The following is a 142929-nucleotide window of genomic DNA, read 5'->3' as shown; positions in this document are numbered from 1 at the left end:
CAGGCCTCCAATACCATTCCTTTTTACTATGATGTTTTTTCGGATGCTAAAGGAATGATTTCCTAAAGGTTTTGAGTGTTTTTAAAATTTTTCATTTTTTGGCAAAAACTTAAGGTCCGCGGTCTAAGTTTTTTCATATTTTCAGCCATATCTGGGGTACCATGTAGCTTCCAAAGCAGGCCTCCAATACCATTTCTTTTAACAGGAATTATGTTTGGGGTTCAGATTGAATGATTTCCTAAAGGTTTTGAGTGGTTTTAAAATTTTTCATTTTTTGGCAAAAACTTAAGGTCCGCGGTCTAAGTTTTTTCATATTTTCAGCCATATCTGGGGTACCATGTAGCTTCCAAAACAGGCCTCCAATACCATTTCTTTTAACTAGGATGTTATTTGGGATGCTAAAGGAATGATTTCCTAAAGATTTTGAGTGGTTTTAAAATTTTTCATTTTTTGGCAAAAACTTAAGGTCCGCGGTCTAAGTTTTTTCATATTTTCAGCCATATCTGGGGTACCATGTAGCTTCCAAAGCAGGCCTCCAATACCATTTCTTTTAACAGGAATTATGTTTGGGGTTCAGATTGAATGATTTCCTAAAGGTTTTGAGTGGTTTTAAAATTTTTCATTTTTTGGCAAAAACTTAAGGTCCGCGGTCTAAGTTTTTTCATATTTTCAGCCATATCTGGGGTACCATGTAGCTTCCAAAACAGGCCTCCAATACCATTTCTTTTAACTAGGATGTTATTTGGGATGCTAAAGGAATGATTTCCTAAAGATTTTAAGTGGTTTTAAAATTTTTCATTTTTTGGCAAAAACTTAAGGTCCGCGGTCTAAGTTTTTTCATATTTTCAGCCATATTTGGGCCACCATGTATTTTCCAAAGCAGGCCTCCAATACCATTTCTTTTAACTAGGATGTTATTTGGGATGCTAAAGGAATGATTTCCTAAAGGTTTTGAGTGTTTTTAAAATTTTTCATTTTTTGGCAAAAACTTAAGGTCCGCGGTCTAAGTTTTTTCATATTTTCAGCCATATCTGGGGTACCATGTAGCTTCCAAAACAGGCCTCCAATACATTCCTTTTTACTAGGATGTTATTTAGGATGCTAAAGGAATGATTTCCTAAAGGTTTTGAGTGTTTTTAAAATTTTTCATTTTTTGGCAAAAACGTAAGGTCCGCGGTCTAAGTTTTTTCATATTTTCAGCCATATCTGGGGTACCATGTAGCTTCCAAAGCAGGCCTCCAATACCATTTCTTTTAACAGGAATTATGTTTGGGGTTCAGATTGAATGATTTCCTAAAGGTTTTGAGTGGTTTTAAAATTTTTCATTTTTTGGCAAAAACTTAAGGTCCGCGGTCTAAGTTTTTTCATATTTTCAGCCATATCTGGGGTACCATGTAGCTTCCAAAGCAGGCCTCCAATACAATTTCTTTTAACAGGAATTATGTTTGGGGTTCAGATTGAATGATTTCCTAAAGGTTTTGAGTAATTTTAAAATTTTTCATTTTTTGGCAAAAACTTAAGGTCCGCGGTCTAAGTTTTTTCATATTTTCAGCCATATCTGGGGTACCATGTAGCTTCCAAAGCAGGCCTCCAATACCATTTCTTTTAACAGGAATTATGTTTGGGGTTCAGATTGAATGATTTCCTAAAGGTTTTGAGTGGTTTTAAAATTTTTCATTTTTTGGCAAAAACTTAAGGTCCGCGGTCTAAGTTTTTTCATATTTTCAGCCATATCTGGGGTACCATGTAGCTTCCAAAGCAGGCCTCCAGTACCATTTCTTTTAACTAGGATGTTATTTGGGATGCTAAAGGAATGATTTCGTAACTGTTTTGAGTGGTTTTAAAATTTTTCATTTTTTGGCAAAAACTTAAGGTCCGCGGTCTAAGTTTTTTCATATTTTCAGCCATATCTGGGGTACCATGTAGCGTCCAAAGCAGGCCTCCAATACCATTTCTTTTAACAGGAATTATGTTTGGGGTTCAGATTGAATGATTTCCTAAAGGTTTTGAGTGTTTTTAAAATTTTTCATTTTTTGGCAAAAACTTAAGGTCCGCGGTCTAAGTTTTTTCATATTTTCAGCCATATCTGGGGTACCATGTAGCTTCCAAAGCAGGCCTCCAATACCATTTCTTTTAACAGGAATTATATTTGGGGTTCAGATTGAATGATTTCCTAAAGGATTTGAGTGGTTTTAAAATTTTTCATTTTTTGGCAAAAACTTAAGGTCCGCGGTCTAAGTTTTTTCATATTTTCAGCCATATCTGGGGTACCATGTAGCTTCCAAAGCAGGCCTCCAATACCATTTCTTTTAACTAGGATGTTATTTGGGATGCTAAAGGAATGATTTCGTAACTGTTTTGAGTGGTTTTAAAATTTTTCATTTTTTGGCAAAAACTTAAGGTCCGCTGTCTAAGTTTTTTCATATTTTCAGCCATATCTGGGGTACCATGTAGCTTCCAAAGCAGGCCTCCAATACCATTTCTTTTAACAGGAATTATGTTTGGGGTTCAGATTGAATGATTTCCTAAAGGATTTGAGTGGTTTTAAAATTTTTCATTTTTTGGCAAAAACTTAAGGTCCGCGGTCTAAGTTTTTTCATATTTTCAGCCATATCTGGGGTACCATGTTGCTTCCAAAGCAGGCCTCCAAAACCATTTCTTTTAACAGGAATTATGTTTGGGGTTCATATTGAATGATTTCCTAAAGGTTTTGAGTGTTTTGAAAATTTTTCATTTTTTGGCAAAAACTTAAGGTCCGCGGTCTAAGTTTTTTCATATTTTCAGCCATATCTGGGGTACCATGTAGCTTCCAAAGCAGGCCTCCAATACCATTTCTTTTAACAGGAATTATGTTTGGGGTTCAGATTGAATGATTTCCTAAAGGTTTTGAGTGGTTTTAAAATTTTTCATTTTTTGGCAAAAACTTAAGGTCCGCGGTCTAAGTTTTTTCATATTTTCAGCCATATCTGGGGTACCATGTAGCTTCCAAAGCAGGCCTCCAATACCATTTCTTTTAACAGGAATTATGTTTGGGGTTCAGATTGAATGATTTCCTAAAGGTTTTGAGTGTTTTTAAAATTTTTCATTTTTTGGCAAAAACTTAAGGTCCGCGGTCTAAGTTTTTTCATATTTTCAGCCATATCTGGGGTACCATGTAGCTTCCAAAACAGCCCTCCAATACCATTCCTTTTTACTAGGATGTTTTTTGGGATGCTAAAGGAATGATTTCCTAAAGGTTTTGAGTGTTTTTAAAATTTTTCATTTTTTGGCAAAAACTTAAGGTCCGCGGTCTAAGTTTTTTCATATTTTCAGCCATATCTGGGGTACCATGTAGCTTCCAAAGCAGGCCTCCAAAACCATTTCTTTTAACAGGAATTATGTTTGGGGTTCATATTGAATGATTTCCTAAAGGTTTTGAGTGTTTTGAAAATTTTTCATTTTTTGGCAAAAACTTAAGGTCCGCGGTCTAAGTTTTTTCATATTTTCAGCCATATCTGGGGTACCATGTAGCTTCCAAAGCAGGCCTCTAATACCATTTCTTTTAACTAGGATGTTATTTGGGATGCTAAAGGAATGATTTCCTAAAGGTTTTGAGTGGTTTTAAAAATTTTCATTTTTTGGCAAAAACTTAAGGTCCGCGGTCTAAGTTTTTTCATATTTTCAGCCATATCTGGGGTACCATGTAGCTTCCAAAGCAGGCCTCCAATACCATTTCTTTTAACAGGAATTATGTTTGGGGTTCAGATTGAATGATTTCCTAAAGGTTTTGAGTGTTTTTAAAATTTTTCATTTTTTGGCAAAAACTTAAGGTCCGCGGTCTAAGTTTTTTCATATTTTCAGCCATATCTGGGGTACCATGTAGTTTCCAAAGCAGGCCTCCAATACCATTTCTTTTAACTAGGATGTTATTTGGGATGCTAAAGGAATGATTTCCTAAAGGTTTTGAGTGTTTTTAAAATTTTTCATTTTTTGGCAAAAACTTAAGGTCCGCGGTCTAAGTTTTTTCATATTTTCAGCCATATCTGGGGTACCATGTAGCTTCCAAAACAGGCCTCCAATACCATTCCTTTTTACTAGGATGTTTTTTGGGATGCTAAAGGAATGATTTCCTAAAGGTTTTGAGTGTTTTTAAAATTTTTCATTTTTTGGCAAAAACTTAAGGTCCGCGGTCTAAGTTTTTTCATATTTTCAGCCATATCTGGGGTACCATGTAGCTTCCAAAGCAGGCCTCTAATACCATTTCTTTTAACTAGGATGTTATTTGGGATGCTAAATGAATGATTTCCTAAAGGTTTTGAGTGGTTTTAAAATTTTTCATTTTTTGGCAAAAACTTAAGGTCCGCGGTCTAAGTTTTTTCATATTTTCAGCCATATCTGGGGTACCATGTAGCTTCCAAAACAGGCCTCCAATACCATTTCTTTTAACTAGGATGTTATTTAGGATGCTAAAGGAATGATTTCCTAAAGGTTTTGAGTGTTTTTAAAATTTTTCATTTTTTGGCAAAAACGTAAGGTCCGCGGTCTAAGTTTTTTCATATTTTCAGCCATATCTGGGGTACCATGTAGCTTCCAAAGCAGGCCTCCAATACCATTTCTTTTAACAGGAATTATGTTTGGGGTTCAGATTGAATGATTTCCTAAAGGTTTTGAGTGTTTTTAAAATTTTTCATTTTTTGGCAAAAACTTAAGGTCCGCGGTCTAAGTTTTTTCATATTTTCAGCCATATCTGGGGTACCATGTAGCTTCCAAAACAGGCCTCCAATACCATTTCTTTTAACTAGGATGTTATTTAGGATGCTAAAGGAATGATTTCCTAAAGGTTTTGAGTGTTTTTAAAATTTTTCATTTTTTGGCAAAAACGTAAGGTCCGCGGTCTAAGTTTTTTCATATTTTCAGCCACATCTGGGGTACCATGTAGCGTCCAAAGCAGGCCTCCAATACCATTTCTTTTAACAGGAATTATGTTTGGGGTTCAGATTGAATGATTTCCTAAAGGTTTTGAGTGTTTTTAAAATTTTTCATTTTTTGGCAAAAACTTAAGGTCCGCGGTCTAAGTTTTTTCATATTTTCAGCCATATCTGGGGTACCATGTAGCTTCCAAAGCAGGCCTCCAATACCATTTCTTTTAACAGGAATTATGTTTGGGGTTCAGATTGAATGATTTCCTAAAGGTTTTGAGTGGTTTTAAAATTTTTCATTTTTTGGCAAAAACTTAAGGTCCGCGGTCTAAGTTTTTTTCATATTTTCAGCCATATCTGGGGTACCATGTAGCTTCCAAAGCAGGCCTCCAATACCATTTCTTTTAACAGGAATTATGTTTGGGGTTCAGATTGAATGATTTCCTAAAGGTTTTGAGTGGTTTTAAAATTTTTCATTTTTTGGCAAAAACTTAAGGTCCGCGGTCTAAGTTTTTTCATATTTTCAGCCATATCTGGGGTACCATGTAGCTTCCAAAGCAGGCCTCCAATACCATTTCTTTTAACAGGAATTATGTTTGGGGTTCAGATTGAATGATTTCCTAAAGGTTTTGAGTGGTTTTAAAATTTTTCATTTTTTGGCAAAAACTTAAGGTCCGCGGTCTAAGTTTTTTCATATTTTCTGCCATATCTGGGGTACCATGTAGCTTCCAAAGCAGGCCTCCAATACCATTTCTTTTAACAGGAATTATGTTTGGGGTTCATATTGAATGATTTCCTAAAGGTTTTGAGTGGTTTTAAAATTTTTCATTTTTTGGCAAAAACTTAAGGTCCGCGGTCTAAGTTTTTTCATATTTTCAGCCATATCTGGGGTACCATGTAGCTTCCAAAGCAGGCCTCCAATACCATTTCTTTTAACAGGAATTACGTTTGGGGTTCAGATTGAATGATTTCCTAAAGGTTTTGAGTGGTTTTAAAATTTTTCCTTTTTTGGCAAAAACTTAAGGTCCGCGGTCTAAGTTTTTTCATATTTTCAGCCATATCTGGGGTACCATGTAGCTTCCAAAGCAGGCCTCCAATACCATTTCTTTTAACAGGAATTATGTTTGGGGTTCAGATTGAATGATTTCCTAAAGGTTTTGAGTGGTTTTAAAATTTTTCATTTTTTGGCAAAAACTTAAGGTCCGCGGTCTAAGTTTTTTCATATTTTCAGCCATATCTGGGGTACCATGTAGCTTCCAAAGCAGGCCTCCAATACCATTTCTTTTAACAGGAATTATGTTTGGGGTTCAGATTGAATGATTTCCTAAAGGTTTTGAGTGGTTTTAAAATTTTTCATTTTTTGGCAAAAACTTAAGGTCCGCGGTCTAAGTTTTTTCATATTTTCAGCCATATCTGGGGTACCATGTAGCTTCCAAAGCAGGCCTCCAATACAATTTCTTTTAACAGGAATTATGTTTGGGGTTCAGATTGAATGATTTCCTAAAGGTTTTGAGTAATTTTAAAATTTTTCATTTTTTGGCAAAAACTTAAGGTCCGCGGTCTAAGTTTTTTCATATTTTCAGCCATATCTGGGGTACCATGTAGCGTCCAAAGCAGGCCTCCAATACCATTTCTTTTTACTAGGATGTTTTTTGGGATGCTAAAGGAATGATTTCCTAAAGGTTTTGAGTGTTTTTAAAATTTTTCATTTTTTGGCAAAAACTTAAGGTCCGCGGTCTAAGTTTTTTCATATTTTCAGCCATATCTGGGGTACCATGTAGCTTCCAAAGCAGGCCTCCAATACCATTTCTTTTAACAGGAATTATGTTTGGGGTTCAGATTGAATGATTTCCTAAAGGTTTTGAGTGTTTTTAAAATTTTTAATTTTTTGGCAAAAACTTAAGGTCCGCGGTCTAAGTTTTTTCATATTTTCAGCCATATCTGGGGTACCATGTAGCTTCCAAAACAGGCCTCCAATACCATTCCTTTTTACTATGATGTTTTTTCGGATGCTAAAGGAATGATTTCCTAAAGGTTTTGAGTGTTTTTAAAATTTTTCATTTTTTGGCAAAAACTTAAGGTCCGCGGTCTAAGTTTTTTCATATTTTCAGCCATATCTGGGGTACCATGTAGCTTCCAAAGCAGGCCTCCAATACCATTTCTTTTAACAGGAATTATGTTTGGGGTTCAGATTGAATGATTTCCTAAAGGTTTTGAGTGGTTTTAAAATTTTTCATTTTTTGGCAAAAACTTAAGGTCCGCGGTCTAAGTTTTTTCATATTTTCAGCCATATCTGGGGTACCATGTAGCTTCCAAAACAGGCCTCCAATACCATTTCTTTTAACTAGGATGTTATTTGGGATGCTAAAGGAATGATTTCCTAAAGATTTTGAGTGGTTTTAAAATTTTTCATTTTTTGGCAAAAACTTAAGGTCCGCGGTCTAAGTTTTTTCATATTTTCAGCCATATCTGGGGTACCATGTAGCTTCCAAAGCAGGCCTCCAATACCATTTCTTTTAACAGGAATTATGTTTGGGGTTCAGATTGAATGATTTCCTAAAGGTTTTGAGTGGTTTTAAAATTTTTCATTTTTTGGCAAAAACTTAAGGTCCGCGGTCTAAGTTTTTTCATATTTTCAGCCATATCTGGGGTACCATGTAGCTTCCAAAACAGGCCTCCAATACCATTTCTTTTAACTAGGATGTTATTTGGGATGCTAAAGGAATGATTTCCTAAAGATTTTAAGTGGTTTTAAAATTTTTCATTTTTTGGCAAAAACTTAAGGTCCGCGGTCTAAGTTTTTTCATATTTTCAGCCATATTTGGGCCACCATGTATTTTCCAAAGCAGGCCTCCAATACCATTTCTTTTAACTAGGATGTTATTTGGGATGCTAAAGGAATGATTTCCTAAAGGTTTTGAGTGTTTTTAAAATTTTTCATTTTTTGGCAAAAACTTAAGGTCCGCGGTCTAAGTTTTTTCATATTTTCAGCCATATCTGGAGTACCATGTAGCTTCCAAAACAGGCCTCCAATACCATTCCTTTTTACTAGGATGTTATTTAGGATGCTAAAGGAATGATTTCCTAAAGGTTTTGAGTGTTTTTAAAATTTTTCATTTTTTGGCAAAAACGTAAGGTCCGCGGTCTAAGTTTTTTCATATTTTCAGCCATATCTGGGGTACCATGTAGCTTCCAAAGCAGGCCTCCAATACCATTTCTTTTAACAGGAATTATGTTTGGGGTTCAGATTGAATGATTTCCTAAAGGTTTTGAGTGGTTTTAAAATTTTTCATTTTTTGGCAAAAACTTAAGGTCCGCGGTCTAAGTTTTTTCATATTTTCAGCCATATCTGGGGTACCATGTAGCTTCCAAAGCAGGCCTCCAATACAATTTCTTTTAACAGGAATTATGTTTGGGGTTCAGATTGAATGATTTCCTAAAGGTTTTGAGTAATTTTAAAATTTTTCATTTTTTGGCAAAAACTTAAGGTCCGCGGTCTAAGTTTTTTCATATTTTCAGCCATATCTGGGGTACCATGTAGCGTCCAAAGCAGGCCTCCAATACCATTTCTTTTAACAGGAATTATGTTTGGGGTTCAGATTGAATGATTTCCGAAAGATTTTGAGTGGTTTTAAAATTTTTCATTTTTTGGCAAAAACTTAAGGTCCGCGGTCTAAGTTTTTTCATATTTTCAGCCATATCTGGGGTACCATGTAGCGTCCAAAGCAGGCCTCCAATACCATTTCTTTTAACAGGAATTATGTTTGGGGTTCAGATTGAATGATTTCCAAAAGATTTTGAGTGGTTTTAAAATTTTTCATTTTTTGGCAAAAACTTAAGGTCCGCGGTCTAAGTTTTTTCATATTTTCAGCCATATCTGGGGTACCATGTAGCTTCCAAAGCAGGCCTCCAATACCATTTCTTTTAACAGGAATTATGTTTGGGGTTCATATTGAATGATTTCCTAAAGGTTTTGAGTGTTTTTAAAATTTTTCATTTTTTGGCAAAAACTTTAGGTCCGCGGTCTAAGTTTTTTCATATTTTCAGCCATATCTGGGGTACCATGTAGCATCCAAAGCAGGCCTCCAATACCATTTCTTTTAACAGGAATTATGTTTGGGGTTCAGATTGAATGATTTCCTAAAGGTTTTGAGTGTTTTTAAAATTTTTCATTTTTTGGCAAAAACGTAAGGTCCGCGGTCTAAGTTTTTTCATATTTTCAGCCATATCTGGGGTACCATGTAGCTTCCAAAGCATGCCTCCAATACCATTTCTTTTAACAGGAATTATGTTTGGGGTTCAGATTGAATGATTTCCTAAAGGTTTTGAGTGGTTTTAAAATTTTTCATTTTTTGGCAAAAACTTAAGGTCCGCGGTCTAAGTTTTTTCATATTTTCAGCCATATCTTGGGTACCATGTATTTTCCAATGAAGGCCTCCAATACCATTCCTTTTTACTAGGATGTTATTTGGGATGCTAAAGGAATGATTTCCTAACGGTTTTGAGTGTTTTGAAAATTTTTCATTTTTTGGCAAAAACTTAAGGTCCGCGGTCTAAGTTTTTTCATATTTTCAGCCATATCTGGGGTACCATGTAGCTTCCAAAGCAGGCCTCCAATACCATTTCTTTTAACAGGAATTATGTTTGGGGTTCAGATTGAATGATTTCCTAAAGGTTTTGAGTGGTTTTAAAATTTTTCATTTTTTGGCAAAAACTTAAGGTCCGCGGTCTAAGTTTTTTCATATTTTCAGCCATATCTGGGGTACCATGTAGCGTCCAAAGCAGGCCTCCAATACCATTTCTTTTAACAGGAATTATGTTTGGGGTTCAGATTGAATGATTTCCTAATGGTTTTGAGGGTTTTTAAAATTTTTCATTTTTTGGCAAAAACGTAAGGTCCGCGGTCTAAGTTTTTTCATATTTTCAGCCATATCTGGGGTACCATGTAGCTTCCAAAGCAGGCCTCCAATACCATTTCTTTTAACAGGAATTATGTTTGGGGTTCATATTGAATGATTTCCTAAAGGTTTTGAGTGTTTTTAAAATTTTTCATTTTTTGGCAAAAACTTAAGGTCCGCGGTCTAAGTTTTTTCATATTTTCAGCCATATTTGGGCCACCATGTAGTTTCCAAAGCAGGCCTCCAATACCATTTCTTTTAACAGGAATTATGTTTGGGGTTCAGATTGAATGATTTCCTAAAGGTTTTGAGTGGTTTTAAAATTTTTCATTTTTTGGCAAAAACTTAAGGTCCGCGGTCTAAGTTTTTTCATATTTTCAGCCATATCTGGGGTACCATGTAGCTTCCAAAACAGGCCTCCAATACCATTTCTTTTAACTAGGATGTTATTTGGGATGCTAAAGGAATGATTTCCTAAAGATTTTGAGTGGTTTTAAAATTTTTCATTTTTTGGCAAAAACTTAAGGTCCGCGGTCTAAGTTTTTTCATATTTTCAGCCATATCTGGGGTACCATGTAGCGTCCAAAGCAGGCCTCCAATACCATTTCTTTTAACAGGAATTATGTTTGGGGTTCAGATTGAATGATTTCCTAAAGGTTTTGAGTGGTTTTAAAATTTTTCATTTTTTGGCAAAAACTTAAGGTCCGCGGTCTAAGTTTTTTCATATTTTCAGCCATATCTGGGGTACCATGTAGCTTCCAAAACAGGCCTCCAATACCATTTCTTTTAACTAGGATGTTATTTGGGATGCTAAAGGAATGATTTCCTAAAGATTTTGAGTGGTTTTAAAATTTTTCATTTTTTGGCAAAAACTTAAGGTCCGCGGTCTAAGTTTTTTCATATTTTCAGCCATATCTGGGGTACCATGTAGCTTCCAAAGCAGGCCTCCAATACCATTTCTTTTAACAGGAATTATGTTTGGGGTTCAGATTGAATGATTTCCTAAAGGTTTTGAGTGGTTTTAAAATTTTTCATTTTTTGGCAAAAACTTAAGGTCCGCGGTCTAAGTTTTTTCATATTTTCAGCCATATCTGGGGTACCATGTAGCTTCCAAAGCAGGCCTCCAATACCATTTCTTTTAACAGGAATTATGTTTGGGGTTCAGATTGAATGATTTCCTAAAGGTTTTGAGTGGTTTTAAAATTTTTCATTTTTTGGCAAAAACTTAAGGTGCGCGGTCTAAGTTTTTTCATATTTTCAGCCATATCTGGGGTACCATGTAGCTTCCAAAACAGGCCTCCAATACCATTTCTTTTAACTAGGATGTTATTTGGGATGCTAAAGGAATGATTTCCTAAAGGTTTTGAGTGGTTTTAAAATTTTTCATTTTTTGGCAAAAACTTAAGGTCCGCGGTCTAAGTTTTTTCATATTTTCAGCCATATCTGGGGTACCATGTAGCTTCCAAAGCAGGCCTCCAATACCATTTCTTTTAACATGAATTATGTTTGGGGTTCAGATTGAATGATTTCCTAAAGGTTTTGAGTGGTTTTAAAATTTTTCATTTTTTGGCAAAAACTTAAGGTCCGCGGTCTAAGTTTTTTCATATTTTCAGCCATATCTGGGGTACCATGTAGCTTCCAAAGCAGGCCTCCAATACCATTTCTTTTAACAGGAATTATGTTTGGGGTTCATATTGAATGATTTCCTAAAGGTTTTGAGTGTTTTGAAAATTTTTCATTTTTTGGCAAAAACTTAAGGTCCGCGGTCTAAGTTTTTTCATATTTTCAGCCATATCTGGGGTACCATGTAGCTTCCAAAGCAGGCCTCCAATACCATTTCTTTTAACAGGAATTATGTTTGGGGTTCAGATTGAATGATTTCCTAAAGGTTTTGAGTGGTTTTAAAATTTTTCATTTTTTGGCAAAAACTTAAGGTCCGCGGTCTAAGTTTTTTCATATTTTCAGCCATATCTGGGGTACCATGTAGCGTCCAAAGCAGGCCTCCAATACCATTTCTTTTAACAGGAATTATGTTTGGGGTTCAGATTGAATGATTTCCTAAAGGTTTTGAGTGTTTTTAAAATTTTTCATTTTTTGGCAAAAACTTAAGGTCCGCGGTCTAAGTTTTTTCATATTTTCAGCCATATCTGGGGTACCATGTAGCTTCCAAAGCAGGCCTCCAATACCATTTCTTTTAACATGAATTATGTTTGGGGTTCAGATTGAATGATTTCCTAAAGGTTTTGAGTGGTTTTAAAATTTTTCATTTTTTGGCAAAAACTTAAGGTCCGCGGTCTAAGTTTTTTCATATTTTCAGCCATATCTGGGGTACCATGTAGCTTCCAAAGCAGGCCTCCAATACCATTTCTTTTAACAGGAATTATGTTTGGGGTTCAGATTGAATGATTTCCTAAAGGTTTTGAGTGGTTTTAAAATTTTTCATTTTTTGGCAAAAACTTAAGGTCCGCGGTCTAAGTTTTTTCATATTTTCAGCCATATCTGGGGTACCATGTAGCTTCCAAAGCAGGCCTCCAATACCATTTCTTTTAACAGGAATTATGTTTGGGGTTCAGATTGAATGATTTCCTAAAGGTTTTGAGTGGTTTTAAAATTTTTCATTTTTTGGCAAAAACTTAAGGTCCGCGGTCTAAGTTTTTTCATATTTTCAGCCATATCTGGGGTACCATGTAGCTTCCAAAACAGGCCTCCAATACCATTTCTTTTAACTAGGATGTTATTTGGGATGCTAAAGGAATGATTTCCTAAAGATTTTGAGTGGTTTTAAAATTTTTCATTTTTTGGCAAAAACTTAAGGTCCGCGGTCTAAGTTTTTTCATATTTTCAGCCATATCTGGGGTACCATGTAGCATCCAAAGCAGGCCTCCAATACCATTTCTTTTAACAGGAATTATGTTTGGGGTTCAGATTGAATGATTTCCTAAAGGTTTTGAGTGGTTTTAAAATTTTTCATTTTTTGGCAAAAACTTAAGGTCCGCGGTCTAAGTTTTTTCATATTTTCAGCCATATCTGGGGTACCATGTAGCTTCCAAAACAGGCCTCCAATACCATTTCTTTTAACTAGGATGTTATTTGGGATGCTAAAGGAATGATTTCCTAAAGATTTTGAGTGGTTTTAAAATTTTTCATTTTTTGGCAAAAACTTAAGGTCCGCGGTCTAAGTTTTTTCATATTTTCAGCCATATCTGGGGTACCATGTAGCGTCCAAAGCAGGCCTCCAATACCATTTCTTTTAACAGGAATTATGTTTGGGGTTCAGATTGAATGATTTCCTAAAGGTTTTGAGTGGTTTTAAAATTTTTCATTTTTTGGCAAAAACTTAAGGTCCGCGGTCTAAGTTTTTTCATATTTTCAGCCATATCTGGGGTACCATGTAGCTTCCAAAACAGGCCTCCAATACCATTTCTTTTAACTAGGATGTTATTTGGGATGCTAAAGGAATGATTTCCTAAAGATTTTGAGTGGTTTTAAAATTTTTCATTTTTTGGCAAAAACTTAAGGTCCGCGGTCTAAGTTTTTTCATATTTTCAGCCATATCTGGGGTACCATGTAGCTTCCAAAGCAGGCCTCCAATACCATTTCTTTTAACAGGAATTATGTTTGGGGTTCAGATTGAATGATTTCCTAAAGGTTTTGAGTGGTTTTAAAATTTTTCATTTTTTGGCAAAAACTTAAGGTCCGCGGTCTAAGTTTTTTCATATTTTCAGCCATATCTGGGGTACCATGTAGCTTCCAAAGCAGGCCTCCAATACCATTTCTTTTAACAGGAATTATGTTTGGGGTTCAGATTGAATGATTTCCTAAAGGTTTTGAGTGGTTTTAAAATTTTTCATTTTTTGGCAAAAACTTAAGGTGCGCGGTCTAAGTTTTTTCATATTTTCAGCCATATCTGGGGTACCATGTAGCTTCCAAAACAGGCCTCCAATACCATTTCTTTTAACTAGGATGTTATTTGGGATGCTAAAGGAATGATTTCCTAAAGGTTTTGAGTGGTTTTAAAATTTTTCATTTTTTGGCAAAAACTTAAGGTCCGCGGTCTAAGTTTTTTCATATTTTCAGCCATATCTGGGGTACCATGTAGCGTCCAAAGCAGGCCTCCAATACCATTTCTTTTAACAGGAATTATGTTTGGGGTTCAGATTGAATGATTTCCTAAAGGTTTTGAGTGGTTTTAAAATTTTTCATTTTTTGGCAAAAACTTAAGGTCCGCGGTCTAAGTTTTTTCATATTTTCAGCCATATCTGGGGTACCATGTAGCTTCCAAAGCAGGCCTCCAATACCATTTCTTTTAACAGGAATTATGTTTGGGGTTCAGATTGAATGATTTCCTAAAGGTTTTGAGTGGTTTTAAAATTTTTCATTTTTTGGCAAAAACTTAAGGTCCGCGGTCTAAGTTTTTTCATATTTTCAGCCATATCTGGGGTACCATGTAGCTTCCAAAGCAGGCCTTCAATACCATTTCTTTTAACAGGAATTATGTTTGGGGTTCAGATTGAATGATTTCCTAAAGGTTTTGAGTGTTTTGAAAATTTTTCATTTTTTGGCAAAAAATTAAGGTCCGCGGTCTAAGTTTTTTCATATTTTCAGCCATATCTGGGGTACGATGTAGTTTCCAAAGCAGGCCTCCAATACCATTTCTTTTAACTAGGATGTTATTTGGGATGCTAAAGGAATGATTTCCTAAAGATTTTAAGTGGTTTTAAAATTTTTCATTTTTTGGCAAAAACTTAAGGTCCGCGGTCTAAGTTTTTTCATATTTTCAGCCATATTTGGGCCACCATGTATTTTCCAAAGCAGGCCTCCAATACCATTTCTTTTAACTAGGATGTTATTTGGGATGCTAAAGGAATGATTTCCTAAAGGTTTTGAGTGTTTTTAAAATTTTTCATTTTTTGGCAAAAACTTAAGGTCCGCGGTCTAAGTTTTTTCATATTTTCAGCCATATCTGGGGTACCATGTAGCTTCCAAAACAGGCCTCCAATACATTCCTTTTTACTAGGATGTTATTTAGGATGCTAAAGGAATGATTTCCTAAAGGTTTTGAGTGTTTTTAAAATTTTTCATTTTTTGGCAAAAACGTAAGGTCCGCGGTCTAAGTTTTTTCATATTTTCAGCCATATCTGGGGTACCATGTAGCTTCCAAAGCAGGCCTCCAATACCATTTCTTTTAACAGGAATTATGTTTGGGGTTCAGATTGAATGATTTCCTAAAGGTTTTGAGTGGTTTTAAAATTTTTCATTTTTTGGCAAAAACTTAAGGTCCGCGGTCTAAGTTTTTTCATATTTTCAGCCATATCTGGGGTACCATGTAGCTTCCAAAGCAGGCCTCCAATACAATTTCTTTTAACAGGAATTATGTTTGGGGTTCAGATTGAATGATTTCCTAAAGGTTTTGAGTAATTTTAAAATTTTTCATTTTTTGGCAAAAACTTAAGGTCCGCGGTCTAAGTTTTTTCATATTTTCAGCCATATCTGGGGTACCATGTAGCTTCCAAAGCAGGCCTCCAATACCATTTCTTTTAACAGGAATTATGTTTGGGGTTCAGATTGAATGATTTCCTAAAGGTTTTGAGTGGTTTTAAAATTTTTCATTTTTTGGCAAAAACTTAAGGTCCGCGGTCTAAGTTTTTTCATATTTTCAGCCATATCTGGGGTACCATGTAGCTTCCAAAGCAGGCCTCCAGTACCATTTCTTTTAACTAGGATGTTATTTGGGATGCTAAAGGAATGATTTCGTAACTGTTTTGAGTGGTTTTAAAATTTTTCATTTTTTGGCAAAAACTTAAGGTCCGCGGTCTAAGTTTTTTCATATTTTCAGCCATATCTGGGGTACCATGTAGCGTCCAAAGCAGGCCTCCAATACCATTTCTTTTAACAGGAATTATGTTTGGGGTTCAGATTGAATGATTTCCTAAAGGTTTTGAGTGTTTTTAAAATTTTTCATTTTTTGGCAAAAACTTAAGGTCCGCGGTCTAAGTTTTTTCATATTTTCAGCCATATCTGGGGTACCATGTAGCTTCCAAAGCAGGCCTCCAATACCATTTCTTTTAACAGGAATTATATTTGGGGTTCAGATTGAATGATTTCCTAAAGGATTTGAGTGGTTTTAAAATTTTTCATTTTTTGGCAAAAACTTAAGGTCCGCGGTCTAAGTTTTTTCATATTTTCAGCCATATCTGGGGTACCATGTAGCTTCCAAAGCAGGCCTCCAATACCATTTCTTTTAACTAGGATGTTATTTGGGATGCTAAAGGAATGATTTCGTAACTGTTTTGAGTGGTTTTAAAATTTTTCATTTTTTGGCAAAAACTTAAGGTCCGCTGTCTAAGTTTTTTCATATTTTCAGCCATATCTGGGGTACCATGTAGCTTCCAAAGCAGGCCTCTAATACCATTTCTTTTAACTAGGATGTTATTTGGGATGCTAAAGGAATGATTTCCTAAAGGTTTTGAGTGTTTTTAAAATTTTTCATTTTTTGGCAAAAACTTAAGGTCCGCGGTCTAAGTTTTTTCATATTTTCAGCCATATCTGGGGTACCATGTAGCTTCCAAAACAGCCCTCCAATACCATTCCTTTTTACTAGGATGTTTTTTGGGATGCTAAAGGAATGATTTCCTAAAGGTTTTGAGTGGTTTTAAAATTTTTCATTTTTTGGCAAAAACTTAAGGTCCGCGGTCTAAGTTTTTTCATATTTTCAGCCATATCTGGGGTACCATGTAGCTTCCAAAACAGGCCTCCAATACCATTTCTTTTAACAGGAATTATGTTTGGGGTTCAGATTGAATGTTTTCCTAATTGTTTTGAGTGGTTTTAAAATTTTTCATTTTTTGGCAAAAACTTAAGGTCCGCGGTCTAAGTTTTTTCATATTTTCAGCCATATCTGGGGTACCATGTAGCTTCCAAAACAGGCCTCCAATACCATTTCTTTTAACTAGGATGTTATTTGGGATGCTAAAGGAATGATTTCCTAAAGATTTTGAGTGGTTTTAAAATTTTTCATTTTTTGGCAAAAACTTAAGGTCCGCGGTCTAAGTTTTTTCATATTTTCAGCCATATCTGGGGTACCATGTAGCTTCCAAAACAGGCCTCCAATACCATTTCTTTTAACTAGGATGTTATTTGGGATGCTAAAGGAATGATTTCCTAAAGATTTTGAGTGGTTTTAAAATTTTTCATTTTTTGGCAAAAATTTAAGGTCCGCGGTCTAAGTTTTTTCATATTTTCAGCCATATCTGGGGTACCATGTAGCTTCCAAAGCAGGCCTCCAATACCATTTCTTTTAACAGGAATTATGTTTGGGGTTCAGATTGAATGATTTCCTAAAGGTTTTGAGTGGTTTTAAAATTTTTCATTTTTTGGCAAAAACTTAAGGTCCGCGGTCTAAGTTTTTTCATATTTTCAGCCATATCTGGGGTACCATGTAGCTTCCAAAGCAGGCCTCCAATACCATTTCTTTTAACAGGAATTATGTTTGGGGTTCAGATTGAATGATTTCCTAAAGGTTTTGAGTGGTTTTAAAATTTTTCATTTTTTGGCAAAAACTTAAGGTCCGCGGTCTAAGTTTTTTCATATTTTCAGCCATATCTGGGGTACCATGTAGCTTCCAAAACAGGCCTCCAATACCATTTCTTTTAACTAGGATGTTATTTGGGATGCTAAAGGAATGATTTCCTAAAGATTTTGAGTGGTTTTAAAATTTTTCATTTTTTGGCAAAAACTTAAGGTCCGCGGTCTAAGTTTTTTCATATTTTCAGCCATATCTGGGGTACCATGTAGCGTCCAAAGCAGGCCTCCAATACCATTTCTTTTAACAGGAATTATGTTTGGGGTTCAGATTGAATGATTTCCTAAAGGTTTTGAGTGGTTTTAAAATTTTTCATTTTTTGGCAAAAACTTAAGGTCCGCGGTCTAAGTTTTTTCATATTTTCAGCCATATCTGGGGTACCATGTAGCTTCCAAAACAGGCCTCCAATACCATTTCTTTTAACTAGGATGTTATTTGGGATGCTAAAGGAATGATTTCCTAAAGATTTTGAGTGGTTTTAAAATTTTTCATTTTTTGGCAAAAACTTAAGGTCCGCGGTCTAAGTTTTTTCATATTTTCAGCCATATCTGGGGTACCATGTAGCTTCGAAGCAAAGCAGGCCTCCAATACCATTTCTTTTAACAGGAATTATGTTTGGGGTTCAGATTGAATGATTTCCTAAAGGTTTTGAGTGGTTTTAAAATTTTTCATTTTTTGGCAAAAACTTAAGGTCCGCGGTCTAAGTTTTTTCATATTTTCAGCCATATCTGGGGTACCATGTAGCTTCCAAAACAGGCCTCCAATACCATTTCTTTTAACTAGGATGTTATTTGGGATGCTAAAGGAATGATTTCCTAAAGGTTTTGAGTGGTTTTAAAATTTTTCATTTTTTGGCAAAAACTTAAGGTTCGCGGTCTAAGTTTTTTCATATTTTCAGCCATATCTGGGGTACCATGTAGCGTCCAAAGCAGGCCTCCAATACCATTTTTTTTAACAGGAATTATGTTTGGGGTTCAGATTGAATGATTTCCTAAAGGTTTTGAGTGTTTTTAAAATTTTTCATTTTTTGGCAAAAACTTAAGGTCCGCGGTCTAAGTTTTTCATATTTTCAGCCATATCTGGGGTACCATGTAGCTTCCAAAGCAGGCCTCCAATACCATTTCTTTTAACAGGAATTATGTTTGGGGTTCAGATTGAATGATTTCCTAAAGGTTTTGAGTGTTTTTAAAATTTTTCATTTTTTGCAAAAACTTAAGGTCCGCGGTCTAAGTTTTTTCATATTTTCAGCCATATCTGGGGTACCATGTAGCTTCCAAAGCAGGCCTCCAATACCATTTCTTTTAACATGAATTATGTTTGGGGTTCAGATTGAATGATTTCCTAAAGGTTTTGAGTGGTTTTAAAATTTTTCATTTTTTGGCAAAAACTTAAGGTCCGCGGTCTAAGTTTTTTCATATTTTCAGCCATATCTGGGGTACCATGTAGCGTCCAAAGCAGGCCTCCAATACCATTTCTTTTAACAGGAATTATGTTTGGGGTTCATATTGAATGATTTCCTAAAGGTTTTGAGTGGTTTTAAAATTTTTCATTTTTTGGCAAAAACTTAAGGTCCGCGGTCTAAGTTTTTTCATATTTTCAGCCATATCTGGGGTACCATGTAGCTTCCAAAGCAGGCCTCCAATACCATTTCTTTTAACAGGAATTATGTTTGGGGTTCAGATTGAATGATTTCCTAAAGGTTTTGAGTGGTTTTAAAATTTTTCATTTTTTGGCAAAAACTTAAGGTCCGCGGTCTAAGTTTTTTCATATTTTCAGCCATATCTGGGGTACCATGTAGCTTCCAAAACAGGCCTCCAATACCATTTCTTTTAACTAGGATGTTATTTGGGATGCTAAAGGAATGATTTCCTAAAGATTTTGAGTGGTTTTAAAATTTTTCATTTTTTGGCAAAAACTTAAGGTCCGCGGTCTAAGTTTTTTCATATTTTCAGCCATATCTGGGGTACCATGTAGCTTCCAAAGCAGGCCTCCAATACCATTTCTTTTAACAGGAATTATGTTTGGGGTTCAGATTGAATGATTTCCTAAAGGTTTTGAGTGGTTTTAAAATTTTTCATTTTTTGGCAAAAACTTAAGGTCCGCGGTCTAAGTTTTTTCATATTTTCAGCCATATCTGGGGTACCATGTAGCTTCCAAAACAGGCCTCCAATACCATTTCTTTTAACTAGGATGTTATTTGGGATGCTAAAGGAATGATTTCCTAAAGATTTTGAGTGGTTTTAAAATTTTTCATTTTTTGGCAAAAACTTAAGGTCCGCGGTCTAAGTTTTTTCATATTTTCAGCCATATCTGGGGTACCATGTAGCGTCCAAAGCAGGCCTCCAATACCATTTCTTTTAACAGGAATTATGTTTGGGGTTCAGATTGAATGATTTCCTAAAGGTTTTGAGTGGTTTTAAAATTTTTCATTTTTTGGCAAAAACTTAAGGTCCGCGGTCTAAGTTTTTTCATATTTTCAGCCATATCTGGGGTACCATGTAGCTTCCAAAACAGGCCTCCAATACCATTTCTTTTAACTAGGATGTTATTTGGGATGCTAAAGGAATGATTTCCTAAAGATTTTGAGTGGTTTTAAAATTTTTCATTTTTTGGCAAAAACTTAAGGTCCGCGGTCTAAGTTTTTTCATATTTTCAGCCATATCTGGGGTACCATGTAGCTTCCAAAACAGGCCTCCAATACCATTTCTTTTAACTAGGATGTTATTTGGGATGCTAAAGGAATGATTTCCTAAAGATTTTGAGTGGTTTTAAAATTTTTCATTTTTTGGCAAAAACTTAAGGTCCGCGGTCTAAGTTTTTTCATATTTTCAGCCATATCTGGGGTACCATGTAGCTTCCAAAGCAGGCCTCTAATACCATTTCTTTTAACTAGGATGTTATTTGGGATGCTAAATGAATGATTTCCTAAAGGTTTTGAGTGGTTTTAAAATTTTTCATTTTTTGGCAAAAACTTAAGGTCCGCGGTCTAAGTTTTTTCATATTTTCAGCCATATCTGGGGTACCATGTAGCTTCCAAAACAGGCCTCCAATACCATTTCTTTTAACTAGGATGTTATTTGGGATGCTAAAGGAATGATTTCCTAAAGATTTTAAGTGGTTTTAAAATTTTTCATTTTTTGGCAAAAACTTAAGGTCCGCGGTCTAAGTTTTTTCATATTTTCAGCCATATTTGGGCCACCATGTATTTTCCAAAGCAGGCCTCCAATACCATTTCTTTTAACTAGGATGTTATTTGGGATGCTAAAGGAATGATTTCCTAAAGGTTTTGAGTGTTTTTAAAATTTTTCATTTTTTGGCAAAAACTTAAGGTCCGCGGTCTAAGTTTTTTCATATTTTCAGCCATATCTGGAGTACCATGTAGCTTCCAAAACAGGCCTCCAATACCATTCCTTTTTACTAGGATGTTATTTAGGATGCTAAAGGAATGATTTCCTAAAGGTTTTGAGTGTTTTTAAAATTTTTCATTTTTTGGCAAAAACGTAAGGTCCGCGGTCTAAGTTTTTTCATATTTTCAGCCATATCTGGGGTACCATGTAGCTTCCAAAGCAGGCCTCCAATACCATTTCTTTTAACAGGAATTATGTTTGGGGTTCAGATTGAATGATTTCCTAAAGGTTTTGAGTGGTTTTAAAATTTTTCATTTTTTGGCAAAAACTTAAGGTCCGCGGTCTAAGTTTTTTCATATTTTCAGCCATATCTGGGGTACCATGTAGCTTCCAAAGCAGGCCTCCAATACAATTTCTTTTAACAGGAATTATGTTTGGGGTTCAGATTGAATGATTTCCTAAAGGTTTTGAGTAATTTTAAAATTTTTCATTTTTTGGCAAAAACTTAAGGTCCGCGGTCTAAGTTTTTTCATATTTTCAGCCATATCTGGGGTACCATGTAGCGTCCAAAGCAGGCCTCCAATACCATTTCTTTTAACAGGAATTATGTTTGGGGTTCAGATTGAATGATTTCCGAAAGATTTTGAGTGGTTTTAAAATTTTTCATTTTTTGGCAAAAACTTTAGGTCCGCGGTCTAAGTTTTTTCATATTTTCAGCCATATCTGGGGTACCATGTAGCATCCAAAGCAGGCCTCCAATACCATTTCTTTTAACAGGAATTATGTTTGGGGTTCAGATTGAATGATTTCCTAAAGGTTTTGAGTGTTTTTAAAATTTTTCATTTTTTGGCAAAAACGTAAGGTCCGCGGTCTAAGTTTTTTCATATTTTCAGCCATATCTGGGGTACCATGTAGCTTCCAAAGCATGCCTCCAATACCATTTCTTTTAACAGGAATTATGTTTGGGGTTCAGATTGAATGATTTCCTAAAGGTTTTGAGTGGTTTTAAAATTTTTCATTTTTTGGCAAAAACTTAAGGTGCGCGGTCTAAGTTTTTTCATATTTTCAGCCATATCTGGGGTACCATGTAGCTTCCAAAACAGGCCTCCAATACCATTTCTTTTAACTAGGATGTTATTTGGGATGCTAAAGGAATGATTTCCTAAAGGTTTTGAGTGGTTTTAAAATTTTTCATTTTTTGGCAAAAACTTAAGGTCCGCGGTCTAAGTTTTTTCATATTTTCAGCCATATCTGGGGTACCATGTAGCGTCCAAAGCAGGCCTCCAATACCATTTCTTTTAACAGGAATTATGTTTGGGGTTCAGATTGAATGATTTCCTAAAGGTTTTGAGTGTTTTTAAAATTTTTCATTTTTTGGCAAAAACTTAAGGTCCGCGGTCTAAGTTTTTTCATATTTTCAGCCATATCTGGGGTACCATGTAGCTTCCAACACAGGCCTCCAATACCATTTCTTTTAACTAGGATGTTATTTGGGATGCTAAAGGAATGATTTCCTAAAGGTTTTGAGTGGTTTTAAAATTTTTCATTTTTTGGCAAAAACTTAAGGTCCGCGGTCTAAGTTTTTTCATATTTTCAGCCATATCTGGGGTACCATGTAGCGTCCAAAGCAGGCCTCCAATACCATTTCTTTTAACAGGAATTATGTTTGGGGTTCAGATTGAATGATTTCCTAAAGGTTTTGAGTGTTTTGAAAATTTTTCATTTTTTGGCAAAAACTTAAGGTCCGCGGTCTAAGTTTTTTCATATTTTCAGCCATATCTGGGGTACCATGTAGCTTCCAAAGCAGGCCTCCAATACCATTTCTTTTAACAGGAATTATGTTTGGGGTTCAGATTGAATGATTTCCTAAAGGTTTTGAGTGGTTTTAAAATTTTTCATTTTTTGGCAAAAACTTAAGGTCCGCGGTCTAAGTTTTTTCATATTTTCAGCCATATCTGGGGTACCATGTAGCTTCCAAAGCAGGCCTTCAATACCATTTCTTTTAACAGGAATTATGTTTGGGGTTCAGATTGAATGATTTCCTAAAGGTTTTGAGTGTTTTGAAAATTTTTCATTTTTTGGCAAAAAATTAAGGTCCGCGGTCTAAGTTTTTTCATATTTTCAGCCATATCTGGGGTACGATGTAGTTTCCAAAGCAGGCCTCCAATACCATTTCTTTTAACTAGGATGTTATTTGGGATGCTAAAGGAATGATTTCCTAAAGATTTTGAGTGGTTTTAAAATTTTTCATTTTTTGGCAAAAACTTAAGGTCCGCGGTCTAAGTTTTTTCATATTTTCAGCCATATCTGGGGTACCATGTAGCTTCCAAAGCAGGCCTCCAATACCATTTCTTTTAACAGGAATTATGTTTGGGGTTCAGATTGAATGATTTCCTAAAGGTTTTGAGTGGTTTTAAAATTTTTCATTTTTTGGCAAAAACTTAAGGTCCGCGGTCTAAGTTTTTTCATATTTTCAGCCATATCTGGGGTACCATGTAGCGTCCAAAGCAGGCCTCCAATACCATTTCTTTTAACAGGAATTATGTTTGGGGTTCAGATTGAATGATTTCCTAAAGGTTTTGAGTGGTTTTAAAATTTTTCATTTTTTGGCAAAAACTTAAGGTCCGCGGTCTAAGTTTTTTCATATTTTCAGCCATATCTGGGGTACCATGTAGCTTCCAAAGCAGGCCTCCAATACCATTTCTTTTAACTAGGATGTTATTTGGGATGCTAAAGTAATGATTTCCTAAAGATTTTGAGTGTTTTTAAAATTTTTCATTTTTTGGCAAAAACGTAAGGTCCGCGGTCTAAGTTTTTTCATATTTTCAGCCATATCTGGGGTACCATGTAGCTTCCAAAGCAGGCCTCCAATACCATTTCTTTTAACAGGAATTATGTTTGGGGTTCAGATTGAATGATTTCCTAAAGGTTTTGAGTGTTTTTAAAATTTTTAATTTTTTGGCAAAAACTTAAGGTCCGCGGTCTAAGTTTTTTCATATTTTCAGCCATATCTGGGGTACCATGTAGCTTCCAAAACAGGCCTCCAATACCATTCCTTTTTACTATGATGTTTTTTCGGATGCTAAAGGAATGATTTCCTAAAGGTTTTGAGTGTTTTTAAAATTTTTCATTTTTTGGCAAAAACTTAAGGTCCGCGGTCTAAGTTTTTTCATATTTTCAGCCATATCTGGGGTACCATGTAGCTTCCAAAGCAGGCCTCCAATACCATTTCTTTTAACAGGAATTATGTTTGGGGTTCAGATTGAATGATTTCCTAAAGGTTTTGAGTGGTTTTAAAATTTTTCATTTTTTGGCAAAAACTTAAGGTCCGCGGTCTAAGTTTTTTCATATTTTCAGCCATATCTGGGGTACCATGTAGCTTCCAAAACAGGCCTCCAATACCATTTCTTTTAACTAGGATGTTATTTGGGATGCTAAAGGAATGATTTCCTAAAGATTTTGAGTGGTTTTAAAATTTTTCATTTTTTGGCAAAAACTTAAGGTCCGCGGTCTAAGTTTTTTCATATTTTCAGCCATATCTGGGGTACCATGTAGCTTCCAAAGCAGGCCTCCAATACCATTTCTTTTAACAGGAATTATGTTTGGGGTTCAGATTGAATGATTTCCTAAAGGTTTTGAGTGGTTTTAAAATTTTTCATTTTTTGGCAAAAACTTAAGGTCCGCGGTCTAAGTTTTTTCATATTTTCAGCCATATCTGGGGTACCATGTAGCTTCCAAAACAGGCCTCCAATACATTCCTTTTTACTAGGATGTTATTTAGGATGCTAAAGGAATGATTTCCTAAAGGTTTTGAGTGTTTTTAAAATTTTTCATTTTTTGGCAAAAACGTAAGGTCCGCGGTCTAAGTTTTTTCATATTTTCAGCCATATCTGGGGTACCATGTAGCTTCCAAAGCAGGCCTCCAATACCATTTCTTTTAACAGGAATTATGTTTGGGGTTCAGATTGAATGATTTCCTAAAGGTTTTGAGTGGTTTTAAAATTTTTCATTTTTTGGCAAAAACTTAAGGTCCGCGGTCTAAGTTTTTTCATATTTTCAGCCATATCTGGGGTACCATGTAGCTTCCAAAGCAGGCCTCCAATACAATTTCTTTTAACAGGAATTATGTTTGGGGTTCAGATTGAATGATTTCCTAAAGGTTTTGAGTAATTTTAAAATTTTTCATTTTTTGGCAAAAACTTAAGGTCCGCGGTCTAAGTTTTTTCATATTTTCAGCCATATCTGGGGTACCATGTAGCTTCCAAAGCAGGCCTCCAATACCATTTCTTTTAACAGGAATTATGTTTGGGGTTCAGATTGAATGATTTCCTAAAGGTTTTGAGTGGTTTTAAAATTTTTCATTTTTTGGCAAAAACTTAAGGTCCGCGGTCTAAGTTTTTTCATATTTTCAGCCATATCTGGGGTACCATGTAGCTTCCAAAGCAGGCCTCCAGTACCATTTCTTTTAACTAGGATGTTATTTGGGATGCTAAAGGAATGATTTCGTAACTGTTTTGAGTGGTTTTAAAATTTTTCATTTTTTGGCAAAAACTTAAGGTCCGCGGTCTAAGTTTTTTCATATTTTCAGCCATATCTGGGGTACCATGTAGCGTCCAAAGCAGGCCTCCAATACCATTTCTTTTAACAGGAATTATGTTTGGGGTTCAGATTGAATGATTTCCTAAAGGTTTTGAGTGTTTTTAAAATTTTTCATTTTTTGGCAAAAACTTAAGGTCCGCGGTCTAAGTTTTTTCATATTTTCAGCCATATCTGGGGTACCATGTAGCTTCCAAAGCAGGCCTCCAATACCATTTCTTTTAACAGGAATTATATTTGGGGTTCAGATTGAATGATTTCCTAAAGGATTTGAGTGGTTTTAAAATTTTTCATTTTTTGGCAAAAACTTAAGGTCCGCGGTCTAAGTTTTTTCATATTTTCAGCCATATCTGGGGTACCATGTAGCTTCCAAAGCAGGCCTCCAATACCATTTCTTTTAACTAGGATGTTATTTGGGATGCTAAAGGAATGATTTCGTAACTGTTTTGAGTGGTTTTAAAATTTTTCATTTTTTGGCAAAAACTTAAGGTCCGCTGTCTAAGTTTTTTCATATTTTCAGCCATATCTGGGGTACCATGTAGCTTCCAAAGCAGGCCTCCAATACCATTTCTTTTAACAGGAATTATGTTTGGGGTTCAGATTGAATGATTTCCTAAAGGATTTGAGTGGTTTTAAAATTTTTCATTTTTTGGCAAAAACTTAAGGTCCGCGGTCTAAGTTTTTTCATATTTTCAGCCATATCTGGGGTACCATGTTGCTTCCAAAGCAGGCCTCCAAAACCATTTCTTTTAACAGGAATTATGTTTGGGGTTCATATTGAATGATTTCCTAAAGGTTTTGAGTGTTTTGAAAATTTTTCATTTTTTGGCAAAAACTTAAGGTCCGCGGTCTAAGTTTTTTCATATTTTCAGCCATATCTGGGGTACCATGTAGCTTCCAAAGCAGGCCTCTAATACCATTTCTTTTAACTAGGATGTTATTTGGGATGCTAAAGGAATGATTTCCTAAAGGTTTTGAGTGTTTTTAAAATTTTTCATTTTTTGGCAAAAACTTAAGGTCCGCGGTCTAAGTTTTTTCATATTTTCAGCCATATCTGGGGTACCATGTAGCTTCCAAAACAGCCCTCCAATACCATTCCTTTTTACTAGGATGTTTTTTGGGATGCTAAAGGAATGATTTCCTAAAGGTTTTGAGTGGTTTTAAAATTTTTCATTTTTTGGCAAAAACTTAAGGTCCGCGGTCTAAGTTTTTTCATATTTTCAGCCATATCTGGGGTACCATGTAGCTTCCAAAACAGGCCTCCAATACCATTTCTTTTAACAGGAATTATGTTTGGGGTTCAGATTGAATGTTTTCCTAAAGGTTTTGAGTGGTTTTAAAATTTTTCATTTTTTGGCAAAAACTTAAGGTCCGCGGTCTAAGTTTTTTCATATTTTCAGCCATATCTGGGGTACCATGTAGCTTCCAAAACAGGCCTCCAATACCATTTCTTTTAACTAGGATGTTATTTGGGATGCTAAAGGAATGATTTCCTAAAGATTTTGAGTGGTTTTAAAATTTTTCATTTTTTGGCAAAAACTTAAGGTCCGCGGTCTAAGTTTTTTCATATTTTCAGCCATATCTGGGGTACCATGTAGCTTCCAAAACAGGCCTCCAATACCATTTCTTTTAACTAGGATGTTATTTGGGATGCTAAAGGTATGATTTCCTAAAGATTTTGAGTGGTTTTAAAATTTTTCATTTTTTGGCAAAAACTTAAGGTCCGCGGTCTAAGTTTTTTCATATTTTCAGCCATATCTGGGGTACCATGTAGCTTCCAAAGCAGGCCTCCAATACCATTTCTTTTAACAGGAATTATGTTTGGGGTTCAGATTGAATGATTTCCTAAAGGTTTTGAGTGGTTTTAAAATTTTTCATTTTTTGGCAAAAACTTAAGGTCCGCGGTCTAAGTTTTTTCATATTTTCAGCCATATCTGGGGTACCATGTAGCTTCCAAAGCAGGCCTCCAATACCATTTCTTTTAACAGGAATTATGTTTGGGGTTCAGATTGAATGATTTCCTAAAGGTTTTGAGTGGTTTTAAAATTTTTCATTTTTTGGCAAAAACTTAAGGTCCGCGGTCTAAGTTTTTTCATATTTTCAGCCATATCTGGGGTACCATGTAGCTTCCAAAACAGGCCTCCAATACCATTTCTTTTAACTAGGATGTTATTTGGGATGCTAAAGGAATGATTTCCTAAAGATTTTGAGTGGTTTTAAAATTTTTCATTTTTTGGCAAAAACTTAAGGTCCGCGGTCTAAGTTTTTTCATATTTTCAGCCATATCTGGGGTACCATGTAGCGTCCAAAGCAGGCCTCCAATACCATTTCTTTTAACAGGAATTATGTTTGGGGTTCAGATTGAATGATTTCCTAAAGGTTTTGAGTGGTTTTAAAATTTTTCATTTTTTGGCAAAAACTTAAGGTCCGCGGTCTAAGTTTTTTCATATTTTCAGCCATATCTGGGGTACCATGTAGCTTCCAAAACAGGCCTCCAATACCATTTCTTTTAACTAGGATGTTATTTGGGATGCTAAAGGAATGATTTCCTAAAGATTTTGAGTGGTTTTAAAATTTTTCATTTTTTGGCAAAAACTTAAGGTCCGCGGTCTAAGTTTTTTCATATTTTCAGCCATATCTGGGGTACCATGTAGCTTCCAAAACAGGCCTCCAATACCATTTCTTTTAACTAGGATGTTATTTGGGATGCTAAAGGAATGATTTCCTAAAGGTTTTGAGTGGTTTTAAAATTTTTCATTTTTTGGCAAAAACTTAAGGTTCGCGGTCTAAGTTTTTTCATATTTTCAGCCATATCTGGGGTACCATGTAGCGTCCAAAGCAGGCCTCCAATACCATTTTTTTTAACAGGAATTATGTTTGGGGTTCAGATTGAATGATTTCCTAAAGGTTTTGAGTGTTTTTAAAATTTTTCATTTTTTGGCAAAAACTTAAGGTCCGCGGTCTAAGTTTTTTCATATTTTCAGCCATATCTGGGGTACCATGTAGCTTCCAAAGCAGGCCTCCAATACCATTTCTTTTAACATGAATTATGTTTGGGGTTCAGATTGAATGATTTCCTAAAGGTTTTGAGTGGTTTTAAAATTTTTCATTTTTTGGCAAAAACTTAAGGTCCGCGGTCTAAGTTTTTCATATTTTCAGCCATATCTGGGGTACCATGTAGCTTCCAAAGCAGGCCTCCAATACCATTTCTTTTAACAGGAATTATGTTTGGGGTTCAGATTGAATGATTTCCTAAAGGTTTTGAGTGTTTTTAAAATTTTTCATTTTTTGCAAAAACTTAAGGTCCGCGGTCTAAGTTTTTTCATATTTTCAGCCATATCTGGGGTACCATGTAGCTTCCAAAGCAGGCCTCCAATACCATTTCTTTTAACATGAATTATGTTTGGGGTTCAGATTGAATGATTTCCTAAAGGTTTTGAGTGGTTTTAAAATTTTTCATTTTTTGGCAAAAACTTAAGGTCCGCGGTCTAAGTTTTTTCATATTTTCAGCCATATCTGGGGTACCATGTAGCGTCCAAAGCAGGCCTCCAATACCATTTCTTTTAACAGGAATTATGTTTGGGGTTCATATTGAATGATTTCCTAAAGGTTTTGAGTGGTTTTAAAATTTTTCATTTTTTGGCAAAAACTTAAGGTCCGCGGTCTAAGTTTTTTCATATTTTCAGCCATATCTGGGGTACCATGTAGCTTCCAAAGCAGGCCTCCAATACCATTTCTTTTAACAGGAATTATGTTTGGGGTTCAGATTGAATGATTTCCTAAATGTTTTGAGTGGTTTTAAAATTTTTCATTTTTTGGCAAAAACTTAAGGTCCGCGGTCTAAGTTTTTTCATATTTTCAGCCATATCTGGGGTACCATGTAGCTTCCAAAGCAGGCCTCCAATACCATTTCTTTTAACAGGAATTATGTTTGGGGTTCAGATTGAATGATTTCCTAAAGGTTTTGAGTGGTTTTAAAATTTTTCATTTTTTGGCAAAAACTTAAGGTCCGCGGTCTAAGTTTTTTCATATTTTCAGCCATATCTGGGGTACCATGTAGCTTCCAAAACAGGCCTCCAATACCATTTCTTTTAACTAGGATGTTATTTGGGATGCTAAAGGAATGATTTCCTAAAGATTTTGAGTGGTTTTAAAATTTTTCATTTTTTGGCAAAAACTTAAGGTCCGCGGTCTAAGTTTTTTCATATTTTCAGCCATATCTGGGGTACCATGTAGCTTCCAAAGCAGGCCTCCAATACCATTTCTTTTAACAGGAATTATGTTTGGGGTTCAGATTGAATGATTTCCTAAAGGTTTTGAGTGGTTTTAAAATTTTTCATTTTTTGGCAAAAACTTAAGGTCCGCGGTCTAAGTTTTTTCATATTTTCAGCCATATCTGGGGTACCATGTAGCTTCCAAAACAGGCCTCCAATACCATTTCTTTTAACTAGGATGTTATTTGGGATGCTAAAGGAATGATTTCCTAAAGATTTTGAGTGGTTTTAAAATTTTTCATTTTTTGGCAAAAACTTAAGGTCCGCGGTCTAAGTTTTTTCATATTTTCAGCCATATCTGGGGTACCATGTAGCGTCCAAAGCAGGCCTCCAATACCATTTCTTTTAACAGGAATTATGTTTGGGGTTCAGATTGAATGATTTCCTAAAGGTTTTGAGTGGTTTTAAAATTTTTCATTTTTTGGCAAAAACTTAAGGTCCGCGGTCTAAGTTTTTTCATATTTTCAGCCATATCTGGGGTACCATGTAGCTTCCAAAACAGGCCTCCAATACCATTTCTTTTAACTAGGATGTTATTTGGGATGCTAAAGGAATGATTTCCTAAAGATTTTGAGTGGTTTTAAAATTTTTCATTTTTTGGCAAAAACTTAAGGTCCGCGGTCTAAGTTTTTTCATATTTTCAGCCATATCTGGGGTACCATGTAGCTTCCAAAACAGGCCTCCAATACCATTTCTTTTAACTAGGATGTTATTTGGGATGCTAAAGGAATGATTTCCTAAAGATTTTGAGTGGTTTTAAAATTTTTCATTTTTTGGCAAAAACTTAAGGTCCGCGGTCTAAGTTTTTTCATATTTTCAGCCATATCTGGGGTACCATGTAGCTTCCAAAGCAGGCCTCCAATACCATTTCTTTTAACAGGAATTATGTTTGGGGTTCAGATTGAATGATTTCCTAAAGGTTTTGAGTGGTTTTAAAATTTTTCATTTTTTGGCAAAAACTTAAGGTCCGCGGTCTAAGTTTTTTCATATTTTCAGCCATATCTGGGGTACCATGTAGCGTCCAAAGCAGGCCTCCAATACCATTTCTTTTAACAGGAATTATGTTTGGGGTTCAGATTGAATGATTTCCTAAAGGTTTTGAGTGGTTTTAAAATTTTTCATTTTTTGGCAAAAACTTAAGGTCCGCGGTCTAAGTTTTTTCATATTTTCAGCCATATCTGGGGTACCATGTATCTTCCAAAGCAGGCCTCCAATACCATTTCTTTTAACTAGGATGTTATTTGGGATGCTAAAGGAATGATTTCCTAAAGATTTTGAGTGTTTTTAAAATTTTTCATTTTTTGGCAAAAACGTAAGGTCCGCGGTCTAAGTTTTTTCATATTTTCAGCCATATCTGGGGTACCATGTAGCTTCCAAAGCAGGCCTCCAATACCATTTCTTTTAACAGGAATTATGTTTGGGGTTCAGATTGAATGATTTCCTAAAGGTTTTGAGTGTTTTTAAAATTTTTAATTTTTTGGCAAAAACTTAAGGTCCGCGGTCTAAGTTTTTTCATATTTTCAGCCATATCTGGGGTACCATGTAGCTTCCAAAACAGGCCTCCAATACCATTTCTTTTAACTAGGATGTTATTTGGGATGCTAAAGGAATGATTTCCTAAAGATTTTGAGTGGTTTTAAAATTTTTCATTTTTTGGCAAAAACTTAAGGTCCGCGGTCTAAGTTTTTTCATATTTTCAGCCATATCTGGGGTACCATGTAGCTTCCAAAGCAGGCCTCCAATACCATTTCTTTTAACAGGAATTATGTTTGGGGTTCAGATTGAATGATTTCCTAAAGGTTTTGAGTGGTTTTAAAATTTTTCATTTTTTGGCAAAAACTTAAGGTCCGCGGTCTAAGTTTTTTCATATTTTCAGCCATATCTGGGGTACCATGTAGCTTCCAAAACAGGCCTCCAATACCATTTCTTTTAACTAGGATGTTATTTGGGATGCTAAAGGAATGATTTCCTAAAGATTTTAAGTGGTTTTAAAATTTTTCATTTTTTGGCAAAAACTTAAGGTCCGCGGTCTAAGTTTTTTCATATTTTCAGCCATATTTGGGCCACCATGTATTTTCCAAAGCAGGCCTCCTATACCATTTCTTTTAACTAGGATGTTATTTGGGATGCTAAAGGAATGATTTCCTAAAGGTTTTGAGTGTTTTTAAAATTTTTCATTTTTTGGCAAAAACTTAAGGTCCGCGGTCTAAGTTTTTTCATATTTTCAGCCATATCTGGGGTACCATGTAGCTTCCAAAACAGGCCTCCAATACATTCCTTTTTACTAGGATGTTATTTAGGATGCTAAAGGAATGATTTCCTAAAGGTTTTGAGTGTTTTTAAAATTTTTCATTTTTTGGCAAAAACGTAAGGTCCGCGGTCTAAGTTTTTTCATATTTTCAGCCATATCTGGGGTACCATGTAGCTTCCAAAGCAGGCCTCCAATACCATTTCTTTTAACAGGAATTATGTTTGGGGTTCAGATTGAATGATTTCCTAAAGGTTTTGAGTGGTTTTAAAATTTTTCATTTTTTGGCAAAAACTTAAGGTCCGCGGTCTAAGTTTTTTCATATTTTCAGCCATATCTGGGGTACCATGTAGCTTCCAAAGCAGGCCTCCAATACAATTTCTTTTAACAGGAATTATGTTTGGGGTTCAGATTGAATGATTTCCTAAAGGTTTTGAGTAATTTTAAAATTTTTCATTTTTTGGCAAAAACTTAAGGTCCGCGGTCTAAGTTTTTTCATATTTTCAGCCATATCTGGGGTACCATGTAGCTTCCAAAGCAGGCCTCCAATACCATTTCTTTTAACAGGAATTATGTTTGGGGTTCAGATTGAATGATTTCCTAAAGGTTTTGAGTGGTTTTAAAATTTTTCATTTTTTGGCAAAAACTTAAGGTCCGCGGTCTAAGTTTTTTCATATTTTCAGCCATATCTGGGGTACCATGTAGCTTCCAAAGCAGGCCTCCAGTACCATTTCTTTTAACTAGGATGTTATTTGGGATGCTAAAGGAATGATTTCGTAACTGTTTTGAGTGGTTTTAAAATTTTTCATTTTTTGGCAAAAACTTAAGGTCCGCGGTCTAAGTTTTTTCATATTTTCAGCCATATCTGGGGTACCATGTAGCGTCCAAAGCAGGCCTCCAATACCATTTCTTTTAACAGGAATTATGTTTGGGGTTCAGATTGAATGATTTCCTAAAGGTTTTGAGTGTTTTTAAAATTTTTCATTTTTTGGCAAAAACTTAAGGTCCGCGGTCTAAGTTTTTTCATATTTTCAGCCATATCTGGGGTACCATGTAGCTTCCAAAGCAGGCCTCCAATACCATTTCTTTTAACAGGAATTATATTTGGGGTTCAGATTGAATGATTTCCTAAAGGATTTGAGTGGTTTTAAAATTTTTCATTTTTTGGCAAAAACTTAAGGTCCGCGGTCTAAGTTTTTTCATATTTTCAGCCATATCTGGGGTACCATGTAGCTTCCAAAGCAGGCCTCCAGTACCATTTCTTTTAACTAGGATGTTATTTGGGATGCTAAAGGAATGATTTCGTAACTGTTTTGAGTGGTTTTAAAATTTTTCATTTTTTGGCAAAAACTTAAGGTCCGCTGTCTAAGTTTTTTCATATTTTCAGCCATATCTGGGGTACCATGTAGCTTCCAAAGCAGGCCTCCAATACCATTTCTTTTAACAGGAATTATGTTTGGGGTTCAGATTGAATGATTTCCTAAAGGATTTGAGTGGTTTTAAAATTTTTCATTTTTTGGCAAAAACTTAAGGTCCGCGGTCTAAGTTTTTTCATATTTTCAGCCATATCTGGGGTACCATGTTGCTTCCAAAGCAGGCCTCCAAAACCATTTCTTTTAACAGGAATTATGTTTGGGGTTCATATTGAATGATTTCCTAAAGGTTTTGAGTGTTTTGAAAATTTTTCATTTTTTGGCAAAAACTTAAGGTCCGCGGTCTAAGTTTTTTCATATTTTCAGCCATATCTGGGGTACCATGTAGCTTCCAAAGCAGGCCTCTAATACCATTTCTTTTAACTAGGATGTTATTTGGGATGCTAAAGGAATGATTTCCTAAAGGTTTTGAGTGTTTTTAAAATTTTTCATTTTTTGGCAAAAACTTAAGGTCCGCGGTCTAAGTTTTTTCATATTTTCAGCCATATCTGGGGTACCATGTAGCTTCCAAAACAGCCCTCCAATACCATTCCTTTTTACTAGGATGTTTTTTGGGATGCTAAAGGAATGATTTCCTAAAGGTTTTGAGTGGTTTTAAAATTTTTCATTTTTTGGCAAAAACTTAAGGTCCGCGGTCTAAGTTTTTTCATATTTTCAGCCATATCTGGGGTACCATGTAGCTTCCAAAACAGGCCTCCAATACCATTTCTTTTAACAGGAATTATGTTTGGGGTTCAGATTGAATGTTTTCCTAAAGGTTTTGAGTGGTTTTAAAATTTTTCATTTTTTGGCAAAAACTTAAGGTCCGCGGTCTAAGTTTTTTCATATTTTCAGCCATATCTGGGGTACCATGTAGCTTCCAAAACAGGCCTCCAATACCATTTCTTTTAACTAGGATGTTATTTGGGATGCTAAAGGAATGATTTCCTAAAGATTTTGAGTGGTTTTAAAATTTTTCATTTTTTGGCAAAAACTTAAGGTCCGCGGTCTAAGTTTTTTCATATTTTCAGCCATATCTGGGGTACCATGTAGCTTCCAAAACAGGCCTCCAATACCATTTCTTTTAACTAGGATGTTATTTGGGATGCTAAAGGAATGATTTCCTAAAGATTTTGAGTGGTTTTAAAATTTTTCATTTTTTGGCAAAAACTTAAGGTCCGCGGTCTAAGTTTTTTCATATTTTCAGCCATATCTGGGGTACCATGTAGCTTCCAAAGCAGGCCTCCAATACCATTTCTTTTAACAGGAATTATGTTTGGGGTTCAGATTGAATGATTTCCTAAAGGTTTTGAGTGGTTTTAAAATTTTTCATTTTTTGGCAAAAACTTAAGGTCCGCGGTCTAAGTTTTTTCATATTTTCAGCCATATCTGGGGTACCATGTAGCTTCCAAAACAGGCCTCCAATACCATTTCTTTTAACTAGGATGTTATTTGGGATGCTAAAGGAATGATTTCCTAAAGGTTTTGAGTGTTTTTAAAATTTTTCATTTTTTGGCAAAAACTTAAGGTCCGCGGTCTAAGTTTTTTCATATTTTCAGCCATATCTGGGGTACCATGTAGCTTCCAAAACAGGCCTCCAATACATTCCTTTTTACTAGGATGTTATTTAGGATGCTAAAGGAATGATTTCCTAAAGGTTTTGAGTGTTTTTAAAATTTTTCATTTTTTGGCAAAAACTTAAGGTCCGCGGTCTAAGTTTTTTCATATTTTCAGCCATATCTGGGGTACCATGTAGCTTCCAAAACAGGCCTCCAATACCATTTCTTTTAACTAGGATGTTATTTGGGATGCTAAAGGAATGATTTCCTAAAGATTTTGAGTGGTTTTAAAATTTTTCATTTTTTGGCAAAAACTTAAGGTCCGCGGTCTAAGTTTTTTCATATTTTCAGCCATATCTGGGGTACCATGTAGCTTCCAAAACAGGCCTCCAATACCATTTCTTTTAACTAGGATGTTATTTGGGATGCTAAAGGAATGATTTCCTAAAGATTTTGAGTGGTTTTAAAATTTTTCATTTTTTGGCAAAAACTTAAGGTCCGCGGTCTAAGTTTTTTCATATTTTCAGCCATATCTGGGGTACCATGTAGCTTCCAAAGCAGGCCTCCAATACCATTTCTTTTAACAGGAATTATGTTTGGGGTTCAGATTGAATGATTTCCTAAAGGTTTTGAGTGGTTTTAAAATTTTTCATTTTTTGGCAAAAACTTAAGGTCCGCGGTCTAAGTTTTTTCATATTTTCAGCCATATCTGGGGTACCATGTAGCTTCCAAAACAGGCCTCCAATACCATTTCTTTTAACTAGGATGTTATTTGGGATGCTAAAGGAATGATTTCCTAAAGATTTTAAGTGGTTTTAAAATTTTTCATTTTTTGGCAAAAACTTAAGGTCCGCGGTCTAAGTTTTTTCATATTTTCAGCCATATTTGGGCCACCATGTATTTTCCAAAGCAGGCCTCCAATACCATTTCTTTTAACTAGGATGTTATTTGGGATGCTAAAGGAATGATTTCCTAAAGGTTTTGAGTGTTTTTAAAATTTTTCATTTTTTGGCAAAAACTTAAGGTCCGCGGTCTAAGTTTTTTCATATTTTCAGCCATATCTGGGGTACCATGTAGCTTCCAAAACAGGCCTCCAATACATTCCTTTTTACTAGGATGTTATTTAGGATGCTAAAGGAATGATTTCCTAAAGGTTTTGAGTGTTTTTAAAATTTTTCATTTTTTGGCAAAAACGTAAGGTCCGCGGTCTAAGTTTTTTCATATTTTCAGCCATATCTGGGGTACCATGTAGCTTCCAAAGCAGGCCTCCAATACCATTTCTTTTAACAGGAATTATGTTTGGGGTTCAGATTGAATGATTTCCTAAAGGTTTTGAGTGGTTTTAAAATTTTTCATTTTTTGGCAAAAACTTAAGGTCCGCGGTCTAAGTTTTTTCATATTTTCAGCCATATCTGGGGTACCATGTAGCTTCCAAAGCAGGCCTCCAATGCAATTTCTTTTAACAGGAATTATGTTTGGGGTTCAGATTGAATGATTTCCTAAAGGTTTTGAGTAATTTTAAAATTTTTCATTTTTTGGCAAAAACTTAAGGTCCGCGGTCTAAGTTTTTTCATATTTTCAGCCATATCTGGGGTACCATGTAGCTTCCAAAGCAGGCCTCCAATACCATTTCTTTTAACAGGAATTATGTTTGGGGTTCAGATTGAATGATTTCCTAAAGGTTTTGAGTGGTTTTAAAATTTTTCATTTTTTGGCAAAAACTTAAGGTCCGCGGTCTAAGTTTTTTCATATTTTCAGCCATATCTGGGGTACCATGTAGCTTCCAAAGCAGGCCTCCAGTACCATTTCTTTTAACTAGGATGTTATTTGGGATGCTAAAGGAATGATTTCGTAACTGTTTTGAGTGGTTTTAAAATTTTTCATTTTTTGGCAAAAACTTAAGGTCCGCGGTCTAAGTTTTTTCATATTTTCAGCCATATCTGGGGTACCATGTAGCTTCCAAAACAGGCCTCCAATACCATTTCTTTTAACTAGGATGTTATTTGGGATGCTAAAGGAATGATTTCCTAAAGATTTTGAGTGGTTTTAAAATTTTTCATTTTTTGGCAAAAACTTAAGGTCCGCGGTCTAAGTTTTTTCATATTTTCAGCCATATCTGGGGTACCATGTAGCTTCCAAAGCAGGCCTCCAATACCATTTCTTTTAACAGGAATTATGTTTGGGGTTCAGATTGAATGATTTCCTAAAGGTTTTGAGTGGTTTTAAAATTTTTCATTTTTTGGCAAAAACTTAAGGTCCGCGGTCTAAGTTTTTTCATATTTTCAGCCATATCTGGGGTACCATGTAGCTTCCAAAACAGGCCTCCAATACCATTTCTTTTAACTAGGATGTTATTTGGGATGCTAAAGGAATGATTTCCTAAAGGTTTTGAGTGTTTTTAAAATTTTTCATTTTTTGGCAAAAACTTAAGGTCCGCGGTCTAAGTTTTTTCATATTTTCAGCCATATCTGGGGTACCATGTAGCTTCCAAAACAGGCCTCCAATACATTCCTTTTTACTAGGATGTTATTTAGGATGCTAAAGGAATGATTTCCTAAAGGTTTTGAGTGTTTTTAAAATTTTTCATTTTTTGGCAAAAACTTAAGGTCCGCGGTCTAAGTTTTTTCATATTTTCAGCCATATCTGGGGTACCATGTAGCTTCCAAAACAGGCCTCCAATACCATTTCTTTTAACTAGGATGTTATTTGGGATGCTAAAGGAATGATTTCCTAAAGATTTTGAGTGGTTTTAAAATTTTTCATTTTTTGGCAAAAACTTAAGGTCCGCGGTCTAAGTTTTTTCATATTTTCAGCCATATCTGGGGTACCATGTAGCTTCCAAAACAGGCCTCCAATACCATTTCTTTTAACTAGGATGTTATTTGGGATGCTAAAGGAATGATTTCCTAAAGATTTTGAGTGGTTTTAAAATTTTTCATTTTTTGGCAAAAACTTAAGGTCCGCGGTCTAAGTTTTTTCATATTTTCAGCCATATCTGGGGTACCATGTAGCTTCCAAAGCAGGCCTCCAATACCATTTCTTTTAACAGGAATTATGTTTGGGGTTCAGATTGAATGATTTCCTAAAGGTTTTGAGTGGTTTTAAAATTTTTCATTTTTTGGCAAAAACTTAAGGTCCGCGGTCTAAGTTTTTTCATATTTTCAGCCATATCTGGGGTACCATGTAGCTTCCAAAGCAGGCCTCCAATACAATTTCTTTTAACAGGAATTATGTTTGGGGTTCAGATTGAATGATTTCCTAAAGGTTTTGAGTAATTTTAAAATTTTTCATTTTTTGGCAAAAACTTAAGGTCCGCGGTCTAAGTTTTTTCATATTTTCAGCCATATCTGGGGTACCATGTAGCTTCCAAAGCAGGCCTCCAATACCATTTCTTTTAACAGGAATTATGTTTGGGGTTCAGATTGAATGATTTCCTAAAGGTTTTGAGTGGTTTTAAAATTTTTCATTTTTTGGCAAAAACTTAAGGTCCGCGGTCTAAGTTTTTTCATATTTTCAGCCATATCTGGGGTACCATGTAGCTTCCAAAGCAGGCCTCCAGTACCATTTCTTTTAACTAGGATGTTATTTGGGATGCTAAAGGAATGATTTCGTAACTGTTTTGAGTGGTTTTAAAATTTTTCATTTTTTGGCAAAAACTTAAGGTCCGCGGTCTAAGTTTTTTCATATTTTCAGCCATATCTGGGGTACCATGTAGCTTCCAAAGCAGGCCTCCAATACCATTTCTTTTAACAGGAATTATATTTGGGGTTCAGATTGAATGATTTCCTAAAGGATTTGAGTGGTTTTAAAATTTTTCATTTTTTGGCAAAAACTTAAGGTCCGCGGTCTAAGTTTTTTCATATTTTCAGCCATATCTGGGGTACCATGTAGCTTCCAAAGCAGGCCTCCAATACCATTTCTTTTAACTAGGATGTTATTTGGGATGCTAAAGGAATGATTTCGTAACTGTTTTGAGTGGTTTTAAAATTTTTCATTTTTTGGCAAAAACTTAAGGTCCGCTGTCTAAGTTTTTTCATATTTTCAGCCATATCTGGGGTACCATGTAGCTTCCAAAGCAGGCCTCCAATACCATTTCTTTTAACAGGAATTATGTTTGGGGTTCAGATTGAATGATTTCCTAAAGGATTTGAGTGGTTTTAAAATTTTTCATTTTTTGGCAAAAACTTAAGGTCCGCGGTCTAAGTTTTTTCATATTTTCAGCCATATCTGGGGTACCATGTTGCTTCCAAAGCAGGCCTCCAAAACCATTTCTTTTAACAGGAATTATGTTTGGGGTTCATATTGAATGATTTCCTAAAGGTTTTGAGTGTTTTGAAAATTTTTCATTTTTTGGCAAAAACTTAAGGTCCGCGGTCTAAGTTTTTTCATATTTTCAGCCATATCTGGGGTACCATGTAGCTTCCAAAGCAGGCCTCTAATACCATTTCTTTTAACTAGGATGTTATTTGGGATGCTAAAGGAATGATTTCCTAAAGGTTTTGAGTGTTTTTAAAATTTTTCATTTTTTGGCAAAAACTTAAGGTCCGCGGTCTAAGTTTTTTCATATTTTCAGCCATATCTGGGGTACCATGTAGCTTCCAAAACAGCCCTCCAATACCATTCCTTTTTACTAGGATGTTTTTTGGGATGCTAAAGGAATGATTTCCTAAAGGTTTTGAGTGGTTTTAAAATTTTTCATTTTTTGGCAAAAACTTAAGGTCCGCGGTCTAAGTTTTTTCATATTTTCAGCCATATCTGGGGTACCATGTAGCTTCCAAAACAGGCCTCCAATACCATTTCTTTTAACAGGAATTATGTTTGGGGTTCAGATTGAATGTTTTCCTAAAGGTTTTGAGTGGTTTTAAAATTTTTCATTTTTTGGCAAAAACTTAAGGTCCGCGGTCTAAGTTTTTTCATATTTTCAGCCATATCTGGGGTACCATGTAGCTTCCAAAACAGGCCTCCAATACCATTTCTTTTAACTAGGATGTTATTTGGGATGCTAAAGGAATGATTTCCTAAAGATTTTGAGTGGTTTTAAAATTTTTCATTTTTTGGCAAAAACTTAAGGTCCGCGGTCTAAGTTTTTTCATATTTTCAGCCATATCTGGGGTACCATGTAGCTTCCAAAACAGGCCTCCAATACCATTTCTTTTAACTAGGATGTTATTTGGGATGCTAAAGGAATGATTTCCTAAAGATTTTGAGTGGTTTTAAAATTTTTCATTTTTTGGCAAAAACTTAAGGTCCGCGGTCTAAGTTTTTTCATATTTTCAGCCATATCTGGGGTACCATGTAGCTTCCAAAGCAGGCCTCCAATACCATTTCTTTTAACATGAATTATGTTTGGGGTTCAGATTGAATGATTTCCTAAAGGTTTTGAGTGGTTTTAAAATTTTTCATTTTTTGGCAAAAACTTAAGGTCCGCGGTCTAAGTTTTTCATATTTTCAGCCATATCTGGGGTACCATGTAGCTTCCAAAGCAGGCCTCCAATACCATTTCTTTTAACAGGAATTATGTTTGGGGTTCAGATTGAATGATTTCCTAAAGGTTTTGAGTGTTTTTAAAATTTTTCATTTTTTGCAAAAACTTAAGGTCCGCGGTCTAAGTTTTTTCATATTTTCAGCCATATCTGGGGTACCATGTAGCTTCCAAAGCAGGCCTCCAATACCATTTCTTTTAACATGAATTATGTTTGGGGTTCAGATTGAATGATTTCCTAAAGGTTTTGAGTGGTTTTAAAATTTTTCATTTTTTGGCAAAAACTTAAGGTCCGCGGTCTAAGTTTTTTCATATTTTCAGCCATATCTGGGGTACCATGTAGCGTCCAAAGCAGGCCTCCAATACCATTTCTTTTAACAGGAATTATGTTTGGGGTTCATATTGAATGATTTCCTAAAGGTTTTGAGTGGTTTTAAAATTTTTCATTTTTTGGCAAAAACTTAAGGTCCGCGGTCTAAGTTTTTTCATATTTTCAGCCATATCTGGGGTACCATGTAGCTTCCAAAGCAGGCCTCCAATACCATTTCTTTTAACAGGAATTATGTTTGGGGTTCAGATTGAATGATTTCCTAAAGGTTTTGAGTGGTTTTAAAATTTTTCATTTTTTGGCAAAATCTTAAGGTCCGCGGTCTAAGTTTTTTCATATTTTCAGCCATATCTGGGGTACCATGTAGCTTCCAAAGCAGGCCTCCAATACCATTTCTTTTAACAGGAATTATGTTTGGGGTTCAGATTGAATGATTTCCTAAAGGTTTTGAGTGGTTTTAAAATTTTTCATTTTTTGGCAAAAACTTAAGGTCCGCGGTCTAAGTTTTTTCATATTTTCAGCCATATCTGGGGTACCATGTAGCTTCCAAAACAGGCCTCCAATACCATTTCTTTTAACTAGGATGTTATTTGGGATGCTAAAGGAATGATTTCCTAAAGATTTTGAGTGGTTTTAAAATTTTTCATTTTTTGGCAAAAACTTAAGGTCCGCGGTCTAAGTTTTTTCATATTTTCAGCCATATCTGGGGTACCATGTAGCTTCCAAAGCAGGCCTCCAATACCATTTCTTTTAACAGGAATTATGTTTGGGGTTCAGATTGAATGATTTCCTAAAGGTTTTGAGTGGTTTTAAAATTTTTCATTTTTTGGCAAAAACTTAAGGTCCGCGGTCTAAGTTTTTTCATATTTTCAGCCATATCTGGGGTACCATGTAGCTTCCAAAACAGGCCTCCAATACCATTTCTTTTAACTAGGATGTTATTTGGGATGCTAAAGGAATGATTTCCTAAAGATTTTGAGTGGTTTTAAAATTTTTCATTTTTTGGCAAAAACTTAAGGTCCGCGGTCTAAGTTTTTTCATATTTTCAGCCATATCTGGGGTACCATGTAGCGTCCAAAGCAGGCCTCCAATACCATTTCTTTTAACAGGAATTATGTTTGGGGTTCAGATTGAATGATTTCCTAAAGGTTTTGAGTGGTTTTAAAATTTTTCATTTTTTGGCAAAAACTTAAGGTCCGCGGTCTAAGTTTTTTCATATTTTCAGCCATATCTGGGGTACCATGTAGCTTCCAAAACAGGCCTCCAATACCATTTCTTTTAACTAGGATGTTATTTGGGATGCTAAAGGAATGATTTCCTAAAGATTTTGAGTGGTTTTAAAATTTTTCATTTTTTGGCAAAAACTTAAGGTCCGCGGTCTAAGTTTTTTCATATTTTCAGCCATATCTGGGGTACCATGTAGCTTCCAAAACAGGCCTCCAATACCATTTCTTTTAACTAGGATGTTATTTGGGATGCTAAAGGAATGATTTCCTAAAGATTTTGAGTGGTTTTAAAATTTTTCATTTTTTGGCAAAAACTTAAGGTCCGCGGTCTAAGTTTTTTCATATTTTCAGCCATATCTGGGGTACCATGTAGCTTCCAAAACAGGCCTCCAATACATTCCTTTTTACTAGGATGTTATTTAGGATGCTAAAGGAATGATTTCCTAAAGGTTTTGAGTGTTTTTAAAATTTTTCATTTTTTGGCAAAAACGTAAGGTCCGCGGTCTAAGTTTTTTCATATTTTCAGCCATATCTGGGGTACCATGTAGCTTCCAAAGCAGGCCTCCAATACCATTTCTTTTAACAGGAATTATGTTTGGGGTTCAGATTGAATGATTTCCTAAAGGTTTTGAGTGGTTTTAAAATTTTTCATTTTTTGGCAAAAACTTAAGGTCCGCGGTCTAAGTTTTTTCATATTTTCAGCCATATCTGGGGTACCATGTAGCTTCCAAAGCAGGCCTCCAATACCATTTCTTTTAACAGGAATTATGTTTGGGGTTCAGATTGAATGATTTCCTAAAGGTTTTGAGTGGTTTTAAAATTTTTCATTTTTTGGCAAAAACTTAAGGTCCGCGGTCTAAGTTTTTTCATATTTTCAGCCATATCTGGGGTACCATGTAGCTTCCAAAGCAGGCCTCCAGTACCATTTCTTTTAACTAGGATGTTATTTGGGATGCTAAAGGAATGATTTCGTAACTGTTTTGAGTGGTTTTAAAATTTTTCATTTTTTGGCAAAAACTTAAGGTCCGCGGTCTAAGTTTTTTCATATTTTCAGCCATATCTGGGGTACCATGTAGCGTCCAAAGCAGGCCTCCAATACCATTTCTTTTAACAGGAATTATGTTTGGGGTTCAGATTGAATGATTTCCTAAAGGTTTTGAGTGTTTTTAAAATTTTTCATTTTTTGGCAAAAACTTAAGGTCCGCGGTCTAAGTTTTTTCATATTTTCAGCCATATCTGGGGTACCATGTAGCTTCCAAAGCAGGCCTCCAATACCATTTCTTTTAACAGGAATTATATTTGGGGTTCAGATTGAATGATTTCCTAAAGGATTTGAGTGGTTTTAAAATTTTTCATTTTTTGGCAAAAACTTAAGGTCCGCGGTCTAAGTTTTTTCATATTTTCAGCCATATCTGGGGTACCATGTAGCTTCCAAAGCAGGCCTCCAATACCATTTCTTTTAACTAGGATGTTATTTGGGATGCTAAAGGAATGATTTCGTAACTGTTTTGAGTGGTTTTAAAATTTTTCATTTTTTGGCAAAAACTTAAGGTCCGCTGTCTAAGTTTTTTCATATTTTCAGCCATATCTGGGGTACCATGTAGCTTCCAAAGCAGGCCTCCAATACCATTTCTTTTAACAGGAATTATGTTTGGGGTTCAGATTGAATGATTTCCTAAAGGATTTGAGTGGTTTTAAAATTTTTCATTTTTTGGCAAAAACTTAAGGTCCGCTGTCTAAGTTTTTTCATATTTTCAGCCATATCTGGGGTACCATGTAGCTTCCAAAGCAGGCCTCCAATACCATTTCTTTTAACAGGAATTATGTTTGGGGTTCAGATTGAATGATTTCCTAAAGGTTTTGAGTGGTTTTAAAATTTTTAATTTTTTGGCAAAAACTTAAGGTCCGCGGTCTAAGTTTTTTCATATTTTCAGCCATATCTGGGGTACCATGTAGCTTCCAAAGCAGGCCTCCAGTACCATTTCTTTTAACTAGGATGTTATTTGGGATGCTAAAGGAATGATTTCGTAACTGTTTTGAGTGTTTTTAAAATTTTTCATTTTTTGGCAAAAACTTAAGGTCCGCGGTCTAAGTTTTTTCATATTTTCAGCCATATCTGGGGTACCATGTAGCTTCCAAAACAGCCCTCCAATACCATTCCTTTTTACTAGGATGTTTTTTGGGATGCTAAAGGAATGATTTCCTAAAGGTTTTGAGTGGTTTTAAAATTTTTCATTTTTTGGCAAAAACTTAAGGTCCGCGGTCTAAGTTTTTTCATATTTTCAGCCATATCTGGGGTACCATGTAGCTTCCAAAACAGGCCTCCAATACCATTTCTTTTACCAGGAATTATGTTTGGGGTTCAGATTGAATGTTTTCCTAAAGGTTTTGAGTGGTTTTAAAATTTTTCATTTTTTGGCAAAAACTTAAGGTCCGCGGTCTAAGTTTTTTCATATTTTCAGCCATATCTGGGGTACCATGTAGCTTCCAAAACAGGCCTCCAATACCATTTCTTTTAACTAGGATGTTATTTGGGATGCTAAAGGAATGATTTCCTAAAGATTTTGAGTGGTTTTAAAATTTTTCATTTTTTGGCAAAAACTTAAGGTCCGCGGTCTAAGTTTTTTCATATTTTCAGCCATATCTGGGGTACCATGTAGCTTCCAAAACAGGCCTCCAATACCATTTCTTTTAACTAGGATGTTATTTGGGATGCTAAAGGAATGATTTCCTAAAGATTTTGAGTGGTTTTAAAATTTTTCATTTTTTGGCAAAAACTTAAGGTCCGCGGTCTAAGTTTTTTCATATTTTCAGCCATATCTGGGGTACCATGTAGCTTCCAAAGCAGGCCTCCAATACCATTTCTTTTAACAGGAATTATGTTTGGGGTTCAGATTGAATGATTTCCTAAAGGTTTTGAGTGGTTTTAAAATTTTTCATTTTTTGGCAAAAACTTAAGGTCCGCGGTCTAAGTTTTTTCATATTTTCAGCCATATCTGGGGTACCATGTAGCTTCCAAAGCAGGCCTCCAATACCATTTCTTTTAACAGGAATTATGTTTGGGGTTCAGATTGAATGATTTCCTAAAGGTTTTGAGTGGTTTTAAAATTTTTCATTTTTTGGCAAAAACTTAAGGTCCGCGGTCTAAGTTTTTTCATATTTTCAGCCATATCTGGGGTACCATGTAGCTTCCAAAACAGGCCTCCAATACCATTTCTTTTAACTAGGATGTTATTTGGGATGCTAAAGGAATGATTTCCTAAAGATTTTGAGTGGTTTTAAAATTTTTCATTTTTTGGCAAAAACTTAAGGTCCGCGGTCTAAGTTTTTTCATATTTTCAGCCATATCTGGGGTACCATGTAGCGTCCAAAGCAGGCCTCCAATACCATTTCTTTTAACAGGAATTATGTTTGGGGTTCAGATTGAATGATTTCCTAAAGGTTTTGAGTGGTTTTAAAATTTTTCATTTTTTGGCAAAAACTTAAGGTCCGCGGTCTAAGTTTTTTCATATTTTCAGCCATATCTGGGGTACCATGTAGCTTCCAAAACAGGCCTCCAATACCATTTCTTTTAACTAGGATGTTATTTGGGATGCTAAAGGAATGATTTCCTAAAGATTTTGAGTGGTTTTAAAATTTTTCATTTTTTGGCAAAAACTTAAGGTCCGCGGTCTAAGTTTTTTCATATTTTCAGCCATATCTGGGGTACCATGTAGCTTCCAAAGCAGGCCTCCAATACCATTTCTTTTAACAGGAATTATGTTTGGGGTTCAGATTGAATGATTTCCTAAAGGTTTTGAGTGGTTTTAAAATTTTTCATTTTTTGGCAAAAACTTAAGGTCCGCGGTCTAAGTTTTTTCATATTTTCAGCCATATCTGGGGTACCATGTAGCTTCCAAAACAGGCCTCCAATACCATTTCTTTTAACTAGGATGTTATTTGGGATGCTAAAGGAATGATTTCCTAAAGGTTTTGAGTGGTTTTAAAATTTTTCATTTTTTGGCAAAAACTTAAGGTTCGCGGTCTAAGTTTTTTCATATTTTCAGCCATATCTGGGGTACCATGTAGCGTCCAAAGCAGGCCTCCAATACCATTTTTTTTAACAGGAATTATGTTTGGGGTTCAGATTGAATGATTTCCTAAAGGTTTTGAGTGTTTTTAAAATTTTTCATTTTTTGGCAAAAACTTAAGGTCCGCGGTCTAAGTTTTTTCATATTTTCAGCCATATCTGGGGTACCATGTAGCTTCCAAAGCAGGCCTCCAATACCATTTCTTTTAACATGAATTATGTTTGGGGTTCAGATTGAATGATTTCCTAAAGGTTTTGAGTGGTTTTAAAATTTTTCATTTTTTGGCAAAAACTTAAGGTCCGCGGTCTAAGTTTTTCATATTTTCAGCCATATCTGGGGTACCATGTAGCTTCCAAAGCAGGCCTCCAATACCATTTCTTTTAACAGGAATTATGTTTGGGGTTCAGATTGAATGATTTCCTAAAGGTTTTGAGTGGTTTTAAAATTTTTCATTTTTTGGCAAAAACTTAAGGTCCGCGGTCTAAGTTTTTTCATATTTTCAGCCATATCTGGGGTACCATGTAGCTTCCAAAACAGGCCTCCAATACCATTTCTTTTAACTAGGATGTTATTTGGGATGCTAAAGGAATGATTTCCTAAAGGTTTTGAGTGGTTTTAAAATTTTTCATTTTTTGGCAAAAACTTAAGGTTCGCGGTCTAAGTTTTTTCATATTTTCAGCCATATCTGGGGTACCATGTAGCGTCCAAAGCAGGCCTCCAATACCATTTTTTTTAACAGGAATTATGTTTGGGGTTCAGATTGAATGATTTCCTAAAGGTTTTGAGTGTTTTTAAAATTTTTCATTTTTTGGCAAAAACTTAAGGTCCGCGGTCTAAGTTTTTTCATATTTTCAGCCATATCTGGGGTACCATGTAGCTTCCAAAGCAGGCCTCCAATACCATTTCTTTTAACATGAATTATGTTTGGGGTTCAGATTGAATGATTTCCTAAAGGTTTTGAGTGGTTTTAAAATTTTTCATTTTTTGGCAAAAACTTAAGGTCCGCGGTCTAAGTTTTTCATATTTTCAGCCATATCTGGGGTACCATGTAGCTTCCAAAGCAGGCCTCCAATACCATTTCTTTTAACAGGAATTATGTTTGGGGTTCAGATTGAATGATTTCCTAAAGGTTTTGAGTGTTTTTAAAATTTTTCATTTTTTGCAAAAACTTAAGGTCCGCGGTCTAAGTTTTTTCATATTTTCAGCCATATCTGGGGTACCATGTAGCTTCCAAAGCAGGCCTCCAATACCATTTCTTTTAACATGAATTATGTTTGGGGTTCAGATTGAATGATTTCCTAAAGGTTTTGAGTGGTTTTAAAATTTTTCATTTTTTGGCAAAAACTTAAGGTCCGCGGTCTAAGTTTTTTCATATTTTCAGCCATATCTGGGGTACCATGTAGCGTCCAAAGCAGGCCTCCAATACCATTTCTTTTAACAGGAATTATGTTTGGGGTTCATATTGAATGATTTCCTAAAGGTTTTGAGTGGTTTTAAAATTTTTCATTTTTTGGCAAAAACTTAAGGTCCGCGGTCTAAGTTTTTTCATATTTTCAGCCATATCTGGGGTACCATGTAGCTTCCAAAGCAGGCCTCCAATACCATTTCTTTTAACAGGAATTATGTTTGGGGTTCAGATTGAATGATTTCCTAAAGGTTTTGAGTGGTTTTAAAATTTTTCATTTTTTGGCAAAAACTTAAGGTCCGCGGTCTAAGTTTTTTCATATTTTCAGCCATATCTGGGGTACCATGTAGCTTCCAAAGCAGGCCTCCAATACCATTTCTTTTAACAGGAATTATGTTTGGGGTTCAGATTGAATGATTTCCTAAAGGTTTTGAGTGGTTTTAAAATTTTTCATTTTTTGGCAAAAACTTAAGGTCCGCGGTCTAAGTTTTTTCATATTTTCAGCCATATCTGGGGTACCATGTAGCTTCCAAAACAGGCCTCCAATACCATTTCTTTTAACTAGGATGTTATTTGGGATGCTAAAGGAATGATTTCCTAAAGATTTTGAGTGGTTTTAAAATTTTTCATTTTTTGGCAAAAACTTAAGGTCCGCGGTCTAAGTTTTTTCATATTTTCAGCCATATCTGGGGTACCATGTAGCTTCCAAAGCAGGCCTCCAATACCATTTCTTTTAACAGGAATTATGTTTGGGGTTCAGATTGAATGATTTCCTAAAGGTTTTGAGTGGTTTTAAAATTTTTCATTTTTTGGCAAAAACTTAAGGTCCGCGGTCTAAGTTTTTTCATATTTTCAGCCATATCTGGGGTACCATGTAGCTTCCAAAACAGGCCTCCAATACCATTTCTTTTAACTAGGATGTTATTTGGGATGCTAAAGGAATGATTTCCTAAAGATTTTGAGTGGTTTTAAAATTTTTCATTTTTTGGCAAAAACTTAAGGTCCGCGGTCTAAGTTTTTTCATATTTTCAGCCATATCTGGGGTACCATGTAGCGTCCAAAGCAGGCCTCCAATACCATTTCTTTTAACAGGAATTATGTTTGGGGTTCAGATTGAATGATTTCCTAAAGGTTTTGAGTGGTTTTAAAATTTTTCATTTTTTGGCAAAAACTTAAGGTCCGCGGTCTAAGTTTTTTCATATTTTCAGCCATATCTGGGGTACCATGTAGCTTCCAAAACAGGCCTCCAATACCATTTCTTTTAACTAGGATGTTATTTGGGATGCTAAAGGAATGATTTCCTAAAGATTTTGAGTGGTTTTAAAATTTTTCATTTTTTGGCAAAAACTTAAGGTCCGCGGTCTAAGTTTTTTCATATTTTCAGCCATATCTGGGGTACCATGTAGCTTCCAAAACAGGCCTCCAATACCATTTCCTTTAACTAGGATGTTATTTGGGATGCTAAAGGAATGATTTCCTAAAGATTTTGAGTGGTTTTAAAATTTTTCATTTTTTGGCAAAAACTTAAGGTCCGCGGTCTAAGTTTTTTCATATTTTCAGCCATATCTGGGGTACCATGTAGCTTCCAAAGCAGGCCTCCAATACCATTTCTTTTAACAGGAATTATGTTTGGGGTTCAGATTGAATGATTTCCTAAAGGTTTTGAGTGGTTTTAAAATTTTTCATTTTTTGGCAAAAACTTAAGGTCCGCGGTCTAAGTTTTTTCATATTTTCAGCCATATCTGGGGTACCATGTAGCTTCCAAAGCAGGCCTCCAATGCCATTTCTTTTAACAGGAATTATGTTTGGGGTTCAGATTGAATGATTTCCTAAAGGTTTTGAGTGGTTTTAAAATTTTTCATTTTTTGGCAAAAACTTAAGGTGCGCGGTCTAAGTTTTTTCATATTTTCAGCCATATCTGGGGTACCATGTAGCTTCCAAAACAGGCCTCCAATACCATTTCTTTTAACTAGGATGTTATTTGGGATGCTAAAGGAATGATTTCCTAAAGGTTTTGAGTGGTTTTAAAATTTTTCATTTTTTGGCAAAAACTTAAGGTCCGCGGTCTAAGTTTTTTCATATTTTCAGCCATATCTGGGGTACCATGTAGCGTCCAAAGCAGGCCTCCAATACCATTTCTTTTAACAGGAATTATGTTTGGGGTTCAGATTGAATGATTTCCTAAAGGTTTTGAGTGGTTTTAAAATTTTTCATTTTTTGGCAAAAACTTAAGGTCCGCGGTCTAAGTTTTTTCATATTTTCAGCCATATCTGGGGTACCATGTAGCTTCCAAAGCAGGCCTCCAATACCATTTCTTTTAACAGGAATTATGTTTGGGGTTCATATTGAATGATTTCCTAAAGGTTTTGAGTGTTTTGAAAATTTTTCATTTTTTGGCAAAAACTTAAGGTCCGCGGTCTAAGTTTTTTCATATTTTCAGCCATATCTGGGGTACCATGTAGCTTCCAAAGCAGGCCTCCAATACCATTTCTTTTAACAGGAATTATGTTTGGGGTTCAGATTGAATGATTTCCTAAAGGTTTTGAGTGGTTTTAAAATTTTTCATTTTTTGGCAAAAACTTAAGGTCCGCGGTCTGTTTTTTCATATTTTCAGCCATATCTGGGGTACCATGTAGCTTCCAAAGCAGGCCTTCAATACCATTTCTTTTAACAGGAATTATGTTTGGGGTTCAGATTGAATGATTTCCTAAAGGTTTTGAGTGTTTTGAAAATTTTTCATTTTTTGGCAAAAAATTAAGGTCCGCGGTCTAAGTTTTTTCATATTTTCAGCCATATCTGGGGTACGATGTAGTTTCCAAAGCAGGCCTCCAATACCATTTCTTTTAACTAGGATGTTATTTGGGATGCTAAAGGAATGATTTCCTAAAGATTTTGAGTGGTTTTAAAATTTTTCATTTTTTGGCAAAAACTTAAGGTCCGCGGTCTAAGTTTTTTCATATTTTCAGCCATATCTGGGGTACCATGTAGCTTCCAAAGCAGGCCTCCAATACCATTTCTTTTAACAGGAATTATGTTTGGGGTTCAGATTGAATGATTTCCTAAAGGTTTTGAGTGGTTTTAAAATTTTTCATTTTTTGGCAAAAACTTAAGGTCCGCGGTCTAAGTTTTTTCATATTTTCAGCCATATCTGGGGTACCATGTAGCTTCCAAAACAGGCCTCCAATACCATTTCTTTTAACTAGGATGTTATTTGGGATGCTAAAGGAATGATTTCCTAAAGATTTTGAGTGGTTTTAAAATTTTTCATTTTTTGGCAAAAACTTAAGGTCCGCGGTCTAAGTTTTTTCATATTTTCAGCCATATCTGGGGTACCATGTAGCTTCCAAAGCAGGCCTCCAATACCATTTCTTTTAACAGGAATTATGTTTGGGGTTCAGATTGAATGATTTCCTAAAGGTTTTGAGTGGTTTTAAAATTTTTCATTTTTTGGCAAAAACTTAAGGTCCGCGGTCTAAGTTTTTTCATATTTTCAGCCATATCTGGGGTACCATGTAGCTTCCAAAACAGGCCTCCAATACCATTTCTTTTAACTAGGATGTTATTTGGGATGCTAAAGGAATGATTTCCTAAAGATTTTAAGTGGTTTTAAAATTTTTCATTTTTTGGCAAAAACTTAAGGTCCGCGGTCTAAGTTTTTTCATATTTTCAGCCATATTTGGGCCACCATGTATTTTCCAAAGCAGGCCTCCAATACCATTTCTTTTAACTAGGATGTTATTTGGGATGCTAAAGGAATGATTTCCTAAAGGTTTTGAGTGTTTTTAAAATTTTTCATTTTTTGGCAAAAACTTAAGGTCCGCGGTCTAAGTTTTTTCATATTTTCAGCCATATCTGGGGTACCATGTAGCTTCCAAAACAGGCCTCCAATACATTCCTTTTTACTAGGATGTTATTTAGGATGCTAAAGGAATGATTTCCTAAAGGTTTTGAGTGTTTTTAAAATTTTTCATTTTTTGGCAAAAACGTAAGGTCCGCGGTCTAAGTTTTTTCATATTTTCAGCCATATCTGGGGTACCATGTAGCTTCCAAAGCAGGCCTCCAATACCATTTCTTTTAACAGGAATTATGTTTGGGGTTCAGATTGAATGATTTCCTAAAGGTTTTGAGTGGTTTTAAAATTTTTCATTTTTTGGCAAAAACTTAAGGTCCGCGGTCTAAGTTTTTTCATATTTTCAGCCATATCTGGGGTACCATGTAGCTTCCAAAGCAGGCCTCCAATACAATTTCTTTTAACAGGAATTATGTTTGGGGTTCAGATTGAATGATTTCCTAAAGGTTTTGAGTAATTTTAAAATTTTTCATTTTTTGGCAAAAACTTAAGGTCCGCGGTCTAAGTTTTTTCATATTTTCAGCCATATCTGGGGTACCATGTAGCTTCCAAAGCAGGCCTCCAATACCATTTCTTTTAACAGGAATTATGTTTGGGGTTCAGATTGAATGATTTCCTAAAGGTTTTGAGTGGTTTTAAAATTTTTCATTTTTTGGCAAAAACTTAAGGTCCGCGGTCTAAGTTTTTTCATATTTTCAGCCATATCTGGGGTACCATGTAGCTTCCAAAGCAGGCCTCCAGTACCATTTCTTTTAACTAGGATGTTATTTGGGATGCTAAAGGAATGATTTCGTAACTGTTTTGAGTGGTTTTAAAATTTTTCATTTTTTGGCAAAAACTTAAGGTCCGCGGTCTAAGTTTTTTCATATTTTCAGCCATATCTGGGGTACCATGTAGCGTCCAAAGCAGGCCTCCAATACCATTTCTTTTAACAGGAATTATGTTTGGGGTTCAGATTGAATGATTTCCTAAAGGTTTTGAGTGTTTTTAAAATTTTTCATTTTTTGGCAAAAACTTAAGGTCCGCGGTCTAAGTTTTTTCATATTTTCAGCCATATCTGGGGTACCATGTAGCTTCCAAAGCAGGCCTCCAATACCATTTCTTTTAACAGGAATTATATTTGGGGTTCAGATTGAATGATTTCCTAAAGGATTTGAGTGGTTTTAAAATTTTTCATTTTTTGGCAAAAACTTAAGGTCCGCGGTCTAAGTTTTTTCATATTTTCAGCCATATCTGGGGTACCATGTAGCTTCCAAAGCAGGCCTCCAATACCATTTCTTTTAACTAGGATGTTATTTGGGATGCTAAAGGAATGATTTCGTAACTGTTTTGAGTGGTTTTAAAATTTTTCATTTTTTGGCAAAAACTTAAGGTCCGCTGTCTAAGTTTTTTCATATTTTCAGCCATATCTGGGGTACCATGTAGCTTCCAAAGCAGGCCTCCAATACCATTTCTTTTAACAGGAATTATGTTTGGGGTTCAGATTGAATGATTTCCTAAAGGATTTGAGTGGTTTTAAAATTTTTCATTTTTTGGCAAAAACTTAAGGTCCGCGGTCTAAGTTTTTTCATATTTTCAGCCATATCTGGGGTACCATGTTGCTTCCAAAGCAGGCCTCCAAAACCATTTCTTTTAACAGGAATTATGTTTGGGGTTCATATTGAATGATTTCCTAAAGGTTTTGAGTGTTTTGAAAATTTTTCATTTTTTGGCAAAAACTTAAGGTCCGCGGTCTAAGTTTTTTCATGTTTTCAGCCATATCTGGGGTACCATGTAGCTTCCAAAGCAGGCCTCTAATACCATTTCTTTTAACTAGGATGTTATTTGGGATGCTAAAGGAATGATTTCCTAAAGGTTTTGAGTGTTTTTAAAATTTTTCATTTTTTGGCAAAAACTTAAGGTCCGCGGTCTAAGTTTTTTCATATTTTCAGCCATATCTGGGGTACCATGTAGCTTCCAAAACAGCCCTCCAATACCATTCCTTTTTACTAGGATGTTTTTTGGGATGCTAAAGGAATGATTTCCTAAAGGTTTTGAGTGGTTTTAAAATTTTTCATTTTTTGGCAAAAACTTAAGGTCCGCGGTCTAAGTTTTTTCATATTTTCAGCCATATCTGGGGTACCATGTAGCTTCCAAAACAGGCCTCCAATACCATTTCTTTTAACAGGAATTATGTTTGGGGTTCAGATTGAATGTTTTCCTAAAGGTTTTGAGTGGTTTTAAAATTTTTCATTTTTTGGCAAAAACTTAAGGTCCGCGGTCTAAGTTTTTTCATATTTTCAGCCATATCTGGGGTACCATGTAGCTTCCAAAACAGGCCTCCAATACCATTTCTTTTAACTAGGATGTTATTTGGGATGCTAAAGGAATGATTTCCTAAAGATTTTGAGTGGTTTTAAAATTTTTCATTTTTTGGCAAAAACTTAAGGTCCGCGGTCTAAGTTTTTTCATATTTTCAGCCATATCTGGGGTACCATGTAGCTTCCAAAGCAGGCCTCCAATACCATTTCTTTTAACAGGAATTATGTTTGGGGTTCAGATTGAATGATTTCCTAAAGGTTTTGAGTGGTTTTAAAATTTTTCATTTTTTGGCAAAAACTTAAGGTCCGCGGTCTAAGTTTTTTCATATTTTCAGCCATATCTGGGGTACCATGTAGCTTCCAAAGCAGGCCTCCAATACCATTTCTTTTAACAGGAATTATGTTTGGGGTTCAGATTGAATGATTTCCTAAAGGTTTTGAGTGTTTTTAAAATTTTTCATTTTTTGGCAAAAACTTAAGGTCCGCGGTCTAAGTTTTTTCATATTTTCAGCCATATCTGGGGTACCATGTAGCTTCCAAAACAGCCCTCCAATACCATTCCTTTTTACTAGGATGTTTTTTGGGATGCTAAAGGAATGATTTCCTAAAGGTTTTGAGTGTTTTTAAAATTTTTCATTTTTTGGCAAAAACTTAAGGTCCGCGGTCTAAGTTTTTTCATATTTTCAGCCATATCTGGGGTACCATGTAGCTTCCAAAGCAGGCCTCCAATACCATTTCTTTTAACAGGAATTATGTTTGGGGTTCAGATTGAATGATTTCCTAAAGGTTTTGAGTGTTTTTAAAATTTTTCATTTTTTGGCAAAAACTTAAGGTCCGCGGTCTAAGTTTTTTCATATTTTCAGCCATATCTGGGGTACCATGTAGTTTCCAAAGCAGGCCTCCAATACCATTTCTTTTAACTAGGATGTTATTTGGGATGCTAAAGGAATGATTTCCTAAAGGTTTTGAGTGTTTTTAAAATTTTTCATTTTTTGGCAAAAACTTAAGGTCCGCGGTCTAAGTTTTTTCATATTTTCAGCCATATCTGGGGTACCATGTAGCTTCCAAAACAGGCCTCCAATACCATTCCTTTTTACTAGGATGTTTTTTGGGATGCTAAAGGAATGATTTCCTAAAGGTTTTGAGTGTTTTTAAAATTTTTCATTTTTTGGCAAAAACTTAAGGTCCGCGGTCTAAGTTTTTTCATATTTTCAGCCATATCTGGGGTACCATGTAGCTTCCAAAGCAGGCCTCTAATACCATTTCTTTTAACTAGGATGTTATTTGGGATGCTAAATGAATGATTTCCTAAAGGTTTTGAGTGGTTTTAAAATTTTTCATTTTTTGGCAAAAACTTAAGGTCCGCGGTCTAAGTTTTTTCATATTTTCAGCCATATCTGGGGTACCATGTAGCTTCCAAAGCAGGCCTCCAAAACCATTTCTTTTAACAGGAATTATGTTTGGGGTTCATATTGAATGATTTCCTAAAGGTTTTGAGTGTTTTGAAAATTTTTCATTTTTTGGCAAAAACTTAAGGTCCGCGGTCTAAGTTTTTTCATATTTTCAGCCATATCTGGGGTACCATGTAGCTTCCAAAGCAGGCCTCTAATACCATTTCTTTTAACTAGGATGTTATTTGGGATGCTAAATGAATGATTTCCTAAAGGTTTTGAGTGGTTTTAAAATTTTTCATTTTTTGGCAAAAACTTAAGGTCCGCGGTCTAAGTTTTTTCATATTTTCAGCCATATCTGGGGTACCATGTAGCTTCCAAAGCAGGCCTCCAATACCATTTCTTTTAACAGGAATTATGTTTGGGGTTCATATTGAATGATTTCTTAAAGGTTTTGAGTGTTTTGAAAATTTTTCATTTTTTGGCAAAAACTTAAGGTCCGCGGTCTAAGTTTTTTCATATTTTCAGCCATATCTGGGGTACCATGTAGCTTCCAAAACAGGCCTCCAATACCATTCCTTTTTACTAGGATGTTTTTTGGGATGCTAAAGGAATGATTTCCTAAAGGTTTTGAGTGTTTTTAAAATTTTTCATTTTTTGGCAAAAACTTAAGGTCCTCGGTCTAAGTTTTTTCATATTTTCAGCCATATCTGGGGTACCATTTAGCTTCCAAAACAGGCCTCCAATACCATTTCTTTTAACAGGAATTATGTTTGGGGTTCAGATTGAATGTTTTCCTAAAGGTTTTGAGTGGTTTTAAAATTTTTCATTTTTTGGCAAAAACTTAAGGTCCGCGGTCTAAGTTTTTTCATATTTTCAGCCATATCTGGGGTACCATGTAGCTTCCAAAGCAGGCCTCCAATACCATTTCTTTTAACAGGAATTATGTTTGGGGTTCATATTGAATGATTTCCTAAAGGTTTTGAGTGTTTTTAAAATTTTTCATTTTTTGGCAAAAACTTAAAGTCCGCGGTCTAAGTTTTTTCATATTTTCAGCCATATCTGGGGTACCATGTAGTTTCCAAAGCAGGCCTCCAATACCATTCCTTTTTACTAGGATGTTATTTGGGATGCTAAAGGAATGATTTCCTAACGGTTTTGAGTGTTTTGAAAATTTTTCATTTTTTGGCAAAAACTTAAGGTCCGCGGTCTAAGTTTTTTCATATTTTCAGCCATATCTGGGGTAACATGTAGCTTCCAAAGCAGGCCTCTAATACCATTTCTTTTAACTAGGATGTTATTTGGGATGCTAAAGGAATGATTTCCTAAAGGTTTTGAGTGGTTTTAAAAATTTTCATTTTTTGGCAAAAACTTAAGGTCCGCGGTCTAAGTTTTTTCATATTTTCAGCCATATCTGGGGTACCATGTAGCTTCCAAAGCAGGCCTCCAATACCATTTATTTTAACAGGAATTATGTTTGGGGTTCAGATTGAATGATTTCTTAAAGGTTTTGAGTGTTTTTAAAATTTTTCATTTTTTGGCAAAAACTTAAGGTCCGCGGTCTAAGTTTTTTCATATTTTCAGCCATATCTGGGGTACCATGTAGCTTCCAAAGCAGGCCTCCAAAACCATTTCTTTTAACAGGAATTATGTTTGGGGTTCATATTGAATGATTTCCTAAAGGTTTTGAGTGTTTTTAAAATTTTTCATTTTTTGGCAAAAACTTAAGGTCCGCGGTCTAAGTTTTTTCATATTTTCAGCCATATCTGGGGTACCATGTAGCTTCCAAAACAGCCCTCCAATACCATTCCTTTTTACTAGGATGTTTTTTGGGATGCTAAAGGAATGATTTCCTAAAGGTTTTGAGTGTTTTTAAAATTTTTCATTTTTTGGCAAAAACTTAAGGTCCGCGGTCTAAGTTTTTTCATATTTTCAGCCATATCTGGGGTACCATGTAGCTTCCAAAGCAGGCCTCTAATACCATTTCTTTTAACTAGGATGTTATTTGGGATGCTAAAGGAATGATTTCCTAAAGGTTTTGAGTGGTTTTAAAATTTTTCATTTTTTGGCAAAAACTTAAGGTCCGCGGTCTAAGTTTTTTCATATTTTCAGCCATATCTGGGGTACCATGTAGCTTCCAAAGCAGGCCTCCAATACCATTTCTTTTAACAGGAATTATGTTTGGGGTTCATATTGAATGATTTCCTAAAGGTTTTGAGTGTTTTTAAAATTTTTCATTTTTTGGCAAAAACTTAAGGTCCGCGGTCTAATTTTTTTCATATTTTCAGCCATATCTGGGGTACCATGTAGCTTCCAAAACAGGCCTCCAATACCATTTCTTTTAACAGGAATTATGTTTGGGGTTCAGATTGAATGATTTCCTAAAGGTTTTGAGTGGTTTTAAAATTTTTCATTTTTTGGCAAAAACTTAAGGTCCGCGGTCTAAGTTTTTTCATATTTTCAGCCATATCTGGGGTACCATGTAGCTTCCAAAGCAGGCCTCCAATACCATTTCTTTTAACAGGAATTATGTTTGGGGTTCAGATTGAATGATTTCCTAAAGGTTTTGAGTGTTTTTAAAATTTTTCATTTTTTGGCAAAAACTTAAGGTCCGCGGTCTAAGTTTTTTCATATTTTCAGCCATATCTGGGGTACCATGTAGCTTCCAAAGCAGGCCTCCAAAACCATTTCTTTTAACAGGAATTATGTTTGGGGTTCATATTGAATGATTTCCTAAAGGTTTTGAGTGTTTTGAAAATTTTTCATTTTTTGGCAAAAACTTAAGGTCCGCGGTCTAAGTTTTTTCATATTTTCAGCCATATCTGGGGTACCATGTAGCTTCCAAAGCAGGCCTCTAATACCATTTCTTTTAACTAGGATGTTATTTGGGATGCTAAAGGAATGATTTCCTAAAGGTTTTGAGTGGTTTTAAAAATTTTCATTTTTTGGCAAAAACTTAAGGTCCGCGGTCTAAGTTTTTTCATATTTTCAGCCATATCTGGGGTACCATGTAGCTTCCAAAGCAGGCCTCCAATACCATTTCTTTTAACAGGAATTATGTTTGGGGTTCAGATTGAATGATTTCCTAAAGGTTTTGAGTGTTTTTAAAATTTTTCATTTTTTGGCAAAAACTTAAGGTCCGCGGTCTAAGTTTTTTCATATTTTCAGCCATATCTGGGGTACCATGTAGTTTCCAAAGCAGGCCTCCAATACCATTTCTTTTAACTAGGATGTTATTTGGGATGCTAAAGGAATGATTTCCTAAAGGTTTTGAGTGTTTTTAAAATTTTTCATTTTTTGGCAAAAACTTAAGGTCCGCGGTCTAAGTTTTTTCATATTTTCAGCCATATCTGGGGTACCATGTAGCTTCCAAAACAGGCCTCCAATACCATTCCTTTTTACTAGGATGTTTTTTGGGATGCTAAAGGAATGATTTCCTAAAGGTTTTGAGTGTTTTTAAAATTTTTCATTTTTTGGCAAAAACTTAAGGTCCGCGGTCTAAGTTTTTTCATATTTTCAGCCATATCTGGGGTACCATGTAGCTTCCAAAGCAGGCCTCTAATACCATTTCTTTTAACTAGGATGTTATTTGGGATGCTAAATGAATGATTTCCTAAAGGTTTTGAGTGGTTTTAAAATTTTTCATTTTTTGGCAAAAACTTAAGGTCCGCGGTCTAAGTTTTTTCATATTTTCAGCCATATCTGGGGTACCATGTAGCTTCCAAAGCAGGCCTCCAAAACCAATTCTTTTAACAGGAATTATGTTTGGGGTTCATATTGAATGATTTCCTAAAGGTTTTGAGTGTTTTGAAAATTTTTCATTTTTTGGCAAAAACTTAAGGTCCGCGGTCTAAGTTTTTTCATATTTTCAGCCATATCTGGGGTACCATGTAGCTTCCAAAGCAGGCCTCTAATACCATTTCTTTTAACTAGGATGTTATTTGGGATGCTAAAGGAATGATTTCCTAAAGGTTTTGAGTGGTTTTAAAAATTTTCATTTTTTGGCAAAAACTTAAGCTCCGCGGTCTAAGTTTTTTCATATTTTCAGCCATATCTGGGGTACCATGTAGCTTCCAAAGCAGGCCTCCAATACCATTTCTTTTAACAGGAATTATGTTTGGGGTTCAGATTGAATGATTTCCTAAAGGTTTTGAGTGTTTTTAAAATTTTTCATTTTTTGGCAAAAACTTTAGGTCCGCGGTCTAAGTTTTTTCATATTTTCAGCCATATCTGGGGTACCATGTAGTTTCCAAAGCAGGCCTCTAATACCATTTCTTTTAACTAGGATGTTATTTGGGATGCTAAAGGAATGATTTCCTAAAGGTTTTGAGTGGTTTTAAAAATTTTCATTTTTTGGCAAAAACTTAAGGTCCGCGGTCTAAGTTTTTTCATATTTTCAGCCATATCTGGGGTACCATGTAGCTTCCAAAGCAGGCCTCCAATACCATTTCTTTTAACAGGAATTATGTTTGGGGTTCAGATTGAATGATTTCCTAAAGGTTTTGAGTGTTTTTAAAATTTTTCATTTTTTGGCAAAAACTTTAGGTCCGCGGTCTAAGTTTTTTCATATTTTCAGCCATATCTGGGGTACCATGTAGTTTCCAAAGCAGGCCTCCAATACCATTTCTTTTAACTAGGATGTTATTTGGGATGCTAAAGGAATGATTTCCTAAAGGTTTTGAGTGTTTTTAAAATTTTTCATTTTTTGGCAAAAACTTAAGGTCCGCGGTCTAACTTTTTTCATATTTTCAGCCATATCTGGGGTACCATGTAGCTTCCAAAGCAGGCCTCTAATACCATTTCTTTTAACTAGGATGTTATTTGGGATGCTAAATGAATGATTTCCTAAAGGTTTTGAGTGGTTTTAAAATTTTTCATTTTTTGGCAAAAACTTAAGGTCCGCGGTCTAAGTTTTTTCATATTTTCAGCCATATCTGGGGTACCATGTAGCTTCCAAAGCAGGCCTCCAATACCATTTCTTTTAACAGGAATTATGTTTGGGGTTCATATTGAATGATTTCTTAAAGGTTTTGAGTGTTTTGAAAATTTTTCATTTTTTGGCAAAAACTTAAGGTCCGCGGTCTAAGTTTTTTCATATTTTCAGCCATATCTGGGGTACCATGTAGTTTCCAAAGCAGGCCTCCAATACCATTCCTTTTTACTAGGATGTTATTTGGGATGCTAAAGGAATGATTTCCTAACGGTTTTGAGTGTTTTGAAAATTTTTCATTTTTTGGCAAAAACTTAAGGTCCGCGGTCTAAGTTTTTTCATATTTTCAGCCATATCTGGGGTAACATGTAGCTTCCAAAGCAGGCCTCTAATACCATTTCTTTTAACTAGGATGTTATTTGGGATGCTAAAGGAATGATTTCCTAAAGGTTTTGAGTGGTTTTAAAAATTTTCATTTTTTGGCAAAAACTTAAGGTCCGCGGTCTCAGTTTTTTCATATTTTCAGCCATATCTGGGGTACCATGTAGCTTCCAAAGCAGGCCTCCAATACCATTTATTTTAACAGGAATTATGTTTGGGGTTCAGATTGAATGATTTCTTAAAGGTTTTGAGTGTTTTTAAAATTTTTCATTTTTTGGCAAAAACTTAAGGTCCGCGGTCTAAGTTTTTTCATATTTTCAGCCATATCTGGGGTACCATGTAGCTTCCAAAGCAGGCCTCCAAAACCATTTCTTTTAACAGGAATTATGTTTGGGGTTCATATTGAATGATTTCCTAAAGGTTTTGAGTGTTTTGAAAATTTTTCATTTTTTGGCAAAAACTTAAGGTCCGCGGTCTAAGTTTTTTCATATTTTCAGCCATATCTGGGGTACCATGTAGCTTCCAAAGCAGGCCTCTAATACCATTTCTTTTAACTAGGATGTTATTTGGGATGCTAAAGGAATGATTTCCTAAAGGTTTTGAGTGGTTTTAAAAATTTTCATTTTTTGGCAAAAACTTAAGGTCCGCGGTCTAAGTTTTTTCATATTTTCAGCCATATCTGGGGTACCATGTAGCTTCCAAAGCAGGCCTCCAATACCATTTCTTTTAACAGGAATTATGTTTGGGGTTCAGATTGAATGATTTCCTAAAGGTTTTGAGTGTTTTTAAAATTTTTCATTTTTTGGCAAAAACTTAAGGTCCGCGGTCTAAGTTTTTTCATATTTTCAGCCATATCTGGGGTACCATGTAGTTTCCAAAGCAGGCCTCCAATACCATTTCTTTTAACTAGGATGTTATTTGGGATGCTAAAGGAATGATTTCCTAAAGGTTTTGAGTGTTTTTAAAATTTTTCATTTTTTGGCAAAAACTTAAGGTCCGCGGTCTAAGTTTTTTCATATTTTCAGCCATATCTGGGGTACCATGTAGCTTCCAAAACAGGCCTCCAATACCATTCCTTTTTACTAGGATGTTTTTTGGGATGCTAAAGGAATGATTTCCTAAAGGTTTTGAGTGTTTTTAAAATTTTTCATTTTTTGGCAAAAACTTAAGGTCCGCGGTCTAAGTTTTTTCATATTTTCAGCCATATCTGGGGTACCATGTAGCTTCCAAAGCAGGCCTCTAATACCATTTCTTTTAACTAGGATGTTATGCTGGATGCTAAAGGAATGATTTCCTAAAGGTTTTGAGTGGTTTTAAAATTTTTCATTTTTTGGCAAAAACTTAAGGTCTGCGGTCTAAGTTTTTCCATATTTTCAGCCATATCTGGGGTACCATGTAGCTTCCAAAGCAGGCCTCCAATACCATTTCTTTTAACAGGAATTATGTTTGGGGTTCATATTGAATGATTTCCTAAAGGTTTTGAGTGTTTTGAAAATTTTTCATTTTTTGGCAAAAACTTAAGGTCCGCGGTCTAAGTTTTTTCATATTTTCAGCCATATCTGGGGTACCATGTAGTTTCCAAAGCAGGCCTCCAATACCATTTCTTTTAACTAGGATGTTATTTGGGATGCTAAAGGAATGATTTCCTAAAGGTTTTGAGTGTTTTTAAAATTTTTCATTTTTTGGCAAAAACTTAAGGTCCGCGGTCTAAGTTTTTTCATATTTTCAGCCATATCTGGGGTTCCATGTAGCTTCCAAAACAGGCCTCCAATACCATTCCTTTTTACTAGGATGTTTTTTGGGATGCTAAAGGAATGATTTCCTAAAGGTTTTGAGTGTTTTTAAAATTTTTCATTTTTTGGCAAAAACTTAAGGTCCTCGGTCTAAGTTTTTTCATATTTTCAGCCATATCTGGGGTACCATGTAGCTTCCAAAGCAGGCCTCCAATACCATTTATTTTAACAGGAATTATGTTTGGGGTTCAGATTGAATGTTTTCCTAAAGGTTTTGAGTGGTTTTAAAATTTTTCATTTTTTGGCAAAAACTTAAGGTCCGCGGTCTAAGTTTTTTCATATTTTCAGCCATATCTGGGGTACCATGTAGCTTCCAAAACAGGCCTCCAATACCATTTATTTTAACAGGAATTATGTTTGGGGTTCAGATTGAATGATTTCCTAAAGGTTTTGAGTGTTTTTAAAATTTTTCATTTTTTGGCAAAAACTTAAGGTCCGCGGTCTAAGTTTTTTCATATTTTCAGCCATATCTGGGGTACCATGTAGCTTCCAAAACAGGCCTCCAATACCATTCCTTTTTACTAGGATGTTTTTTGGGATGCTAAAGGAATGATTTCCTAAAGGTTTTGAGTGTTTTTAAAATTTTTCATTTTTTGGCAAAAACTTAAGGTCCGCGGTCTAAGTTTTTTCATATTTTCAGCCATATCTGGGGTACCATGTAGCTTCCAAAGCAGGCCTCTAATACCATTTCTTTTAACTAGGATGTTATGCTGGATGCTAAAGGAATGATTTCCTAAAGGTTTTGAGTGGTTTTAAAATTTTTCATTTTTTGGCAAAAACTTAAGGTCTGCGGTCTAAGTTTTTCCATATTTTCAGCCATATCTGGGGTACCATGTAGCTTCCAAAGCAGGCCTCCAATACCATTTCTTTTAACAGGAATTATGTTTGGGGTTCATATTGAATGATTTCCTAAAGGTTTTGAGTGTTTTGAAAATTTTTCATTTTTTGGCAAAAACTTAAGGTCCGCGGTCTAAGTTTTTTCATATTTTCAGCCATATCTGGGGTACCATGTAGTTTCCAAAGCAGGCCTCCAATACCATTTCTTTTAACTAGGATGTTATTTGGGATGCTAAAGGAATGATTTCCTAAAGGTTTTGAGTGTTTTTAAAATTTTTCATTTTTTGGCAAAAACTTAAGGTCCGCGGTCTAAGTTTTTTCATATTTTCAGCCATATCTGGGGTTCCATGTAGCTTCCAAAACAGGCCTCCAATACCATTCCTTTTTACTAGGATGTTTTTTGGGATGCTAAAGGAATGATTTCCTAAAGGTTTTGAGTGTTTTTAAAATTTTTCATTTTTTGGCAAAAACTTAAGGTCCTCGGTCTAAGTTTTTTCATATTTTCAGCCATATCTGGGGTACCATGTAGCTTCCAAAGCAGGCCTCCAATACCATTTATTTTAACAGGAATTATGTTTGGGTTCAGATTGAATGTTTTCCTAAAGGTTTTGAGTGGTTTTAAAATTTTTCATTTTTTGGCAAAAACTTAAGGTCCGCGGTCTAAGTTTTTTCATATTTTCAGCCATATCTGGGGTACCATGTAGTTTCCAAAGCAGGCCTCCAATACCATTCCTTTTTACTAGGATGTTATTTGGGATGCTAAAGGAATGATTTCCTAACGGTTTTGAGTGTTTTGAAAATTTTTCATTTTTTGGCAAAAACTTAAGGTCCGCGGTCTAAGTTTTTTCATATTTTCAGCCATATCTGGGGTAACATGTAGCTTCCAAAGCAGGCCTCTAATACCATTTCTTTTAACTAGGATGTTATTTGGGATGCTAAAGGAATGATTTCCTAAAGGTTTTGAGTGGTTTTAAAAATTTTCATTTTTTGGCAAAAACTTAAGGTCCGCGGTCTCAGTTTTTTCATATTTTCAGCCATATCTGGGGTACCATGTAGCTTCCAAAGCAGGCCTCCAATACCATTTATTTTAACAGGAATTATGTTTGGGGTTCAGATTGAATGATTTCTTAAAGGTTTTGAGTGTTTTTAAAATTTTTCATTTTTTGGCAAAAACTTAAGGTCCGCGGTCTAAGTTTTTTCATATTTTCAGCCATATCTGGGGTACCATGTAGCTTCCAAAGCAGGCCTCCAAAACCATTTCTTTTAACAGGAATTATGTTTGGGGTTCATATTGAATGATTTCCTAAAGGTTTTGAGTGTTTTGAAAATTTTTCATTTTTTGGCAAAAACTTAAGGTCCGCGGTCTAAGTTTTTTCATATTTTCAGCCATATCTGGGGTACCATGTAGCTTCCAAAGCAGGCCTCTAATACCATTTCTTTTAACTAGGATGTTATTTGGGATGCTAAAGGAATGATTTCCTAAAGGTTTTGAGTGGTTTTAAAAATTTTCATTTTTTGGCAAAAACTTAAGGTCCGCGGTCTAAGTTTTTTCATATTTTCAGCCATATCTGGGGTACCATGTAGCTTCCAAAGCAGGCCTCCAATACCATTTCTTTTAACAGGAATTATGTTTGGGGTTCAGATTGAATGATTTCCTAAAGGTTTTGAGTGTTTTTAAAATTTTTCATTTTTTGGCAAAAACTTAAGGTCCGCGGTCTAAGTTTTTTCATATTTTCAGCCATATCTGGGGTACCATGTAGTTTCCAAAGCAGGCCTCCAATACCATTTCTTTTAACTAGGATGTTATTTGGGATGCTAAAGGAATGATTTCCTAAAGGTTTTGAGTGTTTTTAAAATTTTTCATTTTTTGGCAAAAACTTAAGGTCCGCGGTCTAAGTTTTTTCATATTTTCAGCCATATCTGGGGTACCATGTAGCTTCCAAAACAGGCCTCCAATACCATTCCTTTTTACTAGGATGTTTTTTGGGATGCTAAAGGAATGATTTCCTAAAGGTTTTGAGTGTTTTTAAAATTTTTCATTTTTTGGCAAAAACTTAAGGTCCGCGGTCTAAGTTTTTTCATATTTTCAGCCATATCTGGGGTACCATGTAGCTTCCAAAGCAGGCCTCTAATACCATTTCTTTTAACTAGGATGTTATGCTGGATGCTAAAGGAATGATTTCCTAAAGGTTTTGAGTGGTTTTAAAATTTTTCATTTTTTGGCAAAAACTTAAGGTCTGCGGTCTAAGTTTTTCCATATTTTCAGCCATATCTGGGGTACCATGTAGCTTCCAAAGCAGGCCTCCAATACCATTTCTTTTAACAGGAATTATGTTTGGGGTTCATATTGAATGATTTCCTAAAGGTTTTGAGTGTTTTGAAAATTTTTCATTTTTTGGCAAAAACTTAAGGTCCGCGGTCTAAGTTTTTTCATATTTTCAGCCATATCTGGGGTACCATGTAGTTTCCAAAGCAGGCCTCCAATACCATTTCTTTTAACTAGGATGTTATTTGGGATGCTAAAGGAATGATTTCCTAAAGGTTTTGAGTGTTTTTAAAATTTTTCATTTTTTGGCAAAAACTTAAGGTCCGCGGTCTAAGTTTTTTCATATTTTCAGCCATATCTGGGGTTCCATGTAGCTTCCAAAACAGGCCTCCAATACCATTCCTTTTTACTAGGATGTTTTTTGGGATGCTAAAGGAATGATTTCCTAAAGGTTTTGAGTGTTTTTAAAATTTTTCATTTTTTGGCAAAAACTTAAGGTCCTCGGTCTAAGTTTTTTCATATTTTCAGCCATATCTGGGGTACCATGTAGCTTCCAAAGCAGGCCTCCAATACCATTTATTTTAACAGGAATTATGTTTGGGGTTCAGATTGAATGTTTTCCTAAAGGTTTTGAGTGGTTTTAAAATTTTTCATTTTTTGGCAAAAACTTAAGGTCCGCGGTCTAAGTTTTTTCATATTTTCAGCCATATCTGGGGTACCATGTAGCTTCCAAAACAGGCCTCCAATACCATTTATTTTAACAGGAATTATGTTTGGGGTTCAGATTGAATGATTTCCTAAAGGTTTTGAGTGTTTTTAAAATTTTTCATTTTTTGGCAAAAACTTAAGGTCCGCGGTCTAAGTTTTTTCATATTTTCAGCCATATCTGGGGTACCATGTAGCTTCCAAAACAGGCCTCCAATACCATTCCTTTTTACTAGGATGTTTTTTGGGATGCTAAAGGAATGATTTCCTAAAGGTTTTGAGTGTTTTTAAAATTTTTCATTTTTTGGCAAAAACTTAAGGTCCGCGGTCTAAGTTTTTTCATATTTTCAGCCATATCTGGGGTACCATGTAGCTTCCAAAGCAGGCCTCTAATACCATTTCTTTTAACTAGGATGTTATGCTGGATGCTAAAGGAATGATTTCCTAAAGGTTTTGAGTGGTTTTAAAATTTTTCATTTTTTGGCAAAAACTTAAGGTCTGCGGTCTAAGTTTTTCCATATTTTCAGCCATATCTGGGGTACCATGTAGCTTCCAAAGCAGGCCTCCAATACCATTTCTTTTAACAGGAATTATGTTTGGGGTTCATATTGAATGATTTCCTAAAGGTTTTGAGTGTTTTGAAAATTTTTCATTTTTTGGCAAAAACTTAAGGTCCGCGGTCTAAGTTTTTTCATATTTTCAGCCATATCTGGGGTACCATGTAGTTTCCAAAGCAGGCCTCCAATACCATTTCTTTTAACTAGGATGTTATTTGGGATGCTAAAGGAATGATTTCCTAAAGGTTTTGAGTGTTTTTAAAATTTTTCATTTTTTGGCAAAAACTTAAGGTCCGCGGTCTAAGTTTTTTCATATTTTCAGCCATATCTGGGGTTCCATGTAGCTTCCAAAACAGGCCTCCAATACCATTCCTTTTTACTAGGATGTTTTTTGGGATGCTAAAGGAATGATTTCCTAAAGGTTTTGAGTGTTTTTAAAATTTTTCATTTTTTGGCAAAAACTTAAGGTCCTCGGTCTAAGTTTTTTCATATTTTCAGCCATATCTGGGGTACCATGTAGCTTCCAAAGCAGGCCTCCAATACCATTTATTTTAACAGGAATTATGTTTGGGTTCAGATTGAATGTTTTCCTAAAGGTTTTGAGTGGTTTTAAAATTTTTCATTTTTTGGCAAAAACTTAAGGTCCGCGGTCTAAGTTTTTTCATATTTTCAGCCATATCTGGGGTACCATGTAGCTTCCAAAACAGGCCTCCAATACCATTTCTTTTAACTAGGATGTTATTTGGGATGCTAAAGGAATGATTTCCTAAAGATTTTGAGTGGTTTTAAAATTTTTCATTTTTTGGCAAAAACTTAAGGTCCGCGGTCTAAGTTTTTTCATATTTTCAGCCATATCTGGGGTACCATGTAGCTTCCAAAGCAGGCCTCCAATACCATTTCTTTTAACAGGAATTATGTTTGGGGTTCAGATTGAATGATTTCCTAAAGGTTTTGAGTGGTTTTAAAATTTTTCATTTTTTGGCAAAAACTTAAGGTCCGCGGTCTAAGTTTTTTCATATTTTCAGCCATATCTGGGGTACCATGTAGCTTCCAAAGCAGGCCTCCAATACCATTTCTTTTAACAGGAATTATGTTTGGGGTTCAGATTGAATGATTTCCTAAAGGTTTTGAGTGTTTTTAAAATTTTTCATTTTTTGGCAAAAACTTAAGGTCCGCGGTCTAAGTTTTTTCATATTTTCAGCCATATCTGGGGTACCATGTAGCTTCCAAAGCAGGCCTCTAATACCATTTCTTTTAACTAGGATGTTATTTGGGATGCTAAAGGAATGATTTCCTAAAGGTTTTGAGTGGTTTTAAAAATTTTCATTTTTTGGCAAAAACTTAAGGTCCGCGGTCTAAGTTTTTTCATATTTTCAGCCATATCTGGGGTACCATGTAGCTTCCAAAGCAGGCCTCCAATACCATTTCTTTTAACAGGAATTATGTTTGGGGTTCAGATTGAATGATTTCCTAAAGGTTTTGAGTGGTTTTAAAATTTTTCATTTTTTGGCAAAAACTTAAGGTCCGCGGTCTAAGTTTTTTCATATTTTCAGCCATATCTGGGGTACCATGTAGCTTCCAAAGCAGGCCTCCAATACCATTTCTTTTAACAGGAATTATGTTTGGGGTTCAGATTGAATGATTTCCTAAAGGTTTTGAGTGTTTTTAAAATTTTTCATTTTTTGGCAAAAACTTAAGGTCCGCGGTCTAAGTTTTTTCATATTTTCAGCCATATCTGGGGTACCATGTAGCTTCCAAAGCAGGCCTCTAATACCATTTCTTTTAACTAGGATGTTATTTGGGATGCTAAAGGAATGATTTCCTAAAGGTTTTGAGTGGTTTTAAAAATTTTCATTTTTTGGCAAAAACTTAAGGTCCGCGGTCTAAGTTTTTTCATATTTTCAGCCATATCTGGGGTACCATGTAGCTTCCAAAGCAGGCCTCCAATACCATTTCTTTTAACATGAATTATGTTTGGGGTTCAGATTGAATGATTTCCTAAAGGTTTTGAGTGGTTTTAAAAATTTTCATTTTTTGGCAAAAACTTAAGGTCCGCGGTCTAAGTTTTTTCATATTTTCAGCCATATCTGGGGTACCATGTAGTTTCCAAAGCAGGCCTCCAATACCATTTCTTTTAACTAGGATGTTATTTGGGATGCTAAAGGAATGATTTCCTAAAGGTTTTGAGTGTTTTTAAAATTTTTCATTTTTTGGCAAAAACTTAAGGTCCGCGGTCTAAGTTTTTTCATATTTTCAGCCATATCTGGGGTACCATGTAGCTTCCAAAACAGCCCTCCAATACCATTCCTTTTTACTAGGATGTTTTTTGGGATGCTAAAGGAATGATTTCCTAAAGGTTTTGAGTGTTTTTAAAATTTTTCATTTTTTGGCAAAAACTTAAGGTCCGCGGTCTAAGTTTTTTCATATTTTCAGCCATATCTGGGGTACCATGTAGCTTCCAAAGCAGGCCTCTAATACCATTTCTTTTAACTAGGATGTTATTTGGGATGCTAAAGGAATGATTTCCTAAAGGTTTTGAGTGGTTTTAAAATTTTTCATTTTTTGGCAAAAACTTAAGGTCCGCGGTCTAAGTTTTTTCATATTTTCAGCCATATCTGGGGTACCATGTAGCTTCCAAAGCAGGCCTCCAATACCATTTCTTTTAACAGGAATTATGTTTGGGGTTCATATTGAATGATTTCCTAAAGGTTTTGAGTGTTTTTAAAATTTTTCATTTTTTGGCAAAAACTTAAGGTCCGCGGTCTAAGTTTTTTCATATTTTCAGCCATATCTGGGGTACCATGTAGTTTCCAAAGCAGGCCTCCAATACCATTTCTTTTAACTAGGATGTTATTTGGGATGCTAAAGGAATGATTTCCTAAAGGTTTTGAGTGTTTTTAAAATTTTTCATTTTTTGGCAAAAACTTAAGGTCCGCGGTCTAAGTTTTTTCATATGTTCAGCCATATCTGGGGTACCATGTAGCTTCCAAAACAGGCCTCCAATACCATTCCTTTTTCCTAGGATGTTTTTTGGGATGCTAAAGGAATGATTTCCTAAAGGTTTTGAGTGGTTTTAAAAATTTTCATTTTTTGGCAAAAACTTAAGGTCCGCGGTCTAAGTTTTTTCATATTTTCAGCCATATCTGGGGTACCATGTAGCTTCCAAAGCAGGCCTCCAATACCATTTCTTTTAACAGGAATTATGTTTGGGGTTCAGATTGAATGATTTCCTAAAGGTTTTGAGTGGTTTTAAAATTTTTCATTTTTTGGCAAAAACTTAAGGTCCGCGGTCTAAGTTTTTTCATATTTTCAGCCATATCTGGGGTACCATGTAGCTTCCAAAACAGACCTCCAATACCATTTCTTTTAACTAGGATGTTATTTGGGATGCTAAAGGAATGATTTCCTAAAGGTTTTGAGTGGTTTTAAAATTTTTCATTTTTTGGCAAAAACTTAAGGTCCGCGGTCTAAGTTTTTTCATATTTTCAGCCATATTTGGGCCACCATGTAGTTTCCAAAGCAGGCCTCCAATACCATTTCTTTTAACTAGGATGTTATTTGGGATGCTAAAGGAATGATTTCCTAACGGTTTGGAGTGTTTTTAAAATTTTTCATTTTTTGGCAAAAACTTAAGGTCCGCGGTCTAAGTTTTTTCATATTTTCAGCCATATCTGGGGTACCATGTAGCTTCCAAAGCAGGCCTCCAATACCATTTCTTTTAACAGGAATTATGTTTGGGGTTCAGATTGAATGATTTCCTAAAGGTTTTGAGTGTTTTTAAAATTTTTCATTTTTTGGCAAAAACTTAAGGTCCGCGGTCTTAGTTTTTTCATATTTTCAGCCATATCTGGGGTACCATGTAGTTTCCAAAGCAGGCCTCCAATACCATTTCTTTTAACTAGGATGTTATTTGGGATGCTAAATGAATGATTTCCTAAAGGTTTTGAGTGTTTTTAAAATTTTTCATTTTTTGGCAAAAACTTAAGGTCCGCGGTCTAAGTTTTTTCATATTTTCAGCCATATCTGGGGTACCATGTAGCTTCCAAAGCAGGCCTCCAATACCATTTCTTTTAACAGGAATTATGTTTGGGGTTCAGATTGAATGATTTCCTAAAGGTTTTGAGTGGTTTTAAATTTTTTCATTTTTTGGCAAAAACTTAAGGTCCGCGGTCTAAGTTTTTTCATATTTTCAGCCATATCTGGGGTACCATGTAGCTTCCAAAACAGGCCTCCAATACCATTTCTTTTAACTAGGATGTTATTTGGGATGCTAAAGGAATGATTTCCTAAAGGTTTTGAGTGGTTTTAAAATTTTTCATTTTTTGGCAAAAACTTAAGGTCCGCGGTCTAAGTTTTTTCATATTTTCAGCCATATCTGGGGTACCATGTAGCTTCCAAAGCAGGCCTCCAATACCATTTCTTTTAACTAGGATGTTATTTGGGATGCTAAATTAATGATTTCCTAAAGATTTTAAGTGGTTTTAAAATTTTTCATTTTTTGGCAAAAACTTAAGGTCCGCGGTCTAAGTTTTTTCATATTTTCAGCCATATTTGGGCCACCATGTATTTTCCAAAGCAGGCCTCCAATACCATTTCTTTTAACTAGGATGTTATTTGGGATGCTAAAGGAATGATTTCCTAAAGGTTTTGAGTGTTTTTAAAATTTTTCATTTTTTGGCAAAAACTTAAGGTCCGCGGTCTAAGTTTTTTCATATTTTCAGCCATATCTAGGGTACCATGTAGCTTCCAAAGCAGGCCTCCAATACCATTTCTTTTAACAGGAATTATGTTTGGGGTTCAGATTGAATGATTTCCTAAAGGTTTTGAGTGGTTTTAAAATTTTTCATTTTTTGGCAAAAACTTAAGGTCCGCGGTCTAAGTTTTTTCATATTTTCAGCCATATCTGGGGTACCATGTAGCTTCCAAAGCAGGCCTCCAGTACCATTTCTTTTAACTAGGATGTTATTTGGGATGCTAAAGGAATGATTTCGTAACTGTTTTGAGTGGTTTTAAAATTTTTCATTTTTTGGCAAAAACTTAAGGTCCGCGGTCTAAGTTTTTTCATATTTTCAGCCATATCTGGGGTACCATGTAGCGTCCAAAGCAGGCCTCCAATACCATTTCTTTTAACAGGAATTATGTTTGGGGTTCAGATTGAGTGATTTCCTAAAGGTTTTGAGTGTTTTTAAAATTTTTCATTTTTTGGCAAAAACTTAAGGTCCGCGGTCTAAGTTTTTTCATATTTTCAGCCATATCTGGGGTACCATGTAGCTTCCAAAGCAGGCCTCCAATACCATTTCTTTTAACAGGAATTATGTTTGGGGTTCAGATTGAATGATTTCCTAAAGGTTTTGAGTGTTTTTAAAATTTTTCATTTTTTGGCAAAAACTTAAGGTCCGCGGTCTAAGTTTTTTCATATTTTCAGCCATATCTGGGGTACCATGTAGCTTCCAAAGCAGGCCTCTAATACCATTTCTTTTAACTAGGATGTTATTTGGGATGCTAAAGGAATGATTTCCTAAAGGTTTTGAGTGTTTTTAAAATTTTTCATTTTTTGGCAAAAACTTAAGGTCCGCGGTCTAAGTTTTTTCATATTTTCAGCCATATCTGGGGTACCATGTAGCTTCCAAAACAGGCCTCCAATACCATTTCTTTTAACAGGAATTATGTTTGGGGTTCAGATTGAATGTTTTCCTAAAGGTTTTGAGTGGTTTTAAAATTTTTCATTTTTTGGCAAAAACTTAAGGTCCGCGGTCTAAGTTTTTTCATATTTTCAGCCATATCTGGGGTACCATGTAGCTTCCAAAGCAGGCCTCTAATACCATTTCTTTTAACTAGGATGTTATTTGGGATGCTAAAGGAATGATTTCCTAAAGGTTTTGAGTGTTTTTAAAATTTTTCATTTTTTGGCAAAAACTTAAGGTCCGCGGTCTAAGTTTTTTCATATTTTCAGCCATATCTGGGGTACCATGTAGCTTCCAAAGCAGGCCTCTAATACCATTTCTTTTAACTAGGATGTTATTTGGGATGCTAAAGGAATGATTTCCTAAAGGTTTTGAGTGTTTTTAAAATTTTTCATTTTTTGGCAAAAACTTAAGGTCCGCGGTCTAAGTTTTTTCATATTTTCAGCCATATCTGGGGTACCATGTAGCTTCCAAAACAGGCCTCCAATACCATTTCTTTTAACAGGAATTATGTTTGGGGTTCAGATTGAATGTTTTCCTAAAGGTTTTGAGTGGTTTTAAAATTTTTCATTTTTTGGCAAAAACTTAAGGTCCGCGGTCTAAGTTTTTTCATATTTTCAGCCATATCTGGGGTACCATGTAGCTTCCAAAGCAGGCCTCTAATACCATTTCTTTTAACTAGGATGTTATTTGGGATGCTAAAGGAATGATTTCCTAAAGGTTTTGAGTGTTTTTAAAATTTTTCATTTTTTGGCAAAAACTTAAGGTCCGCGGTCTAAGTTTTTTCATATTTTCAGCCATATCTGGGGTACCATGTAGCTTCCAAAGCAGGCCTCCAATACCATTTCTTTTAACAGGAATTATGTTTGGGGTTCAGATTGAATGATTTCCTAAAGGTTTTGAGTGGTTTTAAAATTTTTCATTTTTTGGCAAAAACTTAAGGTCCGCGGTCTAAGTTTTTTCATATTTTCAGCCATATCTGGGGTACCATGTAGCGTCCAAAGCAGGCCTCCAATACCATTTCTTTTAACAGGAATTATGTTTGGGGTTCAGATTGAATGATTTCCTAAAGGTTTTGAGTGGTTTTAAAATTTTTCATTTTTTGGCAAAAACTTAAGGTCCGCGGTCTAAGTTTTTTCATATTTTCAGCCATATCTGGGGTACCATGTATTTTCCAAAGCAGGCCTCCAATACCATTCCTTTTTACTAGGATGTTATTTGGGATGCTAAAGGAATGATTTCCTAACGGTTTTGAGTGTTTTGAAAATTTTTCATTTTTTGGCAAAAACTTAAGGTCCGCGGTCTAAGTTTTTTCATATTTTCAGCCATATCTGAGGTACCATGTAGCTTCCAAAGCAGGCCTCCAATACCATTTCTTTTAACAGGAATTATGTTTGGGGTTCAGATTGAATGATTTCCTAAAGGTTTTGAGTGGTTTTAAAATTTTTCATTTTTTGGCAAAAACTTAAGGTCCGCGGTCTAAGTTTTTTAATATTTTCAGCCATATCTGGGGTACCATGTAGCTTCCAAAGCAGGCCTCCAATACCATTTCTTTTAACTAGGATGTTATTTGGGATGCTAAAGGAATGATTTCCTAAAGGTTTTGAGTGTTTTTAAAATTTTTCATTTTTTGGCAAAAACTTAAGGTCCGCGGTCTAAGTTTTTTCATATTTTCAGCCATATCTGGGGTACCATGTAGCTTCCAAAACAGCCCTCCAATACCATTCCTTTTTACTAGGATGTTTTTTGGGATGCTAAAGGAATGATTTCCTAAAGGTTTTGAGTGTTTTTAAAATTTTTCATTTTTTGGCAAAAACTTAAGGTCCGCGGTCTAAGTTTTTTCATATTTTCAGCCATATCTGGGGTACCATGTAGCTTCCAAAGCAGGCCTCCAATACCATTTCTTTTAACAGGAATTATGTTTGGGGTTCATATTGAATGATTTCCTAAAGGTTTTGAGTGTTTTTAAAATTTTTCATTTTTTGGCAAAAACTTAAGGTCCGCGGTCTAAGTTTTTTCATATTTTCAGCCATATCTGGGGTACCATGTAGCTTCCAAAACAGGCCTCCAATACCATTTCTTTTAACAGGAATTATGTTTGGGGTTCAGATTGAATGTTTTCCTAAAGGTTTTGAGTGGTTTTAAAATTTTTCATTTTTTGGCAAAAACTTAAGGTCCGCGGTCTAAGTTTTTTCATATTTTCAGCCATATCTGGGGTACCATGTAGCTTCCAAAACAGGCCTCCAATACCATTTCTTTTAACTAGGATGTTATTTGGGATGCTAAAGGAATGATTTCGTAACTGTTTTGAGTGGTTTTAAAATTTTTCATTTTTTGGCAAAAACTTAAGGTCCGCGGTCTAAGTTTTTTCATATTTTCAGCCATATCTGGGGTACCATGTAGCTTCCAAAGCAGGCCTCCAATACCATTTCTTTTAACAGGAATTATGTTTGGGGTTCAGATTGAATGATTTCCTAAAGGATTTGAGTGGTTTTAAAATTTTTCATTTTTTGGCAAAAACTTAAGGTCCGCGGTCTAAGTTTTTTCATATTTTCAGCCATATCTGGGGTACCATGTAGCTTCCAAAGCAGGCCTCCAATACCATTTCTTTTAACTAGGATGTTATTTGGGATGCTAAAGGAATGATTTCGTAACTGTTTTGAGTGGTTTTAAAATTTTTCATTTTTTGGCAAAAACTTAAGGTCCGCTGTCTAAGTTTTTTCATATTTTCAGCCATATCTGGGGTACCATGTAGCTTCCAAAGCAGGCCTCCAATACCATTTCTTTTAACAGGAATTATGTTTGGGGTTCAGATTGAATGATTTCCTAAAGGATTTGAGTGGTTTTAAAATTTTTCATTTTTTGGCAAAAACTTAAGGTCCGCGGTCTAAGTTTTTTCATATTTTCAGCCATATCTGGGGTACCATGTAGCTTCCAAAGCAGGCCTCCAAAACCATTTCTTTTAACAGGAATTATGTTTGGGGTTCATATTGAATGATTTCCTAAAGGTTTTGAGTGTTTTGAAAATTTTTCATTTTTTGGCAAAAACTTAAGGTCCGCGGTCTAAGTTTTTTCATATTTTCAGCCATATCTGGGGTACCATGTAGCTTCCAAAGCAGGCCTCCAATACCATTTCTTTTAACAGGAATTATGTTTGGGGTTCAGATTGAATGATTTCCTAAAGGATTTGAGTGGTTTTAAAATTTTTCATTTTTTGGCAAAAACTTAAGGTCCGCGGTCTAAGTTTTTTCATATTTTCAGCCATATCTGGGGTACCATGTAGCTTCCAAAGCAGGCCTCCAAAACCATTTCTTTTAACAGGAATTATGTTTGGGGTTCATATTGAATGATTTCCTAAAGGTTTTGAGTGTTTTGAAAATTTTTCATTTTTTGGCAAAAACTTAAGGTCCGCGGTCTAAGTTTTTTCATATTTTCAGCCATATCTGGGGTACCATGTAGCTTCCAAAACAGCCCTCCAATACCATTCCTTTTTACTAGGATGTTTTTTGGGATGCTAAAGGAATGATTTCCTAAAGGTTTTGAGTGGTTTTAAAATTTTTCATTTTTTGGCAAAAACTTAAGGTCCGCGGTCTAAGTTTTTTCATATTTTCAGCCATATCTGGGGTACCATGTAGCTTCCAAAACAGGCCTCCAATACCATTTCTTTTAACAGGAATTATGTTTGGGGTTCAGATTGAATGTTTTCCTAAAGGTTTTGAGTGGTTTTAAAATTTTTCATTTTTTGGCAAAAACTTAAGGTCCGCGGTCTAAGTTTTTTCATATTTTCAGCCATATCTGGGGTACCATGTAGCTTCCAAAGCAGGCCTCCAATACCATTTCTTTTAACAGGAATTATGTTTGGGGTTCAGATTGAATGATTTCCTAAAGGTTTTGAGTGTTTTTAAAATTTTTCATTTTTTGGCAAAAACTTAAGGTCCGCGGTCTAAGTTTTTTCATATTTTCAGCCATATCTGGGGTACCATGTAGCTTCCAAAGCAGGCCTCCAAAACCATTTCTTTTAACAGGAATTATGTTTGGGGTTCATATTGAATGATTTCCTAAAGGTTTTGAGTGTTTTGAAAATTTTTCATTTTTTGGCAAAAACTTAAGGTCCGCGGTCTAAGTTTTTTCATATTTTCAGCCATATCTGGGGTACCATGTAGCTTCCAAAACAGGCCTCCAAAACCATTTCTTTTAACAGGAATTATGTTTGGGGTTCATATTGAATGATTTCCTAAAGGTTTTGAGTGTTTTTAAAATTTTTCATTTTTTGGCAAAAACTTAAGGTCCGCGGTCTAAGTTTTTTCATATTTTCAGCCATATCTGGGGTACCATGTAGCTTCCAAAGCAGGCCTCCAATACCATTTCTTTTAACAGGAATTATGTTTGGGGTTCAGATTGAATGATTTCCTAAAGGTTTTGAGTGGTTTTAAAATTTTTCATTTTTTGGCAAAAACTTAAGGTCCGCGGTCTAAGTTTTTTCATATTTTCAGCCATATCTGGGGTACCATGTAGTTTCCAAAGCAGGCCTCCAATACCATTTCTTTTAACTAGGATGTTATTTGGGATGCTAAAGGAATGATTTCCTAAAGGTTTTGAGTGTTTTTAAAATTTTTCATTTTTTGGCAAAAACTTAAGGTCCGCGGTCTAAGTTTTTTCATATTTTCAGCCATATCTGGGGTACCATGTAGCTTCCAAAGCAGGCCTCTAATACCATTTCTTTTAACTAGGATGTTATTTGGGATGCTAAATGAATGATTTCCTAAAGGTTTTGAGTGGTTTTAAAATTTTTCATTTTTTGGCAAAAACTTAAGGTCCACGGTCTAAGTTTTTTCATATTTTCAGCCATATCTGGGGTACCATGTAGCTTCCAAAGCAGGCCTCCAATACCATTTCTTTTAACAGGAATTATGTTTGGGGTTCATATTGAATGATTTCCTAAAGGTTTTGAGTGTTTTTAAAATTTTTCATTTTTTGGCAAAAACTTAAGGTCCGCGGTCTAAGTTTTTTCATATTTTCAGCCATATCTGGGGTACCATTCAGCTTCCAAAACAGGCCTCCAATACCATTTCTTTTAACAGGAATTATGTTTGGGGTTCAGATTGAATGTTTTCCTAAAGGTTTTGAGTGGTTTTAAAATTTTTCATTTTTTGGCAAAAACTTAAGGTCCGCGGTCTAAGTTTTTTCATATTTTCAGCCATATCTGGGGTACCATGTAGCTTCCAAAGCAGGCCTCCAGTACCATTTCTTTTAACTAGGATGTTATTTGGGATGCTAAAGGAATGATTTCGTAACTGTTTTGAGTGGTTTTAAAATTTTTCATTTTTTGGCAAAAACTTAAGGTCCGCGGTCTAAGTTTTTTCATATTTTCAGCCATATCTGGGGTACCATGTAGCTTCCAAAGCAGGCCTCCAATACCATTTCTTTTAACAGGAATTATGTTTGGGGTTCATATTGAATGATTTCCTAAAGGTTTTGAGTGTTTTTAAAATTTTTCATTTTTTGGCAAAAACTTAAGGTCCGCGGTCTAAGTTTTTTCATATTTTCAGCCATATCTGGGGTACCATGTAGCTTCCAAAGCAGGCCTCCAATACCATTTCTTTTAACAGGAATTATGTTTGGGGTTCAGATTGAATGATTTCCTAAAGGTTTTGAGTGGTTTTAAAATTTTTCATTTTTTGGCAAAAACTTAAGGTCCGCGGTCTAAGTTTTTTCATATTTTCAGCCATATCTGGGGTACCATGTAGCTTCCAAAGCAGGCCTCCAATACCATTTTTTTAACAGGAATTATGTTTGGGTTTCAGATTGAATGATTTCCTAAAGGTTTTGAGTGGTTTTAAAATTTTTCATTTTTTGGCAAAAACTCAAGGTCCGCGGTCTAAGTTTTTTCATATTTTCAGCCATATCTGGGGTACCATGTAGCTTCCAAAACAGGCCTCCAATACCATTTCTTTTAACTAGGATGTTATTTGGGATGCTAAAGGAATTATTTCCTAAAGGTTTTGAGTGTTTTTAAAATTTTTCATTTTTTGGCAAAAACTTAAGGTCCGCGGTCTAAGTTTTTTCATATTTTCAGCCATATCTGGGGTACCATGTAGCTTCCAAAGCAGACCTCCAATACCATTTCTTTTAACAGGAATTATGTTTGGGGTTCAGATTGAATGATTTCCTAAAGGTTTTGAGTGTTTTTAAAATTTTTCATTTTTTGGCAAAAACTTAAGGTCCGCGGTCTAAGTTTTTTCATATTTTCAGCCATATCTGGGGTACCATGTAGCTTCCAAAGCAGGCCTCCAATACCATTTCGTTTAACTAGGATGTTATTTAGGATGCTAAAGGAATGATTTCCTAAAGGTTTTGAGTGGTTTTAAAATTTTTCATTTTTTGGCAAAAACTTAAGGTCCGCGGTCTAAGTATTTTCATATTTTCAGCCATATCTGGGGTACCATGTAGCTTCCTAAGCAGGCCTCCAATACCATTTCTTTTAACAGGAATTATGTTTGGGGTTCAGATTGAATGATTTCCTAAAGGTTTTGAGTGGTTTTAAAATTTTTCATTTTTTGGCAAAAACTTAAGGTCCGCGGTCTAAGTTTTTTCATATTTTCAGCCATATCTGGGGTACCATGTAGCTTCCAAAGCAGGCCTCCAATACCATTTCTTTTAACAGGAATTATGTTTGGGGTTCATATTGAATGATTTCCTAAAGGTTTTGAGTGGTTTTAAAATTTTTCATTTTTTGGCAAAAACTTAAGGTCCGCGGTCTAAGTTTTTTTGATATTTTCAGCCATATCTGGGGCACCATTTCTTTTAACTAGGATGTTATTTAGGATGCTAAAGGAATGATTTCCTAAAGGTTTTGAGTGTTTTTAAAATTTTTCATTTTTTGGCAAAAACTTAAGGTCCGCGGTCTAAGTTTTTTCACAATTTCAGCCATATCTGGGGCACCATGTAGTTTCTAAAGCAGGCCTCCAATAACATTCCTTTTTACTAGGATGTTATTTGGGATGCTAAAGGAATGATTTCCTAAAGGTTTTGAGTGTTTTGAAAAATTTTCATTTTTTGGCAAAAACTTAAGGTCCGCGGTCTAAGTGTTTTCATATTTTCAGCCATATCTGGGGTACCATGTAGCTTCCAAAACAGGCCTCCAATACCATTCCTTTTTACTAGGATGTTATTTGGGATGCTAAAGGAATGATTTCCTAAAGGTTTTGAGTGTTTTTAAAATTTTTCATTTTTTGGCAAAAACTTAAGGTCCGCGGTCTAAGTTTTTTCATATTTTCAGCCATATCTGGTGTCCCATGTAGCTTCCAAAACAGGCCTCCAATACCATTTCTTTTAACTAGGATGTTATTTGGGATGCTAAAGGAATGATTTCCTAAAGGTTTTGAGTGTTTTTAAAATTTTTCATTTTTTGGCAAAAACTTAAGGTCCGCGGTCTAAGTTTTTTCATATTTTCAGCCATATCTGGGGTACCATGTAGCTTCCAAAGCAGGCCTCCAATACCATTTCTTTTAACAGGAATTATGTTTGGGGTACAGATTGAATTATTTCCTAAAGGTTTTGAGTGGTTTTAAAATTTTTCATTTTTTGGCAAAAACTTAAGGTCCGCGGTATAAGTTTTTTCATATTTTCAGCCATATCTGGGGTACCATGTAGCTTCCAAAGCAGGCCTCCAATACCATTTCTTTTAACAGGAATTATGTTTGGGGTTCAGATTGAATGATTTCCTAAAGGTTTTGAGTGTTTTTAAAATTTTTCATTTTTTGGCAAAAACTTAAGGTCCGCGGTCTAAGTTTTTTCACATTTTCAGCCATATCTGGGGTTCCATGTAGCTTCCAAAACAGGCCTCCAATACCATTCCTTTTTACTAGGATGTTATTTGGGATGCTAAAGGAATGATTTCCTGAAGGTTTTGAGTGTTTTGAAAATTTTTCATTTTTTGGCAAAAACTTAAGGTCCGCGGTCTAAGTTTTTTCATATTTTCAGCCATATCTGGGGTACCATGTAGCTTCCAAAGCAGGCCTCCAATACCATTTCTTTTAACAGGAATTATGTTTGGGGTTCAGATTGAATGATTTCCTAAAGGTTTTGAGTGTTTTTAAAATTTTTCATTTTTTGGCAAAAACTTAAGGTCCGCGGTCTAAGTTTTTTCATATTTTCAGCCATATCTGGGGTACCATGTAGCTTCCAAAGCAGGCCTCCAATACCATTTCTTTTAACAGGAATTATGTTTGGGGTTCAGATTGAATTATTTCCTCAAGCCTCAAGGACCTTCTGACCGAAAAGTGAGTCCTCCTGCCCCATCTGTCTGTAATGCTGGGCAAAGGTATGAAGAGTCTTCCAAGTAGCCATGTTATAAATCTGTTCAGGAGATAATGAGAGACTGTTCCACCCAGGAAGGAGAGACTGCTCGAGTAGAGTGTGCTCGCATCCACGTAGGTGAAGACTAGCAGGCTGCAGAGTATGCCAGGCTGATGGCCGACACAATCCATCTAGCAATGAAACGTTTGGAGATGCTGGGGCCGGAAGTGGCCGCAAACAGGTCTTATGTAGGGGTAGAGTCCGTTCCAGATAAATAGTGAGGCATCTCAAGGATAACCAACAACTGCGGCTGACGACTCAGGAGAGAGGGATCCTGCACTGTGGGAAGGTGAGGAAAAAGAGCTTTGTGACACCGCGCATGTTTGGATTTCATTTTGTTCTCAACAGAGGGGGGCTCAGAATTGTCAGGAGCCAACATAATAACTGCAGATGCAACAGCACCCAGAAAAAATTAGAGCAAAGAAGCTACTCAGCCATCAGCTTCAATAGCTATTAATCAGACTGTAAGCCGCAACAGCGGCGATTCGGCGCCAACAAATTCAAAATTGGCCGAAAATTAAGCTTGAAACGAACTTCCGGAAGGGCGTAATGCTCCTAACCGGAAGTTACCGGAACGCCAGATTGGAAGTTCCAACATGCCGTGCCGCGGCGTACAGGCCGACAGCTATGCCGAACTGAACACCCACCGACTGCACATGAGGAGGAGCAGAAGCAGAGAGGATAGAGTGAGCCGCAACAGCGGCTCAGGGAGCTAAGTGCGCGCGGACAAGGCCGGCACCAGCCGTCCGGCTATAGTGCCAAGCAGTGGCGTCGCTACAGGGGGGCAAGGGGGGGCAATTGCCCCCCCTAGTTTAATCCTTGCCCCCCCTGTTGCCCCCCTGCCGAATTTGGATCCCGTCTTTCTTTTTTTTTTTTCTTCTTTTTTTTTTTTTAACGTGGAGGAGAGAGAGGGTGCAGCCCGAGTAAGATCGGCAGCCAAGGCAACCGATCTTACGCGGGCTGCACCTCGAGCCCTGCTACTTACCTGTGGGAGGGTCTTCTGTACTGCATAGAGGAAGCGGAACCTAGCAGAGTTCACGTGACATCACATGACTCTGCTCCAGTCCCGCTTCCTCTGTGCTTTACCAGAGAACGCAGAGGGAGGCCGCGCCCTCTGCTGAAGTCTGTGAGCGGCGTCGAGGAGCTGCAGTGCAGGTAAGGGGTGGGGAGGGAGTTTGAATGAGAATGTGTGATTGAGGGAATGAATCTGTGAATTAATGAGTATATGAATGAATCAGTGTGTGTGTGATAGCATGGATGTGTAAGTGCTGTAACCTAGGCATGATGGGACTGTGATTGCTGTTAGCAATCACACTCCTATCATGCCAAGTCAGCCAGTACATGCTGAAACCTAGCTAGCTGCCCCCCTTGTCTATGGATGCTGCCAGCAGTATGGGGTCTGCACATCACTTACAGCCATCCTGTACCAGCATGTACTGGCTGACTTGGCATGATAGGAGTGTGATTGCTAACAGCAATCACAGTCCCATCATGCCTAGGTTTCAGCATTTACTGGTTGGATGTGTAAGTGCTGGAACCTAGGCATGATGGGACTTTGATTGCTGTTAGCAATCAAACTCCTATCATGCCAAGTCAGCCAGTACATGCTGAAACCTAGCTAGCTGCCCCCCTTGTCTATGGATGCTGCCAGCAGTATGGGGTCTGCACATCACTTACGACCATCCTGTACCAGCATGTACTGGCTGACTTGGCATGATAGGAGTGTGATTGCTAACAGCAATCACAGTCCCATCATGCCTAGGTTTCAGCATTTACTGGTTGGATGTTTAAGTGCTGGAACCTAGGCATGATGGGACTTTGACTGCTGTTAGCAATCAAACTCCTATCATGCCAAGTCAGCCAGTACATGCTGAAACCTAGCTAGCTGCCCCCCTTGTCTATGGATGCTGCCAGCAGTATGGGGTCTGCACATCACTTACAGCCATCCTGTACCAGCATGTACTGGCTGACTTGGCATGATAGGAGTGTGATTGCTAACAGGGGTGTGCAACCTGTGATCTATGCCTGTAATTTAGGGGGTTTTAAATATACCTTTTAATGCCATGTTTTTATGTGAATTCCAATTGATCTTTACCTGCAAAGCTGGGTTTTTGCGTTATTCTGTAGATCCATATCTATATATTTCCATACATTATTTATGTATACCTGCAAATACAGCGTTTGTATGTCTTATTCAGTTGATTAATACCTGCAATGCTGTTTCCATGTATTTATTTGATCTATACCTGCAATGCTACGTTTCATATACTATTGTATACCTGCAAATACAGGATTTGTATGTCTGATTCTGTTTATTTGATATATACCTTCAGTGCTGAGATCACAAGTGAATTTCAGTTGATCTATCCATGCAAAGCTTGGTTTGTGTGTTAATGTGTTGATCTATACCTGCTATCGGCAACTGGGGCTAATATTAATATATATGTTCAGCAGGGGCAAAAACACTAAGGGGGTATAAACGACAATGCAGTGTGAAAAATCCATCCTGATGCAGACGTCTGTGACGTGGATTGTGTCCTGCTGTTTGTGTGTTTTTGGTTATCAGTGTAGCAGAGCCTGTCCTCGGGTGTGTGTGTATAGGTTTTGGTGTGGCAGAGCCTGTCCTGGTGTGTGTTTTCAGTTGTCAGTGTGGCAGAGCCTGTCCTAGGGTGTGTGTTTGGGTGTCAGTGTGTCAGAGCCTGTCCGTGTGTGTGTGTGTGTGTGTGTGTGTGTGTGTGTGTGTTTGGATGTGGGTGTGGAAGAGCCTGTCCTGATGTGTGTGTTCAGTTGTCAGTGTGGCAGAGCCTGTCCTGGTGTGTGTGGGTGTCTGTGTGGCAGAGCCTGTCCTGGTGTGTGTGTGTTTGGATGTGGCAAAGCCTGTCCTGATGTGTGTGGGTGTTTGTGTGGCAGAGCCTGTCCTGGTGTGTGTGTGTGTGTTTGGATGTGGGTGTGGCAGAGCCTGTCCTGGTGTGTGTGTGTATGTTTGGTTGTCGGTGTCGTAGAGCCTCTCCTGGTGTGTGTGTCTGGGTGTTGGTGTGTGTGTTTGGTCATCTGTAGGAATTATTTAATTTATATTTATCCAGGGATGAAATGCCCTCTTGAAGTTGTAGTGACTTCAGGGGAAAAAACGTTCAAGGCCCTGAAATCATTTAGTGGAAAAGTTATTTATTGTGTTATAATATTTATTTCAAGGATTAGTCGCACTCAATTGTGGCTTCAGGCTTCCCATGTTGAATGATCAAGTATTATTTCAGCCCAATAACAAAAGTATAATTCCATAGCACATTACTTTTGGAAATTATGAATGCCCCCCCCAGTTTGACTGTGATATCTTGTGTGCCCCCCCTATATATTGTTTCTAGAGTCGCCACTGGTGCCAAGGTATTCCCCACTAAAGGGGGCTTAGACCAGGGAACCGGCTCTACCTAGAGCCGAAGAAATAAAAAACAACGAACAGGAGACGAGTCCTCCCTACCTGATGTAGGGCAGGAGAAAAAAACTGGAGATACCAAGTGGGGAGGGGCTTTTAAATGTTTTGGAGTCCCGCCCTTTCTCAGGTATGGAGGAGGAGTCTATCTGTAACGTCACCTGGGATGGCAGGAAAAACTTCCATCAGCGCAGTGTGGTGCCTGAGCAGGGAACGTTATCCTAAATACCACACGACTGACAGCAATGGCGGCCTCCAGAAAAACAGATAAAAGCAGCTTTTTATTAATCTGGATTCTTTTCCTGGGACTTCCCCTTTAAGCCTTACAGGCTTTCCCAAAATAGTCCTCGTCGGACATTCACTTGCGCAGGCTGAGCCGTTACATACAGGCCGGCGTCCCCAGGAAATGGCTGCATGAAATAAATCTTCTCCTCCAACTGCAGGGAGATAAAAAGTACATTAAAATACTTCTTTCTTTTAATTAAAGAGCAATCGCAACCATCGCGTGCATCACGATAGCTCCATAAGTGCCATGGCAGCTACATTAGGGTATTCTGCAGTACCCCAAAATTACTACAATAAACGATTTATAGATTTCAGAAACAATATTTTATTGAATATTTTTAATTGAATATTGGGGTGAAAAAAGCCTACATTCCAACCAGCCTCTATCGGACGACGCAGGAGATCTAGAAAGAATGATACTTTTTGGAACTCTCAAAAAAATTACAGAATAGAATTTGCAGAAATCAATCATGACATCATACGCAGACAAGGAAAGCTGAAACGCTGCCATTGCTTTAATCTTGCAACCATCTGGCAGAGCCGGACTTGAGTTATTGCTGTTTTATGTAGCGCCGTCATATTCCGTAACGCTGTACAACGGGTAGACCGGACTTGAGTAATATATGACATCACAATCTGACTTGCAGAAACAGGTGAGGAGGCCCATGCTCAAAGGAGCTTACAATCTAGAGGTTGACTAAGCAGCCCTGGCAGCCCCCAAATGACATTAGTGCTGGCTATTCGTGGCCAGGCGTTGCGTTATGCGCATGCAGCCGGCGGCACTGATCTGGTTGTGTATATAAAGTAAATATAAATTTAATATATTATATATTTTATTAATATTATCGAGGTGTGCAGCGCAGGGGAGGAATAACGGTGAAAACGCAGGCAATGCCGTTAAGCTCGCTAGACTCGTACGCGGTTTCTGTAATAGACGCCGATTAGTTTTGCCAACAGATAAAGCCGGAGATTGCCGGCGGGAAAGAACCGGCCGCGCAATCAGCAGGAGGACATCAGCAGAAGCACCGCGGCCAGAGCCAGCACCAAGTATGTGAGGGGCAGGCTGGCCGCGCTGTGGTTGCACAAGTTGTTCTGGCAGCAGGAGGAAGTGAATTTGGTCAGCCGGAAGTCGGTTTTAATGCTGTTTATGTCACATCGGTTGCTCTCCCAGCACTGGTATAAGGATTTGCCCTCTGAAAAAAATAAAAAAATATCAACTTATAAGAAAATTATTCTCTGACATGATAAAAAAAAAGAAAAAAAAAGTGCTATTTTATTTAACATTTAAAGGGACAGTTTAACCCCTTCAAGACAAAGCCCGTACATGTACATTTAGGGGCCCACATTTTTTTTTATTATTATTTTTTTTTTACGGGTTTAAAGGACAACCCATTTCCCTTAAGTGGTTAATAATAATTATTTGAAGAAAAAAAAATAAAAGGGGAAAAAAACCCCACTGACCTGAACTAGAAGCTGCAGCTCTGTACCTGCAGCTGCCCTCCTCTGTGCTCCGATGAGTTGTGCCACTGATTGGCTGGTTGATGCAGCCAATCAGTGGCAGGAAAGTGCTCTCGCTGAAATCAATGGGAGCACCTTCCGAGCATGCGCACGGCGGCCCGCAGCATTCGCAGAGCCAGCACTGGAGCCGCCTGGCTGGCATATAAATCTCCTGCATGGAAAGTAGGCGGGGGGTGGGGAGCGGTGCAAACCCATATAGAGGGCCCAATCTACTAAGTATGTATATAGAGCAGAATCCCCCCTCGTGCAGTAGCAAAAGGGAAACAATTTAAAGGGACCTCTGAGCCATCATATAAAGGCTGGAATTGCCCCAGCCATTTGCTTGTAGAGGACGATGGTGAACTAATGCCCCTTCGGTGGGTATTTCGATTTGGCGCATGCGCGGATACCACGGCACACACCTGATGTGACTTTCAGACAAGTGTTTTTCGGTGCGACGCAGCTGGCCTTGTGTTCACACTTGTCAGTGCTTAATTGTGGACACTCGTAACACTCGAGGGCCAGACCTGAAAGGCAAAGCAGCGGACACCTTAACATCAACAGGAACAGAGACACGGGAGCTACAACACCAAACAAATAATAAAAACGCAGACAGACGGGGCTGCGATCAGCACTATAAGCAGCCAATCACAGCTCAGCTTTCATCTCGAACTTAATCGGGACGTTCTGGATCAGCACACACACACACACACACACACACACACACACACTTACTAGTGGAGCACAACGCAAGCAGAGTCAGGCCGAGGCAGATCACGGCACGGGGCCCCCAGTTTGAATCCATGGCGTCTACAAAATAAGAGATCTGATTATTGTTTCAGCACCCGGGACGTCACGCCGAAGACGTACAAAAACCGCGGAATTCAGTCAAACTCATTGAGTGAACACTCAAGCATACCCCACTCGCATCAGGACATCTGTGTTGGGAGGGGTGGGGCCAGTGCCAGAAGAGGGCGTGGCTGGGGATGTCCCCCGAGGAGCCTCTTAGTGGCAGTCAGCTTCAGAGCATCGCGAAAGGCAACAGAGGGCCCTGGGCCAGACAAGGGCAGATCAAAACATCTCCTCTAACTGGCCTATCTTTCCCTGCTACCTGGCACTGAGCCTGAAATCCGAGACTGTTGGGAGGTATGCTCAAGAAGCTGATTAAACACCCTGGGTTCTCTCTCGGCTGAGTTAATTAAGGAGTCTCACGATCGCACCTCAAGACCACCTATGAGAATATTCTAACACGATAAAGCCAGTGTGACCCCCCCCCCAAAAAAAAAAAACACGGACCCCCTAAAACCCCCACTTAAGTCTAACCCATCCAGATCCAGTGTCACCAGCATGTAATTGTTCGTAGGGGATCAATCGGAATCCTTTCTAGATTGTAAGCTCCTCTGACCAGAGGCCCTTTTTTGTTATTTATAAGAGCAATGTATTTTATGATGTAATATAACGATGTAAGCCCCGTAATGCTCTGCATAATAAAATGACCTTTATAGAAATCAACAAGAATATACACGAGACAACTGATGTCCATCGCCTTACAAATATAAACAAACATTCTGTAAATATAAACTTTCTAACAAATATAAACAACCCATAAAGTAAATATTTGGTCTTAAAAGAGTTTTAATGGTATGTAACAGCAGCCAAACACATTAACTCTTTACATACCAGACAGTGTCCAAAGGGTTGGTCCCGCACACAAAAAAATATAAAAAAAAAAAAAAAAAAAAAAAGTTCACAGTAACCTAGTTTTCTAAGCACCGAGCTTTTATTTGGAGGGTGTAACTTTTTTTTTTTTAACATACAATTACTTTTCGAAATTAAATACTTTGTATTATAGGTCAGATTAGAGTTTATTTTATGTAAAGAATCTCTATTATAGGATTTTTCTGCTAAAACATCCCGCAAAGAGTTAAAGGCTTCAAAGAGTGAAACAAAACTAGTTTTCGTAAGAAACGAGTTTTTATTGGGGCGTTTCAACAGACTTTCTTTATATAAATTATTACGTTTCGTAATGCAACCTTTTGTATTGTAGGCGAGATTCTACTCTAATTATTAAATGCCTTATGAGGTTTACAGCTAAAACACCCTGCAAAGGGTTAACCAGACAATAGAGACTAGGTCATCACTACTCTGAAAACAACATTTGATTTGCAGAAGCAGCTAAAACAAAACAAAGGTTTTTGACACAGAGGAACTAAAATGTTGCAAATATCTATCTATAAAAACATACACATCGATACACACTACTACTACTCATTTCCAGCTGTAACAATTACAAAAGGGGTTTCTAGCCATCAATTAAACTTAAACTTGGGTCAACGAACACAGCGTGCCATTGGAACACAGGAGTGATGGGAGTGATAAAGGGCCATTGGAACACAGGAGTGATGGGAGTGATATGGGTGTTGGTGTGGCAGAGCATGTCCTGGTGTGTGTGTGTGTGTGTGTGTGTGTGTGTGTGTGTGTTGGTGTGACAGAGCCTGTCCTGGTGTGCATGTATATGGGTGTCGGTGTGGCAGAGTCTGTCCTGGGGTGTGTCTGGGTGTCGGTGTGGAGAAGCCTGTTCGTGGGTGTGTGTGTGTTTGGTCATCCTTTTCCTGGCACTTAATTTACAGTAGGAACTATTTCCTTTTTACTTATCCAGAGCTAAAACGCCCTCCTGAATTTGTAGTGACTTCAGGGGACAAAACATTCAAGGCCCTGAAATGATTTAGTGGAAAAGTTAAGGTTTGGTGTTATTTACTCTATAAAATTTATTTCAAGGATTAGTCGCACTAAATTGTGGCTTCAGGCTTCCCAAGTTGAATGTCCAAGTATTATACATATATATATTTTTTTCAGTATAATGATTTAATGGTGGAAATTATTAGTGCCCCCCCCAGTTTTGACTGTGGTATCTTATGTGGGCCCCCCCATTCTATATATTACAAATCTTTCTAAAGACCGATTTAGAACACTAAACTAAAATCCAGTTTCTTCCCAGGAACAATTCCTTAACGTAAAATTTTGCATCATTAATAATTTTTTTGTCAGAAACACAATTGTGGGAAAAAAACAACAAAAAAAAAAACAAACAGGATTAAACTTTAAGAAGAAAATTCTGGATTTGAGATAAACCCAGAACCGAATCCAGCTACGAAACCAGCGTTCTGGAATTTTCCTGCTATTTTATTTAACGAATTCGTTTTAAGCTACCCATTGTACAGCGCTACGGAATAGGATGGCACCATATAAAACAAAATAATAAGCTACTCATATTTATATATTTATCTGCAAACAATGACATCATAAATGAGAAAATTGCATTTTATGCCAATGTTCACCCATTTCCCATGATCCTCCCAAAACCAGCACTGGAATCTCCGCCGCTCACTTCTTGATTGGGGCGATTGGGTTTTTCATGAAATAACGTTCTTGGCATGATGTACAAGAATTGTGATCGGGGGGGGCAGAAGCTGCTCTATTTTATTGGCTCCCACTTCGCCGGCAGCTTGAAGGTCGGCGGTCTCTTTGGCATCGAGCCCCTAAGGCCGTCTGTCTCTAGGACTCGGAGATTCTCAGCTGTCTCGGAGCTCTGATTGCAGCATTTAGACGCAGGAGACTAAAACGGTCAACAAAACCAGGCTGGGATCCAGGCGTCAGATCCCGGCCCACGCCGGCCCCTCACTGGACTGCTCCCGGCAGCCGCATACACTGTGCTGTATACTGTACAATGCCATCAGTGTGCTCCTCACTGGGGGGGCAAAGGCAAAGCCCAGCCACACAGACCAACAACACAACCGGTGATGTGCCCACCGCACAAAGGGCCCCGAGCAAGCCTCTCCCAGGGGCCCCCAGCAACACACATCGCATGTAAGACAGCAGGGGCCCCAAAGAACATCTGCTACGGTCCCTAAAGCTACCCCATGTCAGCCGCCCTTGGATATTCTGTCTGAAAGCAAAACGGATCCAGTACCGGTAAATAATGCTTGATCCTCGTCACCCTGATAACCGCAGCCAAAAAAAAAAAAAGCTACAAAGAAAAGGGGGAAAAAATCCAAATCTTCAAGCAGGGGCCGCCGGGGTGGGGGCCGAGCAGCACCCCCTTGGCAGCCATCTGCTCCCAACAGCCCAACGTGCAGCACGGCGGCGGATCCCTGGCTGCAGGCAGTCGGTTGGTCGATCCCCAGGGCTCAGAGCTCATGAGGCTCGCCGACTTCTTTAAACAACCATCGACTAAAAACTCCATCTTCTCTCAGACCAACACGGCTAATCCCACGGGCAACACACGACACGCCGTACATACACACGCCGTACATACACACGCCGTACATACACACGGTGCCTCTTCCTCGGCAGTCTCTGTGCTGTCTGTCTCTCTCTTAGTAAACAGTATGACTGCCGTTCCTCCTCCCTTTATGTCTCCCCCTCCTCCACCCAGCGCTCCTGTGGGGGGGGGGTGTTTAAAGGGACAGTACCCATGACGAGCTCCCCCACCCACGCTGGTAAGCCGGGGCAGGCGATTGCAGCAGGATTCACAAAATCTGCCTCTGCAAGCGTATATTTACGGCCAGGGCCGGGGTGGAATTTCACTAACCCCTCCCCCCTCGCTGTGACCTTATCCTGAGTCATCCAGCTAATAAAGGAGGCCAATAAAGCCGGATTGGGTCGAAACGGATCCTTTTTTTCTTTCCAACACAGAAAAATACGTAGAGTCACATAAGCTTTTCCGAAGCCTCAGAGGTCTCTTTTTCAAACGGAATGTAACCGCCATTTGAAATCGAGAATTACGACTAAGCATGTTTGAATCGGGCAGAACTCGATAACTTTTTTATTCCCTGTACAGCACTACGGAATATGACGGCGCTATGAAATTCAAAAAATAACAACTGGAGGCTGAAATATAGCAGAAAAAGTCTGAAATAGGAAGAAATACGATAAACCCTTGCCAGGTCCTCCATAAAACAAACAACTGAAATTAGGGATCGCCGCGGGGTTAACGGCCGCACCTTGGGTGCAGTTAGCACTCTTATCTCCCTGGGGTCATTACTTATCTTTATTTATTTATGGCGACTGTAGCAGGAAAAAAGAGTAGTAGAGACCTAATCCTCTTCAAAGATGTTCCGCACATATTGCATAATTGTTCTCGAGGAAGAAACATTCGCCCCCCCCCCCGCCGCTGATCGCTCCCAGACAACAAGGAGAAGGTTATTCTAGTGTGATTTAACCCGTTCGGTCCCAGGATGACAATACGCTGCTGGCATTCTATGGGTTAATCATCCCCATATACCTGCCCCAGAGGCGGGAATTGTTTAAACCAGGGGGTCTCCAAACTGTCCTCCAGCTGTTGCAGGACTACAACTCCCACAATGCTCTTTCAACTAAAGAGGCTGACGGAGCATTAACCCTTTGAGAACGTTAGTGATAACAGGGAGCTCTCTTTAAGGGACAATCCGCCCATGGTATTCACTTTAATGCATGAGAAAGCAGAGTGCCCCCCCCCGGAATTCTGCAGTACCCCCAAAATTCATCTGTCTAGAATCTGCAGATCTGCCCCATTCGGCCCCCGTCTAGTCTGCCCGTTTCTCCTTCTGTAAAGACTCAAACCTTAATCAGTCGTTGTTCTCGTCTTAGATTCAGGAGCTGTATGCCTATCCCATGCATGTTTAATACCCTCACTGTATTACCCTCTACCACTTCTGCTGGGAGGCTGCTCCACTTATCTACCACCCTCCCAGTAAAGTAAAACTTCCTTACATTCCATCTAAGCCTTTTAAATTTAAATTTCACAACATTTTATATAAACCATCAAGATAATAATTTTAAAAAAAAAGATATTTACTTTGGCCATAGCATTATTTATTTAAATTACATTTTTTTCCCCCCCACAATCTTTTTACATGAATAATATTGAGTGGGTTAAAAAATATTTACGTTTCCATCTCAAATCCAGTCCGTTTCTGCTCCCTTTATTGCTGATTCTGTTTCTTTTTTGTTCTATTAAATACCGAGCATGCTTTCCGCTCCACTGCGGTTAATCAACTCCCATCAAGCTCAGCAGTATTCGGTACTAGCCATCTGCCAGAGGTCTCGTCACGCAAGAGATGCCAAGAGCCCATAAATATATTTACAAAGAAATAGAAATGAGAGCGCATATAAATGCACGATGCAGTGATATCCCTGTCCGCGTGCCCTTACCTTCCCTGCGGTGCGACGGCTCCCTGTTCTGACTGCAGTGGAAGTGGTGAAATGATCCTGTGAATAGGGGTGGATAAGAAGGAGGGACGTCGTTTCCTTCCAGACTTTTATGCAATGCAGACGGCTTTTATTCTCTCTGTATAAAGCCGCCCAGACAAAGACGACGCCTCGTATAAAAGATGCCGTTTAGTTAAAGGGGAACTGATTCTCTATCCCATTATTATACATTTCCAGAATATTCCGCTGGCTTCTTTTTGTCCCATGATATAATATTTTCAGGCAGCTGCATATCAGCCGTTTGTATGATTCTCGTTCTGTTATCCCCTATCTACGAAACACCCCGACGCCTTCTCATACTGCCTGTGGGAAACAATAGAGTGACTCGGTCTTAATCACCCAGACTAACACTAATTTAAGTCTATGGAACGGACTTCATTAGCATTGCCATAAAGCATTGGCTCAGTGTGGTGTTTGAACCTGAAAGTCCCCCAAAATATCACATGACTGACAGCAACGGCGGCTCCAGATCTGCAGATAAAGGGAGATTATTGGAACAAAATGACATAAAACATGTTTTTTGTCATTATTGACTGACATTACTGTATACAGCGCTGGGGGTTATATTACTGTATACAGCGCTGGGGGTTATTATTACTGTATACAGTGTTGGGGGTTATTACTGTATACAGCGCTGGGGGTTATATTACTGTATACAGTGCTGGGGTTTATATTACTGTATACAGCGCTGGGGGTTATATTACTGTATACAGTGCTGGGGGTTATATTACTGTATACAGCGCGGGGGGGTTATATTACTGTATACAGCGCGGGGTTATTACTGTATACAGCGCTGGGCGTCTGCTTTATCTGCTTTGATGATGATGATGACGCTACGTCTGTCTGGGGGTCACCAGAGTTGCAGATCTGACCAAGTGAAAACATGATGACCAAAGGAGGAAAGGATAAAAGTGGATTGGGGTCGGCTTCCAGGATAGATTGCAGGGGCCCTCCTTTTAATTCATAAAATAAGCGATTAGGAAGAATTACTGTAAACCAGGGCCAACCGCCATCCTCCCCACCTTCCTGCTAACCCTGGAACACGTGCTCCTCATGGTGCCCCCTAGGCAGCTGTGGCCCCTGGTGTATATTGACTTGACTTTGCCCCCACTTTGCCAGGACCCCGAGCTGGATCTTCTGTGGTCTCGTGTTTTGGACCCTCATAATAAGACTCGGCGCTGAAGCTCTGCCCCCCCCCCCCCCCCCATGTGCCATAAAGGACATTTACCATTTACAGAAAAAGAATAATGTATTTTATTTTCACGGTTTACTTTATAAATAGATTTTCTTCTGTTTCTATACACATGCCCTGTGATCCCCTCATACCCAGAAACCACTCGATTATTCAAAATAACTTATTATATTAAATAAAGAATTTCCGGCGGTTGTAGTTTTCATGAATATAGCTAAAGTTGATGAGTTTTTTTTTTTTTTTATAGACCTATCCAAGTTCACATCTGGACGGTTTCAATCAGGCCCAAGTGCATCGATCCAAAGCATTAGGGTTTTCTTGTATGTTCTGTATGATGAACTTCTGCTGGGCTGGAGAAGGATCGGGGCATCTGTTGTTCGTCAGCAGTTGGAGAGATGCAGCTGGGCTACCTCCAAAAGTCGAGCCAGAAACCGAAAAAATTCAAACGCTATGCGCGCTGATCCTTCTCTAAGCGCGCTGATCCTTCTCTAAGCGCGCTGATCCTTCGCTATGCGCGCTGATCCTTCGCTATGCGCGCTGATCCTTCCCTATGCGCGCTAATCCTTCGCTATGTACGCTGATCTTTCCCTATGCGCGCTGATCCTTCGCTATGCGCGCTGATCCTTCGCTATGCGCGCTGATCTTTCCCTATGCACGCTGATCCTTCGCTATGCGCGCTGATCCTTCGCTATGCGCGCTGATCTTTCCCTATGCTCGCTGATCCTTCGCTATGCGCGCTGATCCTTCCCTATGCTCGCTGATCCTTCCCTATGCTCGCTGATCCTTCCCTATGCTCGCTGATCCTTCCCTATGCGCGTTGATCCTTCCCTATGCTCGCTGATCCTTCCCTATGCTCGCTGATCCTTCCCTATGCTCGCTGATCCTTCCCTATGCTCGCTGATCCTTCCCTATGCGCGCTGATCCTTCCCTGTGCTCACTGATCCTTCCCTATGCTCGCTGATCTTTCGCTATGCGCACTGATCCTTCCCTATGCTCGCTGATCCTTCCCTATGCTCGCTGATCCTTCCCTATGCTCGCTGATCCTTCCCTATGCTCGCTGATCCTTCCCTATGCGCGTTGATCCTTCCCTATGCTCGCTGATCCTTCCCTATGCTCGCTGATCCTTCTCGAAGCCCTAGCAGTTGTGCTGCTCCTCATTCATCCCCGGTGTTGCTATAGCCCCTATTGCTATAGATATGAGATCTATAGACGTTCATCTCGGGGCGGATTGCAGGTGGACGCCCCTCAATTGCTACATCGGAGATATACTTGGAGTCTTTCCTCTGGGTCATGGGTTTATAAATACCAGTGGCGTTCCATTTTGGGGCCGGTGGTGAGACGTCTGCCAGTCCATCCACATTCACCGTTCTTCTGTCCTTCATGCAACATATAAACTGATTTCTAAGGAAGACACACAAGAGAATATCAACACGCTTCACGTTACATAGTTACCATGATCGGGGGCTGGTTCTAACGCCGAACGGCCGGATTAGGGCGGTTCCTAATGCATTTTTTACCTTATATGTTTTCCGTCTCAATGAGAAGAAGATGACCACGGGAGGGTATAATGTGACTACTTGGCGTAGTGAACCCCATCAAAGTATACGTCTGGGTTTAGCTGATATTTGGCTTAGGGGCAATAACACTGGACCCGTGTGCGGGTTTTACGGAAGGGGCCCTAATTTGGCTCATCGCCTAGAGCTGTGTTGCTTCTAATATATCTGTTCTGCGACTATAATATAGAAACGGAATTATTATTGACTATATTGAATAAAACAATATAAAGGAAGGTCTGTTTCCTCTGTGGCAGATTTTATTTTTTTATTGCATTATTTACAGGCTAAATTCTGAAATGTATTTTAAATACAATACTCACCCCTTCATAAATATTCCAGCGATCAGTAAGATAACAAATATTGAGCCAAGAACACACGCAATGGTGATTCTCTTCCACACTGCGGGGAAAGGAACACATGAAATGTGAAATCATATGAAATAAGAAAAATATGACATATTTAATAAAAAAAATGAAATCATAATTATTTATAGAGGAGTTACGATGACAACAGTAATTCCATGTTTCTTAAGTTTACAGGTTCCAGGAAAGTATGTTTTTTAACGTGTGCTGTGTTTTATATATATATATATATATATATATATATATATAATTTATATTTTTTATATAAATTTATAATTATATATATATATTTATAATTTATATTTTTTATATAAATTTATAATTATATATATATATGTTTGTTTATGTACATATAATTATATAAGACAACTTACGTGTGTCGTTGACCTGTATGATATTGTCTTTCACTGCAGGGAAAGAATATGAAAAAAAAACCTTTATTTACTGTTTCATTTTACAGTAGATACCCATTTGTGCCACGTAACATTACGTCAAAAATGTTACCGTGTTCAGCTATCAATAATTGTTACACACGCGCGCACACACACGCACACGCGCACACTCTCGTACACACTTACATATATATTTATACACACTAAAAAATGTTTTAAAAATTAAAAGATTAAGAAATATTAATAACAAAAAATGTATAATTAAAACGCAAATTTGAGTGGAAGATGGGAATATCCTGTAGGACAGGGGCATCCAACCTGTGGCCCTCCAGCTGCTGCAGGACTACATCTCCCATACTCCTCAGCCAGCCCCTTAGCTGAAAGAGCATTATGGGAGATGTAGTCCTGCAGCAGCTGGAGGGCCGCAGGTTGGACACCCCTGCTCTAGGATATGGCGGTAACGGGTATTTTGTAGCGGATGGTGGAACATGTATACTTACAGTTTGGGTTGTAGCAGAAAGCACCTCCTTGGCTCTGGGTACGTACTGGTGGGCTGACTATGAAGTTGTTATTTATATCAAAGAAGCCTAATCCCAAATTATACCACGAAATTCTAAAAAGCAAGAAAAAGACGATTAAAAGCTCATTCTGTTGATTGTAGGACACGTGGCACGGTGGTCTCTGGTGACCCCATGTCTATAATGGACTGGGACCACCTCTGTCCTGTACCTACTCTATACTAGTCAACAACGATTGAAATCTCTGTAGACATTAAAGAACACTAAAGGCACCATTATCACCAACCATGTATTGGAGAACCGTTTATACTTGAAGAGTCAAGGTCTACGAGTTGTGAAGACCCTTGAGGATGAGTTTGGAATTTGTAGAGGAAACAAACATGAAATGAACCCTAAAGACAATGTAAAGATGTAGCGGCACGTACCTGTTAGCTGTTACCTGGCGGGTAGGCGTTGATTCAATCTGCTCTTGCGTGGCGATAATGTCCCCTTTCAGAGCACAGGTCTGGCCGGCGTCTTCATAAGACGAGCCCAGGTTTCCCGAGAAGGCATCATAGACCCAGCTGAGTGCTCCTAAAAATATTGGAAAACGTTTTCGATGTTAATGGACGTTACATATTTCATGCATCGTTGCTGTTTTTTTAAAAAGGCTAGTAATGGCCAAAAAGGGTACAGAGGGATTTGAGCTCCAAGGAAGGACTGGTCCTCCTAAACATAGACACTTGGGAAGTATACATTAAACTAGGAAGAGCGATGTGTTTTAGGTTGAGAGCCAAGGAGTAAAAGACGCCATGAAAAGGTTCAAATGAGATGGGGGTAACAGCAGATATGTTTCACAGACTCACCAGGTTTCGTGAAGCAGAACGTATAACTGGAGGCTCTATTTAGATCTTCTTTTGTCAAAATACCCAGGCTGAAGTTGCCACATCCTTCAAATGGTGTCAGGCGAAGCATGACCATCTTCTGTTCTTTAATCCAAGCCCACCTGAGAATAAAGGTCACACGAAGTTACCCATCGAGTAAAGCGCATGGACGGTGGAGAAAGGTTTTTCTTCTTCTTAAACTAGGGACTATATATTTGATGTGCCTTTCTTGCGTTGTCTTCTCCTGCATTGTGGAGATCTGAAGGTCTTGCTTTCCATGTCTTAGAACTACAGAAGAAAGCATAGATGTCCACTAGAGACAGTAGGACCTCCAACATTCATCCATGAGTGTCCAAGGCAATTCTCAGAGCCATTGAGAACCCATGTCTGGGTTGGCTTTACTGGTCTATCAGGTCAACGTCATGGTGAGGATGACCTCATGGATTAATGTAAAACATACAATGCACAGGTCCTGTTCTACTGGCCTTGACTGATAGAATGGTCTGCCTAATGGCATTGTAACAAAGACCCCATGTTGGGCTGAATGTTGCCTTGACTTGGGGGTGGAATAAATGTTCCTTTGCATGGAAACTTACTTGCAGAGCTCGTATCCGTGTTTAAGTGCATTTGTGACTTGTTCTAGACTGGCCAAGGTGGAATTCTCATATTTGTTACAGGTCGTTGTGGCATTGTGATAATCCACATCGAGCTCTGGTGTCATGAACACTCCGGAGATAACTACAAAAAAAAAAAAAAGCAGAAGATATTGGGATCAGTTTATCTTAAAACACTGAATCGCACCGCATTCCAGTCCTGGCTGGGTAATGGAGGCTGATTTATAGTGCCTCCCAAGGCATGACTGCACCGGTATCTTGGAAAGGATCCATTTTCAGTCGACTTAAAAGCTCCAGAACGTGCGTGATCTGTACTGCAATGCAGCTGCATCCAACGCAGGGTGTGACTCCAAACTGCAGTGACCTCTTTTACTGTAAAGCAATTTACCAACCCGTCGAGCTGTTATCTGGCCACTGGGTGCCCCCTTCCAAAACCCTCTTCACTCTTCTTGATAGATGACCATTCACCCAGTAAAGGATTTGGCTTAAGTCACTAGTTAGCAGTAACATCTCTATATTGCCGGCTACTTCCTACATAATGATGGTTATCCAACTTTTGAGATTCGGTATCGAGGTTTAAAAAAGGGACTAAAAAACATATCCCATCCCAAACAAAAATCAAGGAGGCAACTTCAATACCGTGGTGTTCATCAGCCTTTTTGTTACAATAAATATATTACATGGTAACATTGTGACAAAGTAAATGTGTAATGATTGCAATCCCATATATGAAGAATTGGAGAAATATCAATAATATGTTAAATACTCATATTCAGACAATTAAAGTGGGTCAGATTTAGATTCCATGGCACGATAGGCAAGATATTGAGGACTTGCTTAAGATCAGACTTAAACTTCACACAAGTCACCATGAAACCACCACCATATCGCCGAGGCCACCAGGCAGTAACCTATGTTTCCTCATGCTGGTAAGGGGTCATATAGAAAAACAGGTCTTCTCTTAGGAGCCATATGCCTATCCCATGGACATTTAAATTTCCTCACTGTATTAGCCTCTACCATGTCTGCTGTGAGGCTGTTCCATTCATCTACCACCCCCTCAGTAAAGTAAAACCTCCTTGCATTCCAGCTAAGCCTCTGACCCTCTAGTGTTAGATTCTGGTCTCTTGTTCTAGCATTTCTCCTCCTGTACTCTGTTAAATCCCTCTCTCCCATCTTCTGTCCTCCATGCCGGACGTACCGAGATCCCTCCATCTTTCCTGATCATTCCCTTTTTGAGTCGCCCTTCTCCGAACTCTCTCCAAAATGTCAATATCCCTCTAGAGATGGGGTCTCTACAAAGTTATCTATAAAGTGACTTTTTTCTGTATTTCTCTATATAATGAAGAATCTGCTCTGCTGAGCAACGAATGCTCCAGAAACGTCTTCTCTATGAGTTGTGTTTCCCGGTCGCTCTTACCTTGGACAGAATTAAGGGAATAAGTCGATCCAAATGCCGTGAGGACGAAAAGCAGGGGTAGCGAACGTCTATCCATGGTGACGGTCCGTCTGAGAGCGAGCAGGAGTGCGAGACACAGAAGGGGTATCCTTGTAAGAGGCGTTCCGGCCAACCCTACTTTGTAGCCACTCCAGGCTGGGCGAGGTTCTGACATAAACTGTAGCGTACGGGACAATGACCGAGGGCCACAGGAATCTAGCTGCACCTGACGTTCTTACCCATTACTCATCGCTCAGAGGCAAATTCTTAGAAGAGTGTTGTTTTAGTAAATGGGTAAATTTAGAGAATTTTTTTTATCATCTCATTGAGTTTTTTTCCATTATAGAACAATGCAAGTCAAATAACATCACCAGATGTAAGAAAATAAAGCAAATGTAAAACAATGAAAGACGGCATTATTGCGCTCCATCGTTACTCTGTAGGGGCTTTAAATATTTTGTACCGAGATACGTCCTCCTGTACACTGCATACGATGCTCAACCGGGGTCCGCGTGCGTCTCGCTACACATTATAGGACTTCGAGAGGCTAAAATAATCTCTATGGCTTAGGGTAATGGGAGTTATAGTCGAAGAAAGCTCGTGAGCCAGCGAGGGTTATGTACACCATCCGGAAGGGCACTAAATGTGTGGAGTCCCAATATTTTTCCATCTACCCTCTGCGCAGTCTTTGGGGTAATTTATGGACTTAAAGGTCCAACCACAGGGAGCTTCTACTTTTGGCTCTGTATGATGAATACTTAATGTGAGGAGCCCTATTCTATGGTGTATTTACCTTTGGCCTGAACCCGGGCAGTGCCCCATATCTACCCCTTCAGAGCCAGATTGGGTCCTGCAGTGTGCGGGCACCACGTGGCTGTACGCTGCTGCCGCGCATGTCCTTGTCATTTGGCGGCCGCCTAACTACCAGGTCCACCTAGTCATGCCCAGAACCTCCTAACTACAGTCCCAGTTGGTCGCTCTCTGCTACCGGAAGTAGATGGTAAATCATAGATTATAAAAAGCAAACGGAGGCTATTTGGACACATAGTAACCGATTCCATGTCATAGATGTGAGACGAGATGACGCTCGCTCCCTTACACACCCGCACGCTCACACCCCGACGCGCCTCCCCATCCAAATCAACAACTCTCAAGTACTAAATTCCCAAGAAACTAGAGAAGCCGGTTTTCTTTCTTAACGTTTTTTTAATGATTACGTTGTGATGGAATTTTGAGTTTAACCCACGCAAGACACAGCAAATCACATCGCGGTCAATAAACCTCAGGACAGGGAAGAGATAACTACACCAAGCCTAGGCACATAACAAACCCTTGCGACCACACTGAGCTCTCCACTCTGTGCCCCCTGCGCCATGTCGGTGGGCTACCTATGGCTTAGCCATCACCACCTGCAATATTACTGAGGGCTCTAACCCTCTGCGGGTACCTTATTCTGCATTCTTCCAAAAAACAAAACCCCACGGAAAGCCCTTCCTTGAGGTAGAAGCTGCAGCTGCCCTCCTCCTCTTGTCCGGATTAGAAATTCTATTATTTTTACTGCTTTGCTGGCGCGTTTTGGCTTTGCTTGGGTTACGTTCTCGTTACCTGAACATCTTTTTGTGGCTTTTTGTGCCAAAATCCAGATTGAATTTGGTTGCCATTAAAGCTGCTGTTCCACCTGGACACGATACATTACACCCTGTGCCGGTAGAGCAAGCAAATAAACCTTAGCAGGTCCGTCGGTTTGTTCTTCCTTCTGAAGTTTTAAAACACATGAAAGCACTGAAACATTTTCTGTCTCTATGGCAACAACCTTTAAATCATTTAACGTGCATCAGAATATACACGGCGTCCGGATATTGGAGGCCGAGTCTGTATTATTTCCAGACACGAGTCTGACCATCAGCACTTAACGCTTGGACAGGACTCGTTTCCTGATTTTTTGAATCTGCTTTAAATTTTAAAAAGCTGACCTGATCCAACCTTACGGCAAAGCAGCGCTCGGCATTTGTGGACTTTATCCAAGCAACTTGCGGGAAAAGAAAGAAACACTGTATCATCTCAACTGCTATTGCGCAACCCCGCTATAATACCAATCGTTAATCATATAGAGCACTTACAGATCAGCCCCATTCGGCCCCCGTCTAGTCGCCCGTTTCTCCTGCTGTAAAGACTCAAACCTTAATCAGTCGTTGGTCTCGTCTCAGATTCAGGAGCCGCATGTCTATCCCATGCATGTTTACATTCCTTCACAGTATTACCCTCTACTACCTCTGCTGGGAGGCTGTTCTAATTATCTACCACCCTCTCTGTAAAGTAAAAATTTCTCTGCTAAAGCACAGATAAAGCTAATACTTTTCTCATTTCGATCAGTCTCCTTATCTTAATTTTACCTCCCATTCACTTCAAGGCCACTAATAGGTCTTAAAACCCCATCTTGCAAAGAGTAATTTAGTTTAATGAAAGACAAATATTGTACATTTTTTTTCACCAATATCTTTTATTTTTAAATTAATTTCTTATAAATTCATAGTATTAAACTTAATGAATAGCAAAAAAAAAAAAAAAGAAAAGAAAAAAAGGAAAAAGAAAGAAATTAAAAATATCGCAGCCATTCTGAAAACCACACAAGCGAATATTATCTATCGGACATGGAAGCAGGAAAAAATATATAAGATATAAGAGAAAAATATTTTTACACATCTGGGGATAACTACTGTGATATTTCTATCCCTACACGCCTCAGTAAACCCGTTTTTGTGTATTTAGAGAATTGCGTTCTCCACACTTGAAGGGGTTAACCAAACTATAACTCTTAATGCTCTTTATCAGAAACGTAACATTAAATTGTATCTGATATACACATAACCTACAAATAACGATACAATAAAAAATAAAACTATAACATAATTTAACCCCTTCCTTAAACACCATAGAAGATAAATGTTTTTAAATAGTGTATTTACCTCTCTCTCTCTCTGTATAATATACGGGGTAAATTACCTTGAAGAAGCTGGTTCTGAGGACATATTGCGGTTCTGTTGGATACACAAAGTGTTTCCATTCCTGGAAGCCACCCCTTGATTATGTATAATGAAATATTCCAAACGAATAAACACAATGCCTTAAACAGTTAAAGAAAAGGAAGAGTTTTTACATTTTCTGTAACGCTATCTGTAATTATGAAACAGGTTTAGGGCAATGATCACTAAGTGCAGTAACTGTGGCAGAGAGGCATGTGTCCTTTTTGCAAATTACCCAGCTCTGTGTAAAAGGAACAAGACCAAAATTTAAAGAAGGGATCCCTGCGAAAATACGTCCTCCATGTTTAAAAAAAAAATAAAATAAAAAATACGCTGCAAAAAAGGCGAAAAACCGCTAGTCTTCATGATGGTTGATGTAACCCATAGGGTTAAAACGTGGGAGAAAAAGGGGAAAAAATTAGGATCACCTAACAGGGTGAAATATTTGGTGTTGGAAAAAGCAAACGTTTCACGCAGTTACATAGAATAAAAGGATCTTTTAACCCAAAGGCTAGGAAACAATTCCATCTCTGATCATACAAACAGGAGACGGGTTCTGGTTTATGTTCGACGAGCGGCTCCCAATAAAAGGGCAGACCATTGTAACATAACCCAGTGTAATGAAAATATACTTCGGCATCACTTGACAGTCACACGTCCAAAGACCCCTCAATGGATCTTCTTCCAACAAAAGTTTTGGCCATTCCTGTATTTTTATTTTTCTTGAAACCTCTGGTTCTTGATTTGTAATTATTTGCACACATGAGGTCATGATTAAATGAAATACCTCCTCGGCCACTCCTGGGGGTCAGTGTTTGATGCCAACACGTTGTCTGTAAGCATCAGTCCGAGATGAGTAAACGGCGGATAACACGCAGTGAGCCAGGAGCTGCGGCCGCGTTTTGTAGAAACATGCAAAACAGGAACGGGGGTCATCTCTAAATTGTTATCAAAAAAAGACATACAGCAAAAACCCAGCACACATGCTAAAAAATATATATATATCGTCTTCAGCGGCTGCTGTTTTAAGGTCAGACAAGTTCAAGTGTAACGAGGGCAGTGGACTGGAGGCATAGGCATGTCCAAGGACCTCGGTCTATCCATGTAATCATCGGTGTCAGTAGAGTCATCATCGTGAAGGAAGCAGTCATTGCAACATTCATCCTGAAAGAAAGCAGAATTCAGCAGAATGAGGTATAAAAATTAAGATTCAGTAGTTATTCTTAAATGTCCCTTTATCACACAATAAAATGACAATACTGTGATTGTCTCTTTAGCATGACTGTCAGGAAAACTTAGGCAGACCTGTTTATTCTTTCCTCTAAAGATGTATTCACACTGCTTGTGTCTCACATGACAGGTTTATGTGAATGAATGAGACAAAATGTTTGTCTTAATCAATATACATATTGAATTTATTCTTAATTATATTTCTAATAATAAAATGTAAATAAGCCCATGTAACACCAGAGCTCACCGTGCCTTTGCATGCAGGCCTATGGGGTTTATTCACTAAAGCAGGAGTCTGCAGGAGTATTGAACGTTTCAGATCACTGATAGGGATGTGCATCATGAAGGGACAATTCTAATAAACTTCTCATGCGAGAATGTCTTGGCTGGCCCAGCATAATGCATTGTTAAGCCAACAGGAGTCCTTGAAATCGCCTCGCTGATTGACGTTTGCAGTTTTCCTGTTAATACTTCATTAGCGTATAAACCACGTGAGGAGCCAGACTGTAGGGACATGGGTAGAGACTGGCACTTCACCTTTAAACTTACAGTAGCAATGGTGGACACCCGAAGCGTTGGACACTTCATGTGGAATCGAGGGATGGTGACATTGAAACTCTCCTCTTTCCTGTCCAGGCGGTGGAACGTGTAATAGCCCTCCATGTACCCCGAGGTTGTGGAGAAGGTGGTACAGCTTGTATATTCATACACACGACCTGCCCTTAGCAGGGGGTAATCACCTACAAGAGCACAATAAAAAAACACTTATCATCTGAACGTGAAGAAATCCAACGCATGTTCACAGCAAGTGGAAGCTTGAGATGAATTCTTGAGCAGAATCACCAACTCTAATAAAAGTTTAAGGGCCAGATTACTTAAGGGAGTTATAAAGTGTCATAGTGCATATGGTTTGTTGGGGGTAAAGCCCAGTAAATAAAAATAATTATTGGTATAATATTATATATATATTTTTTTTTTCCCCATACACACACAAGCCTATAATGTATGTTAAATATTCAACTGAACTGAACAGGAAACACAACGAAACAATAAGAACCCCTGGAGCCAGGATTTACCCTCCAAGCAAAAACAAAATACACAAAAGAAAAGAGGAAACATTTGGTTAAACCCTAAATAAAATAAAAGGAGGAAGAAATGGGCAGCCTGATTTTTTTTCTCTCATTACCTACGACTCCTGGCCCCTGCACCTCCTCCACGTCGCCCTTAGCATTAGTTATTCTCCAGTAGCGGCTCTCCAGTTGGCACGCTTTTTCCGGGAAGGCGTCCTTCGACATCTCAAGCCTAAAAAAAATATAATACGTTTGTAGAACTCTGGATTATGAAACTTAGACTGTGTTATTTGCTAGACACAGTAAATAGAAACTGGGGGCGTGATAGTACGGGGGCTCATTTTAATTCTGATGATACCACAGCAGAACCGTCTAGTAAGTCGGAGTCACGTGGTAAACAATTAAAGAATATGGGGGGGAAAAGAAGAGATTTTAACATAGTATCTTCCTGGTACATATTTTATATAGCTATCATTTTATTTAGATATCTGTACATTTGTTACTTATTGTATGGTACACTCTTGCTTTACCTTTAAGAGCCATACTGAGAGCAGGGTAGGGGGAGAGTTCCATTAAACATATACTTTATTTATCCTTAAAATAAACTTGCTAAAAGTAATGGCATCTGGGTTCTTCTGTAGGTTTCATTGTTAAGATACAAAACTCACTGCTTACAGATAAATAAATAAATAAATAATAAAAAAAAAAATCGAAAATACGTCAGGATTATAAGCCTTGTGAAATGAATTGAACAGTCCGGGAAAATACAGAGATCTACTGATATGCATGAGTATGTGTATAATCTTACATCACTGCCACTCAGAGGGTTAATTGTTAACTAGAAATACTCCCCGTCCTGATCAGCTTGCTATCCAATCACCTTTAGGGGAAAATATCATTAGCAAGTTTCTATATGCGATTTCAATGAATAGATGACGCTCAAACACAAAAGTTCCCGCTGACGGGCCGGCAGTCTTCCTACTCACTTGATTCTGTAGGTGAAGAAGTAATGCGGGGGGTGGATGGAGCTCAGCTCCGGGAGGAAAGATGTGGAAACGGACACAGCGATCTCATCAGTAGTCGCCACGCAGTCCTTGTCGTGTTCATACCTTGTAAAGAAGCATTTCCGTTAGACATTTCCTCGCCAAAGCCAATTCTAGTCCTCTGTGTGCAATCAGATGAATCTTTAACAAGGAAGATTCCACAAGACTTCCGAAGAGATACACATTACGGAATCACAAAAAGATGAATAATCCCGGGTTTTCAGTTGTGCATGATAGGAAAAGTTTAAAAGGCTAATTGATCGTTAGAAAACCCTTTTGCAATTATGCTACACCCAGAAATGTTCTTGTTTTCCATGACAACAGCTGGGTGACCCCAAACTTTTGAAGTGTGTGTATATAACTAAATACATTATATGCTGGTGTAACAAATTATATATATATATATATATATATATATATATATATATATATATATGTGTGTGTGTGTGTATCTATATAGTTAGTGCACACATGGGTCAAATAAAGCATTTTGCCCATTTTTATGAGATCCTAAAATATAACATCTGCATTATTAAAAGTTATCAACATATTCACATTTAATTCAGATCTTTAGCCCACATCTGGAATTACACCGGTGACCTTTGTGTTATGAGGGATCACATTTACAAAGAAATTAGAGGGTTTATTCACTAAATTTCATGTTTCCAGGTAAGTTGAAACATTTCAACAGCCTGACTGCACCATACATTATAAAAAGGTCCAGGAAGGGCCGAGCTTGACCTGTATAATGTATGGTCAATCTAGGGAGAGTGCGTGAAAGACACTCACTGATTTAAAGTATACCTTTTCCAAGACAAGACTTTTTCCTACAGGAGACGCTTACTTGGATTCACCCCGATAATGTATGGTGTCAGACTGAAACATTCCAATTTCCTGCAAACTCTGGACTTAGTGAATACACCCCTTAGAGATCTATGTAGCTAGTACATGGGATGTGTTCAGTCAACACTACCTGAAGATCTGGTCCCTGATGATAGGATAGTCACCTGAGACAACATGCTGCACATAGGTCGTGAACCACTGGGAAAAGGATGTACCTAACATTGAAAGAACAGACAGGACACGGTCAGGACCCTGACGCCAAGGGCATATTTAAGACTCTCTTACAGACGCGTTACTTCAAACCCAGGTATTCTGAATTTAGGGAAACAATGCGCTTATTATAGTATTTCTGTCACCCTCATTTTCATTGGATCAGAAACTCACCGTCTAGTTACAAAAGTGTGAGAACGCAAGCCATGTTGTGAAACTAGCAGAGCTGGCTCGAGTCTGGAGAAGTAGGCACTTGCCTTCGCGTCTCCACATGTATGCCAGGACCCAACGAGGCAAGGTGAGGAATCACTAAAGCCAGAACAGGTTCAAGCTCGTTCTCCTCCCTTTCCCGCATAGCCAGGAAGCAGGTACAGAATTATATAATGTTGCATAGATAATTAGGTAAGAAAAGTTCAACCATTCCATAAACCCATATTAGATGATCCAGAAAATGGAGAAAAAACCCCACTGAGCCAGTAACGTCATCTAAAAGGGAATAAAATATTCCTTCTTGACCAAGGTTGGTTGACTTACCCTGGATCAGCATTCCCTAATCTACATTTACTTGTGATAAACCTGCATGTTTTCTGGATTGAATTGGCCAACAGGACTTTAGATGGAAGCCTATTCCACATTATGTCCCAAAAAAAACATGATACCCTACCTGTTATAAACATATCGAGCGCAGCTGGATTGTGAGCTGTCTGGTCCTATAACAGAGATGATACAAAAGATTGTTAGAGCACCACAAGACTGTCCGTACTGACATGGCTAAAACAGGAATAACGCTCCTAATGTGATATACCGCTTTCCGAGTGCCAGAAGTATTAATCCTTACCGGCCGCTGGTAGAAGACTTCATTGCGACGTCTTCCTTCAGCATCTGTCAATGCCAGGTACTGGCTGAGCCCGGTGTGGATGCAGAAGGTGATCGGCAGGCAGTGATTGAGGCCCATCCTGCGCTGAAAGCCACCAGCCGCCGTGTCTATATCCAGCAAGTCCTCGGAGCGGTAATGGTTCGATAGCGCCATGCTGCCCATGAGTCTGGGGGACCGACAGAAATCATACCCTTTGCTAGATGAGCCCAACATGCGCCTACTGTATTATTACCACCTCCACCCCGAGACTCACCCGGGTACCACGAGTTTCTGTCCGTTGTGAATCCGCAAGGAACACCGGTAATCATCGGGGAGCTTGCAGCCTATCCGTTCCTCCACTGAGTTTAGGTCTTCCTCCCGAACACCAGCTGAGCAAAAATCAGAATACCGTATTTGCTCGATTATAAGACGACCCTGATTATAAGACGACCCCCCAAAATCTGAATATTAACTTAGGAAAAAAAGAAAAAGCCTGAATATAAGACGACCCTAAAGGAAAAAAGTTTTACCAGTAAATGTTAATTCATGTAAACTATTTTTTTTTAATAAAAGCTATGATTGAGAAAAATATTTTTTTTGTTTTTATTTCCTTGTATTTTCCAACCTGTCCCCCAGTTACGGACATCTGCCCCCAGGCTTGCCACACCAATATGGCACTGTGGCCCATGATATGCCTTTTAACCCTCTATATGCCACTGTGCCCCATGGTATGCCTTTTGACCCCCTATGTGCCACTCTGCCTCCAGAAATGCCTTATACCCCTATATCCCATTCTGGCATTTAGGGGGTTAAATGCATATTATGGGGCAGAGTGGCATATAGGGAGGTATAAGGCATTCCAGGAGGCAGAGTGGCATTAAGGGAGTTAAAAGGCATTGTATAGAGCACTCTGCCTCCAGAAATGCCTTATACCCCTATATGCCACTCTGGCATTTAGGGGGTTAAAAGGCATATTATGGGGCAGAGTGGCATATAGGGAGGTATAAGGCATTTCAGGAGGCAGAGTGCTCTATTAAATGCCCCCTTAACGCCACTCTGCCTCCTGAAATGCCTTATACCTCCCTATATGCCATTCTGACCCATAATATGCCTTTTAACCCCCTAAGTGCCAGAGTGGCATATAGGAGTATAAGGCATTCCAGAAATGCCCTATGCCCCCATTTAACACACACACACACTTACCGGTGCTTCCAATTTCCTGCTGTATTGCCGGGGCAGCGGGTTGACGTCTCCATCCGCTGCAGCCGGAAGGAGGTGGAGTTGGCAGCGGGGGTTTGTCTGCGTCCGTCCCGCATACCTTCCCCGGCTGTCAGAGATCAGAGTTCCCCGCACCGGTGCGGGGAACTCTGATCTCTGACGGTCGGGGAAGGTATGCGCGACGGACGCAGACAACCCCCGCTGCTAGCCACACCTCCTTCCGGCTGCAGGGGACGTTGTCTACGCGGATCGCGTAGACGTCAACCCGCTGCCCCGGCAATATAGCAGGAAGCACCGGTAAGTGTGTGTGGGGGGGGTGTTAAATGGGGGGGGAGACAGGAGGATCCACGTCCCCTGCAGCGGTGCGGGGGATCTGGATCTTAGACTCATAATCAGACCTCTATTTGAGGTCTGATTAGTAGACGACCCCGATTAGAAGACGAGGGGTATTTTTCAGAGCATTTGCTCTGAAAAAAACCTCGTCTTATAATCGAGCAAATATGGTATTACAAATATTTTGCTAGATCCCTCACCCAAATAACTTGAGCTCTGCAATTACCTCAGCAAAACAGATATACCCAGCAGATGGCGGCTGGGGACCTACAAGGGTGTCTGTCACAGCCCTATGGCAGCCGGGGCATTACCCATGAGACGTGGGCTCTGAGCGTGAGGCTCAATCAGTTGCTTCTCAACATTTACCGGCCTCAGGCTATTTTATCTCAGGATTTGTGGCAAAAATGTGTCCAGACAAGCAATTACGTTTTCTGATGTTACCATGTTTGACGGATACATTGTATCTGCAGGTCTATTGTGGGTACTAAAAAATAGCAGGTTTGTAAGAGCGATCCAGCTCACATGATCACAGATTACGTGCATAGGGCGTCTACCTGTTGTACAGCGTTACGGTATATAGGAGCGTTAGACATGGAACTTCCAGACATACTTTTAAGAGAACTGATCATTCGAGGACACCGTTCCCCAAGATATTCCTTAAGTGAATCCCATGCGGATTTGAGCTTGGCGTAGTGATCGATGTATCGGCCCAGATCCCTGTAATACTCTATGAATGACGACTTCCAGCTCTGACTCCTTATTGCCTTCTTATCGCTAAAAACAGAATTCCAATCATTAGAACGCGGATCTTTTACATCAATATTTATATCGTATTTGGGAAATGCAGTCAAGCTTCTGGGAATGTATGAGGGAGGGAGAAATACCCCCAAATTATATATATATATATATATATATAAATAAATTATATCATAAACATAATAAGTAATATAATCTCCGAGAGACTTACTCAGGCAGAAGCCAAAATATCCGGCACGGACGTTTCCAGAGAGGGTCGTGGCTGGACAGCTGGTTTAGTCTTCGGTTAACAAGACTACAACTAGAATAAAAAATAAATAAATTAGTTAATAAAACGTGTAGAAGGATTGCAGAGCTTTCTCCTCCCTCCCAAATACATTTACACCTACTGGTAATACCCCTACTGCCCCGCACTGGTGGGCAACCTGCACGTCTTTACCATATCGCACCAGTTCCCAATTGCGGTATGCAACTATCTTTGCCACCAGTCTGCAGCTGGGGGTCTACTCAGACCCCCCCATGCACATGCATAGAAAGCAATCCCATTTATTCAATTGGATTGCTTTCTTGCCACTGATTGGCTGCTTCGAGCGTGCCCCAGTTTGTATATTTCTCAAGCGTATGCTGGGCGATGCTCACCAAGCGGGTAATTAATGTTTATAATTCTACGCCATGATGCAAGGAGGTTTATAAAATCGGCGTCAGAGTACTTTTACTTTTAAAGGGACAGTCATGAGAATTTTTTCACCCTAGATACAATGTCTGTGTTACGGGCCCCCTGGGGTATTAGATGGGCTGATCTGCCCCGGAGTCACAGCGGACAGATCCATGCATCGCTGTAAAATTTTCATATAGAAACTCTCTGCAGAGAGGCGGAGGAACACAATACATACGGTTAGGAAACAGTTAGGAAACGGTTAAAGGGGGAAATGGTGTGCCTGTCCCTTTAAGGCTGTAGCCATTGGTCAGAATAACGAGTATTTTATATAATTTACATAAATATATAGAAAACCTGCAGAAAGACGAGTATAGAAGGTGTGATCACGGAAACAATATATTAATTTAGTTCTTAGTCCCACAAGTACATCACGGGCTCACTATACAGCACGTGACTTTGTGGTCCGGCTCAATGGACGGTGTTACTGTCAGACTAGCGGGTTTCAGTCGATGTCATGGTGCGGGGCGTCTCTGAAGTGGGTGTGAAACCCCCGATAATCGGAGAACAAGCAGGGAGCGTGGACGGGGCAGATAAGAGGGGTGGGGTAATACATAGATCAGTAAACAAGAGAGCCTTGTAAACAGCCCCACATCGGACTGAGACCAAAATGCGGGGGGGGGCTGTATACAGGGCAATAACATGGAAAGGGCAGGGAGGGGGGCAAAAATATACAGAAAGCATGGCCTACATGATGTCAACACGGGGCACGTTAGGTGAAGTGGTAAATAATGCCAGCATGGGGCATATTATTAAGTAAAGGGGTAAATAATGTCAGCATGGGCATATTATTAGGTAAAGGGGTAAATAATGTCAGCACGGGGCATGTTAGGTGAAGTGGTAAATAATGTCAGCATGGGGCATATTATTAAGTAAAGGGGTAAATAATGTCAGCATGGGCATATTATTAGGTAAAGGGGTAAATAATGTCAGCATGGGGGCATGTTATTAGGTAAAGGGGTAAATAATGTCAGCATGGGGGCATGTTATTAGGTAAAGGGGTAAATAATGTCAGCATGGGGGGCATGTTATTAGGTAAAGGGGTAAATAATGTCAGCATGGGGCATGTTATTAGGTAAAGGGGTAAATAATGTCAGCATGGGGGCATATTATTAGTTAAAGGGGTAAATAATGTCAGCACGGGGCATGTTATCAGGGGAAGGAGTAAATAATGTCAGCATGGGGCATGTTATCAGGGGAAGGGGTACGTAACGTCAACACGGGCATGTTATTGTATGAGGGAATAACACCGGCAGGGTTTGTTAAAGGGGTAAATAATTCTGGTACGGGGCATCTCCTTGGCAAGGGGGGTAAGCCCGGGCACCTGGCACAGTGTTCTGTACCTGAGCAGATCCCGGAAGTCCAGGTAGGACAGGATAAGCAGCAGAGGGTCAGTAGGCAGATCCACCAGACCCAGTTCCCCGACCCCCGCCATCTTTGTTGAAGTCCCACTGCGCATGCGTCACGCGGCCCTGACAGCCCCAGCAACCTTTCCTGCGCCGCACGCCACGCCCTGGGGGCGGTGACATGGGCGGGGCACGACTAAGAGAGACATTGACGTGTGGGAACAAACTCTGGCTGTAATTATCTCAGGCATAATAGACTGGCTGAGGGTTGTGGGAGTCTTAATCCACAGCATTCATGACTGCATGTAACAGTTCTGATGAATTGTCTGCTATTTTTTTTTTTATCAAAGGTTAGAATAAATATTTTTAATTCAAAATAAAATAAAAATTCAAAAGTTGGCTCTTTTGCAGTGTTTAGGACCCGAGAAAATGCGGATTGTCAGAGTCACACAGTTTGCAGATGATATCTGAACAACCCATGGGTGCTTTTTCTCACTGCCATGCTACGGTCAAAACCCCTGCTTGAATTCAGGTGAATTCAGAATATCTTTACTTCCTGGCAAGTAATGGCAGTTATTAGAACCATTTGGTTGCCACGCTTAGAGAGTAATTACAAAATATTGTTTATAATAGACTATTAAAGAGCCAAAGTCTTTGAACATTCAAATTTTCCTTTTAGAAAGTTCCCAGGATTAATACGGTAATCAATGAACCCTCTTATATATAGATATATATTTATCGGTCAGAGTTCCGGCCCCTTGGACAGGAATCTCCATCAAGATGCTTATCAGGGTCATAATAAGGGGTTATTTTTATTTGCAGCTATTACATTTAAGGAAGGGACTTCTGTGGTCTTTAAAACTTTATGTCACTAGCCTTTAGTCCACCAAATGAAAGTATATCTTCTGTTGCCACTAGGGGTCAGCCTTGTACAGAGAGACCTGAGACATGAAAAGTTCCATAGTTTATTATTATTATTATTATTATTATTATTATTTATTGTTTTATATAGCGCCATCAGATTCCGCAGCGCTGTACAAAGGGTAGACCGGACATAACAATTATATAACATGATGACATACAGAATCAACAGATGAGGAGGTCTCTGCTCAGATAAAGTTTGCCACAGATACTGATTACACTCATTACATAGACTGGAAATTATTATTATTATTATCATTTATTGTTTTCTATAGCGCCATCATAGTCCACGGCGTTGTTTAATAGGAATAAATTAATAATGAGTACAGTACCCGCTTACTGCACGGCAGACAGAGTCCGCATTTCTTTATTTAACCCCTTTATGACAAAGCTCATACATGTACGGGCTCAAAATGCATTGTTTTCAATGGGTTTAGGGACCGCCCATTGTCCTTAAGGGGTTAATCCCAAGCAGTTCGGTGGCTGTCCGTGTTAAAGACACACAAAACCACTTTTGATTATTTAACGACAGCAAAATAATACTAGAAGTCCTTATCGGGCGACGAGAGAGGTGAATGTAGAACAACCATAGAGCGTGACTGCATCAGGAAATCGAGGGGAGATCTCCCAGTTTGACTTTTGATGTGATAATAAAACCAGTTTGTACAAATTATCCTACAATTGTCCTTAAAATGACAGTTCTATTTTCACACAGGCTAAGGATAATGAGAGTTGTAGTGAGCAGTTGCCTATCGCTGATCCAATATCGCATTCAGAATCTATATGGAACAGACTAACAGAGACTGATTTTTTTTTTATTCAATGCACTTTTAATGTCATTATTTGAAATATATACAACAGCAGCATATTTTATAAAGCATCATTTTTCACCTATTATTTGTATTATACCATCCAAAAATCCCCTCCGTTTCCCCGTTACATGCACGGCGTAATGGCGTTGCTTATCCCTCCCCAAACTGTCAATTTTATTACTGTCAGAAATCTTTCAATTACATTTTTCATGTTAATTTAATTAACAAAAAAAGTTATTATTCCAAAAAAACAAGGTTGACAATTGCTATTACTTTGTTCTTGTTTTGTTATTTTGCATAGATTATCTACCGCTGAATAAGTAATATTATTTATACATCTGCTTCCATAGGGGTGGTTTTAGTCTAGCGCCCCCTTTTGTATGGGGGTGCCATAGGAGGTGTTAAGCCGAGTTCCATCTATGCACCGTCCACCGGGACGGAGGAGGGACGTAACCCCCAATATTTGCAGTGGTTAGCCCAAAACAGCGGATTCGTTGCCATAGGATGTCAGTTTTACGCGTCGACACCACTGGAAAAAAAATCTGGAGTTAAAAATATAATAAAACCAGTATTTTTAAAGAATTGACATAGAATTTGGTTGATTGTTTAGGTTTTTTCTTTTTTTCTTGTGTCTGTCAGCTTTGTCTGTACATTCATTTAGGTTCTGAGAGATGATCCGTGACACAGAGATGGGTCAGTATCGGCCCGGAGTAATTAGGTCAGTAATGTTCCGTGTACGTAGTGGATCCGGTATCAACCACGTTCCTCCCTTTGATCCCAGTTATAAAAATAATAAGCACCGGTGCTGGAAGGAGTCCGGATGATTTGGGTTTTGGAGATCACGTCAGTTTTGCTTATTGCTTTAGGCCGGTTTGTGTTCTGGAGTGTTGTGTTCTAGATTCAGACCCCCCCACCCCCACCCAGCAGAAAGTGACATGACTCTTACTGTAGGTTAACCAGTCTACACTCAATGTCAATGTAAACATTTAGGAGTGAAGGTGTACTGGGTGATGTCCTCTGTGGGACCAGTCAGCAACAAAAATGGCGGCTACATCATCCCGTTGAGTTTGGTCCATTCGTAGATGTCCTGCTCGCAGACAATGTCCGAATTGATGAGCAAATAGCGGTCACCAACACAGAAGTGTTTCTGGCACGCGGCACACTTGAAGCACTCTAAGTGATAGACTTTGTCCTTTACGCGCATGGTCATCTCATAAGCTCGGATCCGCTTGTCACATGAAGCGCAGAGACCGTCTTGGCCGAAGAGCCTGGGAAGAAGAAAGAACCACAGAGTCTATGTTAGAACACCTCTGCTCGCCACATACATATATGTTACATGAAATAAAACATATTGAGTGACCAGCTTGAGAGGCTGCGGTCTAACAGGAGACATCCAAGACATTGTCCTGCCACAAGAGACCGCAAGGCCAAGGTTATATGTTCACTTGGGCAAAGAACGTCACCTTTAAGTCTTGTCTATCACATTTGTGTTTTTATACATCTCACATCTCTAAAAGGTTGTTAAATTTAAGTATTATACGCCCGTTTTAATAATTCCAATTTCTGGAGCCTCCATGGCGTTGTCGGTGAAGAGGTAGAACCTTGGAATCCGAGACTCTAAGCTGCGGCCATCGTAATAAGTGGATTACCTGAGATAGTCTCTCCGGCACAGCTTGCGTCCCAATTTATAATACAGTCTCCTGCCAACCTCTCCGAGCCGGCAGCCGCACAGATCACAGCTCAGGCAGTCTTCGTGCCAATACTGATCAATGGCCTTCAAGAAGTAGCGGTCCCCGATGCTCTGCTGGCAGCCCCCGCATGTCAGCAACGAAGGAGGGATCTGGAGGACCTCGTCCACGGGCTCACTGCAGGACATAACACAGCGTCACAAAACACGCGTCAAGACGCTCTAACACCAACACTCTAACGCTCTAATACACGCGCAACATCTCCCCGACCAACGACTTGACGAAGCTTCTACACAGGGGTGCATCTAAGACGCTTGGCACCTGGGACAGGATTGGAGGTCCCACCCTGGGCTGCCATCACAGCACGGTGCAAGGGAATTGCCCCAGGGCGGCTCAAGAGTCCCCACATTGCCCAATGGACGTTACAACAACATTGCTACACTAGCCTCTCTACATAAACCCCACCACACATGCTTTAACAGCGATACTTCCTTTCTCAGACTATATTTATGCTGCAGTGAAAGTATTATTTTGTATTTATTTTTATAAATATTTTGTAAATCACACAATATTTCTGCTACAGTTAAAAATGTGATTTTGTAATTTTTTTGTAAATATTTATTAAATCACACAATATTTCTGCTACAGTGAAAAATGTCATTTTGTAATTTTTTTAATTAATATTTTGGAAAAAAAAATATATTTCTGCTACAGTGAAAATTTTATTTTTGTGTTTTTTTTTTAATATTTTGTAAATGCCTATATTTCTGCTACAGTGAAAAAAATTATTTTGTATTTTTTTTATAAATATTTTGTAAATCAGACTATATTTCTGCTACAGTGAAAATTTTATTTTTGTGTTTTTTTAAAAAAAATTGTAAATGCCTATATTTCTGCTACAGTGAAAAAAATGATTTTGTATTTTTTTATAAATATTTTGTAAATCAGACTATATTTCTGCTACAGTGAAAATTTTATTTTTGTGTTTTTTTTAAATATTTTGTAAATCACTATATTTCTGCTACAGTGAAAAATTTAATTTTGTATTTTTTTATATAAATATTTTGTAAATCACTATATTTCTGCTACAGTGAAAAAATGTTATTTTGTATTTTTTTATATAAATATTTTGTAAATCACTATATTTCTGCTACAGTGAAAAATGTTATTTTGTAAAATTGTATATATTTTTCCCTGAGCTGGAGATACATAAGAATTATGTTTTCAACAGAGCGCATCATCTCCGAGATGCACGTACTCTCTAATGACACATTAAAACCAATTAAATAAAAATGCTTTAATACAAAGTAAAATATTACGATATACACCAAAGAAGAAACGTAGACTAGAACATTAACCAATAATAAAGCACGGAAATAAATAAAGCAATAAAGAGTATTTATTTTACGGTAAACGTTTAAAATGTGCTCTGTTAGTCTCCGTTAGAATCACTGTATCTCCACTTTCATGTTAAAAATATAGTTACAAAATAAAACATACTTCCTGACTTAAAGTAATGTAAGGCCTTGAAGAAAGGTGGGTCGACAATTTAACTCCCATTAGTTCATTGCTGGGAACACTCAGGGTTTTTTGCCCCAATCTCAGGGTGAAGGGGCAGATTCTCAGGGTCTGGAACTGACTCCCTCCTATGCCACCCTGCTGTGATCATATAGGAGACTCCCGATTAGTCTCTTTGCTCCCAGTTTGTTATGGTTGATATCCCTGCTTGAATGCAGGTGACTCGATTAAGTATATTTTTAAATAAAAACAAGTGAAGGTTCCCATGAGGGCCGGTATTAGAGTCATAGAACACATTTGTCGAGTCACTGCATAGAATCCTCATGATGGTCTATTAAAGGGTTTCTACGTCAGGACTCCCAGGGTCGGCTCATTTAGTAAGCATGCTCATTAGCCTCAGCCAACATGGCACCTTTTGATGGGCCTGGTCTGTAAACTGATGGTATGGCTGCCATAACAAACCCAAAACACATTCAGGGGCTACCAAACATAGGGTCCCATGTGCTACCAAACATAAGATCCCATGTGCTACCAAACATAGGGTCCCATGTGCCACCAAACATAGGGTCCCATGTGCTACCAAACATAAGATCCCATGTGCTACCAAACATAAGATCCCATGTGCTACCAAACATAGGGTCCCATGTGCAACCAAACATAGGGTCCCATGTGCCACCAAACATAAGATCCCATGTGCCACCAAACATAAGGTCCCATGTGCTACCAAACCTAGGGTCTCATGTACCACCAAACCCATTTAACCATTGGAGTGAGATCGTTCGCTTATGGCTCCCCTTACAGAGAGGTTTATAGCCACGTTGATTCTCCCTTGGAATATGCCGGATAATCACTTTCACTAACGTGTGAAGAGAGATAACATCATAACCACGGGAATAGGTATATATATATATACACAGTATATATATCTCTTCTAAGCACCATGCTGGAAAGTGCGTGCTGGCAACAAGCGTTCACTGTGTGTACAGCAACTAACCCGAAACACGCTATGTGTTCCCCAATTTAGGACACGTGAGCAAAATGCACTCATGCTCTACAATTCACATACCTTCCCTATATAACTTCATGGAACGTATACACGCACTTTCTACACTTGCTTCTACAATACTCCATTCTTGTGCATTCTAAATGCTATGAGTGCTTAAAATACTCGATGTAGTTATTATGTTTCAAAACAACAACCAATAAAACTGTATAACATTTACGGCTCACAGTATAAAGGATACAGAGTAACGCGTTTTATTTGTCGTTTAGCTTCGTTCCAAGACGACGTATCAATAAGCATTTTATATCGAGGTCTGTGAATAATAATGGAATGGAATAATAATAACATAATCATTTATCTTTGCTTTAGTGTTGGTGTTGGAATATACTGAACCTATAAGTGGAAGGCGCTTGTGATGTCCTTGTAAGGAAGTTTTACTTTATTGAGAGGGTGGTAGATAAGAGGAACGGTTTCCCGGCAGAGGTGGTAGAGGTTAATACAGTTGGGGAGTTTAAACATGCATGGGATAGGGATATGGCTCGTGAATCTGAGTTGACATAGTTGCTTTTTATTTCATATGCTTGGAATGCACAAAATACTACTGCTTTATCGCCTGAGAGTTATGTGAGTTGCAGTATAATGGTCTAGAAGCATCAGAGGGTTATGGAGTTACAGCGCAACAACATACATGGATGCCACTTAACACGGAACAGGGTAATGGTCCTTTCTACTCCGTACAGCATCTTTCCACCTGTACTACACTCACACTCAGCCATGAAGTCCCTTCATTAATGGGTCTCCTCCTTGACATCAGACGTAAGCCTTATTTCCATGCGCCCACCTTATCCCTGCTTTACCTATCGTCATGCCCCCATGTAGTTCATTTACCCCATGCCCAGTCATCTATATTACCCCCACCGATGCCCACCCAGCTCCACAGACCCATGCCACTGCCCGCTCATACTCACTCTGCTGGGTCCAGACTCTTGCGCTCTATGGCCGATGACATTTGCTGGTCGTGCGTGGGTTCCTGCTATTGTCCCTCGTGTGTCGCCTTCGTCTCGGAGACCCTCAGCAGCAGCTCCTTGACCCTCTCCTCAGAGAGCTCCCAGTACACCAGTAACAAGCCCCAGGGTCCACCCAACACAGCCTGGTCCCCAGTCTCCGGTGTCATGCATGAGATACTGGTCTTGTCCCTCCTCCATCCCGAATGCCACCTCTACATCTCCAGTGTGAGCCGCTCTCTCGCCGCAGGGGTGACTGTCTCTTCTATAGCAGAGCGCTGTCCCTTTTTGTACAGTGTGTGTCCCTTAGCTCAGCCCCTCTGCTTTCATTTCCTTTTTCCTGATCACCATTCAAATACAATAGGAGGAAATGACATTTAAAGAGACAGCTGCTCTCTCCCCTCTCGCTCGCTGCTCCTCTGGGTCACCGGGATTAAAACACACAAGCCCTGCAGCTGTTTAGCCCCATTAACCCGTGAGCTGCTGGGGCTTATGGGCAGGTTTGGTATTTATATATAGAAGGGTGTAGCAGTTGGGGGTGTTGGAGGAGGGGGTAGACTTAACTCCTTGCCTGCCAGATTGCGGTCTGCAAGATAAGCAGTTATATGGTTGGTTTTGGATGGTAGGGGGTTAAACAGGATAAGGGATTATCGTGACAGGGGTAATAGATGGGGATTCCCTCTGTATAGACGACAACCAGATCTATCAGGGCAATTATCAGCTGACCAATCCATTCACACCGTCTGTATATACCATAAAACCATCACTTAATGCATGCCATTCTTTTTATATACCGGCAAATCACAGACTCCACTTCTTCGCCATCAATCAAAACCCAACATAATTATCAACCCGAAATTCCGACGCATTAAAAGCAGTCGGGAGACGTTGCTTAAAGCATCTAGGATCTACGTATTATCATTTATTGTTCTCTGTATCGCCACCACATTCCGCAGCGCTGTACAACGGGTAGACAGGACCTAACAAGTAGTATATAATACAGGAGGGCCCTGCTCAGACGGGGCTTACAATCCCACCGCTCACACAAAATTACAATTTACAATAAATGCGCGTATTCTTTAGGGGGCATGCAAGACACACATGTGCCGTTTTTAGGAGAAACAGCAGATCGGCCCCATTCGGCCCCCGTCTAGTCTGCCCGTTGCTTCTGCTGTAAAGACTCAAACATTAATCAGTCGTTGGTCTCGTCTTAGATTCAGGAGGCGTATGCCTATCCCATGCATGTTTAAATCTCCTCGCTGTATTAGCCTCTACCACTTCTGCTGGGAGACCGTTCCACGTATCGACTACCCTCTCAGTAAAGTAAAAGCACCTTGCATTACACCTAAGCCTCTGACCCTCAAGTTTTAGATTACGTCCTCTCGTTTTAACATTTCTACTCTTCGGAAATAAACGTCCCTCTGACTCGGAGGGCAAGTCATTGTCACGTGTCCTCTCTACCTGATTCTTATTCAACGAGTTGGAAGTTGGGTCTACGTGTAAAATGTGATTGAAAGGAACATCTTTGACACACTGTAGGTAACGTGTCTTCTGACTGTGAACCTCATGTAATTTCTCAACGTTGCCCTCCTTTTCATGAAGGGTCTGTAAATTCCTGATATTTGTAGGCGATGCCCAATCAGATGGATGGAAAATATTTGCCTTTTATGAACCGAGAACCCAATATCAATGAATTAAGTAACGTCGGGCAGTTTGGGAGACATCAGGGCACATGTCCTGTGTCCCGAATTCCCAGCTAGTTCCCAAGCTTTGTGCTTTCGTACGCGTGACGTACAAGCCACACGCCACGCGTTTTTAGAGTCGGCCATGTCTACTGTTGGCATTACCCGAGGATCGGGCACCAATGTATCCTGTCATGTTTATCTTCTCTTCCAGAGACAGTTTGGTTTAGGGAGAGGCAGCTCGCCCGCTGCCTGAGACGTGTTGATAACTCGGGTTGGGTGTGGACCTCCCCACCGGTGTCCCTCGACAGCATCGGTGACCACAGACGAGCCTATGAAACTGCCCCTGTGTAGTCATTCTAAGGGGTAACTTACTAAAATGCACTTATAGCTTATTTTCACTTTTTTTAAGAACCAGAACTTTCATAATTAAGCGTTTCTCCCTAAAAATCCCAAATTTGCCTCTTTTTTTATACGTACAGACATTTCTGTTGGATCGTTCGTGAAACATGACTGGGAAAGGTGTAACTAAATATTATTGCAACTACTGGCTTTTTTTTTATTTTTTGCTGACGCCTAACCTGCTGTAATGCCCCGCTGGGCTCCGGTTATCACGCGTGCTTCTGGACTCACACTATCTGTCCCTGCTTACTCAGTATAGATAAGTTACAGACATCAGGTCCCTAAGAGAGACACGTTTTAGATGTTATCTCATACAGAGGATCAGGGATAAGCAACCTCCGCGCTTCTCTTGGCTACAACTTAGTGAAATGCTTGTCTACGGATGATCGGACTTATAGTCTACGGCGGCTGGCTTGTCACATGCTGAGTTCCTTCACAGAATACTAAGAGAGTTCTGTTCACAAGGGTTAATGCGCTGGCTGGACAGAATTTTTGCATTATGATTCTACAGACCGTCTACCCTTGAAGGAGAAACCGTCTCCTTCTCACCTATCGGTTACTGCTTAGTGAATAAACCCCAATGCCAACACATGGTTTAAGAAAAGATGAGCCCCTCATATTCTTTAACTCCAACTGGTGTTACTCTTAGACAGTTGGAGGGTCCAACATCATGTAGAACATTTAAGATCTGTAGGTCTACAAACGCTACGATGGTTGTCCTGCGTTCTTCTCAATTGCCCAAAACGGACTAGAATTTCTCTACAAGATTATGGTGCCACCTAACCCTGACTCGTGGACGAGTTGGGCTCATAGAAGATACGTATCTGGACATCCATGAACAGGGAGTCAACAGGATCCCTCTCCTCCTGAGACATGTCCGGGTTCAATGAGGAGTGGATGCAGACGTTAGGTTAAAGCCCTCGGTTTAGCGGTTTGGCCCATCGCTTTCAAGCTTTCTGGACGGGTTGGCATCTTAAAAATTACTTAAGAGGATCATTCTCTGGGCTTCACACCAAATGGGGAAGGAAACTATGGAAGGTTTGATATATTTGACGACTGTTTCGGTGTCCGAGGCTTGGACAATGTGCTCCTAAAAGGGTTAATCCAGCCCCTGTTTAATATTCCTCTATCTAACCCCATATCCTGAGCTGTGTTCATTCGTCTCGCATGTACGGCAGATATTTGGGGTCACTTCCTGTCTGGGTGAAAGGCCCGCGGAGAGTAATATGACCTTCGGAGACAGAGAAGGGCAAGAGACAGGAAGTGGACCCACTTTCCTCAGGAGGCATCCACGTGAACTTCCTGTGTGTAATAATCACCTGTTTAAAGATTTATATTGGTTTCCTATAACCCTGACATGACAGCATGGCGCCCAGACACGTGCCCACGCCTTACAAGTGACAGTTTGGGGAACTTGTAGGATCTTTGACGATTTTGCCTGGAATGAAGATGCATGAATGGGGGGGATACCCGGTCTACCCTATACCCTTTAACCATATCCGAGCATCCCAGTTGGTGGTTTTCTCAACGCTATATCACAGCTGAAATCCCTGCTTGAACACAGGTGACTTAAGCCCAGAATATATTTACCTTCTGAGAAGTCATGGTCCTCGTAAGGACTATTATTAAAACCATTTGGTTGCCACGAATCGCTACAATAGGATTTTTGTGATATGGAAATAAACATTCAATTAACATAAAACCATTTGGGTCTTGCAGGAGAAGCTCGCCAGGGTTAACCCCTAATATGACGCCTATGGAAGGTGAAGACATTAAATGTTCCAAACCAATCAAAGTGAAATGCAGATCTCTAATTACCCGCCAGCATACCTTCGAGGTGCAAAATTTGGCACATATAGGAGATTTCGCACAAAGAGCCATTCTGCTGTAAAGTGGTGTGAATACGGCAATTAGCAGGAACATTCTATCGGTTGCTATGGCGATTGCTCCATTGTTATGCTTTTGCGCCAGAAATGTTCTTTATAGCTAAAACCCACTACCTATTTTAAAGTTTTAGTCAGGAGGGGTAAATAGATATAATTTATTATAATTATTATAATTATTATTTATTGATTTATATAGCGCCATCAGATTCCGAAGCGCTGTACAAAGGGTAGACGGGACATAACAATTATATAACATAACAAGGTGACATCCAGAAACCACAGGTGAGGGGGGGGGCTAAAATCTTTTGGACCCAGGGCCCCTTTCAGACCCTAGGAGACTGTCTTTAAGACAGAAATGCCAACACATTCCAAAGTCCAGTTATTGTTTGGGGGTTATTATTGTCGCCCCTCCTCTGCCGCTCGTCGGATTAGCGCTCCGTGAAGCTGGCGGGCTCCCATGCTGTGCTCTGTCCCAGTTCCTGTATGGCCAATTTCCTGCCGTCCGCAGCTGCACGCGGCGTGTCGATAGGACGGTACGGAGCAGATGGCTTCCTGCGATAGTTCCCATTAGCACCCCAAGATCACACTTTATCCATATAGCTTGTCAAAAGTGCCAGCTCTCCCTTTCCTTCATCATATCTATGATTCCCAGCAGAGCTGAGCCAACCGTGGCCGGCGACTTATTCAGGAAGGTCAAGCTGGGTGAAAGAACTGTGCCAAACGGCATCCAGATCTCAACGGTGACAACTTTCATGTGCCAAAGCGCCTTGTATAAGAGTAGATTTCAATACAGTTACACATGTACTGCAACCCCTATGAACCTCAACCAGCCTATATGGCAAACTATCTCGCAACAGCTGACGTGACCTGTCCCCCCCCATCATTATTCTCAGCCTGCCTTAGCAGACGATGCCCAGAAATAATTATTTGGTCATTCCGTTCTTTGCCCCATTTCAGATTTTCTTGGAGCGCTCAGTTCAGGCTTATAGCATGTAGGACAAAAGGACAGCACTGATAGGCTGAACAGCGTAGTTGCCATTGCACCAACAAAAAAGCTTCTTAATCCCAAACCTTTAATTATGATTTTATGTCAATTTGGAGGAAATAATAAATTGTTGAATTTAGTTAAATTGTATTGCAGTCATTACGTCATAAATGTTCGGATCAAAAATAGAATTTTGGGGAAAGGCATGTATAGTATTTTAATAACTGACTAGTTCTTCAACACCCCATAGAACTTTGTGGCTTCAGATCAGTGGAGGAGACATTAGGATAGATCCTCGTAGAAGGTAGCGAAAAGGTTTTTGGGCTCTATGAATAGATTTAGATTAACTGAAGAAGAATGGGGGGTTAGGGGGGATTCCTCGGTGGGGCTTAGGGGTAATAAAATGAGAGGATCAGTGGATTTTGTAGATGTGCCCATTGAGGGATAAGACAGGGGAGGTTGCTTGCCCCACCGCTGAACGCAATCATTTTCATTGCACAAACGTGTGAGTTTTGTGACGTTGCCAGGATTTTTTTTTTTAAATAGGATGTTTTACCCACCAAGAATTTTCAGTAAAAACAGGAAATAAGGCATCTATTACTCCGGTGTCAACTCTTCAACAAGGACCACATTTCAACATTGCCTTTGTAATTTCCTGTCTGTCAATTGTGGGGATTTTAACCGACTGGTGTTGGGGCTGCCTAATGGGATTCCAATTAACAGAGCAAACCCAAAAACAAACAGGGGTTATTGAGTAACACGAAATGGAATGCGAAGCAAAACATTCTCCAGTCTCCAAAACACTTTCCAGAAGTGGACTTAGGCTACATGGGGACAATAAATGTACCTGTATACCTCCAATATCTCCCTGGATAAAGAGAGGCAGTCCCTTTTTTCTCACCAGACTTTCCTCTTTTTCAAGGAGCTCACATGATTTGCTGAAAATTATTTCCACAACCTGATAGGAACCCCTGGGGGAAACATTGGTTTTTACAAGCCTATAGAAACTTGTGGATGAAACATCTGTTTCTACAACCCAATAGGAACCCATGGGTGAAAAATCTGTTTCTAAAACCCAATAAGAACCCATGGAAACATCTGTTTCTACAATCCTGTAGGAACCCATGGGTGAGATATCTGTTTTTACAAGCCTAAATGAACTTGTGGATGAAACATCTGTTTCTACAACCCAATAGGAACCCATAGGTGAAAAATCAGTTTCTACAACCCAATAGAAACCCATTGGTGAAACATCTGTTTCTACAACCCAATATGAACCCATGGGTGGCATATCTGTTTCTACAACGCAATAGGAACCCATAGGTGAAAAATCTGTTTCTACAACCCAATAGAAACCCATTGGTGAAACATCTGTTTCTACAACCCAATATGAACTCATGGGTGAAACATCTGTTTCTACAACCTGATAGGAACCCATGGGTGAAAAATCTGTTTCTAAAACCCAATAAGAACCCATGGAAACATCTGTTTCTACAATCCTGTAGGAACCCATGGGTGAGATATCTGTTTTTACAAGCCTAAAGAAACTTGTGGATGAAACATCTGTTTCTACAACCCAATATGAACCCATGGGTGGCATATCTGTTTCTACAACCCAATAGGAACCCATAGGTGAAACATCTGTTTCTACAACCAGATAGGAACCCATGGTAACATATTTTTTTCTATAACCCGATAGGAACCCATGGTACCATATTTTTTTCTATAACCCGATAGGAACCCTCCGTAGTTAGCAAGCTCCTCTGGAGTCATACCATTGAAGGTTACTGAAGATGCAGCGCTCATTTTCAGCCACCATGCCTGACTCCAGCAAACTTTAGTAATTGTTAAAGCACTGGAATTTGTATTTTAAAAATACTTTCCATGCCTCCATCAGCCATAAATTACCACCTCTCCTTTATACACCTAGAACATCACCCCCTTAGAGACTACCTACAAATCCCCTGCGCATTTTATGGGAATCCTCATATAGCATCTGTAGGCTACCTGCCCCCCCCCACGTGTTACAAAGCTCCCTCTCCTACTGAAAGTAACGGCTGGACAGAAATCGTTAATAAACAAATTATCTATGAGGAAATATGTCTAGGTGACCCCCCCCTTTCTACAGTTAAAAAGAAGAAGTGAAAGAAAACCATTAAACTGGAGTTAAGCGAGAGGATCTTTCTCTGTTGGAACATTGACTCCAAACCATTCTAATTCCACTTATAGCCATTTAAAGGTCCGAGCATCCTTTTCCTGCAGGACAGTCCGTAATCTGCTATTCTTTGATTACTCTCTGGCTCCTCTTGAAGCTCCGATATCTCTACAGCTTCCTGCCTCATTCCATAAATATTATTTTGCCTCAAGCTCAGGGATCACAAGGTCAAACGTCCAGTCTGATCACATGTCCAGACATCAAGTGGCCCAAGTTCACTAATTGCCCCGCTGTTATTTTTATTGTTATTATTCTTGGAAGAAGAACAATACTTGGTGGATTGCAGAATGGATTTATTATTAATTATCCAATAATACAAAACATTTAAATGGAGGAGAAATCTTAGAACAAGAGGTCATAATCGAAAACAAGAACGTCGGAGGATTTGATGTCATTTAAGGAAGTTTTTTGTTTACTTAGAAGGTGGTAGGTAAGTGGATCAGCCTCCCAGCGGAAGTAGTAGATGCTAATACAGTGAAGGGATTGAATGGGATAGACATACTGCTCCTGAATCTAAGACGAGACCAAGAAATTATTAAGGTTTGAGTTTTTCAGCAGGGAAAAATGGGCGATTAGATGGGTTGGGTGGTTCTTCTATGTTTCTCTGGCTTATCTTGTACTTATAGGGTGTCCTTTTGTGGAGGCGCTCCGGGAGGCCAGGTTCACGGAGCGGATAGCAGGGAGAAGCGGGCCAAGAAAGAAGACAGAAGAACTAGAAGAGGCAAGACGGCGATACAGAAGCAACTGGTGGAGAAGGTTGGGAGACATTGAAATGCTTTGTTTTCTTTTGTTTTATTGGAGGGTGTCTTCTCGTTTTCGGACATTCATACGAATTAACAAAATTGAGAAGTTTTGTTAGCTATCATCAAGATGTTTTAGGAGGAAAGAGGGACATCAGCATACCTGGGAACTCTCCGGGTTTGACCCTGAGATTGCCGGGTCAAGATGGACATCAAGGTAGGAAAGAGGGACATCAGGGAAGAAAAGAGGGGCATCAGGGAGGAAAGAGGGACATCAGGGAAGAAAAGAGGGGCATCAGGGAGGAAAGAGGGGCATCAGGGAGGAAAGAGGGGCATCAGGGAAGAAAAGAGGGGCATCAGGGAGGAAAAAGGGGCATCAGGGAAGAAAAGAGGGGCATCAGGGAGGAAAAGAGGGGCATCAGGGAGGAAAGTGGGGCAGAGGGATTTGGGTCCAAAAGAGGGGCATGGGAGCTTTGGTGTCCTAGTGTTCGGTTCTTGCAGTAGAACCCCCCGTGGATGCACAGGGTGTGCCGGCTCTCAGGAGTCATATCGAAAAATGAGGTTTTGCAGGCGAAGGAAATGAGTCAGTCATCAAAGACAAGTCCATCCACAGGGACGGCCCGTAATCAGTATTATCCCTTTACAATAATACCATTTCAGAGAGACGGGGGAACCAGAGCACCACGTAGTCATGTAAACTGCTTCCTGTATTTGCCAAACAAAACCGCGCAGCCCGGACTATTCAGCCTGGGGGTTTCTGATAACTCAGGACAAACAGCAATAATTCGCGATAACGGGAAAAGTTGCAATAACCACACGGATCCAGAAACACTCACCAGGGAACTCCAATGCTTCTTTTTGGTGTGAATTAGTTGCCCGTATTTTGATCTTCAAAATGAACCTCTAAAGGGGGGGGGGCGCTCCACGGTAAAAAAAACAATTCTAATGAAGGTTATTGAGTTTTACCTTTTTAGGCACTATGGGGGGGGGCAGTTGGCCGTATGGTATCTTACCCGGGGGGCTCCCTTAAGCCAGGGATAAGATATTATTAGCACTCCTGATAATACGGGTTATATATAAGATAGAATTCTGGTGGAAAGTCTGAATCGTAGACCATGGAGACCAATGGAATGCGCCTGTTAACAATTCCACCAGTTGCTATGGAGATAAGACAACTATTTGAACTAGAATGACTGTTTAACGTTAATCCCCATTGGGTTACCGCGTAGGCAGCCGGGATGGTAACATGGGGGGGGGGGTCACTCATTAAAGAAGAACAGTAATAGCAAATAGCTTAGCTCCCTTACTCCATATCTCCTAAATGTCTCCCCTGATGCCCCTTTTTTCCTCCCCTGATGCCCCTCTTTTCTAGGAGCTCGGAATGTCTGCTGGGTATGAGGGTATCGCAGGGTTCTACGGCCCTAAAAGTAACAATAATGTGTTTATAAACTACAAGAATTGTGTTTGTAAATAAATTTGTGGAAATAAAATATTTTTCAGCTGAATTCTTTTCCCAGTTGCACAAATAGCTATCAAGTAAAGCCCCCTTCCCGTTACATTGTACTGGCATTCATATAGCGCCGGCAGAGTCTGTAGCGCTGTTACAGGGGAGAATAAAAATTAATAACTTAATGATAACATTAACACGTATTAAGACGCAACGGTACAGAAGGAGAAGAGGATCCTGCCCTTGTGAGCTTACAATCTATTAGCCATCTACTTCTTTATCCAAACCCCTACAACAATAGCGTTATTTGGCCTATTATTATCTGACAAAGGCATTTCGAAGAAGAATAATGCAATTTATTTACACAATTTAATTTAAAAAACCCGTTAGTCCCCGGCCTTATCTTATATCTAGCTTAGCCTTATGCCTATCCCATGCTTGCTTAAACGCCTTCAATGTATTAACATCTACCACTTCTGCTGGGAGGCTATTTCATGCACCCACTACCCTTTCAGTAAAGCCATATTCCCTGATGTTACTTTTAACCCTTTGCCCCTCTAGCTTAAGAGTACTGTCTACATCATTTAATTGTACCAACCAAAATGATAGCGAATGTATAGGTAGCCATATGTATAGGCATACAATAACAACCATGCACTTCATTGTTATTTAAGGGATCATTTGTTAGATGTCAGCAGATTACCGTACTTGGGAACTTTATAATAAGCTGACCACGAGAGTCTCCAACTGGAAGGTCCTTCTAACTTTACTTATGAAAACCATGATTGGTCACCTGGTAAAGAAATTCTGTATTAAGTCACCTGTATTCAAGCAGGGATTTCAGCCGTTATATAGCAATAAGAAAAAGCACCAACTGGGATGCTCGGATACGATTAGAATTGAGTGAACCATGAGACTTCCCACGTGATGCCTTAGCGTGATACATGTTGGGCACACGCATACCTCCCATATCATATCACTATAATTATTATTACGGTTTTATTATATATATATATATATATATATATATATATATTATTGTTATGGGCTATAATTGTGTTAAGTTATACTGTTCCTTTAAAAGGCTTTCGACGTTGAACTACAAAAGCAGCCAGTTCCGTTGCTGCAGCAACCCGCGAAACGCGTCGGATTTGTTTACTCAGTGAGGACTCCCCCCTCGCGGACCTCATTTTAATTTAAAGAGTTTATTTAAATTAAATATATTTAATTAAATTAATATATTAAATTAAACTTTATGAAATTAATATTTTTCATTATATTTATTTACATTGATATATTTAATTACATTTTATTAAATTAATCTATTTAATTGCATTTTTTTTAAATTAATATATTTAATTAAAATATTATATTTCATTTAAATAAATTCTTTAATATTTAATTTTATTTTATTACATTAATATATTCTGCGTATTCAACGCTTGGTGTAAGTAGCCCATTATGGCACGGGGGCTTAAACCGATTTAATAAACACAATACTACGCCAGCCCTTTGTTGCGTTTTGTGCTCTAGTTCAACGTCCTGCCGTCTCATTCTTTACAGGAACTTCACAAAAAGTTGTTTGTTTGTTTTATACTTTTTAGACTTTTGAACGTTTACGTTTATTGTAAAGTTTACTTTTATTTGGTATATTTTACTGCTAAGCGATATATTGGTCTGATTGATTTGCCCCGGCTTTCTTATCGCCCGTATCATATAACGGTGGGATGATATTTCTACGTTAAGATTCCCATTTATTTTAAAGAATTTACGAAGGTCGCATTTGAATTCAACTGGATTTCGGCTTCTGCTGAGAAACGCATTGAAAGAAAAGTGCAAAACGCCACCTAGTGAAGAAACGGTTAAACGTTTGTCATCAGCCGCAATGCTACTTTTTAGCCATGGATTATTTTTTATTATTAATTGGGTTTTTTTTATTTTTTCCGGGTAATTGAATTCATTCAACTTATTAATTGATGCTAACATTTTTTTTAAAAAATCAGGCTATTGAAAAAATGTTCTTTGGGGGCAGCAGACATAAAAAGTCCATGTAAAGTTATTCCAGCGCATAAAATTACATTTAACTCATTGAGTGCTGGCCGATTCCGTAGCGCCGTTCAGCAGGGGATTGCGAAATAAACAATAATATTAAAATTGACTTGATACAATTTGATTATCACAGGTTAAGGCATACTGATGGAGGCGAGGAGGACTCTGTTCTTGTAGGCTTACAATCTACTAAGGGGTTAGGGGGATCACTTGGATGATTGTAGAGGGGGTGACGTGGAGGAGGCACATGCAGAGTACATGGGAAGGAATGGGTGTCGGGGGAACAGAGCAGACAGAAGCCCCCGGATAGCATCATATTGGGATAACGACTGGTTAATATACCCGGGAACTTTCTGGCTCCGGCTACCTGGAGCCCCACATGCAGGATGCGGCTAGGAAGTCCCGCTGAAGTTGGTGGACCGTCCCACCAATGCGGGGAGCAGGGCATCTCCCAACTGCGCCCCCTGTTGTTTCCCCTTAGTGACCCAGAGAAGCGGCGCTTCACCAGGTAGGTTCCCCCGGTACGCCGGTGAAGCTCGACTACTATTATAAACTAAAGCTAACCAGAATGTCAAACGAGGAGGCCTGGACGGGCCAATGGAATACCTCCGACAACTACGGCTGGCCAATCGGGGTCATCCGCAGTATGCATTCTACCAGACACCGGAGAAAGAAATCAGGGACCGTCCCGAATCCTGCTGAGCTCTATGCCGGTCCCGAAAAGCAGGACAGAGGTAGAGCTCAGCGGGACACAGCCGGCAAAATCAGGACTGCCCTGCGCAATGCCGGACAGTTGGGAGTCATACAACAGGCATACCAGGCAAATGATGATTCCGCGGTCACCGGCTGGATACATGCGGCCAGCGGCTTCATGTACGTCATTAATCAGCTGCTGGCCTTAAAGCGGACAATTTTAATCGCCCCCCCGGTCCCTCTTTTCGTTAGGAGCCCCCTGAACATTTTCGGGGTTAAGGACAGCGATCTATAAAGTTATGAAGGGATTCAGGTATGATGTCAGGTGCTGGTAATGCATGCTGGCATCGCAGCCTCTCCACAGACTATGAGGCCAGCGGCAAGACGGCGTTCATTCCTCGAGATCGTGGCAATTCTTGAACGCAGGTGAATAAATATAGACTCTGCGATCACGAGGCCTATTTCATCAGATCGCGATCTTTCCCATTTATAATCAGCTGCTCTCCATAAATGTCTTTAGTTTTATTACAGTGCAAAATAAATGGTTAATTTTAATAAGCATCTAAACCCACGCGTGTTTAAATTCCCTCACTGTATTAGCCTCTACCGCCTCCGCTGGGAGGCTGTTCCGCGTTAAAGTGGTTCAGTTTCAGAGAAATGAAAGTGAAAGGTTGCACTGGGGAAGGGAAGAGCGCCCGCAATAAAATCAGCCCTAGTGCAAGTTCAGACTCTGCCGCTAATAACAAATACTCTATGTTTGGTTTTCTGCCGATCGTTATCTGACACCCGCAGACGCCCGCATGGACAGCCCCCTGCGCCTCCCTGCTCAGGCATTCACTTAGACAGCCTCCGCAGGCAGCTGTAACCCACTCCCTTCCGCAGGGTCCTAAAGCACTCCCGCTGTCTCCTTATTGTCCGTTGCAGCTGCCCCGCGCGCCGGAAGGACCCCAATTCTCTTTCATCTGCCCGCGAATTCCCTACAAAAGGAAAATCCTCGCGCGCGGGCGCAGCTCTGTTGCGGAGGCGGTGTTGCTCCACTAAGCTGTGGCTTTACGCAGACGGGTTTTGGATTCTCCCCAGGCACTGCAGCGGACAGCCACAAACCAGGTCCCCGGCCGTGTAAATCCCTCCGCTTCCTGTGTCTCGGCCTCATTAGCTCGGTGAGGCGGCAGCGGCGGGGTGGTGACTCCTCTCTCTCACACGAAACCTCACTCTGTGCCCAGCAGTCAGGCCCCGTGACTAACACACCGCGGTGATCCTGGAAGGTGCGGATACCATTTGCGAATGGGGGGGTTGGCGAATCCGTTACCGGGCGGGGGGGGGGCGGTGTTGGTTTACGTTACCGGGTCGGCCGTAAATGGAGGCGTGCACAGCCCACCTGTTAAGATGAGGGGGGGGGTTACAAATGGTGGATGGAGGGTTTATTGTAACGGGAGCAGTTGGGAGGCCCTTTTCCGGTTACCGTAACTGAGCGCCCGTGAGTGTAACGCAGTCCGCATTGTCTTTTTTTTATTATTTATTTAATGTAGGCTATTATTTGCTTTACATGGATTTACATGTATATTTTCTATCTATAGGTTGTGTTTATGGCTATTGTAGCCATGTGTTATATATAACTTTATCCCAACTGTACAACACTATTTCTGTGTAGGTCATGTTCTTAATTTTTATATTAACCATCGTAAGCATCGCCATAACGGTGTTCCTTATATAGGTGTGTGCAAATATATTATATATTCACAGCTTTCCTTTTATGTAGTCATCTCCTGTATGAGAATAAAATATAATTTATATTATGGCTCCCAGCTCTGCTCACTACATGTATTTCTTCCTTTCAGATGCCCTCAGCCACCAGCACCAAGGCTGTTCCGGGCCCCAGCGATGCAGCGCCTGGTACCGGAAACATCCAGAGTGAGGCCATGAAACAGATCCTGGTAGTCATCGATAAGAAGATCCGCAACCTGGAAAAGAAAAAGGTCTGGGGGCTTCTATTGTGTGACATCCTACTATGCAATGTAGACGTAGGAGGTGCTGGGGGCCGCTGCGGCCAGTGGGTGGCTTTGTATGTGGGCTTGTGCTGGGGTTGTTAGTGTTGCCATCCCCAGGAGTTGGCTGATCTGACACTAGCCACTTCCTGGGCTGTTAAGGTATAAAGGAACATGGAGACCCTGTAACCGGCTCCTTCTGTGGCAGAGGTCGGGGTCTCTAAAGAGGAAAAGCTTTATTTCTATTTACTTTCAAGATTCTTAAGGAGACAAATAGTACAAGCTAAACGTGGAATCTGACGATCTCTTGGATATTTCCGTAACATTCGTGCTCGGAGAGCGGGGTGTCTGGACGGAGCGCATCCTTCCAGCTGCTACAAATACCACAAACTGGCTCTGTGGGGGTTTGTAGTTTCCCCAAAGTGGGACGATTGCCCCCAGAGGACTTACTCTTTGGGAGCGTTAAGCGTTGTATGTTTATATAGCGCCGGCAGGCTCAGTAGCGCGGTTCCAACGGGAAAAGTAAATAAGACAACTTAAATCGTTAACAGACGTACGGCAGGAGAAGAGGGTTCTGCTCTTGTGAGCTAACAGTCTAATTCACAGATTTAGGCAGAAACGGCAGCTTTACCAAGAAGCGAACTTTAAAGGGCTAAGGCATTCTGGAGGCTGTCTTTGTGCCGCTCTGACCCGCCTGCCGGTTTCTGGAGCCCCAGTAACGTTTGTTCGCTGGCACCGTTGCTTTCGTGTTGGACAGAAAGGGGCCGATCTGCTTGCTGCTGCGGCTCTATGTACGGAAACAAACCTTAACAGGAAGTGAAAGTGGCTGAACGGCGCGGGAGCGGCGGTGGCCCCCACAGACACTGATGGGACCACTTCTTGGTCTCTCTAATGCTGCTGCTGGAAGCAGAATAAAGAATGTTTACTAAAGAATTGGTGGCTAATAAAAGAATGTGACCCAGAGATGACCCCACGCGTGGGTTATTGCTCTGTGGGGTGTATATTCTGACTGGTTTTATGCGGAATAAGGTGTTATTGCTGGTGTGGGAGGCGGCATCGGTCTTGTATGTGGTTAGGCGGCTTGCAGACAGGTGTACTGCGCGCCCCCCCACCCCCGTGTACTGCCCCGTTACAATCTTCCGGGATCATGTGCCCTCTTCCAGCTGCCCTCTACTACTCTGTAGCGGTGGGGGTGATACCCGATACCCCATCAGCATGGCAGGCTGTGGGCCTCATTGTTGGGCTGCCCCCCGAAATCCCTTCCCTCTCATGGCTCCGGTAAACCGCGCACGCAGCGGCTCCCCGACCGCTATTCTCCAGATCCCGCCTCGGGTACTCGATATTCGCAGTCTGGGAGGGCCCTGCACACAGCTAGGCCGCCGCTTGGGCGCGCGGGGTCCCCGGCCCCATTGTCTGACTCCAGTCCCAGGATGTCGCACATGGGCTAGGCCGCGGCCAACATGGCGTCTCCCTGTGCCGGAGTGGGGGGGCGGGAGGCAGGGTATCCGGCCTGCGGAGCTCTGCTGCCCGAGAGGAAAGGGCGGAGGGAGATGGAAAGATCCCCGCATCATAACCGAGCCCGACCGATCTAACGGCCCCATCGCGGCGCAGGGAGCTCGGTTAAAGGGACACACGGGGCCATATGTATAGAGGGCAGTTACCATGGAAACCAACGGAATGTTCCGCTCATTGCTTCACCTTTGTCTGCAGCAGTGTTTGGGCTGCATGTTAGGGTTGATCTGGGACTAAGTGAATCCACCTTATAGAGGATTTCCGACCTTAACTAAACGCCACTTCTCACTCGCTGATCTCTGCGTTCCACATTTAACGTTTACTTAAGAGGAAACAAACTCAACTGTCTGCTTTGTTTGGTAGCCCCCTGTACCCTGATTAAAGATTATATAGAATTCACAGACCCATAGAAGCCTTCTGTAGATTAAACCTAATGAGATAAACTGATATGCTGTGTATGTCTAGATAGTAGGTTCACTCTCCGGAGCTTTAAAAAAAAAATCACTACTTATTCTCAGGGCTTTTGTCTGATCAGTTAATTTAAAGAAGCGTTAAAGTCTATATGATGGCCCGGTGTGTAGCTTTTAAAAGATTCACCTTAAATAGATATATGTGGGGAAGTGTTACACGCTAACATTCAAATCTTTGTCACTTAGAAATGTCCTTGTGTTTGAAAGAAAAGCATTCTGTCATTTAAAACATGAAATGGATCACAAATCACTCCTGTGGTCCAGTGGCCCTTTGACTCCTGTGGTCCAGTGGCCCTTTGACTCCTGTGGTCCAGTGGCCCTTTGACTCCTGTGGCCCAGTGACTCCTGTGGCCCTTTGACTCCTGTGGCCCTTTGACTCCTGTGGCCCTTTGACTCCTGTGGCCCTTTGACTCCCGTGGCCCTTTATCACTCCCATCACTCCTGTGCGCCAATGACACGTTGCATTCGCTGACCCAAACTCTTAGTTTAATAGGCTAATCGATGGTTAGAAACCCTTTTGCAATTGTTACAGCCAAAAATGTCCTTTTTCATGGGAACAGCTCAGTGACCCTAAAGCTTTAGCTGGTAATGTGTGTGAATATTATGTATCCCTTCATATACTGATGGATATCTTTGATTTCAGGGCAAACTGGATGATTACCAGGACCGAATGAACAAGGGAGAGAGGCTGAATCAGGACCAATTGGTAAGTTTTTATAAAAGCAATTTACACAACACACTGGAAATTAAATGTAAAAGGGGTTACTGCACCAGAGGGCTCTGTCTGCTTTGTAATACCCCCTTCATGGCTTCATTTGGGGAAATTTTAGAACATGCTATTGTATGTATGTATGTAGCTCACCTTCTGCGCTGACTAATATTTTCCTGATTAGGATGCCGTGTCAAAATACCAGGAAGTTGTAACAAACATGGAGTTCGCTCGGGAGCTGCAGAGAAGTTTCATGGCGCTGGGTCAGGATGTAAGTAGAAGAGATGTGATTATTGATACAAAGAATGGGGACTCATTACTTAGTACAAAGCTTGATCTATACATTGAGCTAGCCTATACATATTATGTTGATACAATCACAGCTGCGGGTTGGCTGATTGAAGCTTCTGCATTTATGATCTGGTTGTCGAATAAGAAACTTCTCTGTTCCAGATTCAGAAGTCAATAAAGAAGGCAGCGCGTCGTGAGCAACTCGTGCGTGAAGAAGCAGAACAAAGGCGCTTGAAAACCGTTCTTGAGTTGCAGTTTGTCCTCGACAAACTGGGTGACGAGGAGGTCAGGAACGACCTGAAGCAGGGGGTGAATGGCATACCGGTGATGTCCGACGAGGAGCTGGCCGTCCTGGATGAGTTTTACAAGCTGGTGGAACCTGATCGTGACCCATCCGTCAGGTAAACACACAGACACGTGCGATAGAGAACGTCAAACATGACAGATTAATGAGGCTGTGTTAATCGCCACAAGCTAATGTTTGTCTCCTCTATACAGACTGTCTGAACAGTATGAACAGGCCTCCATTCACCTCTGGGATGTGCTGGAAGGGAAAGACAAGCCTGTCTGCGGAACCACATGTAAGTTGCGGATCTCTGTCCATGCGCTTAGGTATGGCCAATCTGTCCTGATAAATGCACCGTGATCAGCGTTGCCTCCGGAGACGTACGCCGTGCGTGGTCAGTGTTATAACATGACACCTGCTCAATGCCCGCTTGCTTTATTTGGCAGGGACGCGTTTTCTGGCAGATCCTTAGTCAGCAGTAGTCTGGACACGTCCCGCTCCCTCAGCAATATTCCTGCTGATGCACTGAGCGCCCACTTTCTAGAAAGCAGCTGCAAAACCAGTACTTCATTACGACTGTCATTGTAAACATTCCCTATGTAAATACTGTAAAAGTTACAATACTGAACATACAGATTCTTATTCACAAAGCACCAACATCCAAGGCATGGCACAGAAACTGAGGGTCCCACTGAAGGATTTTCTGATCTGTGGCTTTTTAAAGAAAAAAAAAAAAAGCTCACCCTTTTAATGGCTTTAAAATGCACAAATGGGTGCATTCAGTAATATTTACACTTCTCTCCAACTCCCCCCCTGCTGAAAATAGACAAAGCACTTCGGGAAACCCTGGAACGTGTCCTTCAGAGCAGCTATTTTGACAGCACCCAGAACCACCAGAACGGTCTGTGTGAGGAGGAAGAACCACCCACAGCGCCACCTGTGGAAGAACCCACACCCGAGCTTGGTAAGGTCTTCTTGTTCCGATCCATGCCCTTTTTTTACAGCTTTGTACAATACTTTTAATGTGATGCTTATACCGTGGGAAGACTTCTAAATGTTCTTAACACATTAGAATAAAGGGTGTGTAGAAACACAGCCGGAGGGACGTAACTGTATGATGTGAGAGCTGAATTCTGTCGCCATTATTTACTAGAAACCGAAGCAGTGGAAGAATACACTGAGCCTAGCGAAGTGGAGTCTACAGAGGTAAGACCTTGTGTTGGTCCGCAGCTTGGGGCTAGTTATGCATCCGTCTCATTACCTGGAATGCTGACGCTGCGTTTCTTCTCTGAAAGTGTCTGGAACTGTGACAGCTCTTATGTCACTTGGGGAGTATTTCCCCACGTTAACTTTCCATTGCTCCTGACTTGCATTGAGTGCTCAGTGATGCACTGAGGTACAATGATGGTGGCCCTTGTGCCGCAAAGGTGGTTTGGGGGGAAGTGTGCATGGCAGACGCGTATAGCTGCCTTGGGATCACGCAGGCTAATCTCTTTTGTGTTGCAGTTTGTGAACAGGCAGTTCATGGCCGAGACCCAGTTCAGCAGTAGCAGTGAGAAGGAGCAAGTAGACGAGTGGACAGTAGAAACTGTTGAGGTACGACTTCATTTTGGACCCCCTCTTTCTCTCTGGGGCATGTTGTGGTCTGCAGGGGATCTTCAGGTGTCTAATCGCATTTTGTTCTCCTGCAGGTTGTAAACTCACTCCAGCAGCAACAAGCAGCATCCCCGCCTGTTCCTGAACCCCATACACTAAACCCAATCACTCAAGTCCCTCCTGATCCCATTGTGCAGCGGCAGAGAGTTCAGGATCTGATCGCCCAAATGCAGGGTCCGTACAACTTCATGCAGGTAAGTGAATCCTGTGTTCTTGTGGGTTCTGTACTGCATCGTATATAATTATAGAGCTGCTCAGTCATGTCATCTGCTTTGACAGGACTCTATGTTGGAGTTTGACAGCCAAGCGATTGACCCAGCCATTGTATCTGCTCAGCCCATGAACCCAGCTCAAAGTATGGAGCTCCCCCAGATGGTGTGCCAGCCTGGTAAGATCCAAGACAGTCATTGTGGCCTCTCCGTGCTGGATTTAACACTTTAGCTTTTTGTGTTAAATGCCCAAATCTTCCCCTGTAGTAGTTCTAGTAAAAGTCTCTCATTTAGAACCATTTCAGGGAATGGCAGGTAAAATGTACCTTTCATATCTTAGAACTGGTCATTGGGGTGATTTCCGCAGTTTAAGATAAATGGACTTGGGAGAGAATTTTACCCACAACTTATGTAACTCTCAATACAGGAGAGCGCTGTGTACTACGTACTGCTATGCATGTGGGACATAGCATTAAAAACCGATATATTTCGAACTTGGCTAGACACCAGTAACTTCAGCTTCCAGAAGAAACTTGTATGATGTTTGCAATATGAGTGATTTCAGTTAAGTCAAGTTCTCTAAACCTCTTTTTGCAGTCCATTCTGAGCCAAGGCTATCCCAACCCAGCCAAGTTGCGGATTCATCACAAGTAAGTTGACATGTGCCAAAGATGCTTTTTGGCAGCCATAAATGCAGCGTCTGTATAAATATATTAAGAGCTGGTCGGCTGAGGTTCCTGTCTTTCAGAAACCCTGTTTTAGAAGCTTTAATGCAAGATGTTCCTTGATACTAACTAACTTAATTTTAAAGGTTGCACTGGTATCTTCAACAACTGAAGGCTATAGCAGCTCTCCACAGATCTATCAGCCTTCTCATCCCAATGAGCAGAGACCCCAGAAGGAATCCATGGAGCAGATCCAGGTGGGTTTTTTTTGTTGCTGGAGTGACAGCTAGATCAGTTTTGGGTCTGGCAGTAATCGGTACTAACCTGCTTCTTAATCCTCATCTGATACAGACCTCCTCGTCCCTTCCCGTTGCTTCCCAGCCCCAAGTGTTCCAGACCGGGTCCAAGCCTCTTCCCAGCAGCGGGATCAATGTTAATGCTGCTCCATTCCAGTCCATGCAAACTGTGAGTAAATCCAGAGTATGCCTGCTGTTTACTTCTTGGGACTGGTAAAATCTACATTGTTTTAATGTCTCAAATTATATGGAGTAACCAATGCCAGTGTTATGGCTCCTAATGAAATCCTTATATACTCCCTAGGTTTTCAATATGAACGCACCCGTTCCTCCTGTGAATGAGCCAGACACGCTGAAGCAACAGCCCCAATACCAGGCCAGTTATAGCCCAACGTTCCCTGGCCAGCAGCACCAAGTGGAACAATCAGATCTTCAACAAGAGCAGCTTCAAACAGGTACCTTTTTTAAAGCAGCAAACTGAGAACAGTGTCTATGGAAAGAAACCTGTTTTACACCAACCCTGAAACCTGCTTAATTTAGAACTTAACGTTGAGTCTTATACGAGTGCATAATCTATTTATGGAACTCAAAAGTGTTAATGTGCTTCTGAGTTCTATACCCTTGTGTTACTGAAGACAGAATCTGAAATCTACTCCAGGAAAGCCAGTACCAGATCCATCAGATTCATGTTTTGTCCTGCAGGCTTCTATAGAAGTGTGTATAATGTGCGTACATTTTATATATTTATATTTTGTTCCCAGTGGTAAACACTTACCATGCCGCCTCAGAGCAGCCCCACCAAGCCGCCAGCCACCAGCAGCCTACGCAGCAGAACACTGGCTTTCCTCGGAACAACCAACCTTTCTACAACAACCGAGGGATGACTCGCGGAGGACAGCGTGGCAACCGGGGATTGATTAATGGCTATAGAGGGCCGTCCAATGGCTTCAGAGGTAACTTTCTCAGACCATGGCTCACTGAACCCCGTATAGATGTATAACTTGTCATGTTTTTAACTTCAGATAAATGCCAGTTACGTATAAACTCTTTATACTGCAGAGTGCAGACTCTGTGCACTTGGTATGTTAAAATGAGTGTAGGTGAATATCATGGCAGATCTGACTTGGATGGCTTTGCTTTAGGACCTGATTGAATTTACATGAAATGTGAGGAAAAATCTCCATATCTAGCACTGCTAATTTTTTTTTATCTATCCCAGGAGGATATGATTACCGCCCCACCTTCTCTAACACTCCAAATAGCGGATACACACAGCCGCAGTTCAATGCTGCCCGCGACTATACAAACTACCAAAGGGTGAGGACAGTAATCTGATGCATTTAATAGCATTTATCCCGTTTTGCGATTGGCCATGTCTACCTAATGGTTCCGTTTGTGACGTCCCAAGCTAAACATTTGACTTGTATCTTGTGTGTACCCTCTATACTACATGACATTAAATGATGCCTTTAAGTCTTGAGCTTTTTGGCAGACTTGGTTTGGTCGTAATCTGATTTTCACTTTCCTTCCCAGGACGGATATCAACAAAATTTTAAACGTGGTGCCGGGCAGGGAGGTCCTAGGGGAGCCCCTCGAGGTAATGCTCAAGCGATGCATTCGTAACTCCGCTGCAACAGGAGGTGCAGGCCTGAGAAGTAGATGGAACTTTTTACCCCCCACCCCATAACATGACTAGATCACGTCAGCCACTCAATCTCCCCAGGTCTCCTACATTTTGGAGCAGTAACTCATTTCGCTTCTGCCGGGTGAAATTTACTGCTTTCATATAATTTGTAAATGATCAGTTTTAACATCCGGGCAGCAGTTCTAAAAGCTGGCTGGAAATCTTTTTGCTAGGTTATTTTTTGTTTGTTTTTTAACCACAGAATCTCTCCTGAAAACTTGAAGTTTAATTTATTTTTCTTTTAAACTTTACTACGTCGCTGCCTTTTTTTTTTTTTTTTTTCTTTTTCCACCCCAGATGGGACAACTGTATCTTCATTTTAAATTTGCAAACTAAACTGAATAAAAATTGTTTCTCCCACTGATACTAAAGCCACCCCAAAACTCCCAAAATTTGTGAATCGTTGCTTGAGTTTCAATAAAGTTGTGTTTAAAGTCAACTGCAGCTGGTTGCGGAGTTTTTTTGTGGTCTGTTCTTCTTGAACTCTGCTTTCAGTCGGCATTCGCTACGTAACGCAGGATCCTATGAGCGATGCGATACTCGTCTAAAGCTACCGTGAGCTTAAACATGAAAGTTGCGATTACATATTCGCGGAGAGCTGTGACTTTTATTGGTGTTATGGTAAAACATGAATGGGAATGGATTTTGGTGTCTGCGGTCATCCAAGGCTACTCCGTGCAAACAGAACTCTTCTCCAAAATGGTCTGTGAAGCCGGTGTTTAAGGATTCACAAGCTTGTATTTACTTAATTTATGGAAAAGCCAAATGGCAGGTGTTTTTTGGTATAAAGCATTCCGGTTCACCTCCACCGATATGCTTGATGCAAAAATAGTGATGTTACTGCGCACCTGCAGTGTAAAGAAAAAAAAAAAAAAAAGGAATGGAATATTTTAAATTTGTCCACTTCCTTCCCTTTTATTTTCTTTTCTAGGTCGTGGAGGACCACCAAGACAGACTAGAGGGGTGTCACAGATGGGCAGCCAACAAGTCAATTAGACATCACTGACACCGGCTGGTGTGTTTTATTGGACGTTACTCTGTTCTGCCAGCAAATCTTATTCCGAGGACTAGTTCTTAAGTTTCCTGTTCTTGTTTTTTGAGTCTACAGTTCTCTGATATGCAAAAAAAAATACAATTCCTGTATTGCATGTTCTTCCTGCTTCAGTAAAGAGCCAGTGGCAACTCTGTGCCTCCTTGGTCTTGAAAGAGTGGTACTGATTTATTTTGTGTAAATTGTGGGGGCTCTTTCCCTGAATGTGGTGGGCTTTCAAGCACTTCTCTATAGGTAACCAAGCACAGTGGCTGTGAAAAACCTTCCCATCAAACCAAGAGTTGGCGCTGTTTGGGAGAGGGCAGCATCTTGCCGATATTCATTGATTTCATGTACAATAGGGGAATCAGTTTCAGGAAGAAGAGACCTGCAGCCACTTCAGTACAGTGAGGTTTGAATACTGCTTGCCTAGGGTCTGGCCTAAGGGCACCTAAATTTTTTTTTTTTTTTTTTTTTTTTTTTATTCCCAATATTTGCTTTTACCCTTTGTCATTGGATATACCGTCTTGCCCAAGGCTGTAAACGGCTGTAGCTGCCACTCTTTTCTCCACGGTAAAACAAAACTGCTGTACGTGGATCATACTCGCTCTGTGAAAGAAGAATGGTAATCCTGGCAAATAAAAGTTCATGAAGTTTTACGTGTAACTGTGTGCGTGTGTTAAGGGGCTTATTGTATCCCTCTCTAAAATACTTTGAGACATATAATATAGGGAACATATGCTGGCAATTATCTGGTATCCCCTCCTTTTAATGGAGTTCAGAAGTACGTAAGCTCAGTCTTCTAGCTCGTGACAAGTGACTCAAGTGTTCTTAAATCATATGTAGAAGATAACACTGCAACACTCAATCCAGTGAACTGCTACAGATTTTGGGTCTCAACGTGACCATTTGGGACATGCAGAAAGGAGTCGTTCACCCTCTTTCTTGGCACAGCCTGTCTGTTTTTTTTATCAAGGTCACTAAAGCCAAAGGCGGGTAAACGCAGTCTGTACTATGTAGTGTGCTTTTGTGTACTGGAAAGTCGTACCTTGCCGTACAGAGTAGAGCAATATCACAATGAACACTGATTCTAAAACGAAGAATACTTGTTCTGCCAGAACCTCCGCATAATCTAAGACGCACCCATCTCCCGTTACACTGAGCAGGACTGTTTGTGGTTTTTCTTTTTAGCATTAAAGTGTCCAACATCAAAATTTGTGACCTACAGGAACATTTTGGGTAAAGCAATTTTAAAGGAAAACATGGAAATTTAATGTAATTTGTACTTGCTTAAAAAAAAAAAAAGTGTGTGTGTGGGGGGGGGTTCTACAATACCAAAAAACACTGAATTCAACCATTTCTGGGTCACTTCAGAGGTGGACACAGAGCATCCCATAAAAATATCAGTGTTCGCTTCTCCAAATGCAATTTTCCAGAAAAAATACTTTTGTGTTTCTGCCTCAACATTTAAATCTGGTCAGCAAAGCAAGCAATCGGTAGACATTACTGGGGCATCAGGAGAGGAAAAGGAGGAATTTGGGTCTCAAAGGGGGACTGAAAGCTCTGCACATCATGTACGTCTGTATAATAATTTTATCTGGACAGCAGTTAGGTAACAATTTCACTTCCTCAAACAACATTCATGTTTTCAATAATTCACAGGTATAAACTATGTCTA

General features: G+C 39.0%; 5 protein-coding genes across 6 annotated transcripts; 1 reads left to right on the top strand and 4 right to left on the bottom strand.

The window, feature by feature from the left end:
- Positions 1 to 84390: 84390 nt before the first annotated feature.
- Positions 84391 to 91889, bottom strand: LOC128467665 (CD59A glycoprotein-like). The gene is made up of 4 exons (XM_053449339.1): positions 91779 to 91889; positions 86322 to 86396; positions 86009 to 86113; positions 84391 to 85282 (listed from the first exon to the last, which is right to left on the bottom strand). Exons 2-4 carry the CDS (start codon positions 86389 to 86391, stop codon positions 85089 to 85091), a joined length of 369 nt encoding a protein of 122 aa, XP_053305314.1. The 5' UTR covers positions 86392 to 86396; positions 91779 to 91889; the 3' UTR covers positions 84391 to 85088.
- Positions 91890 to 93636: 1747 nt separating this feature from the next.
- Positions 93637 to 98866, bottom strand: LOC128467501 (uncharacterized). Its single transcript, XM_053449158.1, has 8 exons — positions 98753 to 98866; positions 97315 to 97456; positions 96701 to 96840; positions 96281 to 96428; positions 95838 to 95950; positions 95320 to 95352; positions 94904 to 94982; positions 93637 to 94428 (listed from the first exon to the last, which is right to left on the bottom strand). The coding sequence occupies exons 1-8, from the start codon at positions 98826 to 98828 to the stop codon at positions 94182 to 94184; spliced, it is 978 nt and encodes a 325-aa protein (XP_053305133.1). The 5' UTR covers positions 98829 to 98866; the 3' UTR covers positions 93637 to 94181.
- Positions 98867 to 102487: 3621 nt separating this feature from the next.
- Positions 102488 to 111550, bottom strand: FBXO3 (F-box protein 3). Its single transcript, XM_053449474.1, has 11 exons — positions 111411 to 111550; positions 109564 to 109653; positions 109207 to 109370; positions 107320 to 107434; positions 107028 to 107232; positions 106854 to 106899; positions 106110 to 106194; positions 105080 to 105202; positions 104210 to 104325; positions 103573 to 103763; positions 102488 to 102957 (listed from the first exon to the last, which is right to left on the bottom strand). The coding sequence occupies exons 1-11, from the start codon at positions 111524 to 111526 to the stop codon at positions 102835 to 102837; spliced, it is 1374 nt and encodes a 457-aa protein (XP_053305449.1). The 5' UTR covers positions 111527 to 111550; the 3' UTR covers positions 102488 to 102834.
- Positions 111551 to 113415: 1865 nt separating this feature from the next.
- On the bottom strand, positions 113416 to 118766 carry LMO2 (LIM domain only 2). The gene is made up of 3 exons (XM_053449387.1): positions 118324 to 118766; positions 114796 to 115011; positions 113416 to 114414 (listed from the first exon to the last, which is right to left on the bottom strand). The coding sequence occupies exons 1-3, from the start codon at positions 118362 to 118364 to the stop codon at positions 114195 to 114197; spliced, it is 477 nt and encodes a 158-aa protein (XP_053305362.1). The 5' UTR covers positions 118365 to 118766; the 3' UTR covers positions 113416 to 114194.
- Positions 118767 to 131527: 12761 nt separating this feature from the next.
- Positions 131528 to 141427, top strand: CAPRIN1 (cell cycle associated protein 1). Of its 2 annotated transcripts, XM_053448592.1 has the most exons (19): positions 131537 to 131723; positions 132297 to 132434; positions 135069 to 135131; positions 135319 to 135405; positions 135588 to 135826; positions 135924 to 136006; positions 136538 to 136675; positions 136865 to 136917; positions 137218 to 137307; positions 137403 to 137561; positions 137647 to 137755; positions 138174 to 138226; positions 138388 to 138498; positions 138593 to 138706; positions 138842 to 138992; positions 139299 to 139490; positions 139757 to 139854; positions 140071 to 140134; positions 141153 to 141427. In XM_053448592.1, exons 2-19 carry the CDS (start codon positions 132297 to 132299, stop codon positions 141215 to 141217), a joined length of 2007 nt encoding a protein of 668 aa, XP_053304567.1. In that variant the 5' UTR covers positions 131537 to 131723; the 3' UTR covers positions 141218 to 141427. The 2 variants fall into 2 exon arrangements, with proteins under 2 accessions (XP_053304568.1, XP_053304567.1); XM_053448593.1 differs by lacking the exon at positions 139757 to 139854 and having other exon boundaries at positions 131528 to 131723.
- Positions 141428 to 142929: the final 1502 nt, after the last annotated feature.

The sequence above is a fragment of the Spea bombifrons genome, chromosome 10, assembly GCF_027358695.1.
Source record: "Spea bombifrons isolate aSpeBom1 chromosome 10, aSpeBom1.2.pri, whole genome shotgun sequence".
Lineage (NCBI taxonomy): Eukaryota > Metazoa > Chordata > Amphibia > Anura > Pelobatidae > Spea > Spea bombifrons.
The sequence above is the reverse complement of the archived record's forward strand: the minus strand, read 5'-3'. Positions and strand labels throughout refer to the sequence as shown.

Coding starts and splice junctions, on each gene's coding strand:
- LOC128467665 (XM_053449339.1), bottom strand. CDS start 86,391: ATGGATTCAAACTGGGGGCCCCGTGCCGTGATCTGCCTCGGCCTGACT. Junction 86,114..86,321: donor GCTTGCGTTGTGCTCCACTA/GTAAGTGTGTGT, acceptor TTTGCCTTTCAG/GTCTGGCCCTCGAGTGTTAC. Junction 85,283..86,008: donor TTGTCTGAAAGTCACATCAG/GTGTGTGCCGTG, acceptor TATTTTTTTCAG/AGGGCAAATCCTTATACCAG.
- LOC128467501 (XM_053449158.1), bottom strand. CDS start 98,828: ATGGATAGACGTTCGCTACCCCTGCTTTTCGTCCTCACGGCATTTGGA. Junction 96,841..97,314: donor CACGGATACGAGCTCTGCAA/GTAAGTTTCCAT, acceptor CTTTATTCTCAG/GTGGGCTTGGATTAAAGAAC. Junction 95,353..95,837: donor TTTCTGCTACAACCCAAACT/GTAAGTATACAT, acceptor CTTTCCCTGCAG/TGAAAGACAATATCATACAG.
- FBXO3 (XM_053449474.1), bottom strand. CDS start 111,526: ATGCGCAGTGGGACTTCAACAAAGATGGCGGGGGTCGGGGAACTGGGT. Junction 109,654..111,410: donor GACTTCCGGGATCTGCTCAG/GTACAGAACACT, acceptor TTTTTATTCTAG/TTGTAGTCTTGTTAACCGAA. Junction 102,958..103,572: donor GGGTGTCCACCATTGCTACT/GTAAGTTTAAAG, acceptor GCTTTCTTTCAG/GATGAATGTTGCAATGACTG.
- LMO2 (XM_053449387.1), bottom strand. CDS start 118,364: ATGTCATCGGCCATAGAGCGCAAGAGTCTGGACCCAGCAGA. Junction 115,012..118,323: donor AAGAGTCTGGACCCAGCAGA/GTGAGTATGAGC, acceptor TATGTCCTGCAG/TGAGCCCGTGGACGAGGTCC. Junction 114,415..114,795: donor TGCCGGAGAGACTATCTCAG/GTAATCCACTTA, acceptor TCTTCTTCCCAG/GCTCTTCGGCCAAGACGGTC.
- CAPRIN1 (XM_053448592.1), top strand. CDS start 132,297: ATGCCCTCAGCCACCAGCACCAAGGCTGTTCCGGGCCCCAGCGATGCA. Junction 137,308..137,402: donor GGACAGTAGAAACTGTTGAG/GTACGACTTCAT, acceptor GTTCTCCTGCAG/GTTGTAAACTCACTCCAGCA. Junction 139,491..139,756: donor GCCGTCCAATGGCTTCAGAG/GTAACTTTCTCA, acceptor TATCTATCCCAG/GAGGATATGATTACCGCCCC.